General features: G+C 42.7%; 5 protein-coding genes and 2 pseudogenes across 5 annotated transcripts in view; 3 read left to right on the forward strand and 4 right to left on the reverse strand.

Annotated features, from left to right (window-relative positions):
• The first annotated feature begins 861 nt into the window (after positions 1–861).
• On the forward strand, positions 862–13,731 carry slc41a2a (solute carrier family 41 member 2a). Its single transcript, XM_086109064.1, has 11 exons — positions 862–933; positions 1,706–2,099; positions 2,732–2,839; positions 4,120–4,191; positions 4,298–4,442; positions 5,824–5,970; positions 9,241–9,388; positions 9,552–9,631; positions 13,077–13,208; positions 13,294–13,442; positions 13,524–13,731. The coding sequence occupies exons 2-11, from the start codon at positions 1,752–1,754 to the stop codon at positions 13,698–13,700; spliced, it is 1,506 nt and encodes a 501-aa protein (XP_085965190.1). The 5' UTR covers positions 862–933; positions 1,706–1,751; the 3' UTR covers positions 13,701–13,731.
• A 4,141-nt stretch (positions 13,732–17,872) lies between these two features.
• Positions 17,873–55,929, forward strand: amn1 (antagonist of mitotic exit network 1 homolog (S. cerevisiae)). Its single transcript, XM_086110327.1, has 4 exons — positions 17,873–18,034; positions 51,078–54,584; positions 55,263–55,313; positions 55,386–55,929. Exons 2-4 carry the CDS (start codon positions 51,122–51,124, stop codon positions 55,481–55,483), a joined length of 3,612 nt encoding a protein of 1,203 aa, XP_085966453.1. The 5' UTR covers positions 17,873–18,034; positions 51,078–51,121; the 3' UTR covers positions 55,484–55,929.
• On the reverse strand, positions 27,355–32,846 carry LOC147205915 (uncharacterized; annotated as a pseudogene).
• Positions 38,596–39,846, reverse strand: LOC147205916 (uncharacterized; annotated as a pseudogene).
• Positions 55,930–56,608: 679 nt separating the features above from the next.
• etfbkmt (electron transfer flavoprotein subunit beta lysine methyltransferase) lies at positions 56,609–58,225 on the reverse strand. Its single transcript, XM_086110328.1, has 3 exons — positions 57,762–58,225; positions 57,560–57,690; positions 56,609–56,990 (listed from the first exon to the last, which is right to left on the reverse strand). Exons 1-3 carry the CDS (start codon positions 58,037–58,039, stop codon positions 56,626–56,628), a joined length of 774 nt encoding a protein of 257 aa, XP_085966454.1. The 5' UTR covers positions 58,040–58,225; the 3' UTR covers positions 56,609–56,625.
• An 18,314-nt stretch (positions 58,226–76,539) lies between these two features.
• LOC147205918 (carbohydrate sulfotransferase 1) lies at positions 76,540–90,745 on the reverse strand. Its single transcript, XM_086110180.1, has 4 exons — positions 90,641–90,745; positions 90,375–90,443; positions 83,499–83,674; positions 76,540–79,423 (listed from the first exon to the last, which is right to left on the reverse strand). Exons 3-4 carry the CDS (start codon positions 83,635–83,637, stop codon positions 78,255–78,257), a joined length of 1,308 nt encoding a protein of 435 aa, XP_085966306.1. The 5' UTR covers positions 83,638–83,674; positions 90,375–90,443; positions 90,641–90,745; the 3' UTR covers positions 76,540–78,254.
• A 25,643-nt stretch (positions 90,746–116,388) lies between these two features.
• mterf2 (mitochondrial transcription termination factor 2) overlaps positions 116,389–116,871 on the forward strand; it is a 3,670-nt gene continuing 3,187 nt past the window's right edge. The window contains exon 1 of the mRNA XM_086110300.1: positions 116,389–116,441. The gene's annotated coding sequence lies outside the window, so the exon portion shown is untranslated. The remainder of the gene's footprint in view (positions 116,442–116,871) is intronic.

Consider the following 116,871-nt stretch of genomic DNA (forward strand, 5'->3'; position numbering starts at 1 on the left):
CCCCTTATGCTAAAAGCTATGATGGACAGTCCCTCCCACCCCCTCCAGCCCGCCCCTGACAGCACAAGGTAGCTCCTTCAGCCATTTCTTATTTCTTCTTTCTACCTACAATCTTGCTGCTGGAGACTGTAAATTTCCCCAGTGTGGGACAAATAAAGGTTATCTTATCTTATCTTATCTTATCTTATCTTATCTTACCTTACCTTACCTTACCTTACCTTACCTTACCTTACCTTACCTTACCTTACCTTACCTTACCTTGTGGAACAACAGAACAATAAGAATAACTCAAAAACCTCCATTCGAGCAAATGTGGTATGACAAGGGAATAATACATGTATTTGTAGCTGACCTTATGGATCTTTCTGGATCAGTTATGCCACATGTGGGGGGTTGGCTGGATTTGATATTGTGGTTATAACCCTCCCAGAACTGGATCAATGGCAAACTTGAGATTTGATATCATTCTTGGACAAGTCCAAATAAAGGAACATCACTTTGGTGTCACACTCTTGCACTAAGGTGCCACCAACTGCCATGGAGGTGCAAACACCTGCCTCGAAGTAATGTCATTAAGCAGGACTCTATAAAATGGCTTACTCCTGGAGGGTAGACCAATATGAAGAATATATAAACGCTTGGAAAATAGCGCAATCTAAGTGACAACAGCTATAGTGTCTAAACAGTAACACACAGGTATGTATTGGACCTCTCCAAACAAATATCTGTCAAAAATGGTGGGCATTCTTGCTGAATGATTTGTTGTGGTCGTGGTAAGAGAGTGCAGTGGTTGTGAGTGGGGGTTGGACGTTGTCACACTTAACTCATTGTGGAGCCACAGTACATCATTCTGAGAATGATGCCACAAGGCAGGGTCACAGCTAGTAGTGCAGAGTGAGAAGTGATCGTCTGAGGAATTGCTAAACAGTGACGGTAAGGCCTTTTTATTAAAAAAAAAATCATATGCCATTAATTTAAGGTAACTGATTAATAAACATTAAGGTGTTGAACACACTCGCTCACGCACACACATGCTCACACACATGCATGTACACACACATGCAGATATATACGCGCACACACACACACACCAAACATTGTAAATTGATTTGTGGAAGAGAAACAGTTCAACTTTGCTCTTTATTCACCATCTCCGGTACAGGTACTCTATTTGGTACAGGTCTCTGCATGTGGAACTGTGCAAATGTTTTAAAGTACTAAAGATTTGTAGAAATGGCAATACTTTTGTCTCATAACTTTTAATTCTACAACATACATTATTATTGATTAGTGGTCATCCGATGACCATCTGTGACAGTGGTGACAATACTGTGGGACTCACTGAATTATGTCGGAAATTTCTGTGTCTGTTTTCCAAATTTTGTTTTAGCGCATTTTATTGAAAACTTTAAGGAGAAATCATTTGACGATGACCTCAGTTGTCTCACATGCAGCCATCTCTTCGGAATTTCAAATTAAGTCACGTATGCCTGTCAGACAAGATAACCTCAGTGCTGCTGATGAGACTTTGGCATGTTGAGTGACAATGGAGGCACTCTTTTCATTAGATGACTCTAAATGACTTCTCTCTTAGTATTTTGCAAACAAAACAGAACCGAACAAAATGCCAGATTTTTTTTGTGCAATTTTTAGACAGACCAACAGAGTTCCTTAAATTAATGTCTTTATGTTGATGTGTGTTTAGGGCATGTAAAGCAGGATTCCATTCTGCCAGAGCCCAACTTGACATTATGGTATTCCCAGAGTCAAAGAACGTGCAGCCAAGTGGGTCAGAGGAGAGAAGGCACATCCAGAACCATGTCTTACCACAACACTCTGCAGGACCGAACCATCTTACCTCCAGACTGAATAATTCACTGGTCAATGTCAATTATGAACCACAGGACTACAGTGAGACAGACCCACTTTTGCCCAATGAGCACTACAGTGGGGCTAGATTCAGCGGGTCTCAGGAGGCAAAGGTGTCAGCTGTTGTACCTCCCGAGTCAGTCTGCTCCCTGGTGCTGCAGATACTGGTGCCGTTCCTTCTGGCTGGGCTGGGAACCATCGCTGCTGGACTGCTTCTTGATGTGGTTCAGGTGAAGAAATTCTAAGTCATTTAAAGAAATTGTTTTCAAGTGGTGGGTTGTGACGCAATGTGGACCATGGTGACATGACCACGGGAAAATTGGGGTTCCAGTGTTACACCAGCCGAGAACCCCTGCTTTAAGGGCTATGTACATATTATAGAAAAATTACTTCTTAATTAACTTTTTAATTGATTAAAAAACATAGGATTCCTGAGTGCCTGCTGCAATCACCAAGCATGAGAATAAAACAACAAAGTAAATCTCAAAGTGAGTCATTCTTGCTGTCGAAATTGTTATGTCACAATTCGTCAGAGTTACATAATATCGCCTCCATGCTCACCCATGGCCTGGCAGTGTTGTGCCAAACCAAGAGGCCTGGGGAGGCCAGGGGAGGCCTGGGGTTCATCCCAGTGTCTAAGTCTGGCCGGATCATGGGTTGGAAGGATGTCCATAGTCTTTGAAGCTAGGAAGGAAGTAACTTAGGGCAGACAAGCAAGGACTGTGACTCTTGAGTCCAAGCTGAGCTGATTGATCACAGAAGACAACAACAACAACAAGTGTTCTTCATACATTATCATTGGATACAACCTTTTAGGATTTGATTGAGTATCTTTCTACTCCCGTTTCCATTTCCACGGCAGAGCTGGGATGTATTCCAAGAAATTACAGAGATCTTCATTTTGCTTCCTGCTGTGTTGGGCATGAAAGGAAACCTGGAAATGACGCTTGCCTCTCGACTGTCAACAGCTGTGAGTGTGGGAATACTGTACCAACATGCACAAAAAATACGTGATATGGATTAAAGAATGATGAGGCTCTGTGAACATGTAGTGGTGTACACAAGATGTATAGTACCTGGAACTGATTCCACTCTAGAGCATTTTTTCTCCATTCAGACAGACAGAACAAAATCAGTGAGGTCAGCATTCACCTATATTGGATGAGAGGCCTAGGTCACAATTTCATTTACCACAATTCCACTACATGGAACTCTTACAGCTTGCAAATTCTGATATTTCCATGGTTCAAGCCATGTACTGAAAGCCACTATTTCTCTGTTAAGCCGATATCATACTGGTGATGGGTAACCGAGCAGATTCATGATGTTGATGATATTACTCACAATGACACTTTTGCAGTGCCTTAGCCATGCAAACTGCAGAATCATACACTGGAATCTAAGTCTATCGGAGCAAATTTTTGCAGTCCTCACTCTCCTCTTAAAGACAATTATTCTTGCCAAGACCAACAGCCACATGCCGATGACTATAAACAGGCAGCTCACATTGTTCTCCATTGGTGTTGTTTGGTAGGATGTCTTGACCCACATTGATGTCAGTGGCAAAGCCATTTTGGAGAAGAACAGGGCTTTCCTCTAAACTGCTCCCATAACCAGAAAGCATAGAACCTATGCACTTATTGTAGGTACAATAGCTAACAGTTTGAATTCAGTATTGTGTAGCCTCCAGTGTTTATTGAAAGAAAAGAAAGAAGAAGAAAGAGAAATATTACCCCCATAACATAATCAAACAAAACGTGCACAAAGAAAACCAAGGGATCTACACTTACATTTAATGACATCATCAACAATGGACTGCTTTAATAAAGTTCTCTTCCACAGAATAATATTTTTGCTCCTTGTATCATGGGGTTTCTGTCCCCTTGTGAAACTCCACACTGACTTGTAAAGACTGTGACAGCAGATGAACCAGCCGTACCAGTACATATATGCAGTGGGACAAATGAGTTATTGAAGTTAGTTCGCATAGTTTAGGTTTGTCGAAGCCAGCAATTCATTAGCCATTCCGTGTTCATTCTTTTTATAGTTTGCTTTTGGCTGTTGTTTTCGACTATGCATGTGCGCGCGTGTGTGTGTGTGTGTGTGTGTGTTTAATTATACTAACAATTTACTATCCTAGTTGTAAATACACTAATTGTTTTTTAAAAACATTATTTTTCATACATTTTTAAAAATTACAAAGTCATCATTAATTTTTTATGTATTTATATAAACATGCTTGTATTTCAGGTAAATGCAGGAAAAATGGAACTTGCAAGTGAAAAATGGATGTTGATCTTTGGAAATCTGGCACTCAAGCAGGTTCAATATGAAAAGTCTGTTAAAAACGATATGTATCATCCACCAGCGAGCAGCCATTGTAGTATTTTACCATGGGTGCTATTTACTTATATTACTTATCTTACAGCTACAATCAACTGTTCTGGGCCTTTTAGCCTCCCTGATGGCTCTTGTATTGGGCTGGATTGCCGATGGAGGGATACCATTAAATCACGTTGTCCTTCTGTGTACAACCAGCGTTTGTACCACATTTGTGGCCTCACTGCTGCAAGGTAATGTAACATTACAAAATATTCTTTTGTCATCTTGCCCAGTTAATTTTCTGTAAAATTATGTGTCAGAGTTTTTCTCGGACAAAGTTAAAGAAATGACTCGGCACACAGGGAAAATTGTTTATTGTCAACTGTGTTTATTGAAAACTTTTATTGTCACATATGCAAAATACAAGAAAAAGACTGTCCCCGATATTTGCATTCCTCGCCCCCGGTCCGACCCCTCAGTAGTGATTGGTTACTTAGGTTTAATTTTTGAATCGCCGATACGTTGACACCTTTCTGTCTGGTCGACAATGAATCAACAAGTTGCAGACTTTGCAAGTGACAAATGTCGCATGGGCGCGACGAGTATTCTCAAATCGTCTTTTGTTGTTCAACAACGCTTTGTTCCCGAATTGTTCATTCCCCCTTTGTGACCGAGTGTAGCCTTCTTTCCTCTGTTCGCCCCCTTGCATTGACGTGCTAATTGTGGACCTGAAAAGCCCTCCGCCCAGACGGCCGGCGCCTTTGCGCACATGCATTTGGGGACGCTGGATACGCACCCAAACGTTTAGACGTGCCCAAATTAAATGAAACTTTAAACATGATATTATTGTTATTATTATTGTTTTGTGTTTTTTGTTATTGTAAAGTGTCCTTGGGTGTCTTGAAAGGCACTTATAAATAAAATGTATTATTATTATTATTATTATTATTATTATTATTATGATACAATTTTGCTCATAGATTTCTCTGTCATTATGTTACTGCAATTGTGTTCATTTTTAATGCAGGATTTCATGGAGACAGAGTGTCACATTAAGTCAAAAACTCAGCATGAATTCATTAATGTTTATCATCAAATTATGATGGATGATTTTTGATGAGGGCATGACTGTACCTGTAAAATTATAACTGACTTGTCATGATGCTAGCTATCAAGTTTGATATCTTCCCATATGTAGCTCTCATACACCTATTAATCGACAATTCTCAGAACGGTGTTAGGCATTTTCATCTCAACATTTTCATCGTGTGTGTGTGTGTGTGTATAAACCAAATTGAGCCTACTCCTATTTTCCCTCCTCTCTTTCGAATAGAATCACCACTTGTGTGTAAGTGTGATTTTATGGAAGCATTATATTTCTTATCTCAAAAGATTTTTTTTAACATTAAAGATTTATTTTTGAACCTGCAAGTTTCAATGCACATTAAAATTATTGTGAATCTACCGGATGTTATGCTCATCAACACGACTTGAGTAACCATTTGATATTGAACATCATGAACTGATCACCAATAATGCAGCAATGCAAAGATAGACAAACGGTATCAAAAGCACTCATGTCCATAAAAATAAAATACAGTATACTCCATGCTATATTTTGATTCTGTCTAGGTATTGTAATGGTGGGAGTGATTATTGGCTCAAAGCGGACAGGGATCAACCCTGACAATGTGGCCACACCCATAGCAGCCAGCTTCGGAGACCTCATTACTCTGGCCTTACTGGCTTGCTTCAGTCAGTGGTTCTACTCCTTCATAGGTAAGTAAAATTAAATGTATAATCACAGTGGAGCCTCCAAAGGAAACACCCCAAAAGTCCCTCCATCCATCCATCCATCCATCCATCCATTATCTGAACTGCTTTATACTTGTGAGGGTCCCAACCATCTTAAGGCAGCAGACAGGTTACACCGAGAACTGGTTGCCAGCCAATCGCAGGGAACACATAGACAAGCAGCCATTCACTCTCACAATCACTCCTAAGGACAATTTGGAGTGTTCAGTTAATCCACCATGCATGTTTTTGGAATGTGGGAGGAAACCAGATTACCCAGAGAAAACCCACACAGGCACGGAGGGAACATGGCCAGGGAGGCCAGGGCCTGGAGTCGAACCCATGACCTCTGCACTGAGAGGCGGACGTGCTAACTGGTCACCCACCCATCCAGCATGCCCGTCTAAATTTAACTCGGAATTACTCCTTATTGTGCTTATATGGTAATATACTACCGGTATAGTTGATTTACTGAATTCATGGGTGATTAACTCTACTCTTAATGCATGGACATGTCTTCTTTCTCAATGTGGTAAGATTGTTCAATTGTACAACTATTGAGATTAGTGCATTGGTTCTTAACCTGGGTTCGATCGAACCCTAGGGCAGGGGTGTCCAACTCAGGTCCTGGAGGGCTGCTGTCCTGCATGTTTTCCAAGTTTCCCTATTGCAACACACCTGATTGAAATGATCAGATCATCAGCAAGCTCTGCGGAAGCCTGACGTTGAACCTGTTCATGTGAATCAGGTGTGTTGCAACAGGGAGACTTGGAAAACATGCAGGACAGCAGCCCTCCAGGACCTGAGTTTGACACCAATGGCAGACATGTCCAGCTCTGGACCTGGAGGGCCACTGTCCTGCCTGTTTTCCATCTCTCCCGCCTGCAACACACCTGATTCAGATGATCAGCTCATCAGCCAGCTCTGAAGCAGCATTAGAACGATCCTGATGATTTGAATCAGGTGTGTTGCTCCTGGGAGAGCTGGAAAACAGGTAGGACAGCGGCCCTTGAGGACCGACTTTGGACACCCCTGCCCTAGGGGTTCGGTGAATCAGTCTCAGTGGTTCGACAGAACCTCTGCCATGGAGGTTAAGGCACACCCAACTCAATATGTCAATTAGTTATGATACGCCTGCTTGGCCATCACTGGCTGGTTCATTTTGTGCACAATTAAAAAAATTATACTTCATACTAATTGTTTACTTTTTTTCCAGTTTTTAATAAATACGTTTTTTTAATGTCTTGAATTTGTAAAAAAAAAATCATTTTTATTTTTCACTAATGAAGGGTTTGGTGAATGTGCATATGTATTGGTTGGATTCGGTACCACTAACAAGGTTAAGATAAGAAATCCTTTATTAGTCTCGCAATGGAGAAATTCCCAATTCACAGCAGCAAAGTTATGAAAGGAAGAAGTAGAAGAACAAAATATCAATGCTGCTGGAAAGGCAGCCACTCTCGCGGCGCCATCTTGAAGTCAAAATAAGAAAAGAACACAACACAACACATAAAACACAGACAGCCGTGCAATCTTAATCACTTTTCCTGCATACTTTGTTGTTTGAAGCAATTATAGATGAAAGAGGAGAGGATCAAAGTGTCCTTTCAACAGTGGATCAGAGACGTCATGCTGAAAATGTGCACACGTCTGCTACAAGCTAAGTTTTGAAAGCAAACACGAAGCTGTAGCGTCCATTGATGAAAAGAGATCGGCTCATATCTCCTTCTTCTCGCGTATGAGGGCAGCTTTGCGGTGTTAAATGGCCAGACGTTGCAGCCATTGGACAGTAGATTCATTAGGTGCTGTGAGGTTCAAGTTGCCATCTGGTGGTCGATGAATGGGACAGTAGTAGAGGAGATGTTCTGCAGTTTAGAGTTCTGGTCCACAGTCGCAGAGTGGTGATTCGACGAGACCCCATCGGAACATGTCGTTGAAACGGCCTACCCCAGTTCTTAGGCGGTTGAGTCGTACCCAGACTTTCCGGGGTAGCGTTGAGCCAGGTGGGGGTTCGGTGTTGGGTTGGACCATGAACTGGTTGGGTCTTGCAGTTTTATCCCAACTACTTCTCCACGCTTGTTAAAGTTGGAATCATGAAGTTCTGCAGCATGATGAGGAAAATCACATATCGTTGAGGGCAACATCAATCTTCTTTGAATGGGTACTTCGGCACCACACTGGTGTTGCGTATTCAGCTGTGCTGTAAGTAAGCGCAAGAGCACTTGTACGGAGTGTGTGAGTGCTTGCACCCCAGGATGAGCCAGCTAGGCGTCTCAGCAGATTGTTTCGAGCTGTTACTTTGGCACGAAGAGCATCTATGTGCTGTTTATATGTGAGCTGTCGGTCGAGCTTCACTCCTAGGTATGTGGGGGATGGGTTATGTGGGAGTGGAGTCCCATACAGGTAGACAGTGAGTTGGCGCTTGGATTCCATGTTGTTTAGGTGGAAAGGTGTGGTGGTAGTCTTTGCCAAGCTCAATTTAAGTCTCCACGTTCTCAGGTATTCCGCTATCAATGCCATATCAGCAGTTAGTGATTCTTCCACCATGCGCCAGCTTTTGTGGGAGTATCCATCTGGTGCATTCTTGTTCTCATATCTCCTGTCCCACGTAATCCGCTTCAACTCCAAGCCGCGACTCCCAGTTCCACATCGGCGCTCTGCGCTGGCGCTCCTTTCTTCTCATCGTCGGCTCCTTCACCTTGCATCCATCCAGTCGCAGACCGTCAAACAGCACCGATCTCTCCGTTGAACAAAGCGGGGCTGTGTAAAATGCTGCCCATTACAGGCACAAAAAAAAACACAAGCGCCCCAGAGCTGTCCAGCAATGACAGTCAAATGGCACCGACATTCCTCCCAATCAAAAACAGTGCTGGTATACCCATACTGCCGAGAAGGCGCAACCACCAAGCACCGAGTCTCCTCCTTGATGAATTTCGTGGCCAAAAAAATGCTAAAAAACAATCCACATCCGGTCCACACAACACAACAACAAACACAAAGTGACAAAACAAACAGAAAAAAAAAAAAAAAAAAGCAAGGCTCATGAGAGCACTTGCCGACGGCTGCCTACTTGGGCGCCATCTTGGATGTCAATAAGAACCACTGGACTAGTGTGAAGATTAATAAGAACATTAAGTTAACATTAAAATAAGTAAAATGTACAAACAGACAGCATGCTGATTCTCCATTTTCTTGACTAAGCTTACAGGTCAACTGTGGAGAAAACCCTAAATTACAACACTTTTGTCTTGACAGAGCTGTATTTGTACGTGTTGTACCTCTTGGATCTGTTTTTGTTGTGCCTGATACCTCTGTGGATTGTGATCTCCTCCAAACACCCTGCTAGTTGGATCCTCCTCCGTACTGGGTGGGAACCAATCATAACAGCAATGGCGATCAGCAGGTACTTGCATTGTTTTTTATTCAACTTACATGAATACTGTACTGTTGCATATGGAGTATATACAGTACACACACACACACACACACACACACACATATATATTTATAAGTATTTACGATCTGTTATCTGAAACCTGGTTCTCTGTTTTTTATGTCTGTTTTAGTATGGGTGGCGTTATTCTGGATAAAACTGTGTCAGATCCAAACTTGGCTGGGATCATACTTTATGCCCCAGTCATTAATGGTGAGTAGTGTTGAGGAATGGGAGCTGTCAATTTGCTCTTGGTCCTCCTTGGACACAGGTTCTTTTATCTCTCTATAAGGTGGAAGAAGACCCAACACCACGTCGTCTTTTCTTCAGTTTATCACAACGCAACACGAATCGATTCGGGCTCCTGTGAGTCTCAGATTTCATCAGGAAGCCCCGAACAACCACAGTCACACGTATATATAGGCATAGTATGTTAATTATGTTAATTAGGGGCGGGCAGTCCTTCCCCTTATGTAAAAATCAGAAACAAAGAAAGGTCAATGCAGTTCGATCTTGGCATTTTGACAAAGTACAGACCACATCTGCTGTGCACAAATCTCGAGATAAGAGTTCCTCCTCGAGGGAACTTGACAGCCTTCAGGGACTTTCCCGAGGTGGGGGACGCAAAAGAAGACACTTGGGGGCTGTTAATCACTCAAGGGGAAATAGGACCCCAACTTCACCCTACATTCTTTGTTTTAAGTAGCGGATGTTCAGGACAGAGACCGGTACCAATAGTTCTCATAGCAAGGTGAAATTCCTCAACAATGTTCTACTACTACTTCTAGCGGAATAATTCCTTAACAGTAGCAAGTGAGAATATCAATTTGTTTGACCAGCCGATAAAGAGATTGATTAATAGATAAATAGTTTGATTGACAGCTGTCAGTCCAAAGTAATACATAAATAAGGATCTATGATGCCACTTTGGGGCCGAACTCCTGTCAAAATGATGTGATTTATAGCCGTTGATGAAGGCAATCAAGCAGGGGGGAGCATGCTGCTGTGAACACGGCGGGATCCCTTCACCGTCCTCCGCTCCCCCCAGGTCCTCCGCGTGTTCCTTTGATTCGGGCTGAATTGATGTGCGAAAATCAGAGGCTGGAAATGGAGAAGTCCTTGCAAGAGGTTTTACTGAACGTTCAGGGCACAAGTGTGATACAAACAAGTGTTGTGGTCAAGACACAAATGCGGTAAAAAACAAAGTCCCTATACAAGTCTTATATATTGTAAGCGGGGCGTATCTCCTTATGGGTATCATCTTTTCCTGTTTTGGGCATCACCTTTTCTGTTTCTGTTTCGGGATGACGGTTTGAATGTCCTTGGTGTATTTTCCATCCCTCTCTGACATTCCTCAGAAGTTATCTTGATGTTCTGGATGGAACACAGCTGTAGGTGGGAAACTGCAAACTAGCCACCAGACGCGCTTACGTACTTGTGTGGTCTATGTTCACGAAAGGTGTTAACAGTATTTTCTGTTGCCAAGGCAGTTCAAATTAAGGTCACCTCATAAGGTTCAACTGTCGGTCATATTGCTAGACTCAGAGTGAGGTTTATAGTCAAAGTCTGTCTGTCTGCGATACATAGTTTTAAGCTAAACATGTAACACATAAAAGTGATAACCTCACCGTCAATCAAAATAGAGGGATGTTGTCACTTCCACCCACCACACCTGTCCACTTTGATCTTGATAAAGTCACTTCCAGTCTTGGGGGGCCCTTCTGTCGAAATAAATTGATTGATTGATGGCTGTTAATTAAAATGGAGGGATGACACTGTTCCACATGAAGGGTACAATTCCACTGTTGTAAAAATTCCATCACTGCAAACAAATTTTTTGCTTGAAGTGCTCCCATAAATTTGTGATGACAAACACCCTCATTTAATGTAAATAAGGCGGCCTTTTTTTTTTTTTACTTTTACACCTGTTTCAATTTGAACTGCAATCTTGGTGGATCACGCACAACGTTCCCACTAACAGCGCACAATCAATTAGAGTACACACTGAATATAGTGCAAGGTACTTCAGCTCTATTATGCAAAAAATGCCTGAAACTGAAGTATTCAGACCTGCTAATTACATTTGTCATAAGATATTGAATCCCCTCTTCCACCTTAGCAGGCTCTCTTTATTTAAGATTAAGATATCTGTTGAGGAATGGGAGCTGTCAATTCGCTTTTGGCCCTTCTTGGACACAGGTTCTTTTATCTCTCTATAAGGTGGAAGAAAACCCAACACCACGTCGTCTTTTCTTCAGTTTATCACAACGCAACACGAATCGATTCGGGCTCCTGTGAGTCTCAGATTTCATCAGGAAGCCCCGAACAACCACAGTCACACGTATACATAGGCATAAGGAAGCCCCGAACAACCACAGTCACACGTATACATAGGCATAGTATGTTAATTATGTTAATTAGGGGTGGGCAGTCCTTCCCCTTATGTAAAAATCAGAAACAAAGAAGGTCAAGCAAAGTTCGCTCTTGAAATGATGACAAAGTACAGGCCATATCTGCTGGCCACAGATCTTGAGATTAGGGTTCCTCTTCGAGGGCACTCGACATCCTTCAGGGACTTTTACGAGGTGGTGGAGGCAAGAAAACCCTCGGGGGGCTGTTAATTAACCAAGGGGAAATAGGATCTAAACTTCACACTACATTCTTTGTTTTAAGTACTTCAGCAGATGTTCAGGACAGAGACTAGTATCAATAGTTCTCATAGCAAGGTGAAATTCCTCAACAATGTTCTACTAGTACTTCTAGCGGAATAATTCCTTAACAATATCCTTTATTTGTCCCGCAATGGGGAAATTTACAGTCAGAGTTCAGAAAGGAAAACACTGGGTAGGGAGAGGGAAAAAAAACACGCTCAAACTATCCTCTTCTGAGGAAAATTTCAAAAGTCCAGGATAAAAAAAAGACCCTAGCACATAAATAAGCATATGACAGTTACAACAAGTCACAAGACATAACACGTAATTAGAGGGCGTATGAATGGGAAGGGGGGGGCGACCGCGACGCAGCCCGTCTGACCAGCTGCACGGTCACCGAGCCCTCTGCAGATCATTCTACGTCGCGGGGGAAAAAGAATGGAGCGATGTTGATAAGGATGTGTATGCGTGTGTGATTGTCTGGTTGTGTATGTGTGTATGCGTGAACAGGCCGCAGCTGCTTCGTCAAGGTCTGCTCATGAAGACAGTCCTGGCTTATCAGTCCATGGCCGAGAAGGAGGGGGGTGATGGTGGGGGCACTAGCATCCGTGCATACCTTCCATCCAGGGGAAAGGGGTCCAAATAGCGTTGTTTGTTTTGGAGGAACGGCCGGCAACAATTTCAGGTGGCCTTGAGTCCGTGGCTGTATCCCTTCACTGGCGCCGATCAGCCAAATCCTCAATTCCTTTCCGAAGCGAGAATTCCAACTTCTCCATGTTGTTGTCGATCGTACGGAGACACTCCAGAACCGCAATTGCGGTTGAGCTCAATCACTGCTGGAGTCTGAGTGTTGGACATTCGTGCGAGACCATCGAGAATGAGGGGGGACAGGAGCAGGAGCAGGGCAAAAAAGCGTCCGCCTTCGTCGAGAGACAAGTAGAAATATTTGATGACATAAAGGTTTGTGCTGGCAACCCTTTTACTTGTTTCCCATATTTTTTTACCAGGCATTGGAGGAAACCTTGTCTCCATACAAGCAAGCCGCATTTCCACAAATTTGCATTTGAATTTCTCACATGGAGAGATTCCTGAAGACCATAAAAGGTGCTACCAACCCTGCAGCACCTTCTTTGGTTCAGGTAAAGTGTCAAATACTTCAACAATTTGCGGGCAGGGGAAGGTCATGATAAATGATTACGTGTATCATGATTGACTTTGACGCAGGACCGAATCACAAATCTGCAAAGGTGCTACTTCTCATTGTCGTCCCTGGCCAACTGATTTTCTTATACATTATTCACCTGATAAAAGGGGCCCACACCATGCCCAGTGCACTCTTCACTGTCACATTCTTGACTGCTTCCTTGATTCAGGTGAGTGGGATGCGTGCTCCTGCTTTGTTTGCACACATTGTCCCCTTTTTCATGCATTTCCTCAATGTTTCTGTCTCACAGGTTTTTTCCTTGCTGTGTATAGCTGACTGTATGGTCCACTGTTTGTGGAGGAAGGGTAAAGACCCAGACAGTTACTCTATACCCTATCTCACAGCTCTGGGTGATCTTTTGGGGACAGCTCTTCTCTCCCTTGCCTTCCTATTGCTTTGGTGCAGTGGAGACATTGGTGGATTATAAATTCAAAAGAGTGATGTGATACAACTGAAAAGTGTGTGTGTGTGTTCTTTTGAATATATATGAGTCTCACACAGAGAGCAAGAAAATAAATGAAAAGTTATCAGCAGCTTACCTTGTGGTTCGATTTAAGAAGATAGTCTGACATCTCGAACCAAAAGAGCCCTGAATTTTCGGGGCACTCACTTTTATAGGCTGGCAACCCGTTCAGGTGTCCCCTGCCGACTGTCCGAAGACAGGCTCCAGCACCGCACGCGACCCTTGTGAGGATAAAGCGGATTGGAAAATGGATGAATTCTAATGCACTGGCTAATTCCTCTTATTTTGTAAAGGTCTAAATCAGGCATGTGCAGCTCCGGGCCCGGAGGGTGATGTGTCGGCCCAGAGCCAGACCCACTCCTAAGGGGTGTCGGCTAACGGATCAGGAGGGCCGACAGTAAAACCTTCCTTCGTTGAGCCGCAGACCGGGGGACACACCAGATGTTTCTTTGAGCTTGAGGCCGGAATCAGTCAAAAACTAAATACAAACAGTCCAGAGGCTGAGGTGCAGGCTGGTGTCAGAGATTTTCTCGGACAAAGTTAAAGAAATGACTCGGCACACAGGAAAATTGTCTTCAATATCGGCGGGAGCGGATCTCTGAGAGCGAACGACGGTTAGTTGCTCCGATGATACACACTCGAAGTCCCGCCGCCGCGAGTTCGACATTTTATTGTAACATATGCAAAATACAAGAAAAACACTGCCCCCGATATTTGCATGCCGCACCCCCGGTCCGGCCCCTCGGTAGTGATTGGTTACCTGTTTTTCAAACTTGAACCACCAGTACATTGGCGCCTTTTCTGTCTGGTCTACATCGAATTAGCATGTTGTAGACTTTGCGGATGGCCAATGTCACCTGGGCGCGACGGGTGTTCTCAACTCGTCTTTTATTGCTCAACCGCTGGTCTCGAATTATTCATTCCTCTTTTGTGACCGAGTTTCGCCCTCTCCCCCGTAATCGCCCACCTGCATTGACGTGCTAATTGTGGACTTCAACAGCCCTCCGGCCAGGTAGCCGTCGCCTTTGTGCACATTTGGGGGGTTAGATGTGCCCAAATTAAAACTTTAGACATGATCAATTTTGCTCATAGATTTCTCTATCAGCTGGTCACAAACGAGTTTTATTCAATCAAAACCCGGAGATGTACAGATGTGCACATCGGAAAACTCTGAAATCTCCTGAGATTAAACACAGGTTTTATAGCGTTATGAGGGGCCAACCCCTCTCATTTCACTGGCTAGTCTCTTCGATCATTTATCAACTCTAATAGTATCATAATGCGTTGTGTAATTCTGATTGGCTGTGGCCTTCTTTGTCGGCTAGATTTTAATGGTATCTATAAGCAACTTCATGTCATGGTTCTGATTTATAATGGTATCACAATAGCTTTATTTTTAAAATATAATAGAGGCCCCAACCGGGCCTTTGTGTGATTGCATGTGGGTTTCAGATATAACTATATTCCCGTAGGCATGGCAAGTCGATGTATGCAAGTCTTTAGATTTAATTGTGTCTTCGTTGGCTTGGCAACCTGATGAAACCACTGAAGAACGTGCAACAGTCATTACCGGTACGCATTTTGCTAATCCAATGGTGGGCATCCTTGCTAATCCAATGATGACCTTCGCAGAATTGCTAGCAGGCATCATCAGTATGCATTTTGCTCTTTACCGATGCACTGTTTGACATGACAAGACAATTTGGCACCCTGGATGGGGTTGGAGCAGAATGGAAGCATGCGCCCAGACCGTTCGTCCACAAACTGGAAAAAAAGGCTTGGAAGGATCTTGAATCCTAAGCGTGGGTGGAGACTGAATTTGCATTTTTAGAATTACAAATATCCATGTCAATTATTAAGCCATTTGTCGAGTCAATTGTCATGGAATTCAAGTCATTTAATATTATACCCCTCCTTACATCATCAAACATAGAGTGTTTACATTGTAGCGACACCACTCGAGTGAAGCGCGACTCAGCAGTCGATAGTCCACTGCTCTCTGATGTGGGTTTGTCAGCGTGGACAAGTACGTACGGGCGCGTTTTTTGGCTTCAAACAATCAGTGCTGACGCAACGGACGTTACACATAGAGCTAAGCTAGCCTAGCCGAGACAACAGCTGAGTTAGTACAGTAGACTAGCTCGAGGTAGGACGGACACGTTTTTCTGTCATCTGTATGTTTTCCTTTCTTTTCTGTCAAAATATATATTTTTCTACTTCAATGCTAGTCGTGCTATTTTCGTTCCACCGGGGGTTTGCCAATGTGTTTATAAAGAGACCAAAATCTCTTTAACATCATAATAAGCATTTCCACCAAACAATTCTTTTTCTCTTGAATCATGTCCCCGCTCCACCTGATATTGGATAGCACTTTTACACACAAGGCAACTCAATGTGCTTCACACAAAGACACAACAACTACAGCATTTACAGATGCAACCGTTGACAATGTTTGCAGTGAAAACAAAAGTATCTCAAAAAATTACCAGAGTGTATGTTGACACTATTTAAACACATTAACAGAAACTTTTAAAACATTTAAAAAGAAAGAAAGAAAAGTAGGTTTCTTAAATAACTAAAAGAAAAAAGATTTTTAATTAATTAGGAGACCTTAATCAAAGTTATGGAAACGTTTGATTTAACCTGTATTTAAAAGCATTTACACTCGGAGCTGACTTCACTTCTCTACGCAGGTTATTAACGTGCAATTTAACAGACCCAAAAGATAGTGACACTGAAGGTACTACATCGTATTCATCGCGAAAATATCGATCCGATCTGCTGAATGAATTTGATACAGTATTTGGATCGTTTCGCGCAACCGTTAGCATTCGGTGACGTCACATGAATTAGTGATGTGTCGTTCGCGAACGAGCCAGCTCTTAGAGCCGGCTCTTTGAAGTGAACGATGGGAGCCGGCTCCTCATTGAGAGCCGGTCCGAATAGGAGCCGACTTTTTTTTTTCTCCTGTTTTTCCCCCCTTCGGTTAAAGCCGCACGTGATTGGTCAAGATCCGTGGTAGAAGAGGAAGGGGGGGGGGGTTACACACACACACACACACACACGCACACACACACAAACACACACACACACACACACGCACACGCACACACAACGCTGCAGTTTAGAGAAGGGGGAGGGGTTAGAGAAGAGACACACAGCAGCACACTGAGCAGCACGCAAAAAAGACAAACGAGGAGACGAGAGAGTTAGTTAGCGAAAAAAACAACACGGTGGAAAGCGGAAAGGTGAGAAAATGGATAGGAAACGCAGTGAAATTTGGACTCATTTCAATTTAATTGATAGTTCAAAGGCAAAGGCAGCGTGTAGACTGTGCAAGGTTAAAATATCCCATCGATCAGGCTCCACAAATAACCTGCACATGCACATCAGAAAAGTCCACCCATCAGTACAATTGGAAGAGAAAAGACAAGCAAGGGTTAATGAAGGAGCAGCTATTAATGAAGGTGCTAGTGTGTCTGCAACTGTTGCTGCTGCTGCAATGTCACAACTGCCTAGATGTACAACCCAGAGCTCTATGAGCCACTTTATGCAAAAAGCTATAAACCCGCAAAACAGAACACAATTGACGAGGAACTGGGTAAAATGATTGCAAGTGATTTTCAGCCATTTTGTGTTGGCTGTGTGTTGTCGCAACATCTGAGAGAATCTTCTCCAAAACAGGGCAAATATTAACAGAGAGGAGAAACAGGACTTATGTTGTTTTACTGTAAATAGTTAAAAGCTTATAAATATACACATTCAGAGATTGGAACTTTTTGTTGACCTTGTTTTGATATGGGTCTTTGTACTTTGTTTTTATTTTTGTAGCACTCCATGTTGTACTCCATGTTGAGTATGTTCAGAAGAATATACATAAAGCCATATAAATAATAAATATTTGATATACTGTCTATTTTTTGCATTAGTAATTCATTTTACGCATAATATTACGTTATTTTTGGTAGTAAATTAATTTAAACAACAAAAAAACTGAGGAGCCATTTGGGAGCCGAAAGAGCCGGCTCTTTTTAGGGAGCCGAGCCAAAAGAGCCGGCTCTCTAAAAGGAGCCGGAATTCCCATCACTAACATGAATGTGAAAAACAATTGGGGGAAAAAAATCGCAGAAGCGGAAGTGAAGCAGAAGCGTTCCGCGGGTGGATTTGGAAGAAGCAGCACAACCGCTGATAAAGACAGGCTTAAAATATGCTTGGATGGCTTTATGCTGAAAAAGCAACGATTATGATTGATATACGCTTCGCTCTCCGCCTGAAGTTGACCAGCTTCCGTGGAAAGGGTAAGCGTATGCAACTTTAAGAGAGTGGCCGCCGATGGGGTTTTTTTTGGTTGCCGAACACATGTGGCTGATTTTTTTTTTGTCTGAGAAGTTAGCTCAGTAAACAGAACGTAACCGCTACGGGAGAAACGTGTCACTGAAAACCAACTGAAAAACGTAAGTGGTCGAATTGGCTTATTTTATTTGTGAGTGTTAAGATGTTGCACGTTTGGAAGCCTGTGGATGAAATCGTTTTATCGCCACAAAACAAGAGACGGTATGTAGTTATTTGGCTTTTAAAAATGTATTCTCCCATTCCAATTGCACTAAATTGGCAACGCCCCGCTTTTTATTGTTATGATCGAGGATTCGAATGAATTAATTAGTCGTGAACAGTAGCGCCGTCTCCTGTAGGCATTGACCAGCGTACGGATATCAGTGTACATTTAGGTCAGTGCTTCTCAATTATTTTCTGTTATGCCCCCTCCCTCCTCCCTCAACAAGAAGAAATGCCGTACTTGGATCCTCTGCGCCTTTCTTCTCATCTTGTCTCTTGAATGTTTGTTTACTGTACTTCATGTCGCCTGTTCGGTGCAAAAAAAAAGGGAACTACACGATAGAGTTAATAAATACTCCCCGCGCATTCTCTGACAACGAGGGCACCGCTGCCAACTGCTCTAGTGCGGTGTTTTTCAAACTTCTTTTGAGCCAAGGCACACTTCTTTCATTGAAAAAATCTCGTGGCACACCACTAGCTGAAAACGTGAGGAAAAAAACGCTTATTTTAACAATTTACGTGTTATATTGTTAATTATTGTTATCGAACCGTTTTTAACATTGGAGAATGACGTTATAACAAATTGAATTGGAATCAAATGAACACAATGAAAAAAGTATTTTATAATCTTTCAAATTTATTGTTTCACTGTCGTCCTGTATTCATGCGGCAAAAATTCGCTTGTCTTTAGTGGTCGAAACACAAGGCAATTGGCTAGCTGTTGCTGCTCCCTAGCGGTATGGGACGGTACTACATGATTCCTTTGCCGGACGATAGACCCCACAGGCATACAAATTGGATATTTTCCCGCGGCACACCTGACAATGTCTCGCGCTGAAAAACACTGCTCTAGTGGATGTTAAATTACGCTATATTCTACAGTACAGGTATTCTCTTCTGCAAAAAAAAAAAAAAGCATGTTCCTCAGAGTCACACGTGCACCCCTGGCATCACATCGCACCCCCTATTTTAGAAGGACTGAGTTAGGTAAAACTGCAATTACAGTATAAATGTAGTTTGCGATCTATAAGGTGGAAGTGTTCGATAGTGTGTGTTGTCAAAAGGGGTGTTCAACGGCAACATTTGCAACGGTGCTGCGCCGCCGGCAGCCCCAGTGGAGCATTCACACTTGCAAAGTTACACCGATGTTGCTCCTGAAAACAGCTTCAACTGGAGCAAATTTAACCCTGCTCGGGGAGGTGGTTTAAAATTTTGCTCTGGAGCAAATGCTCGTTTGCGGGGCAGCACCGATGTAAAATGGTACGTGTGAATCCTACAGGGTTAAAAAGTTGCTCCGGAGCAAATGCTCGTTTGCAGGGGGGAGTAGCATCACCACGCATGAGAAGAGTTGATTACCTACGGCTTGAATGCGTTGCTTTCGTGCTCTTTTGTACTTCCGTCATCTTTCCTTTTGTAGGAGACTGGACTGTCTCAGAGTTGTTTGTGTAGTTTGTTCCTCTGTTGTGTGTTCACAACCCCCCCATAGAATTTATTTTGTGATTTCCTCTCTTGATTTTCTTTCTGTTTGGTGCATTATATGTTTACTTTTCTGAGTGTCATTGAAGTCATCGTTGATTTACGTTTTCAGGGGCGGTCATTGAACGCCTCTCGAGCAGAAGGCACGGAGAGCGAGAAGGAGAAGGATGTGCCGGCACAGTAGTTGCTTGAGTTGTGTATGTTTTCAAAAGAACCAACACGACAGCTCTTTGTTTTCTATTGTTTTGCACCGCTGCAGAAACTGCCATGTGAACGCAAGTGGGGCTGCACCGGGGTTAACACGCTCGGCGGCTTTGTACGTGTGAACGCTCCCCAAAATTTGCTCCGGTGTAACATATATCGCAACAAAATACAGTGCATCGGTGCAGCACCGGAGCAAATGTGTGCCGTGTGAACACCCCTAAAGAAGCTCGCACTGTTCTGCACAGGAGAAGTGAACCAATCTCTTTTTTTCGTCAATGGGTGCTACAGCTTCTTGTTGACTTTGAAACTTAGCTTGTAGCCAACGTGAGCCGCATTTTGAGCATGAAAGGACACTTTGGTTCGCTCCTCTTTCATCTCAAACTGCTTTAAACAAAAAAGCGTATGAAGGGATATGCGGTTAGGACGGCACGACTGTTTTTATGTTATGTGTTGTGTTTATTATTTTACTTTGTTAACTGTTTTTTTAAGCGCTTTGTTACAGCTGCTGCTGTTGTGAAAGCGCCATATAAATCAGGATGTATTGTATTGTTCAAACCCGACTGCACACCACTCTGCACAGCCAGGGGCGAAGTTTCGTGGTGGCCATGGCTTGGCCGGTCGACTTATCATTTGATGAGGTAAAAATGGACACAATAGTTTTTTTTGTTGGTATTTTAAAAAAATATTTTTTTTTTACCCGATAAATGGTGTTGGAGGTGTGGAGGGAGTGGATGTTGTGGTCACGGCAGGACCCTTTCTCCATCCTCCAGATCCTCCGCATGTTCATTTGAATTTGGGCTGAGGTGAGGTGTGAAATCAGAGGCTGGAAATGAAGGAGTTTCTTCAAGAAGATTTTATCTGAACGTTCAGGGCACAAGTGTGATACAAGTCATCATTGTGGTCAAGACACAAATGTGCAAAGGCAACATCTCAAAACAAGTATTATATATTCTAATACCCTTTTCCCACTGAAACTAGTGGACAGTAGTGATCCGTGGCGACACGCAACCTATTGGCATATTGTCCCTTTTCTATTGATCAACAGAAGGCGATTCTGAACTTAGCTTGTAGCCGACGTGTGCACATTTTGAGCATGACGTCTCTGATCCACTGGTTAAAGGACACCTTGATTCTCTCCTTTCATCTCAAACTGCTTCAAACAACAAAGCGTGTGACGGAAAAGTGGTTAGGACTGCACGACTGTCCGTGTTTTATGTTATGTGTTGTGTTTATTATTTTACTTTATTTTAACTGTTTTGTTAAGCGCTTTGTTACAGCTGCCGCTGTTGTGAAAGCGCTATATAAATCAGCATGGATTGTATTGTATTGTATGTGTAAGCCAGTGTGGTGGTTGCTGTTGCTGTTTCCGAACTAAGCAGTAGAGGTCGCTGTTGGATTAGACTTCGTTGTAGTGAATCTCGTCGCGAGGCAAGAGCAGAGAAAAATATTTCACATAACACAACAGGGTTTTTTTTTCGTTGTATGGGGGGCAGGAGAGTGGGAATGGTGTTAACGCATGAAGATTTTTTCATAATAGGGGGTATTTTCGTCCATGTAGGTTTCGTTGTCGAGGAGTTTCACTGTAATAATAAATAAATTAAAAATTGCTTTGATCAGGAAATGTCCTTTGCATAACCCGGACCAGCTGCAGGGTGACAGTTCCCTCTTCGAAGCTTTTAAAAGCGCAGTTCGGAGCGGTATGGACGGGTCTGGTCAGGACGTAGCCCTGTCCGTTCGGGACCCCAATTTCCGTTATCTGACGAAAATAGGATTACAAAGATGACTTCTTATCAAGAAATTCAATATTACATTCAACTGGCACAACTCGAATACAGGTATTGGGGTGGCGTTTCTCTAATATGTTTTATTCCAAGTTATTCCAGTTATTATGAAGCCGTTATATCTGTAAGGAGACATAGACAATATACTACTCTCACGTGTCGGAAAAGACGAGCCAATCGTATGTGTTAACTGTCTCTAAATCAAAATTGTTATTAAAATGGCACTAAAATATAATTACCGTATTTTCACGACTGTAAGGCGCCATTAAAAGTCTTAAATTTTCTCCAAAATGGACAGGACGCCTTATGATGCGGAGCGTCTTGTGTATGCGCGGAGTTCCAAAACCTGACTGACAGCCGACACGCTGTTTATATAGAGAAAAGGCGGAAGTGACTGTGGACAGGCATGCGGCAAAGAAGTCGGCCAATCAGTGAAGGGTGGGCGTGTATATATACATATATGGAGAGAGAGAGAGAGAAAAGGCAGACGTGAGTGACGACAGGCATGCGGGGAAGAAGTCCGCCAATGAGTGAAGGGTGGGCGTGTAAGTGGACGCTAAAGGGACGCCACAAGCAGGTACCAACACCTGTATAGAGTGTGGCTATGTGCATTGTTGCAAAACAACTTCGGTTTTGGTTTCTAAGAACCCCCGAAAATAAATTCTACAAAGAGACACGCCTACGAAGCTCAGTTCAAACTTCAAGCCATCGGTTATGCTTTTAGCATGCGTGCCCATCTCACAGCAGCGGTGAAAAACCAAGTCAAGCAAATGAACTCTGAGCTTGCCGTTATTCCCGGAGGCTTGACTAAAGAACTCCAACCGCTGGACATCGGCATCAACCGGGCGTTCAAAGTAAAGTTGCGAATGGCATGGGAACAATGAATGATCGATGGCAAACACAACTTTACAAAGAGTGAGAGGCAGCGCCGGGCGAGTTACGCCACAATTTGCGAATGGATTGTGGCTGCTTGGACGAACGTGTCTGCTTGCACTGTTGTTCGAGTTTTTGGCAAAGCCGGCATCATTTCTGTGGAGCCACATGGCAATGAGTGACTGACAACGAGAGGGAACACGGCGTTTTTGATGGATTACCGGTACTTGCACAATTGTTCAATTCTGATACAGAGGATGAGGACTTTGATGGATTTCTGGGTGATGATTGATCGAAAAACGTGAGTACATTGTACGATGGCTAAATAAAATACAACGGAACTCAGTTTTGCTTATGTTGCCTTTTTAAAAACGTGTTTTTAGCTTGTATCTGTATGTCTTGGCATGCTACCGTATGCTTCAAGCTAACGTGTTTTTAGCGTGCGCGCATGCATGCCGTATGTTTAAGCTGGCGTATGTTTTACCACTTTAAAATTGCGCCCAATAATACAGTGCGTTTTGTCTATGTGTAAAATACAGAAATAGCACCCATTAATGAGACTGCGCCCAACCATACGTTGCGCCGAATGGTCGTGAAAATACGGTATGTAAATTATACAAGGGGGGTGGCGGCCCGGTGGTCCAGTGGTTAGCGCGTCGACCTCACAGTGCAGAGGTCGTCCTCCCTGTGTGGAGTTTGCATGTTCTCCCCGGGCCTGCGTGGGTTTTCTCCAGGTACTCCGGTTTCCTCCCACATTCCAAAGACACGCATGGCAGGCTGATTGATCACTCAAAATTGTCCCGAGGTGTGAGTGTGAGCGCGGGTGGTTGTTCGTCTCTGTGTGCCCTGCGATTGGTTGGCAACCGATTCAGGGTGTCCCCCGCCTACTGCCCGAAGACGGCTGGGATAGGCTCCAGCACCCCCCGCCACCCTAGTGAGGATACAAGCGGTTCGGAAAATGAATGAATGAATATTTAAGGGGTTAGTTAAAACACCGGGCGCTTAAGACTTGATCAATCTTGAAAGCCTCACTGATGATAGACCGGTGCTTATTTCATTTCATCATTTTTATTCTTGTAATTATTTTTACTCACTTGCCGTATTTTCACGACCATTCGGCGCACCGTATTGTTGGGCGCAGTCTCAGTAACGGGTGCTATTTTTGTGTTTGACACATACACAAAACGCACTGTATTATTGGGCGCAGCAAGGCATGGTAAAACATACGCCAGCTTAAACATACGGCATGCATGCACGTGTAGCCACCCTAGGTGCAGCTACTAGTGGCACCCTTCTATTAAGTTGTCAGTCAAGGGGAAGTGTGTCAATCTATCAAATCTATTTGAGTTAGGGTGCACTACTTAAGGTCACAGCGAGATTGGCAACAGCAGACTCTAGTTAGAGTCAAGGGGAAACCTCCAACAGGAAGAAGACACACTGACTGAGGTTTTTATAAAAAAATATATTGGGTGAATATTTACAATAGGAGTAGATGGGAACTGAACCAGAATGCATAAAGATGAACAAGGAAAAAAAACATACAGTAAGTTAAATTGTTATCAGTTCTTATCAATTGTTTTTTTGGTATCAGATCTGACCCATAAAAAAAACGACTGAGATCTCAGATTCAACAAAAAAAGAGGGAAATCCTTTCAACTGTCCTACCACCCTCCAGCGGACGGGTGGCTTTGAAGTCCAAGATGTCCTTCACCAACGTCCCACGTGGCATCCAATCTCCAGACTACGTAGTCCAATCTTCTGATGGTCTATGAGTCCCAAAAAAAAAAAACAGCCTGCACAAAGTGCGCAAGGCATTCACTAAACGTGGCAATAATCGGCTAGGGAAAATAACGATTTTCTAAAATTGGCTCGAACGAAGGCCACAGCGCTATTCGCCGTGAGCACGTTAGCTTAGCTCGATGCTAATACACTTGCTATGGAGCGCACGTGTCGGTACAATGGTTTATCCCTTTTTCTTTCTTTTATAACGGCACAGTTATATCTTATATCAACAGAACAACAATCTCCATTTTCACCAACTTCATTCCTGACTGTTTTTTTATGTTACAAATCGAATGCTAGAAATGCTAATCGGACATATTCAACAAAAAACACTCACCAGGAACGTTATCTCTTCTAAACCCTTCTCTTGCCTTGAGAAGAAAAAAAAAAAGAAAGATTGCCACAGGATTTAACTTACTATCTTGTACAGGTAGAGGTTCAAGGACTAGTTTTCATTTATCGTTCTTTCGTTTCGACCCGCCTGGGAAAAGTGCGAGAATGTTTCTGTCTCTCTCGCTAACGGGTCCTCGCTCCGAGCGCTGCGGTGCGTTCATTGTCCCTCGGAAACAGCAGTATCACAAACAAATATCACCCTCCAGAACAAACAATAAAATAACAGCCTTATCAAGGCTGGGTTACACACGCACGCTAAAAACACGTTTTTAAAAAGGCAACGGAAGCAAAACTAAGTTCGGTTGTACTTTATTTAGCCATTTTACAATGTACTCACATTTTTCTCTTCACCTCCTACACGCTCACCCTTCACTCATTGGCGACTGGTACCTGCTCGGGACGTGCCTTTAGCGTCCTCTTACACGCCCACCCTTCACTCATTGGCGGACTTCCGCATGACTGTCGTCACTCACTCCGCCTTTTCTCTATATAAACAGCGTGTTGTTATTATAGTCGTGAAAATCCGGTAATCGTTTTTAACGTTTATTACATTACTCTCCTCTCATTATAATTACTGTGTGTTGTGATATTGTTCTTATTTAATTTTAAGTTGAAAAATACCATTCAAACAATGTTTTTGTTGTCGATGATAGTATTCCGCATCTTGGTTACAATGGTTGATTAATGCATGTTATACAATAATTGTCATATTAATAAATGTGTCAAAATTTATTACATTGTATACCTCCGTTGTTTTTATGATTTAATTCATATTACCACTTAGCCTTCGTCGCTGAATGAAAGGTTGCGTGCTCACTAACACCGGGCCTTGTGATCCGTCTCGAAAATAAATAGTTAATTAAAAAATTTGTTTTACTCCGGTGTAACGAATAAAAGAAACAAATCCGAATGATTCTGACAAGGATTATTAAATTAAAAACTAGGTCATTAACAATAGCACCAGAAAAATAAATCGAAAGAGAGACGTCATTAAAACGAAGCTGTTGCTTATTAACCTCTGATTCCCGGTTACTTATGAGAGTAGAAAATAAACGAAGGCAGACCCTGTCGGTGTACTACGCCTCATCAAGCGATGAAATAAGAGAAAAACATACAATTGGCTTCAAGTCCTGGGACAAATTCCTAATTCGACCACTAGAGAGCGACACAGTGAACCAATATATTCCTTTTCTTTTTATCTTTTTTTCTATCTTTCCTTTTAAAAATAAGATAGCTTTATAGAGCAACAAATGAGATATTTACCAAATGCTAGAATGCTTTTGAAACCGCTTTGAGTGATGGAAATGTAACCTTTGACTGTTACTTCTCTCCAGTAATGTCATATGATGTGCAACCGATGTTAATAAGTAATGTCTATTGTTTACGGGAAAAGCGTAAGCAATATGTTAATATATATACATGATATTCAAGTTACTATACATTGCATGGATGGACTGTCTATCATTGGGAAGCTGAACTAATACTCATTAGTGATGGGACGATGATACCTCAAGGAGTGTATTGACCCGGTGTTGGTCACTCAATAGTGACCCCTGCAGTAGTTATAAAATCATTGCAGGTAAAGAGATTCCTTGTTTGTGTAAATGCTAAACTGAGTTGGTATGTAAAATATAGCAAATTTGAGTTACAATTCAGATTTTTAACTTATGCAGAAAATGTTTGTTAAATCTTGTGAAATAAAAGACAAAAAAGTGATTAGTTTATAAGATAAGATAAGAAAACCTTTATTAGTCTCGCAATGGAGAAATTCCCAATTCACAGCAGCAAAGTTATGAAAGGAATTGAACATTATGAAAGAAGTAGAACAACAAAATATAGGAGCTGCTGGAAAGGCAGCCACTCACTGAAGTTTGAGGAACAAAGGTTTTTGGAGTGTCTTTGCTCCAAGGCGATTTCTCCTCTTAGACACCAGCTCCCCAGCCTCAGAAAATACTCTTTCACATGGTTCAGATGACAAAAGTGAGCAGAGAGTTTTAAATGAAAGTTGATGCAGATGTGCATATGTTTTCTGGTTCCATTTCCAATACTGTATTGTAAAGATTTACCAAGATCAAAAATATTCCTAGAACAATCCATAATTTCGGCTCTCCCGGTAACGGGCTTAAGATAACAAGGGAGCTCGACGGTACGTCAGAGCGGATCGGGGGTCCCCGGGGGCGTGGAGAAAGGAAGGAGCGGCGATCACTGATCCTGACGCTCTCTTCCACCGGTCCGCACCGCCCTAGGTCCCGCCCGGTCCTCCTCACCGCTCTTTCCCTTTTTTATTTCACGCGAGCCGACCAATGAGAGAGATTCGCCTAGGTTCTAACTGCCTCCGTTTTATACAAAACTGATTTTGCGCAGTCCACCCGATCTTCCTTCGTTCCATCTTTTCGTCCCCGACGAGCAACCGTCTTTTCCGAGTCGGAGAACTAAACGGAGCGAATACTGCGCTTTTACGGCAGCTCACTCTCATATAATTCATTTATGCTGTTGCAATTGGTATCACACCTAGGTAAGGTTTAATTACCATTGTTACAGTCATTCGGGTTTGTTTTCTATATCATCTATAGGTTTGGACATAACCTATAAGCCGGAGTAAAAGATACATAATTTAATTCGATGGAAGTTTATAAGGAAGTCCTTAGACATCGATCTTCGGAGCTCCCTCTTGCCGTTCACACTTTTTTATTCATAGGAGGGTGTGATGGTAAGGTTTTTCGATTATCGTGAGAGGATTGAGACAAGGACTCGTATATGCAATCAACGGGTTTTTAATGAAACGCTCTTCTTCTCTCACATAACGCGGACCGGCCAGCCGGCGGGTTTATTACACACAGTCATGATGATAAAAGGAACATCTTCAAACCTTTTAACGCTGATTACAATTTTTCATTCCAAGTCACTCTAAAATAATGAAAAACTGTATTAATAGGATCGTGATGTAAAGTAGAAAGGATTGAAAATCGAAAGATATAAAAAGGGTATATGAGAAAGCCTCAATAAAACAAAAAGGATATATCATTTTCACGCAATGACATTTTCCCGTAAGCGCATTTATGAAGCCGTTCTCTTTTTTAGTGCCTATCATCGGATCGCCTTCCGCAGATTGATCAGGTCCCGAAATGCTCCCGAGGTTCGACTTGCCTGATTAGTACCGTATTTTCACGACCATTCGACGCACCGTATGGTTGGGCGCAGTCTCATTAATGGGTGCTATTTCTGTATTTTACACATAGACAAAACGCACTGTATTATTGGGCGCGATTTTAAAGTGGTAAAACATACGGCAGCTTAAACATAAGGCATGCATGCGCGCACGCTAAAAACACGTTAGCTTGTAGCATACGGTAGCATGCCAAGACATACAGATACAAGCTAAAAACACGTTTTTAAAAAGGCAACGAAGCAAAACGGAGTTCCGTTGTATTTTATTTAGCCATCGTACAATGTACTCACGTTTTTCGATCAATCATCACCCAGAAATCCATCAAAGTCCTCATCCTCTGTATCAGAATTGAACAATTGTGCAAGTACCGGTAATCCATCAAAAACGCCGTGTTCCCTCTCGTTGTCAGTCACTCTCATTGCACAGAAATGATGCCGGCTTTGCCAAAAACTCGAACAACAGTGCAAGCAGACACGTTCGTCCAAGCAGCCACAATCCATTCGCAAATTATAATTCGCTGCCTCTCACTCTTTGTAAAGTTGTGTTTGCCATCGATCATTCATTGTTCCCATGCCGCTCGCAACTTTACTTTGAACGCCCGGTTGATGCCGATGTCCAGCGGTTGGAGTTCTTTAGTCAAGCCTCCGGTAATAACGGCAAGCTCAGAGTTCATTTGCTTGACTTGGTTTTTCACCGCTGCTGTGAGATGGGCACGCATGCCAAAAGCATAACCGATGGCTTGAAGTTTGAACTGAGCTTCGTAGGCGTGTCTCTTTGTAGAATTTATTTTCGGGGGTTCTTAGAAACCAAAACCGAAGTTGTTTTGCAACAATGCACATAGCCACACTCTATACAGGTGTTGGTACCTGCTTGTAGCGTCGCTTTAGCATCCACTTACACGCCCACCCTTCACTCATTGGCGGCCTGCTTCCCCGCATGCCTGTCACTCACGTCTGCCTTTTCTCTCTCTTTCTCTCCATATATGTATATATACACGCCCACCCTTCACTGATTGGCCGACTTCTTTGCCGCATGCCTGTCCACAGTCAATTCCGCCTTTTCTCTATATAAACAGCGTGTCGGCTGTCAGTCAGGTTTTGGAACTCAGCGCATAGACAAGACGCCCCGCATCATAAGGCGTCCTGTCCATTTTGGAGAAAATTTTAGACTTTTAATGGCGCCTTATAGTCGTGAAAATACGGTAATCAATTTTTCTCCTTTTTTAAGGTTTATCTGTACTTCATCGCCTATATTTTATTCTTTTTGGGTTTAACGATTTTTGAGAAGAACACTATGCGTCTAGTGGATTAAGATTTCTTACCACTCCAGTTCGGCCTCGGTCGAGCCCGTTCCGGCAAAAGTAATTTTTTATATACAAAATCCAACTTAGACAGGTCTCCACCGCGAAATATCTGAATTCGGGTCATCGTGGTTTATCCAATTCAGGTCAAATTCAGGTTTAGGTGGAAAAAGGGAGAAAAATCGCCTTTTACAGCGACACTGAGGGGACTTAATATAGGAAACTCAAAAGGGGAACCAAAAGGGATAAGAAAGAGGAACCGGGTGGAGAGAGCCTCCCGCGCGTGAGGGAAAGCTCCTCCAGGGAAAGAGGTATGTGCCGTTGGGCTCATCTCGCCCGCTAGCTCTCAATTCCTCGATCCCCGTGTTTTCCCCGAATCCTTTTCTCCGGAGATTGAGATCTGTGCTGATGCCGTTGGGCTTCGTCTCGCCCGCCGGCTCTCAGATCCTCAATTCACTCCGTTCTCCCATTCCCCCTCGAGTTCCTCTAAGTCTTAGAAAAGGGGAGTGAGACGATCCGTCACGCAGGACCACTCGGTCCGGAGTACCTACGGAGGACCGCGCCCTATTTCGCCATGCATTTCCTTTTAAAGCCTCGGTCCCCGCAAGGGGAGTTTCTTAACCAAGGGTCACATGTTCGTTCTCGAATGTTCTATCTCCTCCCAGTCACAAGGAGGTGGGAGGTTCTGAGCCCTCCCAGGCAAGGAGGAGGGAGCTTCTGTCTCCTCCCAGGCAAGGAGGAGGGAGCACAGTTCAAGCAAGGCTGAGGGAGTTCATTCCGGGCCATTTTCATCTGGTTTGAACTTGTCGAGGGGACCTCAGGTCCCAGGCGAGGTTGAATCAGGACAGGTTGCGCAATCCTTTCTGGTTTGAGCCGGTTGATGTTCTGCTTGCGTCAACCGGAGACAGCTCCTGTGTACTGGTTCAGCCTCCCAATGATAGACAGTCTCTTTTCGCAGCATTTTGCAGCTTGGTTATCATATGTATACATTGACACAATGCTTACTTTTTCTCCCGTAAGCACCAGGTTTTAAATCTTAACATCTGTTGCACATCATATGATATTACTTGGAGATAAAGTAATAGTCACAAGGTAAATTTCTTCACTCAAAGCAGTTTCATAAGCATTGCTTTAGCATTTGATTAATATCTTTGGTCCTCTAAATAATGTCACTTTAGTAATGACTGAAAAGTCAAGAAAAGAAAAAGGAATGTTATATTCCCTTTAAGCATTCTATTTGCTTTGCTAAATCTTCATCATTTGCTGATGGCATGATCATCTCATAAGGCTTTTTAAGGAGCATTGACTCTGGTATGTTTCTTTAACCGATACTTATTCTATTAATTTATTTAAACTCATGGTTCAGGATTTGCAGGGCTGGCTCTCATGGCTTTTATGGTCACTCTGTTGTCATCTAGTGTCCAATTTAGGAATTGTACCAGGACTTTAAACCATCCAATTCCATTTCCTTATTTTTAATGCTTAATTCTCTGCGTGGCGAGGCGCGTTACAAAGTAGCCATAGACACACCACTCCTACGACGTGCCAGAGGGGTAGCCAGTAAATTTGGAGTCTTATTATTCCGAGGTGGGAGGGTAAAGAAAGCCGAATAGGTAAAAAACCAGGCAATTAAAACCACTTGGTCGATCAATTGTAGCCAAAGGAGTGTTGCCAACACTCCCCACACAATTCCCCATGTTATCAATTTGGCCGTTCGCAATATCCAAATTTCCTTTCCTTGTCCATGAGGATTCTTGTGTAACCGAAAAACTAAAGACATAACGTACAAGGCCAATGCTATCGCAAGTGTTCCTTCCAACACTATCGCCCCGTAAATAATCTCAAAGTCTTTCAGTGAGGTCAGGTCCAACACTATCCAACAGAGTAACATAAAACTTTCGGCAATGCCCGTAGGGGTATCATACTTGATGATAACCCTGCCATGCATATAGACAATGAAGCAGCCTAGGCCCAGTGTATAAGTGCAATACAAAAACCTAAGAACCAGGACTTTTGTAACAGTTATCACTAGGATTAACGGCCGCGTAGGTTGACGCAAGTACCATTGGCCAGTACAGCTATGGCTTATCCAAATTATAAAGAATAGCCAGTATTCTAATTCATTACTCACGTTCCTCAGGGCACCTGGTCGTCCTTGGTGTCATTAGAACTATTACCGCAAGCCATCGGTTCGCAAGGTTACCTTCCCACCACGGAGTAAGTATAGTGCGAGATCGGGAGCCCGTCTGAGCTCTTCTCGCCGAGCGCTGGTCTTTATATGCTTGGTGGCGCCGCCCTGGTCCTCAGCTCCTCCTTCTCGGCTGGCTCCCCAGCCTCAGGATTCGCGTTGGTCCTTGGCTCCGCCTCCTTCTGGAACCGCCTCTCAGCAATTCCACGTATCAGTTTCATTTTCTGCCATGGCTGCATCCACAGTCGTCTCGGCGATCCTCTCTTGATGATCGCAAATGCGATAACAGCTGCAGCCACAAGTCCTAGTCCCAGCAGGAACCAAAATCCTGTAGTCTGTACTAGATGTAATAATCCATTACCGACGTCTGCAAGTCCTTCTGCCACTTCCACGGCTGCGGAGACAACCACTCTGGCTGTCTGTACTGCCGCTTTTCCTATCCTCTCGTACCAAACACTCTCGTGTATGTTATTGCCATATCCGCATGTCAGCCAATGTTCATAAGGGGAATAACAAGTTCCACCAGTGTACAGTCTGTTCGGGCCCAGCCAGTCGAATCCTATGATCTCCTTCCCTCCGCATAGGCTCCTTCGAAAGGCATGACCCTCGATGATCTGTATCAACGTGTCGGGTTGCTTTGGAAGTAGTCTAGGGAAACTTGTTTTCTGTAGTCCGTAGTCCTTCTCCCAACGCGTACAGTCCAATCTGTTAGGAGGGCTCAGTCTTGTCCAATTTCCTTGCTTTTTAATCGAGACTGCTCCCTCGATGCTGGCATAATCCTTATCGGGATATTTGTCGGCACAGTACTCAGTCCAGCTTGGCACTTCGTCGCAAGGTCTTCTGGCGAGCTGTATGGTACATCTTTCATCTTGCGTGTTCTTGTCACAGGTCATCGACCATGGTCGGGGTTTGCATACAGGTAAGGTTTGTATGATGGTTTAGTATCTTGTTCCTTAGAATATACTGTCGCGAGGTATTGGTATTTAACCCAATAATTCGTAGATACATTAAGGCAGGGAGCTACAAACAATTTTATCTCATTGCTTGTGAATCCCCACCAGGTTCGGCTATAATCTCTCGTGTGTACTTCATTCCATGCCAAAAGTACTCCTTTCACTGTTTTGTTCGCCTTAAGGCTCGTGCAATTGTAAATCCAACGGGTCAAAATAGTACCTTGAATTTCTTCAAGGGGGCATCGTGGCGAAATGCCCGTTTGCCAAGGTTTCATGTCTTGTAAGTGTAGGTCATCATATATCCGCTGTACCACGCACCGATCTATTGCGTCGAAATCTCCTTTCGGTACTGATTTCAGATCGTCGGGCGTCGGCAAACGTTGTGTCCAAAATAATACCGCTGTTATTGGCGTTAGGGTATAATTATTGGGGTCCATATTCAGTCTGCCATCTACGTGATAGACTTGCAATTGTTTTTCCCATAACCAGGGTAGGGTCTCGTTTAGCCAATGCTCATAATCTACATCATATGTAGTAGGTCTAAAGCTATGTATCTGCTTCTGTCCTGTCGGATGACAGTTACTAGAATAACTCAGCACATGATATGGGTTAGGGCAATATTTTGCAATATTCCAATAACAAGGGTTAAGGCGCATAGTCTTTATGCATTCTTTGGTTCTTTTTCCCAGGAATTGTCTCTGTCCCGGGACGGATGATGATCTCTTCAATCGTCTAGGTGTCTCTTTAGGTATCATCGGTAAATTCTCTGAAACAGTCACATTCCAGTCATCAGGTGACTCAATGTCACAAGCGAAAGTAAAACAACTCCAGCATGGAGTTGCAGGGGAATACCAAGCCTCGCAGCTGTTGTTCATTTGCGCCGTGGCCGTAATATGATCTTTACGGGGGGGACTTTCCGTTTTCCCCGGCCCAGTGTTCATCGTTTCCTTCTGGTAAAATCTTACAACTATCATTGGCATACCATTTCAGGCTTTGATCGTTGATTTGAAGCCATGTTCTCTGGAGAGATCTTTCTTCTTTTCTTATTTTACAAAATATTCCTATACCGACTGTTTCTCTTTCTCTAAACATAATAACTCCTCGGTCAATCTCCATAGCGCTTTTACATTTTTTGTTAGATTCAGTGGGGTAAGTTGTCCATTTTTCCAATGTGTCTTTTACGTTTTTACTCTTCTTGATTTCCTCTATCAGGCTTTCTCTGTATATAGCTCTTGCTGACATTTTCCTTTGGGCATCGCTTTTTTGGAAAGTCTGCCTTTCATTAAGGGCTTCTTCTATTTTTGCTGTATTCCATTTCTCATTTGCTACTACATACTTCATGATCCAACATTCTTGTGTGATGAATGTTGTTGGGCCGTGTCTTACTTTAACTAGTTCCATGGGTCTCGGTGTTGTTCTGATTCGCTTGGTCATATCTTTTCCTGATATGATATCTGTAGTCTCGTCATTCACTTCTGTCGAGTTGTTTTCTATGGGACTCTTTGTTGCGTTTTGCTCATTCTCAGTTGGTGGCTCTGGGCAGTTGTACGTCAAACAGTTCCAGCACGGCTCCCACTTAGGTCGCACGTCCGTGCAGGAGTGATTCAACGGTGCTGCAGGTCTGATGTAGTCCCACCCGGGGCCCATTTCTCTTTTATGTTCCCAATTTCCAATATCTCCCTTGGTCATGGGGACGCAGCTGACATTGGAAAACCACCAAGGATGGTTGTCTCCCACGTCAATCCAGTTTCTTCTCACTATTTTGGTTGTCAGGTTCGTAGGGCAATATAGCCAAAGTGTCAGTGATCCATTCAGATCGTCTTCAATCTCCAATGGTTCCAAAGCGTAGTCTGTACATACTTTGTCGGTTTCTTGGGGGTACGTAGTGTACTTTGTCAGCAACCTAACTTGTTCTGCTTTGGTTCTTGACCTCCATACTTGGAATGTTATTTCGGTCACAAGCAAACTGAGCTTTCTTCTGAGTTGTTCGTCGACATCTTTTTCGTTGCCGCTCAGTTCGCTTCTGATGAGCGTGTAATTCCATCTTTCGGACGCTGGGTGTCCCTTGACTTCCCAGCAGGTCTGTTCAAATATCTCAGTCGTGCTATGCCGGATTTTTATCAGGGCTATGGGGTCTTTTGTTGGTTTGCTAGGTTCTTTCACCGAAAGGTAGGGTACCCATATGGCACAGCTGACTCCAAATACGGCAAGCAGGACAACTACTATGCCCCATAAACTATGATCACATGGGGCCTGCTGTTCTCTGGGTTGGGTTGGTCTTAAATTCACGTACTGCCGCTCCCATGGGTTTCTTCCGTCACCCTCGGGTTGGCTGTATATTTCTTCTGACTGGTTGTTAGGGTTTTGATAACCTGGTTCGTTTTCGTCTGATTCAAATTCAGGCTGTATTCTATATCGTACATGACCGCCTTGTATTTCTATTCGCGGGCCTACCTCTGGTTGCTCCGGTATGGTCTCGAGTGGGTTCACGGTTTGGGTGTTGGTGCTCAGAGCCTCTGAAGCCCGAGCACTGTTATCTTGGTAAAGAGCTATTTCCTCGTAGAGAGAATCCCTTGGGTCCGCATAAAGTGGTTCCGCCAGGTTCTCGTAGAGGGGCTCCTTCAAATTCTCGTATGTTGGTTTCTTTAGGTTCTCATATTCGTTTTTCGAAAGTTGTTCTCCTGTCGCCTGTGGTGTAGGCTCCAAGTTGTCCAAATTTGGTCTTTTCGTCTTTATCTTCGAAGGAACAGCGTATTCGTCGTCCATCTTCCTCTTTGGCATTACCTAGTTGCTGTCGGTCCCGGCTGCAGCTATTATCTGTCGGTTATTTCATTTCCATATGTACTATGATTTTGCTCCTCCCCTCTGATGGGGTTGGTCTTGTTCATCGTGTTCATCTGTAATCCGAAGATTACACCATCCCTTCCTCAAAAATAAAAGCAAAAGTCAGCAAAACAAAAAGGGTGGAAGGGGATGACCATAAAAGGCGCTAATTTGACTGCAGCGCGGTCATGGGGAGGCGACGCCATCATCCTATTGCTGTGAAGTCGAAGGCAATGGCGTGGCCCGGTTGGCAGTCTGAGCCATCGTAGCGGCCGATATTAATCTTACGTAGCTGCGCTCCAATCTGGCCACCCTTTCCTTCAGTGTATTAATTTCAATGTTCATTGTTGATATCAGCAGTTGTTGGCTTTCCAATCCAACAGTATCACGGTTCATCCGGCCCAATAGAGTGTCACTTTGAGCACGAAGAATCTCAACTGAAGTCGTCAAGTCGGAACATTTAAAATGCATTCCAACCGCAAGGTCCTGTACATCCTTAAGCCGGTCTTCCACGGTGGTCAAACGTGTCATCATATTTTGGTTAATCAAACGGTTAGACAGGTCTTGGGGAGGCGATGCCATTATCTTACTGCTGTGAAGTTGAAGGTAATGGCTCGTCGGCAGAAGTGGAGGGTTGCTGCTCAGCAATTGATTTGTAGGAGGGCGGAACAGCAGCTATTTTAATCACTGGTCTGTTCCAGAGGCGTGACAGCTCCTCCTTGAGGGCGTGCTGTGTCCATGATGCTTCGTCACCTTCATTTGGTTCGTTTTTATACACATGGGGACTGGAGATCCCTTGGTCGTACATGGGGCCAATTTTATAACCGGTTTCCTGCGGACTATTTTGTCACGCGGAGTCAAGCGTTTAGCCTTGGGTGTCCGTATCACCGTGGCATCTTCGTTGTTCTGTCTTGTAGGCAGAGTAGCATGAAATACGGGACAACTCCAGAGGGACCTATGGACTTTTCTGTAGGGCGTTACGTTGCCCATACCGTCACAGTCGGGAAACGGGCAAGCAACAGCGCCATCCTTAGGTTGATAGTCTGGATCGTCTTTGTCAGGTTCAGCCGGGTCATCATCGTCTGAATCCGAGACCATTTGTGGGATCTGTTAAAGATCACCGTGCCATCGTCGATGTTCTGTCTGCTGAACCGCAGCAGGGGCCCTCGCCAAGTCCTCATCCAATGTGGGGTCCTCATATCTGGCCGATGCCACGGAGCACAAAGATAACAGCTCCGGGTGTTGATGTCCCTGCCAGCCTCTACAAAAACCATCACCGTATAAGGTAGATAGGTGAAGTCCCAGAGAATAAATCCCCTGGTAAGGGACTATCGCCATAGAAAGCATGATCCTGACCCAATATCCGTCGTCAGGCTCAAAGTCCGCAGAGTCGACGGCTGGGCGTAAATTCATCCAATCTAGTTTAGCTTTGTATTCCAATTCCTTCGAGGTTGTGTCCAGGGCTGTTGTGTATCTGAACATACAATTCTCTTCCATCCCGATCTCCCGAGGGACAGTAAAAACTGTCCGTTATAAGTCGCACTCGTTTCACATTCAATCTAGTGACTTCTAACAATCCTTCCAATACCGCCGTGGCCTCACCGGTTTGAGCACTGCCGGGAGTCATGCCCTTACGGCGGCATCTTTCTTCTCCATTTTGCTTAAGGATGAAGCCCCAGTGGGCAAACTGGTCCTCTCCTTTCCTCGAGCCATCTGTGTAGAGAATCCACTCATACGGCTTCTCTTCTTCGTCATGTTGTGTTATTACTTTTTTGGGCGCGGACTTAGCTGGTCCAATTTCCAAATCTGGATCGAGTAAGATGTCTTCCCATCTTCCCCATCTCACATTTGTTGCTTTAGTGCTTTCGATAGTGGTTTTTCTTAGGTATCGTGAACCTGGCTTTGCGTAGTGACTTTGATTCCTTGCCCCTATGCTAAATCTTTCAGCGCTCCCCAATATTTGGCAAGGACCGCTAGCTCCCTTTCTTCTTGGGGGAACCTTTTCTCCACACTGCTCAGGGTATAGGTCCACAATGCCACTAAGCCAGCTCCCTCGTTACCAACGCCAACCATAGCGTTATCATCTTCGCAGCCTATTTCGGCGACAAGTCTCGTATCCAAACTTCTGGGTTCAAGACGAACAGCATTTTCCACTGCTTTCTTTATTTCGTTCAGGTTTTCTTGATCCTTCGCGGACCTTCGCAGCCCTCAGAGAGTCCCAAGTCCGCCGCGACTTGGAATCCCAAATAGTCAACTTGGAATTTGGCAAATTGGCATTTTTTTAATATTGAGTTTTAGTCCAGCTTCGGTCACTCTTTCGACCACGGCTTGTAATATATCCAAATGTTCCTCTTCTGTGTCACTCGCGATGAAAACATCATCTATGTAGACAGTTACGGGCAGTCCTTCCAGAATTTGCAGGACCGCTGACTGAAATACAGTAGGCGAATTCTTGTATCCTTGAGGCAATCTCTGCCAAACGTATGATTTGCCTTTGTGCGTAAATGCCGTTTTTCCTTGTGAAGCTCGAGCAATTCTCAATGAGAAAAATCCATTCGCCAAATCAATGCATGATTTGAATTTCTTTACCCTTAGTGTTTTTAAAGACGCTTGGGGGTTAATGAGGCTCGCTCGATTAGCCACCGTCCGGCGGTTAAGAGCTTTGAAGTTGATTACGGGCCTCCATCCTCCTCCAACAGCGTCCGGCTTTTTTACTGCTTCAATTGGGCTATTGGTAATTGGATTTGGTTCTTCACGAATTATGTCAAGCGCCAGCAGTTCTTTTACAATCGTTCCCATCTCAGCCACGGCTCCCGGATTAAGTGGATATTGTCGTACAGGCGGGTGCACTCCTCCCATGATGGTATTTAGGCCCCAGGTCTCCACAATCATTCTTGAAATGAGCCACTCCAGCTTTATTCAATATTTCTGTTAGTCTCTTTTTTCCTTCTGGCGATAAATCGCTGTCTTCGACCTGCTGGGCTTTAGCCGCCGATACGTCCACTGGTTTATACCACTCCTGTGGCTCGGTAGTCATGGTTGGGCCTACTTTTACAGTTCTCACTTTTAACTTGTCCAATCTTTTCTTCAAGGGTTGTCGCTTTGCTTTAGGCCTGGTCATTTCTTCTGCGTCTTCTAACGTTATCAGGTTGTGCGGTCCAAGTATCCACACAAATCCTTTCCACATTCCAATATGCATTGTCGTTATTCTTCCGTCGGCCAATCTTATTTTTAGGTGTCCAATTGGTCTCATCGACACCTCAGCTCCCGTATCCACCAAATAGGGCACTCCATCCAGATCAACGTAGAGTTTGTCTCCTTTTCGGTAGATACCTTTCAGGGTGACCCGCGCCTTGTCTTCCATTATTTGCTGGGCTCCCCTGAGGCGGCAGCCTTGCGTGCCTCATGGAGAGCCTTGCGTTCTTCTGGAGTCATTTTGGCGTAGTCTTCTTTTGATACATACGCTCCTGGACCTGACTTCGGGGTCGTTGATTGTGATTTTGCTTGATAGGGCGGTTTTTGGCCCTCCACTGTGTCTTGTTGCTGTGATCTTGTGTAAGGTGTTTTCTGTGCAGGTTGTGATGCTTTCTGGGCCGACTGCTGGTCGTTTCCTCGGGAACGGTTCGCTGTCGGACCCGCTTTTCTCTTTTCGCTGTAATGCTTTGTTAGTCAATCCCATTGCTTGATGGAAGCTTCGATTTCTTTCGTCGTACTGTCAGGTGCCATTTTAACAAAAATGGCTTCATTTCCCATTTCCTTCACAATCATCCTCAGGGCTCTGACATATCTCTTCGGGATGATTCCTTGTTTTGTCTTGTGCCACGCATTCAGTAGCGTGATGCCTTGTTTTATTTGTTCTTTTGCCCTTGCAATGTGAGCGTCTTCATCCTCGTCTTTGCCATCCACCCATCTTTCGTAGACCTCTTGTGCTGTTTCTTTAGGGTCAAGGGGGTTGGCGATGATGTACTGCAACCACAGTCTTTTCGCGGCCTCTCCTACTGGAGCGTCTTTGACCATAGGCCACATTTCAATCAAATAGTCTTTAGCCGTTTCTTTTTGGCTTTTCGGGCGTATCAGTTCTTTGATGGCTTTAAATTCTTGCATGTCTTTTTCGGTGCATCTCGTCGGGGGTGCTGTGTTAGGTCCTAATGTAGTCATCCCCAGCTGCGTCGCGTACCTGGAGGGTTGGTAAATGGATGGAGCGGGGGCTGCTGAAGAGGCTGCTCCGTCCAGGTCCAGGTCCAGGTCCAGGTCCAAGTCCAAGTCGTCGTCCGCTTTTAGTTCAGCTTGTGCTTTAAGGTATACGGCTTGCTTGATTTTTCTGAGCAAGAAGTCGTACATCACTGTCACGAAGCCTTCTCTGAAGTTTTTCGTGAGGTCCGTGTATTCAATCAAGGTATGATAGGTTGGTGTTTGGAGAATATTTGCTGCTTCTCTGTGAGTAATCTTTATTGTGAATGTCGTATCAAGGTCCAGCTTTTCCAGCCAGGCCACTGGGTAGGGGTATTCTTTCTGCCCCGCCTCTGGGATGTAGGTCTTTCTCCCGTCTTTCGTTTCGACGTAGCCCAGGTGTTGATCTCTGGCCAGTCTTTCTGAAGCTTGGAAAACGTTCATTATAGGTTGGGGATTTACTCTCCCTTTGTAAAGTGGTCTTTTGACGTTTCTCGGAGGACCGACCTCTGGGTCCCCACCGCTTCTTCGTCTCTTGCCTCAGCACCGGGCATGATAGGGGGTGGTAGGCAAACCCAGTCGTCATCCTCAGGGGCGCCTTCGTGTCCGCTATCTTCCCCTGGTTCTGTCGGCAAGACTGCAGATCTAGGTTTAGGTATAGGGGCTACTGGGGGCAATTCTTGGGGTGCTTCGCTCGTTACTCTGGGTGTAGATGTGGCCGGACTGAAAGTCACAAACGCGGCTCTCGGGCGCTCCTCTTGTCCTTGTTCCTCTGTCTGAGGGAGAAGTCCCGTCGGAGGCCGTCCGCTTGGTCCCGCTTGTTCTCCGTCGTAAGTCGGCATAGTGTGTGGTTCGGCTGTCAGCGATGAGGGCAACACAATCTCCGGGTTAGCCTTCTGTTGCTGTCGGAGCTGCAGATGAGTATGGGAGATTTGTAGCATTTGGGTCAACACGTCTTGTAGGGCCGTGCTGATCCTCTCTCCCCTCTGCTCTTTTGATATTATCACTACAAACTCAGCGCCCGGTATCACTGTTACTGGGGTCGATATTTGTAGTTTGAAGGCTCCCACGGCAACTGATTCGGCCACCTTCCATAACATTTTTCCTGTTTTTATCCCATTTACGTCGATGACGACTCTCATTGCTCCCATCTCCATAGCCTTGTCGATGCCATCTTCTAGCGCTCTTGTCATTTCTCCCATATACTGGGTTTGATCCAGTACTGCTTTCCATTCTCTTATAGGGATATGCACTACCATATAATATGTAGAATTTCCTCCACTAGTTGTTACAACTTGGGTTTTTCTTTCTGTACCCAAGTTCCCCTTTCGTATTTTATCTTCTATTTCCCTAACGTATTCTTCTCCCGCTGCAAGCCTTAAGCTCGCGCGGAATCTCTTGCTGTGTGGTCTTAACTTTTCGTCGGTTAGCAGTATCAGGGCATCCCCGACTATGTCCCAAGGGTCTCCTACATGGTGACATATCATGATACCGTTTCCAACATTACATCTTTTTGTAGTTTCTGTCGGTAACGGGGGCAAGGGTTGTGATCTGATCAACGGGCTCATTTGTTGAAGCATTCTTTGTCGTTCTTTTGGTTCATTCTTCTCATATCTAAAGTGTTCTGTAGTCTCCATGGTTGTCATATCCATGTGTGGTTGATCATTCTGATTTTCGTCACTGGGAGTAGTTGCTCCCTGCTCTTTTTCTCGCACTAGTTCTCTTATTTGTCCATATAGTGCCTCATGTTCTTTGTACTTGGAAGCTGCTCTTTTCAAGTCTGCGTCCATTAATACACTTTTAATGTTAGATACTGTTGCCAGCGTTTTAACGATGGGGTCCCATTTCAAGTCTGTACTGACTAGTTCCTCAACGTTATATCGCCGTAACATGCCAATCCACCATTCAAGCCAGTGGCTCGCCTCTCTTCTAGTGAAGTCTGCATAAGGGTGGTCTATGATGATTGTCATTAGGCCCTCTTCCTCGGACCTTTCTGCGCAATATCGGCCACCGCCCTTAACAGCTCTTTCTACTTTCGCCGCAAGCTCCTCCGGCTGGGTGGAAGGATTCCATAGCTCTAACAGTCTTCTCATCTGGGGTTGCCATTCACTCAGGCCCCCTCCATACAATACTAGTCTTATCTTTAGGTCACTTTGTCTTAGGGTCTGATGAGTGGAGATCATCGCCGCGGCCCCTTGCTCAGAGGGTCGGGGGGATGATTGTAATTCCTCCTCTCTATCGCTCATGGTAGCGTGTTCTGAAGCTCGCTTTGCTTTCCTCTCGCGTATTCTAAAGCCCGCTTTGCTTTTTCTCAGTTGTAGGAGCGGAACTGTTTTATTTCCGAAGCCTTCCCGTTGCGCTTTAGGTATAAGGGACGTACTACAGTTCCTCGGTTACTCAGCTCACACTTCTTCGTGTGACGCTTCTTTTTTACTCTACTATTTAGCCTAAATCGCCTACTTGCTTAATAGCTAAATATCTCTGAACGGTGGAAACGTATTCCCACCCGGTTAGTGTTCCACACAATACCTTTACTCGGTCTAATCAATCCTCGTCCAATTCTGAAGAAAAGACAGAAAGTAATCCAATTTCGGAATTGTCGTCCAAAAATCGTCACCTTTGAAAATAATCCAAAAGTGATCAAAAAGCTGGAACAGTATAATCCAAAAAAGGGAAAAAAGGTCAAAATAGGCACTGTTGAATAAAATTCAAAAGTGATCAAAAAGCAAAATAAGATTCAAAAAAGGGAAAAAAGGAGTAATCCAAAAGGAAAAAAAGATATTCCAAAAAGGGAAAAAATCTTAATCCAAAACTCGGAAAAATCCTTCTTCACCTCATAAAGCAACATAAAGGACAAACAAGCTCCACTCATAGCAGAAAACCAGAAAAATAAAGAGTATTAGATAGCTGTTGAAAGGGTTATGCAGAAAAGGGAATAAATCCAAATACGGCATCTGGGGTTTAAGGGTAAAAAGCGGCGAAAACACCAAAATGTCTAATCCAAAAACGCACAACGGTTTATTTCTAACAGAAAAACCGAGACAAGAAACTAAAGAGAAAAGGCAGAGGGAGGGTTACACAGGGAATGCCGGCTTTGGCAACTAGTGGAAGGGCGTCGGCTATCAAGGAAAAAGGTGCATAAATTTCCCTCGGCATGCCGATGAAAGAAAATAGGGAATAAGGAAAATTCGACAAAAAGGGGAACTTAAGACGTCCTACAAAAAGAATAAGTAGGCGCAACCCCAAAGGGCACCCTAAATATCCTAAAAAATAATTCAACATAAAAATCTTTTCTTCTTTAACTCTCAAAAGGGTTTAAGGGGACTGTCGTTATTCGCATTGAAAAACGCACCCACTAAATCCACTGCTATTTCGTTTGCTACTGCTGCGACAGCCTGAGCTTCTGTCATCTGTTCAGCTGCAGCATCTATCTTCAAGGCTTTAGCATTCACTAACCTAGGAATCACGTGTTCCCAACAAGCCCCCTTCCACAAGGAGCGCCTCGCGGCTCGCTCCGCAAGATACGCGATCAGTACCTTAGCTGCCGACCAGAGCAGCAGGTCGAAGCTGAATCCCATTTTGGCTCAATGGGTCTCACACACTCACTCTAGAGTATGACTAGGGGGGGCTTGCCACCGTCTTTTCAATGACACAAAATAGTACTATTTATAAGGTTATGAGCTCCGCAATGGACCACCAACCGAATAGTTCTTTCCTAAGGAACACTATCCTTTAAAGAGACTATTTTTGCATCATCCCAAGGTCGCCTGACATGACAATTTGTCAGTGAGCACTGCCCCGTTGCGTCCTTTTCCCTTGGACGCTCAGGGACGACTGCTCGGGTTCTTTAGGGGCTCTGATCGATCCCGATTCTTTGTAAAAAAACCCAATCGATCGAGCCCCACGTTGGGCGCCACATGTCAGCGACGGGAATTCGAACCGGGAATTAGTCGAGCATTTTGAAGTTTGAGGAACAAAGGTTTTTGGAGTGTCTTTGCTCCAAGGCGATTTCTCCTCTTAGACACCAGCTCCCCAGCCTCAGAAAATACTCTTTCACATGGTTCAGATGACAAAAGTGAGCAGAGAGTTTTAAATGAAAGTTGATGCAGATGTGCATATGTTTTCTGGTTCCATTTCCAATACTGTATTGTAAAGATTTACCAAGATCAAAATTATTCTTAGAACAATCCATAATTTCGCAAAACTCCAGCCAACAAACCCACGACATGTTGATACAGTTTGTGTCCTTATAAACACACTTTGGCGCAGCACATTCAAACGATTCACTTCCTGTATTGGTCACGTGATTCTTTCTTAAAGCAGTACACGCACCAATACAGGGTTTCACTCTTGAGCTCTCGGCACCGTGCTCACGCACCAGTGTCACTCATCCCATCACTAATACTCATGAGATATCCCTGCTTGACCTGCTCTGACGACAACTTGATCACCGATGTCTGGTAATTCTTGTGCATACTGAAGGATTTTTGTTGCCATTTGTATTCCTTCCTTGCTGGATGGTGGCTTGTCATCAGGAGTTGAATCGATACCTTGTTTTTTAAAGTTTCGTAGATTTGCGTCTTTCCGACTCCAAGTGCCTGCTGGATCTTTTTAACTTTGTGTCCAGCCTCGCTCAAATGGATGCATTTCACTCGCTCTGCTCCAGTCGTTACAGTTCTTCTACGTTTTGTCAGCGACGGGAATTCGAACCGGGAATTAGTCGAGGGAAGGGGGGAAACGCGGGAAAAAGAATTCATCGAGTCCCTTTTTCCCTCAACTTCACCCCTACCTCCTAATATGATTTTTTATCCCGTAGATCGGCTCTCCCGGTAACGGGCTTAAGATAACAAGGGAGCTCGACGGTACGTCGGAGCGGACCGGTGGTCCCCGGGGGCGCGGAGAAAGGAAGGAGCGGCGATCACTGATCCCGACGCTCTCTTCCACGGGTCCGCACCGCCCTAGGTCCCGCCCGGTCCTCCTCACCGCTCTTTCCCTTTTTTATTTCACGCGAGCCGACCAATGAGAGAGATTCGCCTAGGTTCTAACTGCCTCCGTTTTATACAAAACTGATTTTGCGCAGTCCACCCGATCTTCCTTCGTTCCATCTTTTCGTCCCCGACGAGCAACCGTCTTTTCCGAGTCGGAGAACTAAACGGAGCGAATACTGCGCTTTTACGGCAGCTCACTCTCATATAATTCATTTATGCTGTTGCAATTGGTATCACACCTAGGTAAGGTTTAATTACCGTTGTTACAGTCATTCGGGTTTGTTTTCTATATCATCTATAGGTTTGGGCATAACCTATAAGCCGGAGTAAAAGATACATAATTTAATTCGATGGAAGTTTATAAGGAAGTCCTTAGACATCGATCTTCGGAGCTCCCTCTTGCCGTTCACACTTTTTTATTCATAGGAGGGTGTGATGGTAAGGTTTTTCGATTATCGTGAGAGGATTGAGACAAGGACTCGTATATGCAATCAACGGGTTTTTAATGAAACGCTCTTCTTCTCTCACATAACGCGGACCGGCCAGCCGGCGGGTTTATTACACACAGTCATGATGATAAAAGGAACATCTTCAAACCTTTTAATGCTGATTACAATTTTTCGTTCCAAGTCACTCTAAAATAATGAAAAACTGTATTAATAGGATCGTGATGTAAAGTAGAAAGGATTGAAAATCGAAAGATATAAAAAGGGTATATGAGAAAGCCTCAATAAAACAAAAAGGATATATCATTTTCACGCAATGACATTTTCCCGTAAGCGCATTTATGAAGCCGTTCTCTTTTTTAGTGCCTATCATCGGATCGCCTTCCGCAGATTGATCAGGTCCCGAAATGCTGCCGAGGTTCGACTTGCCTGATTAGTAATCAATTTTTCTCCTTTTTTAAGGTTTATCTGTACTTCATCGCCTATATTTTATTCTTTTTGGGTTTAACGATTTTTGAGAAGAACACTATGCGTCTAGTGGATTAAGATTTCTTACCACTCCAGTTCGGCCTCGGTCGAGCCCGTTCCGGCAAAAGTAATTTTTTATATACAAAATCCAACTTAGACAGGTCTCCACCGCGAAATATCTGAATTCGGGTCATCGTGGTTTATCCAATTCAGGTCAAATTCAGGTTTAGGTGGAAAAAGGGAGAAAAATCGCCTTTTACAGCGACACTGAGGGAACTTAATATAGGAAACTCAAAAGGGGAACCAAAAGGGATAAGAAAGAGGAACCGGGTGGAGAGAGCCTCCCGCGCGTGGGGGAAAGCTCCTCCAGGGAAAGAGGTATGTGCCGTTGGGCTCATCTCGCCCGCTAGCTCACAATTCCTCGATCCCCGTGTTTTCCCCGAATCCTTTTCTCCGGAGATTGAGATCTGTGCTGATGCCGTTGGGCTTCGTCTCGCCCGCCGGCTCTCAGATCCTCAATTCACTCCGTTCTCCCATTCCCCCTCGAGTTCCTCTAAGTCTTAGAAAAGGGGAGTGAGACGATCCGTCACGCAGGACCACTCGGTCCGGAGTACCTACGGAGGACCGCGCCCTATTTCGCCATGCATTTCCTTTTAAAGCCTCGGTCCCCGCAAGGGGAGTTTCTTAACCAAGGGTCACATGTTCGTTCTCGAATGTTCTATCTCCTCCCAGTCACAAGGAGGTGGGAGGTTCTGAGCCCTCCCAGGCAAGGAGGAGGGAGCTTCTGTCTCCTCCCAGGCAAGGAGGAGGGAGCACAGTTCAAGCAAGGCTGAGGGAGTTCATTCCGGGCCATTTTCATCTGGTTTGAACTTGTCGAGGGGACCTCAGGTCCCAGGCGAGGTTGAATCAGGACAGGTTGCGCAATCCTTTCTGGTTTGAGCCGGTTGATGTTCTGCTTGCGTCAACCGGAGACAGCTCCTGTGTACTGGTTCAGCCTCCCAATGATAGACAGTCTCTTTTCGCAGCATTTTGCAGCTTGGTTATCATATGTATACATTGACACAATGCTTACTTTTTCTCCCGTAAGCACCAGGTTTTAAATCTTAACATCTGTTGCACATCATATGATATTACTTGGAGATAAAGTAATAGTCACAAGGTAAATTTCTTCACTCAAAGCAGTTTCATAAGCATTGCTTTAGCATTTGATTAATATCTTTGGTCCTCTAAATAATGTCACTTTAGTAATGACTGAAAAGTCAAGAAAAGAAAAAGGAATGTTATATTCCCTTTAAGCATTCTATTTGCTTTGCTAAATCTTCATCATTTGCTGATGGCATGATCATCTCATAAGGCTTTTTAAGGAGCATTGACTCTGGTATGTTTCTTTAACCGATACTTATTCTATTAATTTATTTAAAATCATGGTTCAGGATTTGCAGGGCTGGCTCTCATGGCTTTTATGGTCACTCTGTTGTCATCTAGTGTCCAATTTAGGAATTGTACCAGGACTTTAAATCATCCAATTCCATTTCCTTATTTTTAATGCTTAATTCTCTGCGTGGCGAGGCGCGTTACCTTGACAGTTTCGATGCGATGATCTACACGACGTAAGTGAATAAAGTTAAAATCTTTCGCAATTACAGTAAAACGCACGCCAATAAAAAGTCGCTTACACGTCTTCGTTTCGAATCTGATGAATGAAAACGGCGAAGCGAACACGTTTCTTCCGTCATGTCGAGTGGGTGCTGCTTTTGAGCTAGTGCCGCGTTCTCCAGGACGTAAGTGAATAAAGTTAAAATCATTCACAATTACAGTAAAACGCACGGCAATAAAAACTCACTTACACGTCGTCGTTTAGAATCTGATGATCGAAAAACGCGAAGTGAAAACTTGTTTCAGCATTGTCTTTTCCGTCGCATCGGGTGGGCGTTGCGTGTATTTAAGCTCCCGCAGCATTACTCCTCCATCCGGGTTACGGGTAGTGGAATTTCCGCTTACGCAAGTTCCGGTACACATAATATCGTAATCAAAATGTTAATGCATAGGTTTTTATTCCGGGTGAAGGATATTCCTTTCCATAGAATTCCGGGGATGGGAATATTTACTGTACACTACTTTGGGGGAAAAATGTGATGCAGTGAAGCCGCAATAAATGAAGCACGATATAGCGAGGGATCACTATAATACAGGGTTGCCGAAACCTTTTGGACCGAAGATCGACATTTCGATCAACCAACCTCCCGGGATCGCCCCTTACCACACGCGTGCGCACACACACGCCGTGAGAAACAGCCTGACACGGGGGCATGCGATGCACTTCTGCAGCCTGTTAACTATCGTAGGCTCACACGTACCGTTTTAAAGTGCTTCCATGGGCCCTCTAAATTCCTATTATTTGCCCGTCTCCTCGGTGAATTGAACACGAAGCAAACTCTGAATGAGAATAATGACGATAAAAGATGTAGTGCAACAGCTCTGATCACAAGCTGCAATTGCAGACTACTGAGCACTAACAACTTCAGGTGACGTAGGTCACGTGCCTCTGTAGGTTTACCTGCTTTATTTTTTAAGTATTTTTTTGTGAACATGAGACTGATGGGATGATTAGGGTGCAGTGTACATTAACACAAAAATATATTACTAACATGTACAAAAACACACCAATGGTTGTTTGTTTTTCTTCCTCCTCTACACCCCTCGGATCTACTTGGGACCAGTCCTCAATCTACCTGTCGATCAGGATCGACGTAATGGGCACCCCTGCTGTACAACACAACACAACACATAAGACACAGACAGTCGTGCAATCTTAACCACTTGTCTGCATACACTTTGTTTTTTGAAGCAGTTATAGATGGAGGAGTAGCGAATCAAAGTGTCCTTTCACCAGTGGATCAAAGACATCATGCGATTGGACATTCGAGGGTGTGCCTCTGCCTTTCACTGCAAAGGCTTTCCGCTTGCACGACAAGACTAAAATAGTTCACATACGCACTAAGGCAGCACAGAACGTACCTGGAGCGAACAAGGTTTGATGATGTCATTGATTGATTGGGCAAAGTGACATTAGAGTCAATTACTGATTTTGCATTAAACTAAAAATATCGGCCAATCAGATCAGTGTAAAGTCTAATTTAGATGTGTCGTGTTGTAATGCGCCTCGGCAAGCGATGGGTTAAGAATAAAATGATTTAATTGGTTTAAATCCTGGGACAAATTCCTAATCCGAACATTACGGGACAAATTCCTAATCCGACGCTAAAGGCTTATGTGCCTTTAGCGTCCTCTTACACGCCCACCCTTCACTCATTGGCGGACTTCCGCATGCCTGTTGTCACTCACTCCGCCTTTTCTCTATATAATCAGCGTGTCGGCAAGAAGCGCTCTCAGTTATGCTTTGGAACTTGGCTCATACACTAGACGCTCCGCATTATAAGGCTTCCTGTTTGGAGAAAATTTAAGACTTTTAATGGCGCCTTATAGTCGGGAAAATACGGTAATCATTTAATTGTTTTATCATTAGGGGTGTTCACAACGGCAACATTTGCTCCGGTGCTGCGCCGGGGCTACCCCAGTAGAGCGTCACACGTGCAAAGTGACACCGGTGTAGCCCCTGAAAACAGCTTACTCCGGAGCAAATTTAACCCACCTCAGGGAGGTGGTTTAAACATTTGCTCCGGAGCAAATGCTCGTTTGCGGGGCAGCACTGATGTAAAATGGTACGTGTGAACGCTACAGGGTTAAAAATTTGCTCCGGAGCAAATGCTCGTTTGCGGGGGGAAGTAGCCTCGCTACGCATGAGAAGAGTTGATTACATATGGCGAGAATGCGTTGCTTTTTTGCTCTGTTGTACTTACGTTAACTGTTTGTCTAATAACGACACAAGACATGATGGCGTTTGACTGGTGCTTTAGTAGATTATAGAATGGCAATAATAGTAGCAAGCGGAACCTTGCCTCTTGGGTTATACTATCTCAACTAGAACAGGGGTCGGGGGGTAGTCCCCAAACATCATCTTTCCTTTTGTAGGAGACTGAACTGTCTCGGAGTTGTTTGTGTAGTTTGTTCCTCTGTTGTGTGTTCACAGCCCCCCCCATAGAATTTATTTAGTGATTTCCTCTCTTGATTTTCTGTTTGGAGCATTAGAGTATATGTTTGCTTTTCTGAGTGTCATTGAAGTCATCATTGATTTACGTTTTCGGGGGCGGTCACTGAACGCCTTTCGAGCAGAAGGCACGGACCGAGACCGAGAAGGTGTACAGAAACTACTGTTTCTGTACAGTAGTTGCTTGAGTTGTGTATGTTTTAAAAAGAACTAACACGAAAAGCTCTTTTTTTCTATCGTTTTGCTCCGTTGCAGAAACTGCCGTGTGGCTGCACCGGCGCTAACACGCTCAGCGGCGTTGTACATGTGAACACTCTACAAAATTTGCTCAGGTGTAGGATATATCGCAACAAAATACATCGGTGCAGCACCCGAGCAAATGTGTGCCGTGTGAACACCCCTGTTATTTTTCTTATCTTGTGCACCTTACGAAACATCTATCTTTTATGTCTCATGATTGTCCTTATCATCTATCCTTTAACTCTTTTCTAAAATATACCATGTTTTATTATCATAGGATGATGACCTGGAACTATATAATCAACATAAATCTATCATGTATCCTGATTATGATGTTCGTGATTACTGCTGTGAATCCCCAGGGCCTGGCTGGTTTACATCATGAAAGAATGAATATTAAATCATTGATTCTAAAAAAAGTACCCTTGTCTTCTCTGTGATCGTAACGCATCACCATCACACCCTCCATCAATGTGTGAACGGTGGGGACTCGGTAGGATTACCCTCGGGTCTCTGAAAACTCCATCGAAATAAAAAGAACGATAATTCTAAAATGTGTTTTACTCCGGCATAGGATATGGGAAAATCCGAAACAAAATAAAACGACCCCGAATGATCGTAACAACGGTGATTGAACCCTAACCTAGGTGTGTTACCAATTGCAACAGCGTAAATAAAGTATGAGAGGGAGCTGCCGTAAAAACGAAGCGTTCGTTTCGGAGTTCTCCGATTCTGGGATCGATTGCTCTTCGGGGATAGAGACGAAACGAATGAAAACCAGGTTGGCTTCGTAAAACCAAAGGCAGTGAGAACCTAGGCGAGTCTCTCTCAGCAGTCGGCTCGTGAAAAAGAAGGGAGCACCGCCCCCGGCGGGGTAGCTTCCCTAATAACAGTTACCTGGAGGGCCGACGCGGGAATGTCAAATAATTTCATTTCCCGGTTCACTTCCCGTCGCTGACAGATTCATTAAGAATTTATTGAAAACACAAACTGTACACACTAGTACAAGATCACCGCAACCATTGTCTGTAAACCGCGGGTGCCCGGAATATTCTGCAAATAAACCCTTCCAAGGTACTGTTCATCGACTCCAGCCTGTACTTGGATAACCAACATCCTCCTCGTCCGAAATTCAACGAACACGCGGGGGAAAAAGGCCACTTTGCCCCCAACACATTAATAACATGCATGTTCCTAATCTGTGAAAAACGAGTTCAATCCCAAAATCTTTTTCTGCTTCTTTTATTCTTCCGGGTGCGTATTTCATGCACTCTCTAAAAATATTTTAATGAAGTGAAGACTAACCTTAAGTTTTTAGGTTCAGAAATACCTCTCTGTCTTTCTATGCTTGTTACAGTGTTTGTTTTACAATTGACACATCCTCGATTTATGCCACATTTTTAATATTGCGAATTCTTTTTGCAGGGCATTTTTCTCCTTAATTCACACCTCGAAGAAACACAGACAAAATGTACTTGGCTTGGCTTAATGGACAATACCAAATACTTGGCCCATTCCCACAACAACAGGCCCAAATTGCCGATAACATGGCGAATCCTGGAGTGAAACCACAACAGAGAGCCATTTCTTGCCAGGGTGGCCCATCTAACAGGCAGACTGACGTTTCTTATCAGACAGCTGGCGAACCGAGACCGTATGTCAATCTGCAGAACCCTTGTCAGAATGTGCAAGGAGGACATCCTTTCCATGCAACCAGATATCAAAATGCTACTAATCATTCATTAGATCAGCATGGATCTGGCTTTAGGTTAAATACGCCCCCTTTTACAACGGCTACCCCACTTCAACTCGGACAGGGTGTTTCAAAGACCGGAAAAGAATCCTCCACTGCAAGTAACACGCACATTGCTTCAGTCAACAAAACTCAATATGGACCACTCTCTCCTTCTGCCGGCCAACAATATTTAGTTGTCTACAATCCCAACACATTTGCTCTCACGCCCCAATCTACTGGACAGAGTTTGCAGGGTTACATTTTGATTCCACCGACAAAGCAAATTCCCTCCACTGTTTTGGTTAGTAGTCAAACAAACATCCCCAAAGCAGCAGAGTCTAGGCATGATGTAATTGGGACAACTCTGCAAGGAACCACTAATCAACAACCTACAACACAATCAAGAAATCAGCTGGTTACCACACACTCAACAAGGCATCTACTGAAGTTACATCCACTGCTGTCAGACTTGCTACTGGCCCCGGGATCAGTGAGCAAGAGTTCCCAGTCATTACCAGCAAATCAAGTAAATGACAACTCCATTTCTACGAGAGTCATCGCTGTTGTGCAACCATTGTCTCCACAATGCGATATAATTACACCTGCAAGTAAAAGTCCCTCACCACACAACTTGAATTTACCCATTGTGGACGCCCAGAACAAGACTACCAAAGAGGACTGTCGGAATCCCCCTGAAAGTGAAACTCGGCCACAGTCCAACAAATGTCTGAGGATGCATGCATCAGCTATCAGACATGCAGATGACACTCCAAGTGAAGTTCTGAGAGTGCATCCGTTGGCTACCAATCTTGCAGATGACATGCTAAGGAAAGACCATTGTCTTGGATCATGTGCTTCAAAACTGGCGACCCTTGAAACTCCAGAAAAGGAAAAGGGGACTAATGACCATAAGATGCCACCCGATGCAAAGGCTAGTATCCTTGAACTTTCCTCTTTACCAACAACTACGTGGACCTTGAAAGATTTAGTGTTGGTGGGTAAAGGATTGGCGATGCAAGGCGCGCCTGCAAATGACGATTTACCCAAACAACTATTAGACATGTTTTGGGGTGGGAGTCGTGACAATTTGGCATGTTCTCTTAAGACAAAATCTTGGTCTGCCTTGATTCGTAATGTTTATTTATTTTGTGCCAACTCTGTGAAAGAAGACACTGTTGTGCTGTCACAGGTATGCCCTTCATTTGCTGATCAACTCAAAAACTTCCAGGTCCTGAAAGATGGCGAGGTTTACACAGAGCTGCCCTACACATCGTCATGGTTGAATACAAATGAACAGCTGGATGATATTGACAAAGAATTTGGCCCCAATATTTACAGATACATGCCTCACAACCAGCCAGATCCAGTTAAAAGAGTCGCCAGCGTTTCATCACAAAATTTTAGCAAGGTTCCCAGATCTGTCCCTGAAAGAGGAGACAAAGATTGTAATGAGCTACTCGCCAACATTTCACCACAAAATGTTGCAGAGGTTCCCAGATCTGACCCTGAAACAGGAGACAAAGATTGTAATGAGCTACTCGCCAACATTTTGCCACAAAATGTTGCCGAGGTTCCCAGATCTGAGCCTGAAACAGGAGGCAAAGATTGTAATGACCCACTCGCCAACATTTCACCACAAAATGTTGCCGAGGTTCCCAGATCTGACCCTGAAACAGGAGGCAAAGATTGTAATGACCCACTCGCCAACATTACACCACAAAATGTTGCCGAGGTTCCCAGATCTGACCCTAAAACAGGAGGCAAAGTTTGTAACGACCCTCTCTACTCATTTAAAATCCAAGTTTTGTCACCAGAAAAAGCAAAAGCCATTTTTGAGCTTGGCTGTGTTGTGATGTCACCAAGTACAGCAAGTATTGGTCAACCAAAGGAAGTCCCAAATACTTCTGGTGCTGTGGAAGATGAGCCACTTCCAGAAGTACACGTTACAAGCGGATCAAAACTAAAAAATCCCCTGAATAATTTTTGCTGCATTGCAAAGTGGAAAGAAATTATTTTTGGTTCCAAAACATCTTCGGATGACAAGTGCCATTGCAAAGAAGGTTTTACGAAGACGCGAGAACAAATGAACTGTCCACAGTTTACAATAGAACCTGATCGCCAATCTCACTCACTGGAAGGAGACATGGAATCTAAAAGAAAGGCGAGAATGACCAGTAGCCTTCCGACAATAAGTTGGCTTAAAATATGCAATGAAATCAGTAAGACCTTTGAATTAAACGACGATCAAGAATCAAATGACCTCCATGGTCAACAGCCAAAAGGAAGCCAGGCAAAAATGACAAGGGAAAACAAAGACGATGTCGCCAATTGTGATATTCCTACCAACCATATTGCTGACAATGAAGAGGATTTGAACAAAGCTCAGCTGAAACCTACAGGTTGCCTGTCAACTGACAGCCACATCAGTGATGACAATTCTTGGACCAAAAATCACATGGACACTAATATGTCAGCCAACAATGAACAGGTTGAACAAGCTTCAACGGCATCTTCACTTGGGACAATGTCACCTTTGGAAACAGAACAACTGATACAATGCAGTCCAAAGTCCGGAAATCAGACCGATTTCAGTAAATCAGGAACACATGGAACTGATGAAAGGAAACGGAAGAGACTTGACAATCCCAACAGTATTTTTCCACACCTGAAGAAGTTGATGAAGAAAAACCTGGATTCACATGAAGTTGATGTTTCAAAAAATAAGGCTGTTGTTGGTTCTGATGGTGAACCTTTAGCGTCAGACAATTCAACTGTCAAATTGATGCTGTTTGGCTCTTTACCACACCAACAGCATGCTTTAATTAATCACGGAAATGAGACGACAAAACCACCAAAGGTAGTTTTTGCAAGGGTTGACACCAAGAAAAAAATCGGTCGAGGTGAACCAAACTCATTTTGTTCAGCCACAAAAGGGACTCTATCTCAAACTAAAATAAAATTAGGAACCAAAATGAAACTAATTGCGGGCAAAGGAGAGAAGTTACGCTCTACAAATGACAAGGATATTGTCGGCCGACAAAGTCAGTCTGTTAAACGTGACAAAAGAAATAATGAAAGTCGACCCCAAGAAGATTTGCCCATCCAGGACAACAGCTTGAATTTCAGCGTTTTGCCCACCACCTTCTGCTTTGAAGGTGAATCAACAGGCCGGGAAAAAAACACAGAGCATTGTTCAGGTAAATCAATGGATTTAATCTGTGTGAAATCTGAACTTGTTTGATTGAACACAAGCACATACACTAGCAGAAATGACTCCATTTTGGTGTCTGAATGGCAACCGATGGATACGCAGGTTCATTGTACCCTTCCGCCATGTAATGGAGGAGCATTTCATTGTTCAGCCTGTCACTATTCCTCACTGGGCGAGATGAACAGAGATGTATCACATTTTCTCGTGGTGACATCCTTGATCTTTCACACTTGCATTTCCACATGACAAGTGGAGCGGTGACATGACGCAAGAGGAAAGAAGTATGGGGCGGAAATTAACACTTATGATGTAAGATGTGCGCCATGTCGAATGAAGTAATGAAAGATAAGGTTGAATGAATTCCATGACAGTTGGCTTGATAAAGCGGCATGAATATTTGCAATTCTAAATATTCAAATGCCAGAGTTCACCATCCTTGACTTAGTCCCTTTTAGATTAGGTTTAATCACTCGGGGAACCCTTCTTGGTTTAGACCTTTTCAAAATAAGTGATATCAATTTAACCTCTTGAGGGAATCAACCAGTGCATTAGAATAGTAATTTTAGGTTTAACCACAAGAGGGTACTAGAGAACCACAGTAGAAATAGACATTCAACTAAACTAATCATCATCCTCAAAACTGAACAATTTTCATTTCTTCCAGATGAACCTTTTTCCGAATCAGAAAAGAAAAGGCCCAGTAAGAAGAGCAGAGGTAAATTTCAAAGTAAAGCGCTTTCTACAGTGATGTTTGATTTTTCATTGATCTGTGTGTATCAATATGCAGTGGATGCTTGGAGTCCTTTTCCCGCAAAGAAGTCCCCTGTACACCATGGTCCAGAGTCCAAGAGGTCCGGTGCCTTTGCAGAGTATCAGAAGAAATAAATGCAGAAGTCACACCCACCCATCATTCAGCAGCAGTTGAAAACACAAAATGATTGTGAACGCGAGCGATTCCTTTTGTTTCTGGTTTTGTACCTTCTTAAGATGGCCAAGTCTTCAGCTTTTTTGCACATTTGACCTTGAGTCACCCTTCCTTTTTTTATGTGTAAATATGTATGTCCTTATTTTTTATATATATTTTGCCATGTTGGTATTTTTGTTGACATTTTTTTCCTGTATCTGGCGTGAATATAACAATGTAGTTTACCATCGTTTAACTATGATAGATCAAAAGGTTTTATTTTACTGAATGATTGTTGCAATAAGAGTTGAAGTATTCGCAACCTACACAAGTTCCATATTTTCCAATTGGATGATTATTTGATTTATTGAATGTTATTTTTTCAGAATATGTAAAAGTTTTTATTTAAATCTTCACAGAAACCTGGTGCTTTGTGTCATTTGTCTCTATTTTGTTACAGCTGCAGCTGTTGTGAAAGCACTATATAAATCAGGATATATTGTATTTTTCTGGTGGAGCTTTGGCATGCAAAAGAGAACTCCCACCGTGGACATCATCTAATCTGATGTCAAACAAGGCCTTCAAATGTCCACGTATTTAACTTTGCACTGCTGATTTTGTGGATCGTTTCTCATTTTCTGCTTCCAGAAAATGAAAAACAATCCCTGGTCCAATCTCAGTCCTGGTTGAGTGTAAGGTTTTGGGTCTTTTTAATTTTGATGTCGATAGCATTGAGTTCAATGTCTGAGCATTCACACAAACTACCTGAGCATTCATTGGACCGCAGTGAGCAACATTTTTTTCCTGCCAAAAATCAGCATAGGCCTAAAAAAAATCAGATTGGTCGGGCCCTAGAAAAAAAATGACTTGCTGCTTGCGAACTCTGAAAGCTGACTTTGAAATTTGGGCAGAAAATGTCTACCCTGACTTGTACTGATTTTCAGCTCTGAATCCTAAATTTAAACTACCTTAACTTCTCTGTACATTAAATAAGTCACCGCTTTGTTACTCAAGGGTCTGCGGGGTGACAAATGTTAAACAGGTTAAAAATAATTGCATTTTTGTATATTTCCCTGATAAATAGGTTATTAATTTAAAAAAAAATGCACCTTTTAATACAACTTTATTTTAAGGTTACCAGTAGTTCCAAATCGTAGCACCAAACACTGCTGCAGTTGAGGCCATAGTTCTCCTCTTGTATGGGCTTGGGCAGCTCAAATTGAGCCAACTTCTTCAGGCGCGACTGAAAGGCAAGCTCTACAAACTGGCCTCTGCCAGGATCTCCAATTAGAACTTGGCGTTTGTGAGTTTTGGTGCAGTGTTCCAGCCAAGTGTGAAGGTTATAGGAGAGGGCCTCATCGTAGAACATGTCGCCAAGAAGGATCAGGTCAAAGTTGCCAGGATCTGAACCAATCATGTCATCTGTCGCACAAATGGGGGACTCCAGACCGTTGAGCTTGAAGTTCATGCAGGTTGCAAGGGTGGCAACTGTGATAAAAACAGACTCCTTTAGAAATAAATGAGTTTAACTTGCACAAGCTGACTTAATGTAGAACTTGTTGCTCAACCAGACAAGAACATGCAAGCTGTTTTGGCCATATATTTATATTAACTGTAATATTCACTTGACAACATATATGAGTTGTCTTGAGTAAGGGGACAAAATGCAGGACTCGGTAAACATCTTCAAACACGCCAGCGGCTATCCTATGGTAGATGTTGCAGACCGCCTCCTGATCACAGTTATTCTGAGCATAATATCCTAAATAGCCTAGAGTATTTTTGTCTGATAAGATGTTTGCATGCTAAAATTATTTGACACAATTACATATACTTTTACCTTTTTTTTTTAACACAAATATCTGTACTTCTACTTGGGTACTTATGTAGTATTTCGGCAATTATAAATTAAAGATTTCTAGAGGATTTTTCCATGATCAAAAATGCTTAGTGAATTTGATAAGTGATTAGTTGTCAATTCATCGTTGCACCTCTAGTTTATTTATTTTATAATACAGAAAAATTGAAAATGAAGGATTGTTATTGACAGTCCTCACCAGGGTCAATGTCATTAGCGACTACTATATTGGCACCACACAGTTTTGCAGCGATGGCGGAAGCTCCACAGCCACACCCCAGATCCAAGACGGATTTTCCCAAACTTACTCCAGGATTATCCAGGAGATACCTACGGGTAGGAGGTTTTAGCAAAGGTTGGACAGCAATAGTACAAATAACATTATTAATTCGAAGGCTTACCTTGACAGTGCTTGCCCTCCTGGCCAGTATATGGCCCAGTATGGGTCCTCAAAAGGCCAAAATTCTGGTCGTTCAAACCAAAACCTACAATTTGGGGTGAAAAGTCTCAGTTTGATCTCTGGTGTCAGGTTATGATCTACAACAATCTCTGTGTTTTCTGAAATGAACTTCGTAATAGATTCATCATCCAGACATTCAGTTGAGAAATAGCTGCGTCGAGCTGTCAATTTCAGTGAATTTAAATAAAACAACCTGAGAGCGCTTAAAACTTTTAACATGACGCCTCACTTTGTCGGGGCTATTTGTAATAGCCACACGTCATTTAACAATGTCACAGTCAGATGAGGAAATTAGGGTCAAAAAACGCATCAACATTTGGATGTTTTGAGTCCAGAAATTTGAATAATCCGTGCTTGAGACACCATTGCTTGTGGTGTGCTTGACAGTTGACACATATGTGTGTTCCGTCGTCGTGTAGAAACGGGGATGAACCATAGTTCCGGTTGATTCGATGCATTGAAAGAAAGCAGTACTGCGCCTCTTTCATTATCAGCCTGTGGAATTCAACTATAATATGCATTGTCATGCGCTGACAACATAAATATAGTCTATAATAAAACGTGTAGAATTCAGATTTAATCTATCAAAAACGTCTTTTAATAGTCTTTGTTTAATTACTTAATGACTGTGAGTCTTTGGCAGTCTTCAAACTTGTTAAAAAGTGTTGTAAAACAATATATAATCCATATTTATATGAAATAAATAATTACAAACAAATGTGAAAAATGCCTGACGTCTGTATATTAATGGAACAATACTGATTTATGATAGAGGGCCACAAGCACTTGAGCATTTAAAAAACAACTGAGTCAAAATAATAATTATTATTATTATTATATATATATTTTATGAGTAGAAGTGGGAGTCAAATTTGGCATCCGATTATTCTTTTCCTCATCTTTCATTTTCACTGACATTGAACGTGGAAAAGAGCAATGAATTGAAATAATCATTTTAGTTTTTCCTTCTAAAATAAGTCTGTTATATTGTTTATAATGTTTAAAATTTCAAATACCTTAATTCATTTCAGAAAAGAAATTATCACTAGCCCAAAAAATATATATTTTCACAGAAAGTCATAGAAATCAAATAAATAATTCTTATCACTGGAATTTATATATGTATCATATATATGCCACATTTTGTAGACAGGAAGTGTTTTTTACAAAACTGGGAAGCAAAATTCTGTCTAACAAAATTTGGTAAATAAACTGACATTAGATTTGTTCTTGGTTTTACTGTTTGGTGCTTTCTACCGCCTTTATTACCGATTTGTCTTACTGTTTATTGTGCATGTTAAATTGCTCCATGTACAGCACTTTGTATGCAGCGATGGCTGTTTGAAAGTGCTCTATAAATACTGTTGACTTGACATGATTTACCATTTTTCTCCTCAAAAATAATACACTAATGTGTGTCAGTTTGGCACATTTTAATCATGTGCAACTGATACACATGTTTGAATTGTGTAAATCCAAAGGACTTTTTTTCCACTGAAGCTTTAATAGTTTTCTTATGTTTGGAGTACAAAAAAAGACGTAATTGTACACAACTGTCCAAGTGAATTTTAAATGCTGGGGCATTTGATGCATCCTAATATTCAAACAGTAATGGATTATATTTCATCCTGAATCTGACTCACACATGTTTCTTCAAATAGCTAATTCGACTTAAAAACCAAGAAAGGATTCTTGATAAAACAAATCCATTTGTGTCATTTGATCGTTGCACACAGAGAAATGAGCTGCTCTTTAGATTCATAGCTTTTGGAATTCACTGATCTATTTAGACAGTCGTCATATTTTAATTGAGTGTTTGGACATGACAGAGTAATTTTTTTTAGGTGCATAGATTTAGATGAGAGAGATTGAGTGTGTTTTTAGTTGCTCTTGTCTGTGATGCAGTACATGAATACAGTAATCTGACATAACAGCTCAATCTTCTACACAATTTGCATACAAAATTTGGTGAAAAAACTACTGTTCAGTGTCTGTAAAGATTTGGGCCTTTGAAGTACATGGGAAGATGCATTCAAACTTCCAAAGTCAAATGTTTCTGGATTGTTTGTCAAAATTGGCTTTGTCTAAGCAGTGAGAGGATAGGAAAAATGATGACATTATCCAGGGTCATCTTGCTGGCCCCAGCTGGCCCAAACAGGCTGAATTTTGAATCTGCTTGGTTGAAGAAATAACCCCGTTACTAATAATGTTGACATTGGATTGGGCAGATTAGATTGATAAAGCAGCACGTAGTCTGAATCTTGCCCCCCCCCCCCCCAAAACAATTAAAATAAAAGAAACATCCTTGTACAGTAGACACAATTGGAAGCAGTTCAGATAAATTAGCCATCTTCACTATTTTGCATAAAATTTTTACCACAAATGAACAATATTCTTAATCTGAAAATAAGAAACAATCTTTAAAAGTTTGAATTAGTTACAATCCATGAGAACTAAAAAGTGGCGACTAAAAATGCAGTTCACGTACGGTCCAGGATGGATCACATACAGTATTTAATATCTTCATTCAAGTGAAATGGTCCATTCATCTGGAAGGCCATGCTTGGAATATTTACATAACTGTAGAGACACAGTTTACTTTTGGCTTTGTATTTAACATTTATTTTGATTGTAAATAGAGATCATGGGATTCCTGCTTGTGTATACAGTCCTGGAACTCAAGAATAATCCGAGAGCAGAGAACTCATTGGCCATGACGTCAGACCCTGAAAGCCTCCAATGTGGAGTTCTCATTTCAGGGTAAATTTCATGACACAGTTTGGTAGCATAGCACCAGATCAATATAGACATAGTAAATCGTTTTCTAATGCATACACCCCATAAGCATGAGAGGAAAAACTTTCAAGAAGAGTTTCTGGAAGATGACTCGGTGCCATTATAAAAATCCTTCAAAGGCCAGCAGAGGGCAGTAATGACCGGTGAACAAACGGTAATCTGGTCACTTCCCTTGTTTTTTTTTTTTGATGGGATAAACTTTACTGAAAATGGATCGATTGACCGCGGCGAGGTTGGTGGTCAGACACCTTGCTGCAATACAGAAGAAGATTTTTCCTCTCCACGCTTAGTAGTGAGATTATCCTGAATTGATTAATCTTCTTGGAGTCCTTCTATTTATTTGGGGATCCAGACGCCCTCAGCAAATCTCCCCTGCGCTGTCACCTTCCCTCTTCTCTTGATGACTCTAAGGATCTTCCGGAGTTGCTTCAGTGGCAAGGTGCACTTCTTATAGATTTTATATGGGACATCACTTGGTCCAGGGGCAGAACGAGATCACACCTCCTGGACTTCTTTGAATTGTGGCTCCCTGGCGTTGAACTCGTCAGTAGCGGGGAATGGATTTACAAGGATGTTGCACTGGCCCAGCTCTTCCAGTCGCTCAGGGTCACTGTAGGTGTTATGCAGATGTTGAGCGATATCCTCCTTGGAAGAGGCCAATGTCCCGTCCCACTTCTGTCCCAGGAACTGTTTAGCGAACACAAATGGGTTGGCGATGAATAAAGCTTGTTTTCTGGATCTCTCTTTCCGATGCCTTCGGTGCCATTCTGCTCTGTGCAAGGTCATCAGCCTTTTCCTCATGACAGCTCTTTTTTTTTTTTCGAAGTATTATTCTTGTTTTTAATATTTTTACTGTAACAAAATAATTTGTAAAAATTCAATGATGACAATGATTCTTTCATTTCTATTTACTTCTCAGCATATGGCTGTTGAAGTCACTTCCGTGCAGGCAGTGTGGACTCGTTCCCACTCATTGATGGTGTTAGAAATAAGTGGGGATGGTTGTCTGCATCCTGTGATTGATTGACGAGCAATCCTTGATCCCATCTGCCTTTTGCTTAAACTCTTCTGAAATATGCTCCATCCGTGCATGTGGCTTTAGGCCAGGGGTGTCCAAAGTCAGTCCTCAAGGGCCGCTGTCCTGCCTGTTTTCCAGCTCTCTCTGGAGCAACACACCTGATTCGAATAATCAGGGTCGTTCTAATGCTGCTTCAGAGCTGGTTGATGAGCCATCAATTGAATCAGGTGTGTTGCAGCCATGAGAGCTGGAAAACAGGCAGGACGGCGGCCCCTGCGGACCGACTTTGGACACCCCTGCTTTAGGCCATGGTAAAGAGATGAGATTTTTTTTCAGGGGCAGCAAGAAAATGTACCCCTGCAGCTAAGCAGATCCTATGAGTTAAAATGCTAAAACAATACTATGCAGTGCACTCCTTGTGCTTATAAGGTCTCGTACTGACTTTGGTTGATGAATCAGTTGATTAAGTGGTGTGTGTTTGTTCATTTAATGCAGCTTGATAATTTAATTGTTCTTTTAATGGAAAAAAAAGCTTGTCCAATTCTAATTTAGAGTTGAATTTTGCTCTCATCATATCTGAACCTCTGCCTCTGGCTTGCCAGATGATGTTCACTGGTCAGATTGTGTCTAGCGGCTGCCATAATAGTGACAGGCTGAAGCCTGTCAAGTTGGATTTGTGAGATGACACATTTACTTTGTTTTCAACCACCATGCCAAGTTGTCTCCTTTCATTTTAGCAATGAGCAAATTGATTCAGTGCAATAATCATCAGTTTTGATTGCAGCACCAAACATTAGTAACCATTACAATATGTAGCATTAAAATCTTCATAGGATGAATACAGTCTCGAAAACATCTTTAGTTGATGGATACCCCACTTCCCTCCCCTCCCTTATTCAGATAATATTTTCAAGTTTGTTTTATAATATGTGAAATTTTACCGTGATCAAACAAAAAAAAGAGACAAAAAGAAGAGAAAAGGGAAGAGAAAAAAATCCCAAGTAAATACCAGACTGCGATGAATTTTGCAATTTATCCAAATTAAGAAAATCATTCAAGGTTTGCATGACAGAAGCATTCTGTGTTCATGCTTAAGAATCAATAAACCGAATATTTTGTTGTGGTTCGATTGAGTTTCTTTTTAAAATGGCTTCATATCAATATGCTGTGATGAAAATGGACAAATGCTCCTGGATGATGCACGACTGAAAATGAATATCACACTGAATAATAGGGTGCAATCAGCATGTTATTATACTCCTATTCATTGCAGCTTCTGGCCAGCAGAGTGGTTGGTTGCATACATAATATTTAAATGCAATTTGTCGGAACACTTTGTTTGAGTTCATCTTCAACTAGAGGTAAGATCGGGCCGCCCGAGCCCGACCTCAGGTCGGGGCGGGCCGTAAAATGTCAATCATTGGTTCGGGGCGGGCTTCTCTCTCACTGACTTATTTTTTTTTTTTCGAGGCTGTCAATAGTTTTGGCCACGAGAGACCGTGGTTCGCAAAAAACCAGAAGTTGCCTCATCACAACACGTACTGTACTAAACTCTTGCAATGACAATTCAAAGAACTCCTTTCTGCCTCTGTCTATGATACGCCCATCATTATTCTTTTTTGTCTCTCTGCTTCTCTCTCTTATAGTGCCGCACTCGATTCTTAAGGACGTACTGCTGCGGTGGTTTACGGCCCAATTTTCAACCCGTCAAAATGACGGACGGCCTTAAATTTCCCTGTCCACTCTTAAAAAAAATTCGGCAATGATAGAAAATTGTCGGTTAATGTAACCTCTTCAGAAACGGAAATATAAAAGATGTAAATGTTTATACAGTCTTGTTTAACTTAGATTTCGTTCCAAAAGACAGGCTTTGTTATCAGAAATCACCCCTCCTCCTCCCGAGTCCTCACAAATAAAATATGAAATGTCGGGTTTGCTTCAGGCTCGGGCCTGCAAATCAAGCCAAGTGATCGGGCTCGTGCCGGGTCGGGCTTAAATACCCTCGGGCCGGTTCGGGTCGGGCTCGATTTTTTTAGGACCAATCTTAGCTCTATCTTCAACCACTTCTGTTGATAAAAAATAAATAAATATATATATATATATATAAATTTGGTTTTATTGTTTGAGTGAATTACACGGTTGGTTTATGGATCCCTGGGATCTCCAGGCAAGAGGGACTGATTTTGATTGTTTTGAACAATGCTAAACTTGAATAAACACAATCCAAAATGAAATCGTAACAAGGCTTTTTGTTGTGTGTCTACTTTCATTCACAGTATTGCCAGCTACGCCGGGGGGATGAAAAAGAAAACGTGCAGCATGGTGCAGCCCTGTCTGCAAAATTCCCAAACATGCATCAAGATGCGATAGGTTGTAGCCAAGCCCACACGGTATGTCTTCGAAAATAGAACCCAAAATGTTACTGTTTCGATGTTTGCATCCCTGCAAGGTTGCGTGCACGGTAAATGATTGACAACAACCTTCGGTCATGCCTTCTGTCTCTACAGCCTCTACATAGGCTATTGTTGTCAAGATACGCTATGATTTTTTAAAAGGACGCATAAAAATAAGATGAGGCCATAGAGCGATGATTTTATTTCCGAAAATAATTTGAATCATATTCTGCTGTCAAGTCAGAATGACAGTTAACATGTATCGCAAAATGTGTTTTTCATCTGCAAACATTTTTAAACTACAAACGACTGGCATGAAGAGCACACGGTTAGCAGACCTGATGTCATGTGTTCAAATCTGGCCCTGTGCGTGGAATTTGCATGTTCTCCCTGTACTTGCGTTTTCTCTGGCTACCCCTTCTTCCTTTGGCTGCTTGAAAACTCTAAATTGATGTGAATATGACTGTGAATGGTGGTTTGTCCATATGTGGATGTTGGGATGGATGGGCGGATGAGACAAAGATGATGGTTGATGATTAGGTGATGATAACTAAAGAACTTACAGTCAATATGAACGTTTCGCTGCTTTTCTTTCATGTGGGAAGAGACATTAAAATTGTGGTATTATTGCAATTTGATATAAAAAATCATATCATAAAATATTAAAAAGCAGCATAGGACGTTTGCCAGCAATGCGATGAATCTTTGTGATGATTAAGTTTTCAAAAAGGCATGAATGGATGTCTTGATTTTATATCATTAATGATCGATTCACACATTCACTCGCACAAGGCCTCCTTGTTCATCCCATTACAGAGTTCCAGAGATGAGGACTGATTCAGAGCTGGCTAAAAACAATTTGATTTGTCCCGATACGCCATTAAACGTTTCTTTATCTGTTTAGTGTTCAAATCCCTTCGCGACACACTCTCCTCAGGAGGAGAGGGAGAAAATGACAGGAGTACAAACAGAGCCTGGAAAAGACAGTCATTGATCCAGGAATGTGAGAAATAAGCTCCTGCACTGAATGTCATTCGCTGAATCTTAAAGACTAATTACATTCAAAGTTGCTGCTCTAACAGGTCAGGATATATTGATCATTTATCTTTTCATTATTAATAACTATTGCTAGCTTGAGTGAAACCACAGCCAGCCAAAATGTGCTTCAAGGAGAGTCAATAGGAAGTAATGTGAGGTGTACTCAGTGGGGGTGGATATTTGATGGAAGCAGGTAAAATATACAGAGAAGTGAGGGTATACATTTAGTCTTCTCTGGTTAAAATCAGTTTGGCCTGGTTTTGCAAAATTTTCTTGATACGATTGCAGAAATTGAGTGCCGAGGCCTCATAAGAATGGGCTGTGCATTTCATACCTGGGACTTCTTACCACACGTAATCTACCTCTTAAAACCACCACCCTCATAACTATGGAGACCATCAACACTGTACAAAATTCAACTGTACCACCTACGTAATATGGAGCACTGCAAATAAAGCAAATCAATACTTATCTAATAATGGGATCTAAACATATGATTGGCCAAAAAAATAAAAAAAATAATCCAGCATCTACGTAAGTACATGCACTGGAAGCAATGGGCTATAATAGACAGACTGATGCCCGTGTGGGTTCTGAGTACCCATCTCTCCAATGACTCGTTTCACCCAAACGTAACCCCTTCTGAAAGGGCTTTAAATTGGCATGCATGAAGGCTCAGAAAAACAAGTGAGGAGGTCTGCATCGGCTTGGGCCTAAAGTGCCTGCACTGAAGCAGATGAAATAGTTGACATTAATTAAATCTACCATATGGTTGCCTAGCTCTTCATATCCCAACTGCACATCCCCGAGTACAACAGACGTGACAAACAATCCACTGTTTAGTTGTGGAATCACTTGTCACATGAGAGTGTTATAGATTTTGTTTTTATCCCAGCTAAGTCTTGCACATTTTGCATATTTCACGTGGCTCACCAAATGAATTGCGACCTCAAAATTTACCGCCCCCCGCCCAATATGAAGCCAGTCCCAAAATGATCAGTTTAAACACGCTTAAACAGGGCTGTTTGCTGCATTAAATTGGTGGTCGCACAACAGCAACAGTCCGCCGAAGCATCAACACATGCGACAGCCTGGCGGCCCGTGTTGTGGCTGACACTGATGGGTCTACCGGCTACTCGGCCAGTCGTGTGTACACTGCCATGCGAGTGGCAGGTGCTCTGGTCGTGCTCGGCTTTGTGGTGATTATTGCTATATTGATGACTGCTACCCTAAAACATGTTATATCGATTTTGTAGTTAAGTAGTCTGTAAAGTAGATTTGGTTGAAGATAGCTGTGTGTATTGGAAATTGATAGGAACGAGGGCCTATTAACAAAGAAAGCAACACTGGGCCAGGTCGACGGGCCAATTGGGAGTCTTCCCAAATGTCTCAGATCTCAACTTGGTTCTGATTGAGCATCATTGTAAGTCATGTGATGTCCTATCTGATGCCAGACATGCAAAATAAGATGATATCTCTCAAAGAATCTGTAGGATTTACACTGTTGCGCTCAAAAAATGCACGCCAGCATGTACGTTGTTTCACCCCCCACCACTTACAGCATAATATTTCTATCGTTAAAACAGAGTAAAAAGTTTCAAATTTCTACTTTATTAGTTACTTTATGTTCATGCTGATGACTGATTGTGAGTTCTTATTGATGAACCTGCACATTCACATTTCTGTTTATTTTTAATTTTTAATTACGTCTTCATTTTTCATTGAACCCTCATGGGCGAGACCAGGGCTTGATTTCACACTTTTGTGCTCATCAATTACCGGTACTTAGAATCAATACATCATCTATAAACAACATGTGTGCCAGATGAAAGTCTCTGGTAGACCTACTGTGTCTATTTTGTGTTGTTATCATTTTCATATTTTGTCTATACAGAGTTAAGCAATCCAATAGAGTGTGAACATGTGACATGTTGCCCCACCGTCGAGTAAATTGTCTCACTACATGGGGTAAGATGTCACAATGGATTTGCCGACGGATAAGACAAGGACAAAATTATTGACGTTGAACTTGTTTTTACTTTAAAGTGAAAATTGAATTCAGGTACAGAAACACCTTATCTGTGCGCTTGAAAAAATTATTGAACATAGCCAGTGAACAAACATTAAAAGATGCAACAATCATCATCTGAATAATAATTCTGCCATATATGGACTGATTTGCCAGGAATGCATTTTTCATTGTCTCGTTCTTTGCAAATGTCACATGTGTTAACGAATCCCAAAATGACGGAGACATGTTGCCCCAGACCACCATATTTGGTAATGCAAAGTCTCATTTAAAGAGTTTAAAACAGAACAATGACTGAGGTGTGACAAGATGCCTGAATCTCTTTTTCTCCTCTAACAAGTCCACATGCATCACTGCTTGGATTTTCACTTGGAAGAATAAAAAAAAAAAAAAAATCTATAAAGTTAAATTTTTTTTACTTGGGGTTGTGCTACATGGTTAATTGTGCGAATGTGTTATCCACTTTTGTTCATATCGTGCTGCCCTAAATTTGTTCTTGCTTAGGCTTACAAGTTTAGAGTACAGGATCAGCAAATAGGTGTCACTTTAAGTATTGTGTGTAAGGTAATTATAATTGTCCCACCCCATGCATTTCATGTGCCCCCATCATGAGTGAGGTCTGGTGACGGGTCTGAGTGGTTTACTCACCTCTGTGCAAGCAACGTAGGTTCAATTTCCACCGAGTAACTGTGTGAATGTGGGTGTGAAAGCTTGTCTGTCTCTGTGCCCTATGATTGAATGGCTACCAGGCTATCCCCCCCCCCCCCACCCCCAAAAGGCTCCATCTTCCCACAACATGAAACACAAGAAGCAGGATAGAAAATGACTGGATGATTTCAGCACATCGCTGCAGTTAAAAGCAGAAGAATGTGTTGTGGTGGAATTTTCAGCAGTTTACCAAGATCAAGAAGGCAGTCTGGAAAACAAATTGCCTTTTGGGTTACTTTATATTTGAAGCTTCAGATAGAGCAGTCTGCAAGTCAGAGCAGCCTACAAAGATAGTGGTCTGTAAATGAGTGTGGGGGGGGAAATATCACAGCAGGATTTTTTTTTTAATGCAGCCTGATAAAGCTTGGCCTGAGAGAGGAAGGAACGGAGCATCTTAAAATAAAAAGAAACTTCTTATTCTGTCAAGGTCATCCCGTTCTTGCTTCACAAAGAATAATGATGCACAAAAAATAAAACGGCAGGTGACCACAACAAATAATGAAAATGTTATGCCAGTGTTTGCTCAACAACAATTTTCCATAACGGTGCGAAAGCCAATTAAACACCGGAAGTTCTAGAATCACATTGTGAGACTCCAGCATGTCCCAATTCCACAGTGTAAGATCGCACAACTGGCGACTGGCCTGGAAGTAAACAAACTTGTGATGATGTCTTTTCACACTGAAGTTGCTGTGAGCAATTTGTGAGCGACATTTCGCCGCTTCCAGACATACAAAAACAACGGCATGGCATTGCCTTGAAACACAAAGCAACCAATCAGATTGCTCTAACTGTTACAGGCATACAATTTACTGCTCCGACTGGCCACCCTTGTGTGACGTCTGTGGCTTATTATGATGTACGGTTTAAAGTCATTAATTCAGTTCATTATTTGGCATTTCAGTTGAGGCGTTTGCGGAATTGCTACAGAGAAATTGTGATCTCAGCAGCTTGTCTCGTACCTTCATCTGGAGAGAGCCATAATCTCCATCGAGGGTGCATCGTCAAGAGTTCTCAAGGTATCACATGCGCCTTTCGGGGAGCCCTGTCAGTTGTCCCTTTGTGATTGGCATAGAAACAAATCTGTGGGGTGAGTTTGAAAAGTGTAACGACTCTTTGGATGAGTTGTTTGATCGCATTCTCCAAGTGAAGCTTGGATGTGTCGTCGGATCAATACTTCCTCAAAGTACATCAACGGGGATTAACTCCACTTCTGAGGGAGCTTCTCATGTCAACCCCTGGCTCATTTAACAGCTAATTAGTTGCTTTCTGTTGAGCATATGGTCCTTGTACAGCAGCTGTTCCAGCTGAATATACGCTTTCTGCAGAGGGTGCACTGACTTGTCGGTGGGACTGCTGCAACCCTGCTTTGCAATTGACCAATGGGATGATGGACTGAGTTTTCTTCGTTCTGATAAGTGATGCTCCATTGCTCGCAAAGCTTTCGTTCACAGGTAACATGTCACGTTTAGAACCATTTCTAACCAATTTTGAGGCAGGCACTTTATCACACAACCTCTCTGGCAACCTCTTCTTGCTACAAGGCAAAAAAGTGCATCGGTATTGACTTTGCATTCATCATTTGTCTTATAGCCCCATGATCCTATCGTGCAATAATTCCACCGTTCATTTGTGTATTGGTTTTACACAATCACAATACAGGGGACACACCAGACCTAAGCCTCCTCACATAACAGATCCCTCTGATTGCTTTTATGAAATTCAGTTACCATGACACAGATAGATGGACCTGCTGTCAGTAGGGACAGTCGTCATTTGTTCACATCAGTGGCCAACGTCAGCCCCGAGGCGCTCGCTGATGGGGCCGAGGCTGTGTGACTTGAAATATCAGAAGGAATGGAGAGAAGGGGATGAAGAAAAAAATGGAAAAGAGGAGAAGAGTGCACAGTGATTGAAGCTTGAGAGTAAAGTGGCATGGAGCAAATTTAGAGGAGAAGATGGATAATTTCCTCCATTTTGCCTTCAGGGAAAAAAATAGGAGACAATCTCACAAGGTAGCTGTAAATAGTGTTAAAGTCCGCCAAGCCTTATTGTGTGGCTCAGGTGGGCACATTTCAAAACCCGAGCAACCCGAGCAGCGTAGGTGTAGCTGATTGCAGTTCAACATAGCAGATCCATGCCTGAGATCATCATGACATCATAGCACATCATATCATGCGGGTGACTTGCTGTTGCAACATAAAGTTTTAGTAGATGAACCAAAATAATTTTAACACATGCGTCATGGCCATTATTTTTTTTTAAACTTCTCCGTTCTTAAAGATCATTTTCTATCCTTTTGTTCCTCCTTTGCTTTTGTTGTTGATTCAACTTTCTAAGGTAGCAATTACACTGAACGGCTGAGTAAATCGACTGAGATAGTTTTTGACGTTGTGGAAATCGGAATGCAGGCTCAAAATGGATTCTTGATATGTTTACATACTAAAATGTGTTTTTAACAGTCCATCATAATTATAGATTGTTGAGTGATATTAGGAAAAAAAATGCCACTGTCACAGTTTTGTGTATCATTATTTTAAAAAGTTTTTTAAAAGTCGGTGTCTTATAAACCCCACGTGGGCTTGTTGTTCTATTGCAGTGTTTTTCCTGTCATTGAAAAAAATCCTGCGGCACACCACTAGCTGAAAATGTGAAAAAAGCTTATTTTAACAATTAAAGTGTTACATTGTTAAAATAAGCATTTTTTGAAGAATGACATTATATTACAACATCTTGAACACAAAGAAAAAATAATTTTATAATCTTTCCTGTCCTGGCAAAATAGAAAGTTTGTGTCTTGAGCATGTCCACTTATATCATTAGCCTCATCAACTTGCAATACAAATGTATTACTGATACGGATCTTGTTCAAAACCACACTTTCGATGTCTGCAGACATATCATCGATACGTCTGGAAATTGTGTTATCTGGAAATTGTCTTTAGCTGCTTGCGACTCATTTACAATATGGCTTTGCAGGGATGTATTAATTGCTCTGCCACAATGTTAGGACTGTTTTGATTTAGCTACAAGTTCAGCAACGTGGTAGCTAGCTTTAAGGGCTCTTTCGTTTACCTTTGTGGTTTTTCTCGTTTACGTTGCTTGTTTCTCCGTGTGTTTACGCAGGCGAACAAAATACTCCACATTTTTGTTTCGAAATGAAGGGTGTTTTTGTGGAGATGGCGTTTAAGCTTAGTTGGGATCTTGGGAGCTTTTCACCACATACCAAGCACAACATAGTATGGGCCGTTGCATCTCCGGTAAAAGTAAACCCAAATGAAAAATAACTTCTATTGTATTGCCTCGCACCAGAAACTTTGCGGGAGATCTTTCCTTTCTTTTGTCCTCCACTCATACTAGGACCTTCATCTGGGTCCGGATTTTGTCCAGGGTCCAGTTCAGAGTCAGCATTTTTCCTCTTCAAAAGGGTATCCATCACTTTCACCGTCGTCCTGCATCCATGCGTCACAAATTCGCTTGCCTTTAAGGACGAAGCAATTAGCTAGCTGCTGCTGCTACTACTGGTAGGGAAGAGTTGTGGAACTTGTATGCAGTTCCCTTGCTAACGCATCCTGGCTCAGGTTTCTTGAGTTGACGATCACTTTCACAACGTTTTACTACTCTTGTTGAAGCACCAACCCCCTCTGCTGTTGCATTAACTCATTTGCCCGAGTAAGCATTACACACTCCTTTTCACTTCTGCCTCTTGTGGCTTTCCCGGCATCTTTTGGGTGGATGGATTTCTTCCTTCATCGTGTCCTGCTGATGAGCACCAGTCACGGGTTAGCTTGCAAGCTCTTGCTGCATGGCAGGAAGAAAGTAGACAGTTCTCAAGCTGGGCCAACAACAGCAGGCGTGGACGGCCAAGTATCTCAAAAGATGAATGAGTAGAGTTTGGGGACATCTGTGTTGGCACTTTGTTCAGCATTTGAACAAACATTGTTGTGGCCAATTAAAACAACGCTATGCAGGCTGCTCACCAGTTCCAATTTTTTGATGACTTAATTGTCCATATGTGAGGATGTTTGTGTCAATGGTTGTTTGTCTGTGATTGGCTGGGACAGATAAAGTAACTTTGTCCTATCTAATTCTCCAAGGTACATTAACCCGGCTGGGATAGGCTCAAGGTCACCCACTCAGGAAGGTAATACAGAAAATAGTTGGATATATAACACTACATACATAACATACATAATAGTAATTTTAATTGAATTTAAATATAATTACCATATTTCCATACTATAAGGAACACCTAAAAGCCGACAGCGCACCCTATAATCAGATGCATATAGTATAAAGAGACTGTAATGCTTTATATTCCCCATTGAGTTGTTTCCCTGTTAGTGTTCCTATGCCAACCTAAAAGGATTCTGCCCGACACAAATTGACATGTGCATTAGCCAACACACACCCAAACAGGCAACTACTTTGTGAGCGATGCACAGCCATTATGAAATGAAGATAGCACTAAAAGCATAGTTAACACGACCGACTAAACGAAGGACAAAGGAGACAAGCAAGACCTCTAAGGATATTTAGCCCCTTGTGGATGTGATCCCATGAGGTTTGTGTGCCTTTTTGATGAAACAATTTGTAACATTTGTTTTTCATTTATTGTTTTGTAATGCCATTTGTATTTTTATGTTTCATTGGACCAATTCTCATTGTTACAGCTGCAGCGGTTGTGAAGTTTCTATACAAATAAAGGTGAATTGTATTGTATTCCTTTAGCCTAGCACCATCTAGTGGATGCGTAGTGCAACCGCAACCACGATTGAATCTTATAATGCAATGCACCCTATACATGAAAAATTGTTTTATGTTGAGAGGGAAGAAATTTCATCTGTGCTGTATGTTACACATATGTCCAAAACATTTGACAATAAAGTTGTATTCAGTTCAATTCAAAACAGTCTTAAAATAGGCCATTCAATGAAGGTGTGCCTTAAAATCCGATGTGCCTTATCATGCAGAAAATACGGAAAACCCATCCATCCATTCATGATCAGCACTGCTTACCTTACCATAAAAATTAAGATACAGTGATCCCTCGCTATTTTGCGGTTCGTTTATCGTGGCTTCAGTGCATCGCAGATTTTTAACATAATCATAAAAAAAAAAAAAGTGACTCGCTGTTGTTTAGCTGACTTTCGCAGCTTCTCGCGGACTGTTTGCAGACTTTTATTATTAATATGTTAATTGGACGCTACTTCGCGGATTTTCATGTATCGCGGGTGGTTTTGCTCCTCATTAACCGCGATAAACGAGGGATTACTGTAGTGTTGAATTAACACCTCTTTGACGGTGTCAACTAAAATCAAGCATTATTATTGTAAAGACAGATTATGTTGTAGAATTATTGTTGTTTACATTTAAATGATACGGCCAGTCAGTGTACAAACGTTGCTATGAGCAATAAATCGATAGAAGTTCAATTTCTATATTGATGTGATAGTGTTGAAATGATTAGAAATGAAATGCTTACATCTAAACCCCTCTCTGTGTCATTTTGATATTTTTCCTTTGCACATCATAGCCTGTAAAATGTAGTGTGGAAAAGGACATGGAGGGGGAGGGGGTGAGCAGAGAGCTTTATTTTTCTGAATCAACGTCGAAAAGGCATTCGTCTATGCTTTCATCCTGCAGATTTGCTGAAGCAAGTCAGTCCAGGCTAACTCCTACCTTGAGGTGCAGAAGGATCATTCTAAAAATGCTCCCTGAAAATCTTAGCATCTCTTTGGATCAAACGTGTCTTAGGCTGTTTGTCCTTGATTCCGGTCATGAGCTGAGCTTACTGAAGGACTAATTAAAGCATGGTACATTATTGACAAAAAAGCATGGAGTAATAATCTGCTAAAAAGAACAATCGAGCTGGAGTAAAGTCAGTCTGTGTTCAACGAGCAGGAGATGGACGGACGGATAGATGGATAGATAGATAGATAGATAGATATGCAGGCAAATGATGCAAATGAAACACACTGCATGTGCAAAGATTCACTCACATGTGGATGTAACCCAATGTTCATGGTGGATGCATTTATAGTAAACGCCCACCTGCTCATGTGTATTGGTAATTTTCAAACACCCAGGTGCTGCACTGTTTAGGGGACCTGTGAGAAAATAAATCCCCAATTTTTTAAAATTGTTTTTTTCGACAAAAGCAATTGGTGGAAGAGACAGTTGTCTAAAGAAAAGTAATTTAGGTCAAATAAATAAAAATGACTGCAGGAGCCAAACTCACAGACCACTGTAAAAGATACCTTCCGATCTAAGCTTGAAGGATCACGCTTCCCCCCCCTCGACTGTTTCTGTTATAATGCAGCCTGTGCCTCGTGTAGCACTTCATTCCACATCCTGGTGTACAAGACATCTATGGGGGAGAATGGAAAACAAAAACCCCCACAGACATTTTCACGCCTACGTCTTTCTGAAACCGGAGCCGCGAATTAAAGAAAATAGATGGAGGACGGCTGTGAGTTGTGCGAGATCGTTATTGGTGGGCAGTAGACCAATATTCATATACTGTATACTGTCAAACATCTGAGTGTTTCTCACTTTGAATTGATTTTTTTTTCAAACTCCTGCACAAGTAAGAGCCCCTGAGGCGACAGACCCTGAGACCTGGTGAGGTGAATTAGCATCATTCGACCCTGAAACACTCTTTTATATACTTTTCTATCTTTGCACTTTTTACATTGGCAATCGGATGCTGACACCAATTTTAAGATCAGTGAGAAGCTCACAAAAATTTGCTGGACCGGCAACAGGAAGGACTTTTTTTGGACCTGCTCAAAATCAGGAATTGAAGTGTCGCGACTCAAGCGAACTATGGAAAATGGTTCCAACTGTTGAAAAGAGAGCACAGAAGAGAAGAGAGGCGGCAACAGATAAACAGCAGGGATTGCATGCACGGTGTTGTCTGTGAACGTCTGAAATGCGCACATGGGGGAAATAACAGTGTGTGAGTGAGGCGGGCACTGCGGCTGATGTCTGCTTGCGGCCCCAGCGGCTCAAAGTGTTTTCTAAATGCTCCTTAATCTCTCTATAAATGACATCTTTGCTTTCCAGTGAGCAGTGTGAAAAATGCAATATGTCTGTGCCAGTGCCTGTGGGATTGCGGTGTTTGGGAAAATAGGGAAAAGGCCGCCGTGCTTCGGAGCTTAAAGTATTTTCTCACCATCATGAATGTCACGATTAAAATATTTTGATGCCATATGTTACACTGCACACAGTGGCTCTCTGTGCTGAAAGGTGCATTTAAACTGGCAGCTGTTTTGAGGTGATGATTCAAATTGAAACGGCCAGCTCCCGGTAACTTTTCTCCAGTTGTCAACAGCACTTTTCACAAGTCATTTTAAGTCGTTTGTCAACATGCTGTTTGCGGTGCTCTCCCCAGCCTCTGACTTTTCTTAAATCAATGGCATTCTAAAAAAAGGCAGTATGTGGTGTGACCACTCTTTATACTCGTCAGCTGCCAAAATACATCTCTATTAAAGCACAGGAACAAAGAAGCAGTGCATGTTTGTATGCATGCAACAACGCAAAATGACAGTAACGTGCTTGTGCGTCAGTGTGGCAGTATATGAGCTCCTTATTTGCCAATTTCCTGGCTGCTTGCCCATATGAGGGTCTTAACGAACCATGAAGACTTGGTGATATTAAAGCCTGCGTGGACCACATACCTGCAGCGAGAGGATCAACTCCAAGGACATCCTTCTTCTCATCTCATTATAAGCAGCCACTAGTTAAACCTGGTGATTACGGAGGGGTGTTAAGGAAATACAGAGGGGAAATTATGCTACAGAGCTGATTCCATCAACAGTGACACAAGAGCAGGACTGGAAGGTCAAGATGGTACTTAACAAAACATCAGCAGCAGCTGCTTCTCACAGTCTGCGCTCTGCCAAGGCTGTGACCTGATGATGTAGAATCATGTCATTCTGGTCAAGAGAGATGAGCATGTTTAAAAAAAAAAACAAAAAAAAAAACACCATCGACATTGGAGCTATCAAGAAATGCAATACTTTCACCCTCAAAAGTGTCCTTAAAATATGTATTACACCATGAAGATCACCAAATGCATTGATGGACCAGCTTTGGCAGCCTCTTGTGTTCAACTGAGTGGTGCGTTTCGTTTATGCAATTTTGCAGCATGCTGGAATGATGAGATATGAAGTTGCGAAATGATAACGTTTCATTTAGTACAATGAAAAGTAAATGAACATGACTGTATTAAAGGTTTTCCTTCTTTCCAAAATCACGTATTATAGATTTGATCATGTAAAGTACAAATAATAGTACAGTACTAAGTTTTGCAGTAAATTCAATTCAATTTCATCTCGGGCCTGCTCTCTGTCCAGCGGCATGGTTTCATCAGCCCAAATTTGCCATTCAAGCCGCGTTAATGTCTTGCAACATGTGTTGTGGTTGGGTGGGGTTGTTTCTGCTGATTCAGTACGTTCACAAATGCTTTGATTTGTATTTTCCACAGTGGCTTAAAAGTAAATTAGATCTCACCAGACAGAGTGCTTTCTCCCGCTTTACACTAGTGAGCTAAAGAAGAAGAACTTAAATGATCAAACGTATTGCATTTGGCTCATCAACAGGACTGAAACAGCAGCCAGGAAAATATGGATTTTTTGCAGTCCCCCCCCCCCCCCCCCCGCCCCAGCATGCACCTCAAAATTTTAGCGGTATTGACACAATTTTGTCAGCACAGTCAAGGGGATGGAAAGAAACTACTTTTATTGAGTGCAAAGAAATGGCTAATTAGCTTACAGCTGACTCAGTCCACTTTTGCATCTTGCGTGACAGGGAGGGAACAGCAAAAAATAAAAAAGACGTACATTTTCTTGACTGGGCTAAAAGTGTAATTTATGAAGAGCATGTTGTAAGGCCTGCAGATTTTCTTCGTTTTACCATGCATTTGAAAATCTGTTTACCCTCCCCAGGATCTTTAGATTGGGTAACTCTTGGTGTCAGCAATTGTAAGAGCAGCTGCAAGAAAGATAGAAAGTAAATGAACAGATTCCGTTATTGGAAGGGTAACTTTACCTGAGATTTACTCTAATAGTCTGTATGGAGATACCTGATCGTTTTGCTCCAATTTCTTACCTTTCCTGAAGCCAGCAGTGGTTTTATTTAATGGCTTGGGCATTAAAGCTCATTACGGTGAGCAGTCCACCATTACAGTTGCCACATAATTATGACGCTGTTTGAAAGGAAACAAAATCAAAGTCACCGTTACCATTTTGATTCTCGTGAGAATTAGTTGTTACCCGCCAACCTCCTCACCCTCAAAAATAAAATCTTCTAAGTTCTTCACAAATGACATTGAGACATGATGCGAAGGATTATTTCTAAAATTGGAAGCAACCTTCGCTCGCTGATCAGTGGCTGTGTCTGTCTACAAAGAACATGGACTTCGAAGATATCTGATATGTTGCATATGAAGAAATTGGATTCCAAATTAAACGAGTTTCCCAAATTTGCACTTCTTGACAAAAGACTCCAGTTCGTTTGGCTGAAGGACAAAGTAACTGAATGGATTCCAATTTCGTGTGAAATTATTCGATGAAACAATTACACTGGAATGTACTCGATTCAAGGCGGCCCGGTAGTCGAGTGGTTAGCACGTCGGCTTCACAGTGCAGCGGTACCGGGTTCGATTCCAGCTCCGGCCTCCCTGTGTGGAGTTTGCATGTTCTCCCCGGGCCTGCGTGGGTTTTCTCCGGGTGCTCCGGTTTCCTCCCACATTCCAAAAAACATGCATGTCAGGCTGATTGGACGCTCTAAATTGTCCCTAGGTGTGAGTGTGGGCGTGGATGGTTGTTCGTCTCTGTGTGCCCTGCGATTGGCTGGCAACTGATTCAGGGTGTCCCCCGCCTACTGCCCGGAGATGGCTGGGATAGGCTCCAGCACCCCCCGCAACCCTAGTGAGGATCAAGCGGTTCGGAAAATGGATGGATGGATGGATGTACTCGATTCAACATCACCAAAGTAGAGCATAATTTTACATTCCTCTAAGAATGAAAATTAAAACACTCTTGGATTTCACTGAGCTACTCAATTTTTTTCTTTCTTCTTTCATTTTGTCTCTTGAGTCTTTAAAATGACAAAATGCCCAATGCACATCCAGTATGCACACAATATGCAGTATTTGTAGCATAAATCAATATTCATTCGCTCATACAAACAACACACAGCAATATACTGTGTAATTATTTTTGATCTGTGCAAACATTTTGGTATCTGGCACATCAGTATTGAAGATGTAAATACGATATTTGCATCAATCCTGAATTTTGTTTCATCACTTTAGCATCTTGACAATTTAGAACATCTCCCAAGGTTAATTGTGTTGACACATTTATCAAAGAAAGAAAGAAACAAAGAAAGAAAATACACCCAAGTAACTTAAATACATACAAAGAAAAAAACCTTGCTGATAAATTATGTGCTTGCCTGACCATTTTTGGTCATGCCCCAAGTTTGGGAAAGGTTGGTTTGAAATGTGATGGGTTTGACTAGACTATAGGACAAGTTTCTGAGTTGGATTGTCGAATGGACACGTCTGTAACCCAGCAGGGCCAGAGTGTCGTTACACAGATTCTGCACAGTTCTGACAATATCAAAACCGAGATGGAGCCTCCAACTCTCAGCCGTCATTCTGGAGTCTCTGGTGGTGGAGTATTTGTAATTCCATTCAAATGGAGCAGACAAATTGCTGTTGGTGTTCCTTGTTATCCATGTCTGCACCCTATCCTCCATCTCTAGGCCAATAAACTGGTAGAGCTTGTTGGCCATGTGTTTCGGGTTAAAAGCTAGGTCTTCATATCTCACTAAAAGGTAGCGGCCCTGCAGCCAAGCCGGTCTCTGCAGTCCTGCTTCTGCAGACGCCACCATGTCCTTGCAGGTGCTGGTGATCTGCGATAGATCCACATATCGCGGTTGCCGTCCTGTCGCGTTCCAGATTTTCCAAGCACGGAACTGATCTGAAAACGCTGTCATGCGTGAGGCGAGAATGGCTCGAGGGTCTCTCACCAGGTGGATGATCTTTAAGTCCAGACGCGGATCTTCAACCAAAGTTCGCAGGTCCTTCACCTCGGGGATGCGAACAGTTTTTATGGCTACATGGCCTCTTGTCTGGCACGACTTTGATGCTAAGGTTAGGTTCAAGATGCCGCACTTCTTGGTACACCAACTTTCTTCAGGTGGATCCAGTGCTGCTCCATTCCCTCCTTCCAGACAAACAGGAGGAGAACAAAGGGCATGACTCGAGCTTCTACGAAAGAAGGAATTAGTGACATGGTCCTGGGGCTCAGGGCGGATGTAACTCTCGATAAAGTGAAGGTCGCATTTGTACAAGTTGAGCAGGAGGTCTCTGTACGCTCCCAGTAGCGCCCGGCGGTCCAAAGTACGACGAATCCTGCCACTGGAATTTGTGAATGCCTGCTGGACGTGGTAAAGAGGTTCGAACATGTAAAAGATCTCAGGGTGCTGATTGAGCAGCTGTCCGGTGAAGGATGAACCGCTGCGTGTGGTGGCAAACAGTAGGATGTGCTTCCGAGCGGTCTCCATGGACATCCAACTGTCATCACAAAGAGTTTTCCAATTGGATTCTTTGAGGAGGAAAAAAAACAGTCTTCAGTCCATATGCAATTGTATTTTCTCTTTGCATCGTATTTCTTCAGGGTTTTTTTCGGTGTGGAGTTTGCATGATCTCGCTATGCTTGTGTGGGTTTGTGGGTGACTTTCTTCTGCATTCCGAAAATATAAACCGCAGGTTAGGTGCATACTCTAAATTTCCATGTGTAGAGGGTTGTTTTTCGATACGTGCCCGGCTATTGGTTGTCTAGTGTGTACCCTGCCTGCCACCCAAGGTCAAATACACCAAATAACATACAAGTGGTCCCAAAAATAATCATTTTAAAAAGCATTTGACACTGTTGACCATGAAATACTTTTAGCTAAATTAACTACAATACATTAAATTCTTCAGAACAAGCTTTAAAGGGGATGAAATAATTTCTCGATAACCGAACACAGTGTGGTGTGGTCAATGTCAACACACCAGTAGTAGAGTGGCCAGTAGAGGTCCCGCAGGGCTCTATACTTTCCACTTGCTCGATACCAGTTCTTTTTTTTTTAAACTTATATACTGTAACTGATCTACCAGACCAATGGCAAAGTACTCAAAACAAATGCATGCCGACAAAAATAATCCCTCATCCAATAAGAGAATCCCCCACATATCATACGATCAAAAGTCATCTAAAAAAACTGCCTTAAATCCAACCAATATTGCGCTCATTACAGTTGTTCGAACCTCATGTCACATGATACTTGTAGCATGTGCCATGGTTGCGCATTTTACCTAATGATGTTTGCACACACATATGTATGCATCCATTGTATGTGCTTGTCCTGTACTCTACCACTAAAGCTTTCAACTGGATACAGTACAATATGTATGAATGCCTTATAGTGACTGTATTTATCGAGACATTTTGATCATTGCATTGATCCTCCCCAAGAGGCAGAAGAGGACCAACACATCTAGACTTTCTTGCACATTTTAATCGATACTTAATTATTTTTAAATAATTTGTAGTAACTGAAGCACTAAATATTGAAAGCACTTTACTACTTGCACTTAGGCACTTTAGGCTGTTGATTAAAAGTGACAGTGTGAACTATTGAAGGATTTTCTTCCATGTTTAAATGTGGCTGTCTATGTTTTATGTGACCCGCAAAGAGACCACGAATGTAAATTAGCTGTATGCTAACTTTGGGACATTTATGCAGGCCATGTACCAGTTTATTGTCCCTTTTAAATACATAATAAAATGAAAATAAGATTTCAAAAGTAGGCTCCATTTCAAACGTGACCCTGGACAAAACAAGTGGCATATACGAATGGATGGCTAGATTAAAAAATAATAGGCCGAAATGAAGTCTTATTACACTAAGTATAATGTACAAACATTTCACAACAATACTCACTTTCCTTGGCTGCGAAGCAGCAGTCTGAGCATGAAAGCTGAGACTTCCTAATTTCTGGCAGTCTCCACCAGCTCCACTGAAAAGACACTGGGGTATTCCCAGGCCAAGAGTGAGTCCTTCCAGTGTGTCCCTTAGACCTGAACACAGGCCTGGAGCACTTATGAATGTTTCCCGATCAGCTCACATTTATAAACAACCATATGTGAGTGTGGGATCATAAATCTACCAGTAAATCAGAACCAGAAATCTGCTCCTTTCCGACCGAGAGCAGCAGATTTAAATCTTCCCAGAAATGCCACCGTCAGCTGCAACAGATGCGGAGCCTTGGCAGAGTCCTTTGTCAATGTGAAACAAATGTTTGCTGCTTGAATTGTATAGGTACCAAATGACCCGCAGTTCTCCCGGTGATTTTGGCTCATTCCTATTGGATACCAAAAAGAACAGATTTGAATGCCTTTTCCAAATCACACATCCTGATTGGGCGAACTTCCATGCCTGCCCCAGTGCCTTGGTACAGTATACATCGCACTTTGGTGCACCTCCTGGCTCGGAGGTTAGGAAACTGGGCTCACCGCAGCATTCTTCAGGAATACAGCAATGACTGCTATGCTTTCCAATATAGGTGTACAATATATACTGTACAATATAAAGTCTATATAGTTAGGACACACTGCTTCTTAAAAAGGGGACCACCAAGACTATCTTCTTGTGGTGACTGTGGTGGCTTATGAAATGCATATACTGTATATAATACAAACAGCTAACATGTAATTACTCCTGATGGGGAGTAGATTGCAAATGCGGGTGCCAGTAACAGGCACAGTACAAGAGAGGATTAATTGAGGAAAATTTAGAAGCTGATTGTAAAATGAATCACAAATCTAATTTTTTCTTCACACCTCCACATGGGGATTCATCAGGTTAATTACGTGCTCTCTTTCTTTGACTTCTACTGCATCATTGTTCCACTGTGATTTGACCTGTCTAATATTACTCATAATACATTTTATTTGTAAGCGCCGTTCAAGACCCTCAAAGACACTGTACATGAAATCAAAGAGATAATAGAGAAAATAAATACAGAGCAATGACGTTAAAGTGAGTATGTTATACTGAACAGATATATTTTGAGTTTTATTTTGAATGTGATGAGAGAATCTGAGGTCAAGTTGCGGAGTCCCAGAGCTGCTGAGCAAAATGACGCATAACTCTGCTCCCCGTGGTCCTGAGACAAGCGATGGGTGCAGTCAGATGGATGCAGGAGGAGGACCTGAGGGTGGAGGTTGGACTGGTGTTTTGTTGGAGGTCAGACTAATATGGATGTTGTGTATGGCCTCAAAGGTGTAAAGCAGGAGTTTGAAGTGGATCCTCTCTTTGACTGGGAGCCAGGGAAGTTTCTTGAAGGATGGGGGGTTATATGATTGAAAGAGGCGGTTTGAGTAATGAGGTGTGCAACAGAGTTCTGGACCAGATGGAGATTATGTAGTCACTTGTGAGGGAGGTCTCATGTGTTGTTTAGTATTATTTTGTCTTTTTTTTGTTAACTTTTCTTTTGATAGCGGCGCGACACCCGTAGCAGCTCCTCTTGTTTTATGTTGAGAGGGAAGAAATTTCATCTGTGCTGTATGTTACATGTTACACATACAGTACATTTGACAATAAAGTTTTATCCAATCCAATCCAAAGAGGAGAGATTTGTAGTATTCAATATGGAAGGTAACAAGACTGTCAACCAGGGTAGCGATGAGGGAGGGGTGGAGCCCATCGATCCTGCATCGGTGGAAGTAAGCATTCTGTGTTATGTCACTGATAGGTAAACTGAATGATAGTCTGCTGTCGAGGATGACGCCTCAGATTCTTAACCTGAAGTGAAAGTTAGATCAAGGATTGACCAACTCGAGATGGTAAAGCTGTCAACTTTGGATAATGTAAATGCGGTACCATTTCAGAGAATTTTGGTTTTGTTCATGAATTTAGATGTGAACCAGGCATTGATGTCTGATAGGCAGGATATAAGGGTTTTGTGTTTATATGTGTTATATATGATATGTTTTATATGTGTTTAAAGGAGAGGTGGAGCGGGGTGTCATTCGCAAGGCAATGGAATCAAATTATTAATGGAAAGTAGTACCAAAGGGGAGGAGGTAGATGGAGAAAAGCAGGGGCCCTAGGACAGAGCCCTTGGGCACACCTGAAGTCACAGGGAAAGCGGCGAAAGAGAAGGACTTTATCTGGATGAACTGAGAGCTGAATTCACTCAAGGAGTGAGTGGAAAATAATGGAGTCTATGGAGACTATGTTTGATTCGCAAAGCACGCGAAGTTGGTGAAATGCGACACTCACTGAGGTAAAAGCGGAATGCGCCTCCGTTTGCCAATGGTTTTGCACTATTTATTTGAGGTTAAATACATATATTTGCTGGAGAAATTGCCCACCCCAACGCAAATGAGTCTCATTGATTAACAATGTCTAATTAAAAACCACCAGTGCAAATAACCACACGCCGTTTGAGTGAAGCAAATGAATAGCTAGTGTAAACTTGGTGCTCCTCTGTGGAAGCCTCTTTTTTGAGTGCATGCATTACGACCTACGACATCTGACCAATGGGAGGGAACACTGACATGTACAAGACATGTCATCCTAAATGATGTATATATTGTTAATGTTAGATGTTTGGACTGGTTGGGGTACCTCTGTGATGTCTGCTCTGACACTGGTAAACACCCTGACAGGGTCCAGCGAGTGAGTCCCTCAGGGTGCGAATGGCTGTGTATTGGACCCCCAGTGAAGCACACACCAGCAGCAGCACTGCCTTCCAGGAGCACTCCATCCTGTTCCTCCACCCCGATGGCTCTACATCCTTCACACTGATGATGCGCGCACACACACACACACACACACACACGCACACAAAGACAATGAGATTCCATTTTGATTGATTTGGTCATATTAATACAAGTACAACTTTTGCTAATTTCTTATGTTTCTGTGGCTATGCTTAAGGGCCCTTGAAAGGTGCAGGCCTTTTTTTAATCAGCTTTTTTTTACTTTGAATGCAAGTTTTGTGTGTTAAAAAAATATGCATATATATGATAAGTTAAGGGCGGCCCGGTGAAAAAGTGGTTAGCTCGTCGACCTCACAGTGCAGAGGTCGTGGGTTCGATCCCGGCTCGGCCCTCCTGTGTGGAGTTTGCATGTTCTCCCCGGGCCTGCGTGGGTTTTCTCCGGGCACTCCGGTTTCCTCCCACCCACATTCTAAAAACATGCATGGCAGGCTGATCGAACACTCTAAGTTGTTCCTAGGTGTGAGTGTGAGCGCGGATGGTTGTTCTTCTCTGTGTGCCCTGCGATTAGCTGGCAACCGGTTCAGGGTGTCCCCCGTCTACTGACCAAAAACAGCTGGGATAGGCTCCAGCATGCCCCGAGACCCTTGTGATGATAAAGCGGATTGGAAAATGGATGGATGGATGGATGATAAGTTAATAATTTGTGTGTCTTTGACTATGTATGTAGTTTACCAAAATTAAAAAAAATAGCATTCAGTAATTTTATACTAATTTATTCAGTATTGTGCAAAAGGTCTAGCAGTGCTATAATAACCATTCATAAATACTGTAACTAGCTGAGGTCTCAAGCAAAGACAAATTTAAAAAATAATCAAATCTTAATAACTTGATCAAAATTCATTACAGTGCTTGTGAGAAATCTCAAGTTAGAAGTCTGTTAAACATATTAAGGTGGCTCCGATTTAGGTATTACTTTCTTAGTGATAAATTAATCTTTATTATACATCTTGGTCAACAATCATTCTTTCAGCTGTAGAGATTGCTGCTTACACCAGTCTCCATTCTTACCTTACAACCTATTTTCTGAAATCAGCAAATCAGTTTTAAGAATAGATATGTTTTTTTAATCTGTTTTAAAAATTTATTTCTTTTGCTCGTGCATCTTAAGTCCCTTTAAAAACTCTTGTCTTAAAGATGTTTTTTCCTAAAGGAAGACAGAGTCCCAAACAATAAGAGCAGTATACCAGACACACAGTAGCCTTATTTCAATCAATTTTCCTGCCTTTTGGGCAATTTAGCCTTAAATACCAGCTCCGATAAAAGCCCAAATGTCCACCTTGTCTTTGACAATGAAAATGCTAAACTTTCTCTTGCACACTTTTGAGACCCTCTTTGACCATCCAGAATGCCGCTGCCCGCCTCTTGACTGGTACTTGTAAGAGGGAGCACATAACTCCTACTCTGGCATCCCTTCACTGGCTCCCCATACATTTTAGAGTTATTTTCAAGATCCTCTTATTTGTTTTCAAATCTCTAAATGACCTCGCGCCACCTTACCTCTCTGAGCTCATCCGCCCCTACACACCTGCCCGGCGCCTCAGGTCTGCGGACCAGACATTATTAGAAGTACCAAGAACTAAACTGAGGCTCAGAGGGGATCGAGCCTTTTCTGTTGCTGGTCCCTCTCTCTGGAATGACCTCCCACTGAACATTCGGCAAGCCTCCTCGCTGCCCATCTTCAAAACCCTCCTCAAAACTCACTTGTATTCTTTGGCATTCGACTCAGCATGACTTAGATTTGTTCTTGGTTCTACTGTTCGGTGCTTTCTACCGTCTTTGTTACCGATTTATTTGACTGTTTATTGTATTTGTTAAATTGCTCCATGTACAGCACTTTGGATGCAGTGATGGCTGTTTGAAAGTGCTCTATGAATACAATTGAGTTGAGTTGAGTTGACATAAGGAAGCAAAAGCCTTTTTCGTAAAGTATCTATAAAATCGGCAGACATCCATTTGTCCTAGTCTTTGCGTATAAAAGCGATGTTGGTTATTCACCTAAGAGCCCTGACTCTCCATCACTCAAAGTGGCTGTGCTCAGGTAACCACAATCAAAGCCACAATAAATGATACATCACATCACTGACATTATTGCTTTCTTTCTGTCGCTTTGTTTTGCAAGTCTGCTCCTTGTTCATCAATGCTGCGTATGTGTCCAAGTTGCAGACTCATATCTGCGTCGCATTGAGCTGCGATCAGCTTTTGATGTTCCATTAATCATTAACAGCACCAAACCAAAGACACTGCGGGATGCAGAAAAGAAACAGATCGACATCATAAGAAATTCCGTTTGAATACAATTACAAACCAACAGCAATTACACGATCAACCCTTCACGAGGAAATTGATTCTTCATACACTTGGAACGACACAGGGAATGACAAACATTTATACATGCATTTTGTACTTATGACCTCTTTTATTTTATGTCTGCTTGGGGAAATAGATCTACAAAAAGGGCTGCTAATATGCAGTAGCAGGGGATGAGTTTTGGACGTGTGCCTTCAGTGGGTATTTAAGTGACCTATTCCATCTCTTAATAACACCATCACATCGTAAAATAATACAGTAATCCCACGCGGTTAATGGGGACCACCCGCGATAAACGAAAATCCGCGAAGTAGCGACCCCCCCCCCCATAATATTCATAAGGTCAAATTTAATGGTATACATGCATGTAAAGTAAATTTTGAAGTAATTAACATGACTTAATGCTGTATACGGATAGATTTAAAGATGTATGTTAGGTTAGTTTATGAATAGCAAAATACAGTAAACATAAAAAATTATATATATATTTTTAAGTCCGCAAAAAGTCCACGAGAAGCTGCGAAAGTCAGCAAAACAACAATGAGTCACATAGAGCAACATATACAGTACTGTACGACAAAAAGCATTAAAAACATAAAAAAAATGTTTAATTTTTATGAATATGTTTGAAAAAATCTGCGATGCACTGAAGCCGCGATAAACGAACCGCGAAATAGCGAGGGACCACTGTATACAGAAACGCTATATAACTACGTATGGCATTAAAGAAGAGACATTTCACGTATTTGAGGATGAGGACCATTATTACTGAAACAAGAAACACAGTTACCTTTGTCTCAATGTATATATAATATACAACCTATCAATATGCATCAACTTCAATCAACTCCAAACATTTGCACTGCAATATACTGCAGCAGTTTATAATCAGCCTTCATCAATATTAAAACTACAAACTATAAACACACTGCGCAACGGCAGCAGACATTTTTTTTTTTGCTCCTGCCTGTCTCTGTAAGCTAACTGTTCCACTCATTCCTACTGCTCTGTGAGTGTCCCAAAAATCAATTTCTGGATTGAAACAAGCAATGCAGCAACAGTGGTGTTTGACCGAGCCTCATAAAGTCCAATTTTTCATGAAAAATGCAAATGAAATTCTAATCACTTCCGACGTCGTCTTCCCCTGTTCATCAATCTTTGGTGTGTATTTTTAAGGTCAACAAACCAGAGGGACAAACATAACTGAATAAGTCAGAGGATGGAAACCTACTGATGTCACTCTGAGGGAGGTGCAGAGTGGTGAATGTAAAATCTGACTAATTTAAAAAAAAAAAAGAGAGACAGCGATTTGAATGATGTGTGTGGTTGGCACCCGCATTTGGAATTCTGTAGGTATTGGGCAAGTAATATTTGCATGGCAACAAATCAAAGCTGAAATCTGATTGTACCAAAAGAAAATTCACACACAAACTACTGGAATCTGCACTGCCAAGATACACTATGAAATGAAGACAAACAACTACTGGGAAGAAATTATTCCCATTTGATGTAAGTTTTAAATATAGATCCGTACTTTTGATATGATTTATGCCAGCAGAGAAAGCCATTAAGGCCCTGCAAATATTGCACATTTTGGACCAAAATTCTTTGTCTGGGCGGCATGTTGGTCGACTGGTGAGCACGTCCGCCTCACAGTGCAGAGGTACAGGGTTCAATTCCGGCTCCGGCCTTCCTGTGTGGAATATGCATATTCTCCCCCTTGCCTGTGTGGGTTTTCTCTGGGTACTCTGGTTTCCACCCACATTCCAAAAACATGCATGGCAGGTTAATGGAACACCCTAGATCAGTGGTTCTTAGCCTGGGTTTGACCGAACCCCAGGGGTTCGGTGAGTCGGTCCCAGGGGTTTGATGGAGCCTCTGCCATGCAGGGTGAGACACACGCGACTCAACATGTTAGTTAGTTATAGCACACCCACTTGGCCATCACTGGCTGCAGATGATCACATGACATTTCCTGTCCAATCAGTGCTGTGGGAAATTTAGTTCGCTTAGTATTCAATGTGTGACTGTCGTGATAGTACGTCGTAAAATTGAAAAAAAAAAGTATACTTATCTCTTGAAATTTTATTTACTTTTGTCTGTTTTTAATAAATGCGTTTTTCAAAAAATATCTTGAATTGGTAAAAAAAAATATATATATATTTTTTTTTTTCACTCATGAAGGATTCGATGAATGCGCATATTAACTGGTTGGGTTCGGTACCTCTAAAAAGATTAAGAACCACTGATCTAGATTGTCCCGAGGTTTTTTTTGTGAGTGCAAAGGGTTGTTTGTCTATGTGTGCCTGGCGATTGGCCGGCAACCAGTTCAGGGTGTTCCCCTCCTACTGCAGATCTTCCTTTTTCCACCTTCAGAAAAAGAGTGTGCCACAAGCTACATATACGTCAATACCTTTACTATAGCCACCTTTCCACCATGTGCATGTGGTCTTAAGTGGGAAATAATTACTACTGGCTCCTACTGTACTGCATTATTGATAGGAACAAAGTAATAGGACATGGGAATAGAAACCGCGAATGTGACCAAGTTACCCATTACATTCCCACTGCAACATGAACATTCTAATTTTCCACCGACAAAAATGAATCGCAAGGTGTGTACCTCCACTCCACTCTTACAAACATCTGCACAAATTCATACCTTCTTTAAATTAGACCATGTCTTAAAATAGATACCTAGTACTCAGTTGAGTCAATAAACACCCAAGCTCAAGTTCACCCATGACTCTGATGAGAAAAGCACTATAGCAAATGGATGGATGGATCAATACATACAGTTTTATCTCCTAAATCCGGTGTGACACTGCATTTCTGACCTGATTGCAGATTTGTCACCATGATCATCTTTGTGTTCTAAGAAAACCAAAATGTCTGTTTTCGCTGGACTGCATCTGCCGCATAACTAGCTGGCTGACCTGTGCGATTCCACAGCTACAGGTTTTCTTTTTCTTTCCACTCATGATCAAACTGCAAGCTCCTCACATCCTGCTGCCTTCCGGAGAAGGAAGACAGATGCTTCAGTGATTTAGAGCATATTGATATGCAAGCCTTCTGTCCTCCCCTTGTTTATAAGTGCCGCACTGTAGACGATGCTATATTGCAGTGGTTCTTAACCTTTTTAGAGGTACCAAACCCAACCAGTTAATATGTACATTCACCGAAACCTTCATGAGTGAAAAATAAAAAAATATATTTTTTACAAATTCAAGATATTAAAAAAAACGCATTTATTAAAACCAGAAAAAATAAATAAAATTTCAAAAGATAACTATACTTTTTTTTTTATTGTACTATAGCGACAGTCACACGTTGAATAATTAGCGAACTAAATTTCCCACAGCACTGATTGGACAAGCAATGTCATGTCATCATCTGCAGCCAGTGATGGCCAAGCGGGCGTGTCATAACTAATTAACATGTTGAGTAGCGTGTTTCTTACCCTCCATGGCAGAGGCTCCATCGAACCCCTGAGACCGACTCACCGAACCCCTGGGGTTCAGTCGAACCCAGGTTAAGAACCACTGCTATATTGTGTCAACAGCTGGACAGTGAAGAAAATGGTTTCCGTCTTTTGTATCCCTGCAACAAGCATACATACAATAAATATCCCACAACAGTGTTTGTAGAGTTCATAAAAGCCTCTGCAAGACAAACCAACCAAGTGCCAGGAGTGAAGGAAAACAGGTGCTGCTGCTGAGATAACATAGCAGTAAATGTGTTGAACATAATGGCATTCCTGCAAGTACACACTATGTGGAACACAAGGCAACAAATGAGGTCAGAGGTAGATGATGAGGGAGGGACTAAGGGATTTAGGATGCGAGTGATGAAGAAACATGAGGTGCTTTTGATTTCCCGTTATGGTGTTGCTCAGTAAAGTCCATAATCCTCAGGGCAAAGCTGTTTATTATAACAAACGATAGCCAATCCTATTATTTTTATTTCATGTCACCCATAAGCACACACACTGTACATAACAATACAAAAAAAGTGAAACAATAAGTCATAGAAAATGTACAAAATAACTACAAGTATACGTACTCTTAATTTTTATTACCAACAACCTTTAAGGATTGTTTAAAATCTAGCATTAGCTATCCCAAATTACTTCAAAAGTGCACTACCCCGGGATAACAGAGCCTCAAAGATGAGACAAAGGATACAGCTTGTCCAGCACTATTATGCCAATAAACACGCACTCACACACACACGAAGAAAATACAAACAGCTCAGGGAAACTTAATCGGATTATAGTCGTCGCAAAGATGCATTTTACTCTCGCGCAAAGAGAGAGGGGGGCACCACATGATCTTTTAGTACCAACACAGACACAAGTGAAAAATACAATTCAAAATGAAAGTTTGCATTTTAAAATATAAAGGTGTAAATATACCTGTCACAAATGATTTGACATTAACAAGCTGGACGGAACGTTGAACTTCTTTTGAACCTTTGTACACAGCTGCATTGAGAGAGGGAGAAGAAAGAAACAACAAAATTGCAACATGGCGTGCTGTAATTAACAATGAAAAGTGTAACCTCACAGACTCACTGTCATGCATTAAAAAGTCTGATCATAGCTCCTCTTTATAGACATTCATTTTGCAGCTCAGTGTATGTAAACGCAGTAAAAACATAGAACTTGAATGGTTTCCTTACCGCGAGCCTGGTTGATAATACTACAATGGTCCGGTCGTCTGTGGTGCTTTTTTCCCCCCTTTCTTTTGGTTTTGTGTGTGTGAGAGAGAGATGCTGAGGAGCCGGTGCAGGAGTTAGGAATGGAGATGCGCCAGAGCAGCGGGAGGCTGAGTGAGGAGAATGAGGAGGAGGAGGAGGAGGAAGAAGAGGAGGAGGGAGGTGGGGGCAAGAGAGCACACAGGCTTCAACTGAAGTCTCCAGATTGGTTGCAAGATTGTATTGTTGAGCCTCATCCTGCACATTTTATGGTGTGCATAGTGCATGCTGTGTTGCATGCTGCCTGAATAAATAATGCCTGATTTTAAACCCATGAATTGATTTCGTTTTGTACACAATGCAAACCGGAAATGTGTGCTCTTCTTTAATTGTAAGACATTGCTCATATCTTGGAAGCAGCTTTCATCAGCTGCTGTCAGGCATTAACAATCACTTCTCACTATGAAGATAAGCATCATCAATGTACCCTCTCTCAATGTAATGTTCTTAGCAGGGATTTTTACTAACATCAAATGAATCAAGATGACGCACATACGTGTACGCACACACACACACACACACACACTTGCACAATGACCTTTGTGATCCCTCATTCAAGTGAGGATGACTGCAATCATCACGTATGTTTCCGACTTCCATGTACAGAGCATTAAGTTCAATATCATGGCTCATGGGGGTCATTGTGGGTTCAGATTCAGCAAGTGACAGCATCATCAGTCCTAGAAAGGGATCTTGGGTGGAGGTAGAGGCGTGTGTGTGTGTGTGTGTGTGTGGTAGTGGGCGGTCTGCTCGTTTTTATAGATCATCTCCTGCTCTGACTCAGTCACACTGGTGTAAGTATGTTCATTGAACAAAAATTGGTTTGAACAATGACTGTTTTTGGATTGCACATGTACCTGACAAATCCTTTTAGAGGATAATTCCTTTTTTTTCATCCTATAGTGGCCATGGGTATTCCTTTACTCATCTGCAGAAAGGCATCAGGCATTTAATGGAATCCAGGGTGCAACCTGTCTTTCACCAAAAGTCTGTTTTAATAGGCTAAAGCTCACCTGTGACCCCACTGTCACAATAAAAATGGATGGATAGCCAAGTATGGCATTGCTTAAGATTTGAGCTCTCATATGATATGTCTACTCAAGTTTGAACTTGCTTCACAGCTGTAAGACCAAGATAATGTATTGTTTGTCATATGTTTTATTACTTCATAATCCTCCGCAGAATTTCGCGATTGCAGGATTTACCGCAGATTTCAAAGCCCTCCGTAGAAATCAACACAGTCTGCAGAATATAGGGCGAGTCCAGAATATTATTTTTACGTGTAGTTTTTATCCTGGCAGCATGATGTCACGGTCCGATAGCCGGGATCTAAGGCTATGCTCACACTGCGGGCAGTGATGCCCAATTTGAATTTTTTTGTTAAATTCAATCTTTTTATGTCCTCGTTTACATAAGAAAAACAAATCCAGAGTGTAGGGGCTCATCTTTTTATCATCTCGTATCTACAGAAGAGAGATGTGGGAGGAGGGAGAAACATTTTGGGGAAATGAGGTGAGACTTTCCAATCCCTCGTTTCATGGAGACATCTTACGAAGAATGATGATGTCACCAACATGGAGTTTGCACCAGGTAGCCCCCAAGAAGCAAATGAATAGCCAATAGGCCTTTTCTAAGTCACTCAGTAGCATAGTGAAAGGACACTGTGAGTTCCTTGGAATGCCTGTGATTTGGTGCCGACCAGTTTAGGATCTACCCAGTCAACTGGCCAATTACTGGGATAAGGTCCATCACGGCTGCGAATCTTGCGAGGATAAATTATTTGGAAAATGGATGGACGGGTGGATGGATGTTTTAGAAGTCATCATTTGGAAATTTGAACATTGGTAGAGATTTATAGAAAAAAAAAGCGTTGCATTTTGGTATTTACAGAATGTTTCCTAATTATTGCAAAAAATAATTAACATGACCAGTGTCTTCACATAAGTAGCCTAATAATAGCATAGAAGGTAATTTTACCAAATTTATTTAAAATGTATCAAACTGGTATTAATCAGTTCCCAAAAAGCAGCTCGAAGCTTGAACAATGTTAATGACCCATTTATAATAAAAGATAATTGCACTTACCGAGAGGCACGACTGGTCTTTATTGACTGGAGGGATATCTTTTTTGTTAAACCCGCTACTGTGTCTGTCGGAGTGCCTTTCGAGGCTCTGAAAAGCAGGCACAATAAAATATACTTTAAAAGTGGAGCTCCACAAACATGCACACAAAGTAACATTTCTCTAGCAATATGGGCCTCCAACATTAGCAGGCAAAGGTTAAACCATGCCAGCACACACAAAAGACAAAAAGCGGCCAAGAAAACATAACAAGTGATACAAGAGCCTCCTGTCCTCTACGCCACTCAGTGTTGATCCCTTGCTTTGCCAGCTTCAAATCCCCAGTTCTGAGGAGCTGAACGCCCCCTCATCATCTGGGTAGGATTCATATAGGAGAAAGTGTTTTTTTTTCTTTAGCAAACAAACAGAATCATTCAACATGTTCCTCATATCCCCTGCAAGCAACAAATACAAGTGTGTTCAATAGTCATATGGATGTTTGGGTCTCTCTCTCTCTCTCTCTCTCTCTCTCTTGCTCTCTCTCTCTCTCACCATGTCTAAATTCCACATCTGCAACATACTTATCATGTCAAATTTTCACCCCCCATTTGATGGAAAAACTCATTTTGTTTCACTTGACCTCTCCATCCTGGCTTGATTGGCAACCCTCCCTCTCTCTTTTATTACTTTTGCAAGTCAGACAAAGTATTTGTCAACCTGCGTGTCAAGAGGACAATCTGTTCTCCAAAACAGTCCCTTTATTCAAGTCCTTCCTCACTATAAATGCAATAAGCAAGTGAAAAGAAAATCTCATTCCACCCACCTAGCGTGCCGGCTGAGACAGCTAAATTTATTTCAGCAAACAACCGGCACAGTGCATAACTACACTCTATTACTCTATTATTGGCTGCTGTTGCTGCTCTGGCAACATTTGATAATTCTTTTCAAGAGTGGGCATGGTAGTTAAATGGACCTCTGAAGACCAGAGGTTATAACTTCTATGTTGTAATTATTAAAAACACATTAAACATAATGCAGCCATAAACCAGAACATTTATAATGCTTTTTATTGGGCACTACAAGAGCCTGAGAATTCTGCATTCCCATATTTGTAATTTGAGAAGCTCTGTTAATTTTTCCATCATGCTCTCCAACAGAAAGTCAATGAAGATGTTGATCTTTTTCATTAAAACTGAAGTATAGAACTCAAGGTTGACATGACAGTGGTGCACAGGAGCGCAGGGCTGCTCGCGCATTGAAAAACATGCAAATGTGTCACTGCACATTTGCCCACCGAGCATTTTGCTTTATTTTTTTTTTTGAGAGGTTAATAGTGTATTAGGTCACTCAAAAATGACTGATGAAGTACAAATAAATGAATCTTTCGAAGCTCAGCCATGGCCGTGTGCCGCAAATGGCGCCATTCACAGGGTGGCAACTGTGGCTGCGCAGAAGGGCTGAAAATGAGGCGGTGGGTTTCGCGGGCACCTTGGTTTTGCTGCACATCGGGTGCGGCAATCCTAATAATGTGTATATTTACATGAAACTGGTCTGTGATGCAAAAAATATTGGGGATCACTGCTACAGATCTGCGCCAAATTAGCCTATTGCGTGGTCCCATAAACCAGGGGTGGCTGGGCTGGACTGGCCATATGGCATGCAGAACAGATGCCCCGAGGGCAGGCTTCTTTTGGGGCCAATGCAGTGCCATTTAATCCTCCTACATTCCAAAAACATGCATGGCAGGCCGATTGTACACATGTGATTGTGAGCGCGAATGGTTGTTTGTGTATATGTGCTCTGCGACTGGGTGGAAACCAGTTCAGGATCTACTCTACTGCCCGAAGACAGCTACAATAGGCTCCAGCACACCCACAAGGCTCATGAGGATGAGTGATTGAGAAAATGGGTGGATGGATTTTCAAACCATGGTAAGCTAACAACATGACTGTGAAGTCAAAAATTTTTCAAACCATCCACAGTCATGGTTTCATGAAAAAAGGAAACACATATCCATGCTCAGCATATTCATAACATAAGCAGGAAAAAAAACAAGGTAAAACACTGCATTTAGAATTGATATGTCAACTGATCACCACCTGGTGGTGAGTCGGCTTCGAAGGTGGGGGAAGATGCCAGTTCGAACTGTCAGACCCAGACGTAATGTGAGGTTTTGTTGGGAACATCTGACAGAATCCCCTGTTAGAAGGACTTTAAACTCCCACCGATGATAGAGTTTCCTCCACGTCCCAGGGAATGCGGGGGACATTGAGCCCGAGTGGACTGCATTTTGTGCATCTATTGTTGAGGAGGCCAATCGGGGTAAGGTGGTCGGAGCCTGTCGTGGCGGCACCCGCTGTACTCGCTGGTGGACACCGGTCGGCTGAAAGAGTCCTATCACGTCTTTATGGCCTGTAGAACTCCATAAGCAGCTGATGGGTACCGGCTGGCCAAGCGGAATGCAGCTTTAGCGGTCACCGAGGCAAAAACTCAGGCTTGGGAAGAGTTCAGTGAGGCCATAGAAGCCGACTTCCGGATGGCTTAGAGGAAATTTTGGTCCAGCATCTGACAGTTCAGGAGGAGGAAGCAGTGCAACATTAATACAGTGTACAGTGGAGATGGGGCGCTACCGACATTGTGAGTCGTGGGCAGAATACTTCGAAGACCTCCTCAACTCCACCAATACACCTTCCTGAGAGGAAGCAGAGTCTGGGGACTCTGAGGTGGCCTCTCCTAACTCTGGGGTTGAAGTCACCGATGTGGTTAAAAAGTTCCTCAGTGGCAAAACCCTGGGGGTGGATGAGATCCGCCTGGAGTTCCTCAAGGCTCTGGATGTTGTGGGCCTGGTCTGGTTGACACGCCTCTGCAACATTGCGTGGTCAACGGGGAGAGTACTTCTCGATTGGCAGACCAGGGTGGTGGTCCCTTGTTTTAAGAAGGGGGACCGGAGGGTGTGTTCCGACTACAGAGGGATCACACTCCTCAGCCTCCCTTGTAAGGTCTATTCAGGGGTGCTGGAGAGGAGGGTCCGTCGGGAAGTCGAGCCCCAGATACAGGAGGAGCACTGGGGTTTTCGTCCCGGCCGTGGAACAGTGGACCAGCTCTGAACTCTTAGCAGGGTCCTCGAGGGTATATGGGTACTCTCCCAACCAGTCTACATGTGCTTTGTGGACTTGGAGAAGGCATTCGATCATGCCCCTCGGGGAGTTCTGTGGGGGGTGCTTCGGGAGCATGGGATACCGAACCCCTGATACGGGCTGTTCGGTCCCTATACCACCGGTGTTTGGTTCGCATTGCCGGCAGTTAGTTAGAATCGTTTCCGGTGAGGGTTGGACTCCGGCAAGGCTGCCCTTTGTCACCGATTCTGTTCATAACTTTTATGGACAGAATTTCTAGGTGCAGCTGAGGCACTGAGGGGGTCCGGTTTGGTGGCCTCAGTATTGCATCTCTGCTTTTTGCAGATGATGTGGTACTGTTGGCTCCTTCAAGCAGGGCTCTCCAACTCTTACTGGACGGCCAAGTGTGAAGCGGTTGGAATGAAGATCAGCACCTCCAAATCTGAAACAATGGTCCACAGTCGGAAAAGGGTGGAGTGCCCTCTCCGGGTTGGGGAGGAGATCTTGGCCCAAGTGGAGGAATTTAAGTATCTTGGGGTCTTGTTCACGAGTGAGGGCAGAAGGGAGTGAGAGATTGACAGGCGGATCGGTGCAACATCTGCTGTGATGCGGACTTTGTATCTGTCTGTCATGGTGAAGAAGAAGCTGAGCCAAAAGACGAAGCTCTCTATTTACGATGTCGATCTACGTTCCAACCCTCACCTATGGTCACGAGCTGGAGGGCATGACTGAAAGAACGAGATCTCAGATACAAGCGACCGAAATGAGTTTCCTCCGCAGTGTGTCCGGGCTCTCCCTTAGAGATAAGGTGAAAAGCTCGGTCATCCGGGAGGGGCTCAGAGTCGAGCCGCTTCTCCTCCCCATCGAGAGGAGCCAGGTGAGGTGGCTCGGTCATCTGATTAGGATGCCTCCTGGACACCTCCCTGGTGAAGTGTTCCGCGCATGTCCCACCAGCAGGAGGCCCCGGGGTGACCCATGACACGCTGGAGAGACGATGTCCCCCAGCTGGCCTGGGAATGCCTCAGGATCCCCCGGGAAGAGCTGGAAGAGGTGGCTGGGAAGACTGGAAGGCTGGGGTTGTTCCTTAAAGCTGCCCCCACGACCCGACCCCAGATAATGGATGGTGGCTGGATGGATGGATGAATGGTCCATTAATTGCAGAGTGCAAAATGGTGTCAGCTCTGATTGGCTGTTAACCAGCAAATGCATAATGTGGGAATATATAAGCAAAGCAAATAAAATGGCATTATCGAGTAAATTAAGCTCAGCAAAACATTACTTTTTATTTAGATTGATGCTGCTTGTATAATAACGTGTTGAGCAAGGATCTGGATATTTGTGCATTTTTATTTCATAAAACTATGAATTGTGAATGGTTTGACAAACAATGACTTTTCAGTTACAGAGGAGTCTATGAGAATTTGTAGGTGTGCATGGAAGTGTCAAATCCTGGTCCAGCAAGTAAACATCCTGTCACCGTTTGGCTTTAACCACAAATGCTTCTACTCAACTGGTATGTAAACGAGTCACTCTTGATCTGGATTTGACACCTCTGGATATGCTTACGTATGCTTGCGTGAGTGCAGTTCATTTAAATCAAAATGCCAGGGCTGACTTTTTTGTGCCAGTCGAGCCCTCGGAGTGGACAATTCATTTTTTCTAAAGGGCCATGTGAGAAACTAAAATGGTTGTCGAAGGCTACATTAACATGCCAACTTCAACTGTGTTTCATATGAATTTAACCATCTATTTTGCTGTCTGCTATTGTGTGAATGCACAATGGCTGCCACATCCGGCCATCTCAGATCACAGATTTCTCTGGTGCATTGCAAAAACGTAACAAGGCTCCCTCTGTTACGTCTCGGACAAGCTGAGGTTAGTTTGTATCCTAAAGCGTAGACGTAAACAAGGTCTCCGTAGAAAAATATGCTTTAATGCAAAAATCGCACCGATAAAAGAGGGAACATAAAGAGCTGGTCAAAAGAAGGACCAGAGGGCACATAAACGAATAACAAAAAGCACTTGCACAAAAGGCAAGGGAGAAAAATAAAGACCGCGAATACCAACAAAAAACAATGTATCAAAAATACACGCAAAAAAGTCCAATCACAAAACCAAATCCGTACTTACTAACCATGGGTACCGAGAATACAAGAAGCGAAACACGACGAGGTCTAAAGCCAAACAGTCTATGAGCAGCGAAACAGCAATGCAATAAACAATACTCCGACAACTGGTGCACAGCAGAGGAGTCCCTAAATACAGAGTCTACTTAATCATTGATTGGCAGCAGGTGTGCACAAAAGTCCGCTCATGCCACCTGCTGGCTAGACCGAAAACAGAACCGTGACCCCCTCAAGTAGCATTAATGGTAGAGACAGTTGAAGTCGCACAACATGACCATTTGTAAAAGAACAAGAAAAAAAGAACTCTAAAAAGAGGCATTTTAACATGAAAGGCATTTTAAACAATAGGAGAAAAAGCATATATATATATATATATATATATATATATATATACAGTATATATATATTGTTCTTTGGTTCTTTTTTTTAACTGAAGATAATGGGCGGCTGGATAGCTCAGTTGGTAAGGCATCGGTTTGGCGTACGGGAGCCAATGGCAAGCCACTTACCCAAGTGTCCATCAAATGTGGCATATACCAAGGTGATGCACTCTCCCCACTGCTGTTCTGCATAGGACTGAACCCCCTAAGCCAAGTAATCACCAAGACAGGCTATGGATACCGCCTCAGAAATGGAGCTACGATCAGTCACCTCCTCTACATGGATGACATAAAGCTGTATGCTAAGAGCGAAAGGGACATAGACTCCCTGATCCACACAACCAGGATCTACAGCAGCGACATCGGGATGTCATTCGGGCTTGAGAAATGTAGTCGGATGGTGACTAAGAGAGGAAAGGTAGTCCGCACTGAAGGGGTCTCACTCCCTGAAGGAACAATAGCAGACATTGAGGACAGCTACAAGTACCTCGGTATACCACAAGCCAATGGCAACCTCGAACTGGCAACAAGGAAAGCGGCTACGGCCAAATACCTCCAGCGAGTGAGGCAAGTCCTAAGAAGCCAGTTCAATGGCAAGAATAAGACCAGGGCAATAAACAGCTATGCCCTGCCAGTGATCAGATACCCTGCAGGAATAATAAGGTGGCCAAAGGAAGAGATTCAGACCACGGACGTTAAGACCCGAAAGCTCCTAGCCATGCATGGAGGGTTCCATCCCAAATCCAGCACCCTGAGACTGTACGCAAGCCGAAAGGAAGGAGGCCGGGGACTAGTGAGTGTGAGAGCCACTGTCCAGGATGAAACATCCAAGCTCCATGAATACATCAAGGAGAAGGCTCCAACGGATGACGTACTCAGAGAATGTCTCAGACAATGGGGAACAGAGGATGAGGCGTTGGAAGAGGGACCATCATGGGAGGACAAGCCACTACACGGGATGTACCATCGGACCATAACTGAAGTGGCTGATCTCAAGAAGTCCTATCAGTGGCTAGAGAGGGCTGGCCTGAAGGACAGCACAGAGGCACTCATCCTGGCTCCTCAGGAGCAGGCCCTGAGCACCAGAGCCATTGAGGCCCAGATATACCACACCAGACAAGACCCAAGGTGTAGGTTGTGCAAAGAGGCACCTGAGACGATCCAACACATAACTGCAGGGTGTAAGATGCTGGCAGGGAAAGCCTACATGGAACGCCATAACCAGGTAGCTGGCATAGTCTACCGAAACATCTGTGCGGAGTAAGAACTGGAAACCCCAAGGTCAAAATGGGAAACACCTCCGAAGGTGGTGGAGAATGACAGAGCGAAGATCCTGTGGGACTTCCAGATCCAGACTGACAAGATGGTAATGGCGAACCAACCAGATATCGTGATCATAGATAAAGGGCAGAGGAAAGCCGTTGTAGTGGATGTAGCGCGTAACTCGCCCGGCGCTGCCTCTCACTCTTTGTAAAGTTGTGTTTACCATCGATCATTCATTGTTCCCATGCCGTTCGCAACTTTACTTTGAACGCCCGGTTGATGCCGATGTCCAGCGGTTGGCGTTCTTTAGTCAAGCCTCCGGGAATAACGGCAAACTCAGAGTTCATTTGCTTGACTTGGTTTTTCACCGCTGCTGTGAGATGGGCACGCATGCCAAAAGCATAACCGATGGCTTGAAGTTTGAACTAAGCTTCGTAGGCGTGTCTCTTTGTAGAATTTATTTTCGGGGGTTCTTAGAAACGAAAACCGAAGTTGTTTTGCAACAATGCACATAGCCACACTCTATACAGGTGTTGGTACCTGCTTGTAGCGTCCCTTTAGCGTCCACTTACACGCCCACCCTTCACTCATTGGCGGACTTCTTCCCCGCATGCCTGTCATCACTCACGTCTGCCTTTTCTCTCTCTCTCTCTCCATATATGTATATATACACGCCCACCCTTCACTGATTGGCCGACTTCTTTGCCGCATGCCTGTCCACAGTCACTTCCGCCTTTTCTCTATATAAACAGCGTGTCGGCTGTCAGTCAGGTTTTGGAACTCAGCGCATACACAAGACGCTCCGCATCATAAGGCGTCCTGTCCATTTTGGAGAAAATTTAAGACTTTTAATGGCGCCTTATAGTCGTGAAAATACGGTACATTAAAATGGCTCATAATCTAAGTCTTTTACGATTTTGCAAGGAAGCAGGTTTAGCAAGCAAGTTGTTTTGCCGCACGAACCAGTTCTGTAAGGCTTTCAAAACATACTTTTTAAAATGAGAGCGGGTTGTCAGACAATTATCAGCCTTAATGTCGTTATTAACATCAGTCATGGTAGGATTTGACTGGGTTTTGTGAACAGTGTCCTCCATTCCATCCCTAATGAGCTGAATCTTCTGGGTAAAAAATTGCATGAAATCGTGAGATGAATGGGGGGATCTTGAGGTCGGTTGCTGTTGCGTCAGCATTGCCGCTGTATCAAAGAAATAGTTCGGGTTGTTTTTACTGAGACCAATTATTATGGAGAAGTAATTATTTTTAGCAAAATCAAGAGCTTCTTTGTGTATGTGCAAGCAATCGCACCATGCCTGACGAAGACCTCAGATTGAGTCGCCCTCCATCTGCGTTCAAGCTTCCTACATGATTGATTAAGTACACAGGTTTCCTCTGTAAGCCACAGAGTAATCCTTTTAGAACGAGTTTTAAGTCTTAATGATGCTATGGAGTCGAGTGTAATTAACAGAACAGCATTCGTGAGATTCTCAATCAAACCGAAATAAGAAGGAAGGGAATCTTTTGCCAGAGGCAGTAGCTCAGAGAGCCCAGTCGTTGTTGAACAAATATTGTAGCAGTTTTCTCTATGCTTGTGGTCAGGACAGCGACAATGAGCCATGACTTCAAATCTTTTGAAGTAATGGTCAGACATAAGAGTGGTATTGTATATGGTAAAACAATTTCATTTGAGGTCACTTAGCCCTAGTTTAGTAGCAAATCTACCAAATCTAAAGCATTACCATTTTTATGCATTGCTTCATCTATTTATCTACGTGAAAAAAAAAGTATCAATTATTCTCAAAAAGGCCAAGGTAAGTATTTTGACGGGAGATGTGAATGTTAAGATCACCCAAAATAAGTAGATGATGTGCGCGAGTCACCAAGTCAGCCACAAATTCAGAAATTGCATCTAGAAAAGGCAGAATAAAGGTTAGGGGATGGTAAATAACCACTAGATAAAACTGTAATGAGGCGGTGGCTTGCAAAACACCCAGTGGTGGTGAATTAGTAAGTACAGTAAAATGTCATGTCGAATCTACATAAAAACGATGTGTGTTTTAAGACTCGAACATTGGGTCCAGAGACGATCATTCACTGCCGAATCAACTTTCTGGCGAGAGCACAAGTCCTAGCTTTGTTCTTCTTTGTGATCTCTGATTAGAGCCAACATGTGTCACTCTACCTGAGTAGCTAGTGTTATTAGCCTTCTGCTGGTATCTTGGCCTGTTGCGAACCAGCCCCCTAAGGCTAGCTTCAATGTTGGGTGCTCTGGCCACAGAGATACACATTACAGTGGTTAGGTTTTCAGCTTAATGCTACGGGTGATGGAGTGCGGGAGCCAGTGGACAGAGGTGAAATCGGACTCCAATGCATCCGAACAGGCTCACCACAATCAGCAAGTGGCTTAGAGCCAATGCTAACTATCAGGTTGGTACAACATCTCCAGTGAACAAATTATTCTGCTTGGAATGAGAAGAGTGGAAAAAAAACAGAAGTGAGGGGAACTAGTAAAAAAGAATAGAGTTCATTTGTCTCTCCAGTGTCTCTCCGCCGAACACTGTGTCGCAACCGGGAAGCGGAATCTCAAGGTCAACACAAGCCTCGACAGTTCGTGTTGCCGTTTCAATCCAATCTGCCACGAATTTCAGAAACAGTCGTGCTGGCTGTTGTATTTAAACCACTTTAGCAATCAGACTGTTTCTTTAACCAATCAGATTCCACATTCACGCTCCACAGGCCAGCGAGCTGGCGCTGGATGAGATCAGCATTTGCCATCCTCTGATTGGTTGGTCAGAGAAAAACACATCTCTAGTGATCTGCATGTATCCACCTGTCACGCTTATAGCGCCGATATGTGTGAATATGCCTATGATGAGGAACAATGCAAGAACTAAAAACCAAAGAAGCCATCCGTTTTGAGTACCGCTTGTCAAATCTAGAACTTGACAACATCCATCCATCCATCCATCCATTTTCCGATCCGCTTTATCTTCACAAGGGTCACTGGGGGTGGTGCTGGTGCCTGTCCCAGCTGTCTTCGGGCAGTAGGCGGGGGACACCCTGAACCGGTTGCCAGCCAATCGCAGGGCACACAGAGACGAACAACCATCCACGCTCACACTCACACCTCGGGACAATTTAGAGTGTTCAATCAACCTGCCATGCATGTTTTCGGAATGTGGGAGGAAACCGGAGTACCCGGAGAAAACCCACGCAGGCCCGGGGAGAGCATGCAAACTCCACACAGGGAGGCCGGAGCCGGAATCGAACCCTGTACTTCTGCACTGTGAGGTCAATACGCTAACCACTGGCCCCCACCGGGCCGTTCTTGACAACATGTTCATGCAAACATGCTCACCGTCTGAGCACTATGCTACCAACAACCAAAGATGGTGTGTACAGCAAAATTATTTTCCAAACGTTTACAGCAGAAGGCCCATCTAAGTGCATGTATGGTTGACAAAACTCCAAACAGTGGAATCATTTGATCCACTGAAATCCCGAGAGACTGTCCTATTGAGGGAGATATCCTTTCGGAACCACATTGTGTAAATATGTCTTGTTTTCACTCAATCCAGCCACACATCTGCGCGCTTTCATGAATATGATAAACAGTCAGAGACCTTTTCTCTTCCTCAAGCTAAAATCTTGCACCTCGTGAGACTAATTGGCGACTGGACCACAATGTCACTGTTGCATTGCCAGACATAATGTACAGGCATGGTTCCTAGCTGTAAAAGGCTACTTATGTAAAAGTAGTTGTGAAAACTCCACCCAAGTTATTATATGCGGCTCCAGTGATGTTATTTTCAACGGTGTGTGACAAAGACAATCATTATAGCGAACCGCTTGCCCTCAAAAAGAAGTTAGCTCCTACCCAACATATCTCTAGGCACTTTTCAATCCAGGTTTGTCAAGTTATCTCAAATTCTGTTTTTAAAATTTGGTCAGTAATTGCTGGAGTCGGTTGCATCACACCTGATATCCGGGTGGAAAGATTTGAACTGCTTTGAGCAGTTGAGCAATATCAGGTGAATGGAGGGTGTAACTCGGAAGTGTACACCACCAATCTGCGGCTCACAGATGTGGCTATATGTTTGTGATGAATTGTAATTAAATAGGAATGATTGATTATTATTAGTTTTTTAATAAGAAATCTCAGCATATACAGTATAATAACATAAACCCTGGACATTTTTTAATGTGTTGAATCTGACAAAATGACACAATCCGGTGGCAAAAGACTGAAAGAATTCTGTTAGAAATAAATGATTCATATCGCTAATGCAATCGTTTGCATCATTCTCTAAAGGATCCCGGCAACATCGAGTAGAGGGGTGTCAAACTCATTTTCATCGCAGGCTGCATCATAGTTAGGGTGTCCCACAGAGGATCGTTATGACTGTGAAAATTATGAAAATGTATCATCTCACTATATTATTAGATATGCACAATTGCCCTTACATCTCATTGTTTATATATATATATAAGTTCATCCATTTTCCGATCCACTTATCCTCACAAGGGTTGCGGGGGGTGCTAGAGCCTGTCCCAGCTGTCTTTGGTCAGTAGGCGGGGGACACCCTGAACCGGTTGCCAGCCAATCGCAGGGCACACAGAGACGAATAACCATCCACGCTCACACTCACACCTAGGGACAATTTAGAGTGTTCAATCAACCTGCCATGCATGTTTTCGGAATGTGGGAGGAAACCGGAGTACCCGGAGAAAACCCACGCAGGCCCGGGGAGAGCATGCAAACTCCACACAGGCAGGCCAGAGCTGGAATTGAACCCGGCACCTCTGCACTGTGAGGTCGACGCGCTACCCACTGGACCACCCTATATACAGGTATACTGTGTGTGTGTATATACTCATGCAAAGAAAAGGTTGGTGTTGGTGCAAAAAAGGTCAAGTATAACATACATTTTTAATGTAAGTATAAATACATTTCTTGCATACTTTTGTGTTGTTCGTTTATTTTCTTTAGAGATATCTTTTAGATATTCTTCTGATTATGTTTATTTTTTCTAGATATGCTTTTGTGTAATGAGCAGAGAAATCATATTTTATTATCACCCCAATATACTATGTTGTGACTGACCAAGATTGTATGCCTTAATTTACGACTTGCTTGAACCAAGTAATGACTTTACTTGAATTGTTTGAAATTTTCTGGTGACTTGAATTTTTTCTACCTGTCACTTGAAGGTTACGACTTGAGACTTATTTGCAACTTGCATATTTGTGATTTACTCCCATCTCTGGTTAAGACATGCTTGTCATAGGTGAGCAGAAAGATATGTGCTGGCCTGAGTCCTCGTTTTTCTCTTTACTAGACTGACAAATTAACAAGTGCTCGCAGTTGATAGCGTGAAAGATGCAAACAAAAAATTAGAAAAATTACCAAAAGAACCATGCAGGGAATGTTTTAAATGACAATGTCAAGTCCCTCTCTGTGATTTTTTTTTAATCATAAAATACAAGTTTCCTTCGATTGCTATGCCCAAATTAACCAATGAGTTACAAAAAAAAATAAAACCCCAGACATTCAAACAAACAGATGAGTCAGAATTTTTTTTAGCTTCTAAAAGGACTCGGAGAACCAACAAAATTCATTACTTGATGTTTCACTGCATTGCAATTCTGTATGAGGTTATCTGCATCGACAAAACTCTTTATTAAGGCCAAAGTATTATAAAAGAAGGTTGCTCTTTGATTTTATTGCAGCAACACTGTAAATGCAGTGTACATATGTCACTTGCCACAACTTTCTTTTTTCATCATGCTCCAACAGTAATTATACCGGCGTGACATTCAACAGTTTGTGCTTGCTGTCCGCCAACAAATTAAACATACTGTAATTATCTGCTGCATTCATGCAGTACAGGTAGCTCAATGCGGTTCAAAACAACTTAACAGTAGCTAAATATTCTCCCATTTCCTTGTTACAAACGGTACCTCAAAGAAATAATTACCGGTAGATGATCGGACATTTCTCGTCTAACCGGTCGAAAGCTCATTTCCCCCCCCCCCCCCCCCCCCCCCAACTACCGGTAATTTCTGTTTGAAGGGTTCATTCTCATCACCCTGCGGGGATAAAATGAAGAATGTTTTCTGGTAAACAGTCTCATCGCACAAGGGGGCAGGAGTTATTCAATCCGACAAGAGTGTGTATCACGCTGTCTGGTCTCCAGACTCTAAATCAAATCTTCGTAAAGCCTTTGAGACCTCCGGGAAGTCGGTTTTATTGAGAGCGTTTGATTGGCCCCGGTCTCACTTGGTTTGCCCCTCTGGAAATCGCAGCCATAAATTTTGGTGTTGCTACAATCTAACCAAACACCTTCACACGTCTGTCTTGCGAGCAAACTGTTATTAAGAAAGAAAAGCTCCGAGTGGATCATCTTCCTTCTGTCTGCCATATTTTGTAGGGTTTTTTTGGGGGACCTAAAGGCCCCATTCTGGCATGCCACCCCCTCCCCCCTTGCACTTCTCCAGTAAAAAAAAAAAAAAGTCCATTAAAGGTGCTCTGTGCTGAATAAGTGGTGCCATTAGCTTGATGCCTGTGCTCTCCCTGTGGTTATTATACAGCAGTACTCTCATCTGCTTCCCTCTCTTGTCTTCCTCTCAATTGCCCCACATGTTGGTGAACATCATGTTCGTCGGACGAATAGTTCCTGCAAATGAAGGCAAATTGAGCCTCTCACGGCTCGACTCACGAAACGTCAGGAAACACTCAACAGATGTGGTGATTCCATGGAACAAGGATTATCAGGGGCTTCGTGTTCCAAGACTTGCATGGGTTTCATACAAAAACACGGCATACGGTCAAATCCTGAAAACCTCACGCGTACACAAAAAAATCCACATGCATGAATCCCTGCGTAAGAATGAAGCCAAGAATAATCCTTTCGTGCAACTCAATGCTGAGCTAGATTACATACTTTAGATAGATGAAAGGAAAGGTTGTTGATGTTGTCTAATATCTTCAGGTTTCAAACCTCATGTCGTCTTTTACCCGGTTTCATCAAAATGACCATCTTTGGATGCAAAAACGTCGACACAATTGCCTTTTGCCTTCAGCGGTTGACGTCGATGTTAAGGTGCATATTGGAACTACTTTGAAAGTCGACATCACTTCATCTCATTCGTAAATAGAGGAGAGGACTGGGGAGAGTTTTGCATGACTAGTTGACAATTGAAACGAACGGCTCGGACAATTGTCACAAACCATCCTAGTCCTCTGTTACTTAGCTGTACATCTTCACAATCACATTTTTTTTTTTTTACTGAACCCAAAACAATGTTTGCATTGCTGTGATGTTAGCTTAGCTGTCTGTGTTTTTGTTTTTTGTTTTTTTGGTGAAGTAAAACCATTGTTGTGTCTTTCTCAAATTATGGATGGATGGATTGTACATGCACACACACACACACACACACACACACACACACACACACACACACACACACACACTCACACAAATAGGATATGATCTCACATCATCTCTTGCTACGATTTCTGTGATCGAAGTGTTGTTGTGTTTTCATGACAAGATTTTACATTGCACCAACGGGTATCAGAACAGTCATCCCTGTTATGTGTTTGTTTCATATTGTCCATTCAATTAAACACGGCAACACACCTCTTCCACCTCACTTTTATTCTACTGTATTATGAATTTTCTTCAACCTTTGTGGAGAATTGCACTCCATTGTGCGCTATTCTGAATGTGTTTTTTCCATGCTTCAATTAATGACTATGTCAAGGCAGTTAATCATACCATTTACATGAAAATTAACATGGTTCAGCGGTCAATGTCATTGCTTGATGCAACCTTTTAGCTACCTGGCAATGAGAGGTGACGCTGCTACCCACAGGCACGTGTTGATGCACGACTTTCAGTTAATTATTGTACTTACTGCCGTGACCTTACCACTCTTAAGTGTTTGAGTCAACTTTGACAAAATATTGTTTTACTTATTTTAGTTTTTTTATTATGATGTTTTTGCTGTCGCTTTTAATTTCCTTTTGATTTTTCTATGTCTTTCTTTTTTACTTTATTATATGTTTCCAAGTGGAGTAATTGTTTCTTATTTTCATTATTTTTATACATGTGTCAGTAAATATGGGGCAGAGGGATGGCCCAGTGAGAAATATGGGCTCACTAAATTTGTGTAGAAATGTCCAAAAAAAATCTGTATCTTTTGATGAGGACTGCATTATTACATTCAGCACTTCTTGATTCATCAATGCAATGCTAAACCAACTCCCATTTCTAAGATGAAAGATCTCACAAAGCGAGCTTCAAAGATTGCTAAATGAAACCAAAAAGTAATGTAAGTAGATTTGTTAGCGCGTCGACCTCACAGTGCAGAGGTAATGCCCTACATCTGGGCAGGTGGGCTCCATTTTTTGTGTTCATTGAAATTCAGCAGCCTTGTTTAGATATTCTTCTCTGCATTTGGTTAAATTAACAAGACATGTTTTGTCCCTTGTCAGGTTGTTTTCTAAATGACTCACAAGGTGTGAATGTGAGCGGAAATGTTTGTATATCCACATGTGCCCTTCGATTGACCCGTAAACCGGTCCATGGTCCACCCCGCATCTCACCTAAAGTCAGCTGTGGGAGTCTCAAGGTCACCTGTGACCTTTAACAGAACAAGTGGTGCAGAAAATGGATGGTTGGATGCTCTCCTCCCAGACTGGTTCGTTATATGTCATACAGGGAGGGAATGAATTGTAAGAATGAACCAGAGTTTGCATTCAAAGACAGTGCCAAATTCAACAATTTGCAAATGTAAAATGAATAATTCCATATTCAAATTTTGTTAAGCGCTTTGTTACAGCTGCAGCTGTTGTGAAAGCGCTATAAAAATCAGGATGTATTGTATTGTAAAAAAAACCCTGCTTGGATTGCAGTTTAAAAACTGCAGCCTAAAAACTGCTTTTAAGGCCCACCTTTTTAGATACACAGATGCTCGAAGAGATGCTACAATTAGGATGATCCATGGGAAATCTCTCAATGTGACAAGCTGGAGGAAGCCGCCTGCTGCCGCTCGCTGTTCTCCGAGGCGGGCTGAGTCCTCAGCACACTGTTTGGCCCCCAAGGGTCATTGTCTCTACTCCGGAAATTTCATCACCTATACTTAAGAGCATCCAGCATCTGCCTGGATTCTAGATCTGAGGAGTCATTGTAAAGTAAACCCTTGCACAATTCACACACATAAACATGACCATAGTTAAACAACCCATATATTTCTTCTTTTTTTTCCCCTGACATATTGAATTTTGGTGCAAAATTAACAAAGAGTCTTCTGGGATTAAAGTCCAAAATTATTTTACTCATTCTTACTCATAGTTATCATTGTCACTGATCACGTGGGTCATTGTAACGTTTCACATTATTGGGTTAGTTGTAGCACATGCAAGTTTTTTCTGTCACACTTTTATTTCCAGGTTTTACGACTTGATTATGGGAATGGGTAAATTAGATTTAGTCAGTAAAAATCCATGGTAATCCAAAAATAATGGTTCACTCGCCTCAGTGGCGAGGTTTCAATTCCCACTCAATGACAGTGTGAATGTGAATATGAAAGTGTGTGTGTCTCTGTATGTGCCCTTTGACTGACAAGAGAGCCTTTGATTGTAGCTAAATTCACAAGTGTTTGCTAGTATTATTTGTGTTATTTTAGGGAAAAATCCCGTTTTCAATAGAGCATGAATATGCAAACCTACAGTTTGTCGTTTTTACTTGCAACATTTTTCTAACAAAGTCAACAGTACCCATCTGGTTTCCAAAGTTATGAAACTCATATATACGACACTGAAGGGTACTTGTAATGGTTTTGGATAAGGCCCAGGAGGTGCACATTTATGTATTGTTTCTTTATCAAAAGATCATGCATACTAGTCTGGCCCGCATTTAACGTGTACCTCAGGCGACCCATATTGAAGTATTGATGGAGAAAGGGAGTAATATTGTAAAGTTTGACAAATATCTCATGTTCCCATTTTTGTGTGTTGTGTTGTATTTGCCAAAACAATCCCCCTTGTAACATTTTAGTGTACACCGCCATGTTGGGAATGGATGTGACGTAAGACTTTCTATAACTCGGTGGTGGCCTCGGCCATACATGATGGCATTGTCTGCTGGTCAGGCAGCATCTCAGCCCCGGACAGAAAGAGACTGGAGCGACTGGTCAGGAAGGCCAGTTCTGTCCTGTGCTGCTCCCTTGACACTCTGGAGGAGGTGGGCAACAGAAGGATGCTAACTAAGCTAAAAGCTATGATGGACAGTCCCTCCCACCCCCTCCAGCCCGCCCTGACAGCACTAGGTAGCTCCTTCAGCCAGAGACTGTTACACCCGCGCTGCAAGAAGGAGAGATACCGACGCTCGTTCCTACCGACTGCTGTCAGGCTGCTGAATAAAAAATAGCAACAATAATATTAATAATAATTAAATGATGTGGAAAACAACTGTAAATAGCACTGCGATTTATCCATTTTGTATTTATATTGCACTTAATTGAACGGTGTTTGTTTGTTTTTTCTTCTTCTTTCTGCCTACATTCTTGCTGCTGGAGGCTGTAAATTTCCCCAGTGTGGGACAAATAAAGGATATCTTATCTTATCTTATCTTAAGTCATTGACTTGGCCGTCCCTTGCACCCACCAGTTGATGTTGAGTGATGACGCTGGATCAGATTGCAAATTTGTAAATCTGCGATTGTCTGGTAACAAGTTCAGGGTGTACCCCACGTCTCGCCCAAAGACAGCTGGGATAGGCTCCAGCACGCCCGCGACCGTCGTGAGGATAAAGCGGCTCGGATAATAGATGGATGATTAATATTAGTACCGCACCAGCCATGAACATCACCGCTCACTCGTCCCTCCCAACTAGGAATGTTCAAAAAGGAAGACACGTCATTTAATGATAATAACTTTAATGGTTCAAAATTGTGCGCGCATATTTTCTCCAGACAGGTTCATGCCACCAAAACTGTAACTATATAGCAGGCTGAAGTTTTTCACAATCTACTGATGGAGACTAATAGTGTAAGCGTGCATAGCTAATTGTGAACACTTTATTTTCAAGTGTAACAAAATGCTGAAAAAGCATTTCAAGTGCTACAGTGTATAGCATCCCTTCGCGATCTTCGAATTGCATGGGTACTTTCTATGTGTAAAGGTTATTATGAATAGCACCGAAGCCATCAACAAGTCCAACCGGTTTCTTTCGGTCTTAAGTATCATTGTACTACTTAAATATTTTTTGTCACAAACACATACAGTATCTCGCGTTTAGCACAATGGAGATCAACAAGTATGACCTTAAACTGTTTTTGGTTTATATTTGGGGCGGGGGGGTTGAAAAGACTAGTATATTTGTAAAATAGTGAGGAAGGCCTTTATGATGAAAGGAAGGAAACATTTTCAGTCACAAACTCAACATTTAAGCATGTAAGTGGAATCGTTTCTGCAGTTTTCATAAAACAGCTGAGCGTTTGCTGACGTTACATGACAAAGTCAAGCTTTTACTTGAAAAGACGTAGAAAGTCCCTTTATGCAGGAGTCAACTTTTCAGTACACTCGGGATCCACGCTCAGTTTGACCTCCTTGTTTTTTCTTCGTCTGGACCGTGAGGCCACTTGCTTGCGCTTCTGTATATTTCTTGTCCTCTTCATTACAATCACGGCAACAATCAGTCCAACCACCACTATCACCATTGCTACTGCAACAATAGCAAACTCAGAAGTGCTGGAAGTTTTTCCGGATAAAAACAATTTGGTTTCCTGTTTAAATATGCACCGAGGTGTTTCATACCAGTATTGTCCATCACCATATTCAGTGTTTTCGTTATCATAGTCCTCCGCGTAGTCATAGACAAAGTCTGCAGAGTCTGTTTCTCCCAATGCAACGCACCAGTAAAAGACTGCATCTTTCATATCAACCTTAGACAGTCCCAGTGAGAATGTGCCTTCTGACAGAGACATCCTGCCCCTCAGATCCTCTGGGACTTCTATCGTCTCATCGCTGGAGTCGAGTATGAGCTTATGGTCGCCTGCTGAGTCTTGGCGGAACCAAAGCACTCTCTTAGGATCCTCGTGGTCAACTTCACATTCCAGCAAGATATTCGCACCTTCAGTACACAGTTTTTCTTTGGGATGCCTTAGTGGGCATAGAGAGAGCGAGTATTGCAGGTCAAGTGTCGCTGCGACACACGAGTACTCGCCACTGTGTTTGTTCGAAACAACAGGAATCACCAGCGAGTATTGTTCGTGTTTGTCTGATACGTACATCTCATTGTTCCTCACGCTGCTCACATTAATGTTCCCCAGTGGTGTCTCCCATTGCTGGCTACTGCTTTCAAAGGGACAAATCAGTTCCACTCTGTCGCCCACTGAGGCAAAGATTGTTCTCCTCTCACTGTGGACAGGTTGGTACATATTCTGAAAACTGCGACACTCCGTTCCATCGGTCACCAGGCAGTAGAACTGCTGCTTTTGTTTCATCAAAGTGTTGTCCAGTAGGAGCAATGTCCCATTGTCTCTTACCGTCACAGAACCCCCCAGCTCACTCACCAGTGGGTCTAGTGACACACTAGTATCTAAGAAGAGCTGGAGTCTGTTCGACTGCTGCACGTCATAATACCAGCGCACAGACATTCCCTTCATGACTCGGGAAGAAGTGTTGCACAGCAGCTCAGTCTGGCCACCTCTCTCATCTGCAATGACCTTTTTGGCTTCAATCTCCTCATTGCACACGATGAGTAGCTGCGAGTGGTGGCTGACTCGTGTTTGATTCTGCCAGCACTCCCGCCTATAAATCCCAGAGTCCACATGCGTGAGCTGACGGAGCTGTAGCCCAAGCAGCTGATTGTGATTGCTGATGTGGACGCGACCCTGGAGGTGTGCAGGAGAGGCGGACGGATCACGGTCATCTGAAGAGTTGCCAAGCAGCTGGTCTCCCTTTGGCCCACCTCTATAAACAACCATATAGTCCACTCCAAAACAATAACCCAACTCGATGGTGCCATCAGTTGCTCTGATCGCGGGATCTGGCTCTTCACTGTACACCTGATGAAGGAGAGAAAAAATGGAAATTTGGAAGAATACAAAGAGACCCATGTTGCTTCACACGCTGCGTTTATCACAGACTGAGAGTTGTGGCGACACTCAACCTCCTATAAAGCACCTCGTGTTGTCACTTAAGTCCCACCCTCGGGGAAAATGTCTGTCTTCCTCTTCGACATTCTTCTCCAGTAGAGTGGCGCCGAACATACCTGTAAACAAATATCCGTGGTGGAATGCAGGAAGATAAGTTTACACACACACACACACACACACACACACACACACACACACACACACACACACACACACACACACTTTATAATCACTTAGTAATAACGTCTAAAACAACCAGCTCTTCTGTGAGCTCCATATTCTCGGCCAAGAAATACTTTAATGCAGTACATCAATACTGGCTATGTTGGATGATAGAATAATGAATACATTTTCCAGTCAAGTACACATTTCCATTGTGAGCAGTTAATATTCAACTTTTTATCTGTGACAAGTCAAGTCATGTGCAATTTAGCCAAATAAAGAAGTGGTGTCTCCTTTCATCAAGTGCAACCTTGAAGAACAGGTTCAACCCAAAGAGTTGTTACGAAGGCACTTTTGGGAACTTTTTATACTGTCATACAAAAAAGAGTACCGGTAAATATTATTTCATGTTGACACAGTGAATGACCTATTTGATTTATGTTTCATGTTATTCATTTGTGACATATGACTGCAGAGTACCGTATGTACAAGTACTTGTGATGGTCGAATTACCGGTACCTGATCCATCAAAACGTAGTGACCACCTCATCATGTGAATCATGATAAAAAGCTCTGTAGAGCCAACAATCAAAAACAACTTGTGTTTTTATTTTTCTTGAAAGGGTATATAACTGTTTGTCCTTTGCAAAACAAGAATATTGCTATAGGAGAGACTATATATATATTTATATATATATATATATACAGTATTTTTTTTTTTTACCGAGTTCTTATGATCAGTTGGAGATCTGTACTACAGCGCAATTTAAATTTCATGTTCTCCATCGGAAGATAGAAAGAGGATCAAAGTGTTTTTTGTACAAATAAGATGCCAGTTTACGTCCGACTCACAGCTGAAAGGTTCTGGGTTTGGGTCTGTGTGGAGACTGTGTGCTCTCGCTTTGCCTGTGTGGGCTTTTTCTGGATTTCAAAACATGCGTGTTAGGTTACTTGAAAACCCAAAATTGCCCTTCGGGCTGAGTGTGAATTCAAATGGTTGTTTGTCTCTATGTGCCCCGCGACCAGCCCAAGGTGTTCCTTTGGGATAAGCTCCAACTCACGCACAAACTCAATGGATAGAAAATGGATGGATATGTTTCAATAGTTTTACTTGTGTTTCAAGCTATTTTTCCTAGCGGAGCAAGAGAAGCATTTCAGAAGTGAAGGGTTGATGGATATGATGTGACTTTAAAGCTCGCACAGAGGCAATGAATCTGTTGACAGGTTGACTGCAAATGGGACGAGAGAGGATAACACTGTTTAGAGGCCCTCATCTTCCTTCATATCACTAAGAAAGTTGTTTCCCATGATTAATTCAACTGAATCAATCGTAAAAATCAACTATGCGGAGTATCCTGTGTTTATTGAAATGCCACATCTGTGCATCCAACTCAGGCCTCTCAAGACATAAAGAGTTCCAAAAAAACAAACAAACAAACAAAAAACAAAAACAAAACACTGACCTGTTTTCCTTTCAGGTAGTTCATCTGTTTACTTGTACATAATGAAGTCAGCTTCCCACTCAGCAGTAGCTACCGTGCTGCTGAGGGAACAGCTTGCAGAGTTGGTGATCAAGCATCATGATCAAGCACCAACTGTGAGAAAACTCTGCATGTGCTCCCACCAATTCAACTCAGGGCTGATTACCCAGGGTGTATTCATGGACACACAGGCTTCAGGTGTACCAGCCGCTGTTTGATATATGCTGTACATTTTTGCCGAAAATTATTGTTATTTTTATTATTTATTTTGTTTTTACTAGAGCAGTATTGCTCAAATAAAAGGATAGGAATCTGAAGAAAAAGAAATAAACAACACTTTAAGGACTAATTCTACATGAGGTAATGTACTAATTCTCTTTAAAACAACACAACAAATGAGAGCAACAACGGGAAAATAAAGCATTCAAAACAGTAAATAAAGCATACAAGTAGTAATAAATTCAATAGGAACATTTAATAAATGACGAAAAACCAAAGATAATAAAATCTATCCATCATTTTTCTACACTAGATTCAGGGGGCAAAACTACCATTAGCAAGCACAGGCAAAAATGTCAGAGATCCAAAGACCTCATGAACACGGATTGAATTAAAGCAATTTTTCCTGTTTTAGTCTTAACACGCGCACACTTCTAAACACATCAAAATCAGGGTTGTTTCGAATAGCTTGCTTCCTTCTCATACAATGGAATGTTCAGTTTCTTGCTTCGTATCTAAAGACTTGATTCAGGAAGACGACAGCAACAACAAACTTGTTGGTGCGGTTGTGAGGACAATGAAGAGGCATTATCCTAATGGAGCAGAGAAGGTATGAGGAGAACAAATCGTTTTCATCAGAACTACCAAAGGTTTAATCCTTTTTCAAGGCTAAAGCCAGACTCCCTTGAAGTTGCAGTAGCACTGCCATCAGTGTCAGCTGAGGAGGATACAGCAGAGATGAGGAGTGACACATTTCACACCAAAGATGTGACTATTCAAGCGGTGCAAATTGTAAACTGTTTAATGTTGATTCATGTTCTTATCAATTTCAACGATTTCTTATCAACACATTGAGATGATTCACTTGTTACATAATGATCAAGAAGGAGTTTAAGGACTTCAACTAGCTCAGGAATTTTCTCAAATTCACATATTTGAGATGATGATAAACATTAATATATCGAATCTTGGTCATGCGTGGAAGTGAAGGGCACCATTACTGGCTATGGTTTGAAAGCCGTCAAATAACTAAATACACCCCAGACTAGGATCATGGGTGAACTGGAGCCTATCCCAGTTTACTTTGAACGAGCGGCAGGGCTTATTTCATAAACAACCACTGACACTCATGTCGCTACCACAAGTGCAGCAAAACACGATTGAGTGATGCGCTCGATGTTAATCAGTAGTAGTAGTATGCAGTTGATAATAATGCACATTTTTTCTTACGAGTAACATGTAAGTTGTACTAGTATGCCGAAGTTTTCTAGTTGTGCGACAATCTTACATTGCCCATTGACATGGTTGCTCTGTTGGTGCACTGTGCTGAATTGCCTGTAGCCTGTTGGTGACAACAAAATCATACTAGTTCACGGAAAGGATATCGAATAAATTGTAAAACGGCTTTCCATACTAATAACTCAACCGGTGTGTTGCTGTACTCTATAACAATGTTTATTAGCATTATTGTTGGTGTTCAGGTGCTCTGTAAATAATAAAACTTGAGCGGAGTCGAGTTGAGCTGTCATCATTATTATTATTTTAGTCGTATTTGGAGTACTGTAATGTTAGTAGCAGAAGAAGTAACAGTCGTAGTAGGATGAATTTTGATTAGGTCGAATCAAATGTAACTGCACAAATAGCAGTAGCCTGTAAATGTCACTCTTGAGTATGAAACGGAAGAGGTGGTAATAAATGTCGTAGAAGAAGAAGCTGTTCCTTAAACAACGTCACATCCGCTAACCGCAGTTGAAGGTAATGTTTACTCTGCTTATCCTCACAACATAAGCGTTATTTTATACGGGAAGTCACCAAATTTGGACTGTCATCGCAGCGATATTTGTTTTATTTTTTTGTTTTTTTTGATGCGAAGTTCTAAGATCCGTGCGCTAACAACCTTAGCGTGTAATAAATAAATGAAGAATACCGATCTTTCGTTGTGATGAGTGCTTTGATTGATTGTTTTTTGACACTACACACCGCGTGTGTAAACTCTGAAAATAACAAAGGTTGTTTAATGCAGCATCACCGCCCTGAAAAGATATCTGGCAACAACAGTTTTGAATTTCGCCGTGAAAAAATATTTGATGAGACTTTAGATAAAGCTATTTCTATTTAATGTTCAAGGGGAGACCCTTGCCTATATGTAGAAAATTACAACCAATTAAAAGCAAGATTTACAAAC

Source organism: Hippocampus guttulatus, chromosome 4 (genome assembly GCF_054856545.1).
Source record: "Hippocampus guttulatus isolate MCC_2025c chromosome 4, RoL_Hgut_1.0, whole genome shotgun sequence".
In the NCBI taxonomy this organism is placed as follows: Eukaryota; Metazoa; Chordata; class Actinopteri; order Syngnathiformes; family Syngnathidae; genus Hippocampus; species Hippocampus guttulatus.

Coding starts and splice junctions, on each gene's coding strand:
- slc41a2a (XM_086109064.1), top strand. CDS start 1,752: ATGGTATTCCCAGAGTCAAAGAACGTGCAGCCAAGTGGGTCAGAGGAG. Junction 4,192..4,297: donor GAAATCTGGCACTCAAGCAG/GTTCAATATGAA, acceptor CTTATCTTACAG/CTACAATCAACTGTTCTGGG. Junction 13,443..13,523: donor TGACTGCTTCCTTGATTCAG/GTGAGTGGGATG, acceptor TCTGTCTCACAG/GTTTTTTCCTTGCTGTGTAT.
- amn1 (XM_086110327.1), top strand. CDS start 51,122: ATGTACTTGGCTTGGCTTAATGGACAATACCAAATACTTGGCCCATTC. Junction 54,585..55,262: donor AAACACAGAGCATTGTTCAG/GTAAATCAATGG, acceptor CATTTCTTCCAG/ATGAACCTTTTTCCGAATCA. Junction 55,314..55,385: donor GCCCAGTAAGAAGAGCAGAG/GTAAATTTCAAA, acceptor ATCAATATGCAG/TGGATGCTTGGAGTCCTTTT.
- etfbkmt (XM_086110328.1), bottom strand. CDS start 58,039: ATGTTAAAAGTTTTAAGCGCTCTCAGGTTGTTTTATTTAAATTCACTG. Junction 57,691..57,761: donor GGAGGGCAAGCACTGTCAAG/GTAAGCCTTCGA, acceptor TCCTACCCGTAG/GTATCTCCTGGATAATCCTG. Junction 56,991..57,559: donor CGCTAATGACATTGACCCTG/GTGAGGACTGTC, acceptor TTTTTATCACAG/TTGCCACCCTTGCAACCTGC.
- LOC147205918 (XM_086110180.1), bottom strand. CDS start 83,637: ATGGAGTGCTCCTGGAAGGCAGTGCTGCTGCTGGTGTGTGCTTCACTG. Junction 79,424..83,498: donor TCAGAGCAGACATCACAGAG/GTACCCCAACCA, acceptor TCCTCCTCAAAG/AATCCAATTGGAAAACTCTT.